General features: G+C 37.9%; 2 protein-coding genes across 5 annotated transcripts; one reads left to right on the forward strand and one right to left on the reverse strand.

Moving 5' to 3' along the window:
* Window positions 1–44,354: 44,354 nt before the first annotated feature.
* IL33 (interleukin 33) lies at window positions 44,355–92,433 on the reverse strand. Of its 4 annotated transcripts, XM_073806130.1 has the most exons (10): window positions 92,368–92,433; window positions 69,608–69,774; window positions 57,857–57,964; window positions 51,587–51,712; window positions 50,900–51,040; window positions 49,652–49,759; window positions 48,688–48,738; window positions 47,696–47,793; window positions 46,251–46,332; window positions 44,356–45,834 (listed from the first exon to the last, which is right to left on the reverse strand). In XM_073806130.1, the coding sequence occupies exons 3-10, from the start codon at window positions 57,951–57,953 to the stop codon at window positions 45,803–45,805; spliced, it is 735 nt and encodes a 244-aa protein (XP_073662231.1). In that variant the 5' UTR covers window positions 57,954–57,964; window positions 69,608–69,774; window positions 92,368–92,433; the 3' UTR covers window positions 44,356–45,802. The 4 variants fall into 4 exon arrangements, with proteins under 4 accessions (XP_073662230.1, XP_073662229.1, XP_033715157.1 ...); XM_073806129.1 differs by having other exon boundaries at window positions 44,355–46,332; window positions 47,696–47,790; XM_073806128.1 differs by having other exon boundaries at window positions 44,355–46,332; window positions 92,368–92,432.
* A 38,586-nt stretch (window positions 92,434–131,019) lies between these two features.
* LOC117312628 (RNA polymerase II elongation factor ELL2) lies at window positions 131,020–134,382 on the forward strand. The gene has a single exon (XM_033858109.2). It carries the CDS (start codon window positions 131,142–131,144, stop codon window positions 133,062–133,064), a length of 1,923 nt encoding a protein of 640 aa, XP_033714000.1. The 5' UTR covers window positions 131,020–131,141; the 3' UTR covers window positions 133,065–134,382.
* Window positions 134,383–144,179: the final 9,797 nt, after the last annotated feature.

Raw genomic sequence — 144,179 nt, forward strand, 5'->3', positions numbered from 1 at the left:
AGCAACTGCTTTACTTCTGAGCAGCACGATTTCTTCAGCTTTAAATATAGGCATAACTCAATGTTGAAATGTTAGAAGTATTCCCTTTAAGATCAGGAACAAGAGGAGCGTCTATCATCTGCTTTCTTTCAGTATTATACTGAAGGTTCTAGCCAGTGTGATATAGCAAGAAAAAAGAATAAATGTGTAAAGATTGGAAAATTAGTCAATAGATAAATTATTAGAATTAATACGAAAGTTTAGCAAGCCTATTAGGCACAATTTAAATATGCTAAAAGTCATTACATTTCTATACAATAGCAACAAATAGTATAATTTAATAAAATTTACAATAACATTAAGAAATGTTAAGTTCTGGGGGAAATCTAACAAGAAGAGTCCAAATACTTTATGGCAGAAATTATAAACCATTATCAAAAGACACTAAAAAAGACCTAAATAGAGAAATAAACCATATTCATGGATTAGAAGACATGTTATTGTAAAGATTTCACTTATCCCAAGTGATCTGCAGATTCAGTGCAATTCCAATCAAAGTCCCAACTGTGTACTTAAACCTAATGAGTCAATTCTAAAATTCATGTGGAAATGCAAAGGGCTAAGAATACATGAGTCATTCCTGAAGAAGTATAAGACTGGGGGACCTGCTTTACCAAAATACTAGATATCAAGATTTATAAAGCTATTAGTTCAAAGACAGACAAATAGACTAATGGGACAGAATAGAGAGATAAGAAGCCAACCCATGTATATATGAAAACTTAAAGCAGATAAGTGGGGGAAAGAATGAGTCTTTAAATAAATGATGCTGGGAAAACAGATTATGCATGTGGCAAAAAATAGGTTCTAGATGCGTTCAGATTTAAGCAATAAAAGCAAAATTATGAAATTGTTAGAAACAGTGTTGAAAAATGTCTTAATGATGTGGATGACGTGGAGTAGGGAAGGATTTCTTAAATAAGACACAGAAAGCATAAATTATAAAGGAAAAGATTCATAACCCCAGCTATATTAAAATTAAGAATTTCTATTTACCAAAGACAGCACAAAGAGTGAAAATACAAGGTACAAACTGGGAGAAGACATTTGCACTGGTAAAACTGACAAAAAGTCAGTATCCAGGATATATATGTAACTTCTACATATCAGTTAGAAAAAAAATTCATAGAGAAATGGGCAAAAGCTTGAACAGGCATTTCACAGAAACAGAAAGCTGAATAGCAAATTAACCTATTAAAAAATGTTCTACCTCAGTAGTTAAGGAAATGCAAATTAAATCATAATGTAGTACCATGTCACCCCACCCATGAGACTGGCAAAAATAAAAAACTCTAACAATAAGTAGTGTTGGTGAGAATATGAAGCAAGAGGAATACTTAGACTGTGAGTGGGGATGTAAATTGGTATAACCATTTTGAAATTAAAGAAAAGTAATAAAAATACCCCATGATTCATCAGTCCCACTCCTAGTGCACATTTGCACTGAGAGACATGTGAAGGAAGTCTAGGAATGTTCATAGCAGTGCAGTTTGTAATAGTGAAAAAGAGAAAACAGTTCAAATGTCTATTGAAAATGATAAGCCTCACTTCATGAACTAGGAGCAAGGATGGTCTGACTATCTCACGTGTTGTATAGTTCATGAACAGTGTCTGCCATACCATCCAACAGAAATATTCAAAATAACTCAAATTACTTCTTAAACCCAAGAAATGTTAACATGGTCCATTATGTTCTTTCTTTTTTCCTTTCACTTAAAAAATAATTCATAGGTCTTTGGGGATAAAGAGTATGGTGTCAACAGTTGCCTCTAGGAGAGGTATAATTTGCTGAATTGAACATTTGTATTCTGGAAGGTCTAGAGGGGGTGTATACACCAAAATACTTTAAAAAACAATTTCAAGACCAACCTTGAAATCAATTTGGTAGTCTCTAACTTGCATACCTACTTTGTATTAATTCTGAGGCTGACTTACACACAATAAAATGAGACCGCAAAAGGCATGCAAAGGGTGTGGTAAGTTGTTTTGCAAAAGTAACAGGCTAAATACCTGAGCAGAATGTTGTTTCCTCACAGGCTACTTGAATAATTAATGAGTACAGCAGCTGTTGTAGGAGTAGTTCATTCCCCATCCATCAAATCATAATGGTTTTATAGTGAAGGCAAATTGTTTTTATTCCAGTGCCAGGGCAACTGTTTTCTCTCTGTAGCTCACAGTTAGGAGCATATTTAACAGTACCTTAAGAAAGCCAGATTTTACCAGCATCATTAGAATATTTGATTCTTATCCATCTTTCCTCATCCATCACTCAGATAGGAACTACTTTTTTTTTTTTTTCCAAGAGAAAGAAAGGGAGAGAGGGTGAGAGGGAAAAGGAAAAAGGTGGGGGAGGAAATCCAGTGGGGAAAAAGGAGACTTGGGGCTGGGGAGGGGAGTAATATACTATTTCATATTCTAGGAAAAGAAAATGCTGCTGTTGACGTTTTAGGTTGTCATGTTATGCAAAATAACCCCAAGAAAACAGTGGAAAATTGAAGGAGTCAGACACACTTGGCTTCTAGTCCTGGCTTCAGCACTCACTAGGCTGTGATGCCAAATATCACTGAGAAAACGTCTTAATCTTTCTAACCCTTGGTTTCTTCATATGTAAACTAGGCAGAGTAATAGAGCCATCTTGCAGAATATGATAGTGCCTGTAAAGCATGTAGCCTAGCACATGGTAGGTGCATAATCAAGCTTAGGTTGGGGGCCCCTAGGTTCTTGAGCTCAGTGATCTGTTTCATTTGCTGAAGGTTGCTTTGTAAGTGTTTTTATAACAGAGTCTTTAAAAAGAGTCTCCATACTGCCAAGTTTATGCTAGGATTTAAGCTGCAATTTCATGGTGACTAGCTCTAGAACCCCCGGGCCACAGACCAGTAGCAGTCCGTGGCCTGTTAGGAACCGGGCCACACAGCAGGAGGTGAGCGATGGGTGAGCAAGCGAAGCTTCATCTGTATCTACAGCCGCTCCCCATCGCTCCCATTGCCACCTGAGTCCCGCCTCCTGTCAGATCAGCAGCGGCATTAGATTCTCATAGGAGCACGAACCCTACTGTGAACTGCGCATGCGAGGGATCTAGGTTGCTCGCTCCTTATGAGAATCTAATGCCTGATGATCTGAGGTGGAACTGAGGCTGTGATGCTAGCCCTGGGGAACGGCTACAAATACAGATTATCATTAGCAGATAGGTTTGACTGCACAGAGACTAATAAATCAGTTGCTTGCAGACTCATATCAAAACCCTATCAGTGAGTGGCCAATGACAATTAAGCTGCATCTTACGGAGTAGACTAGACATAAGCAACACACTTCGGGTGTCACTGTATTCCATCACCCCGAGATGGGACCATCTAGTTGCAGGAAAACAAGCTCAGGGCTCCCACTGATTCTGCATTATGGTGAGTTGTATAATTATTTCATTATATATTACAATGTAATAATAATAGAAATAAAGTGCACAATAAATGTAATGAGCTTGAATTATCCCGAAACCATCTCCCCCACCGCAGTCTGTGGAAAAATTGTCTTCCACGAAACTGGTCCCTGGTGCCAAAAAGGTTGGGGACTGCTGCTCTAGAAGGTTCAATGATAAAATTGGTCTCTCACTGAAAATGGAATTAGCTAACAGCAAAACAGCTCTGGTACAGATTTTCTCTGTGAATAGTGCCTCTGAGCTCCAGAGTTGAAACTTGGTTAGCATCTGCATATGGATATGTCAGACATCTCAAACTCTATCCAAAATGAAGCACTTGCTTATCCATCCATGAATCTGTTTCTCTTCAGTCTTTCCCATCTCAGTGCCTTTGTGCATCCAGCTGCTCAAGCCAGAAACCTGAGTCATTACCAAATCCCTTCATCCCTCACTTCTTTTTTTTATTTTTAATTTTTTAAAAAAATATTTATTTATTTTTGTCTGCATTGGGTCTTCATTGCTGCGCGCAGGCTTTCTCTCGTGGCGAGCAAGGGCTACTCTTCTCTGTGGTGTACGGGCTTCTCACTGCGGTGGCTTCTCTTGTTGCGGAGCACAGGCTCTAGGCACGTGGGCTTCAGTAGTTGTGGCTTGCGGACTCTAGAGCACAGGCTCAGTAGCTGTGGCGCACGGGCTTAGTTGCTCTGTGGAATGTGGGATCTTCCCGGATCAGGGCTCGAACCCAAGTCCCCTGCATTGGCAGGCGGATTCTTAACCACTGCGCCACCAGGGACGTCCCCATCCCTCACTTCTTAATACAGTTCATCTCCAAGTGCCATTTAAAACTCCTTCAAATATATCTTCAATCTGTGTACTAACCCCAGTCTCTACTGCCATCACCCTAAACCAAATCATCATTTTAAAAACAAAAGCAATAGCTCTCCAAATAATCTCTCCACTTCTACTCTTATTTCCCTCCAATCCATTGGATCTTGTCATCTTCTTGCTCCAAAGCTTTGGTGGATTCCCTTTGCACATAGGATAAAAACAAAATCTTTAACATGACTTATAAAGCCCTGAGTGATATGTCCCATGCCTAACTTTTCAGCCTTATCCATCAATATTCCCTCCCTTACTCCATTAGATTAATATGGGAACTCAATTTTCCCAGTGTGAGAATTTAGATTCAGTAATGTGGTACACTTGAGGAGACTTTACCAAGATCTCAAGCATTAATTAGGTCATTTGAGAAGAGAATGACATAGGACCAAGAGGTTTGGCATATTCTCTGAAAGATGCGTTCTGGCAAAATTTTGTTATAATCTTGGAATGAAGCTACAAATAAGAACAGAATAAAGTTAACTTGTCCTAGTTACTGACTACTGTGTGTCCTAGCAGGAAGATTAAAAAACATGTAGAACACATGCCTTCATGGTATACAGCCTTGTTAAGAAGATTAAATCATGCATACATACAATACTAGGCAGAAAACAATCAACTTTGTCACCACAATCAGAGTCATCCATAAGGCGTGAAAAGATAATGGAGACAACTGGATTTTGAAGGAAGCATGGGAATAACATTGATGGAAGAGAATCAAGAGGATATATCAGATGTATGAAAAAATAGACTGGTAGGAATGAATATTCCAGGTACAGGAGCAATAAGGAGGCTATAGGAGAGAGGCATCATGCTATAAAGAGAGAAGAATCAAACAGAAGTTTCCTTTTTTTAAATTGAAGTGTAATTGACTTACAATATTGTGTTAGTTTCAGGTATACAGCAAAGTGATTCAGTATTTCTACAGATTATATTCCATTATAGGTTGTTACAAGATAATGGTATAAGTCCCTGTATTATACAGTGTATTCCTGTTGCTTATCTATATGATATATAGTAGTTTGTATCTGTTACTCCCATACCCCTAATTTGTCCCTCCCCGCTTCCCTCTCCCCTTTGGTGACCACAAGTTTGTTTGCTGTATCTGTGAATCTATTTTTCTGTTTTGCATATACATCCATTCATTGTATTATTTTTTAGATTCCACAAATAAGTGACATCACAGTATTTGCATTTGTCTTTCTCTGTCTGACATTTCATTAAGCATAATATTCTCTAGGTCCATCCATGTTGCTTCAAATGGCAGTATTTCATTCCTTTTTATGGCTGAGTAGTATTCCATTATATATATATAAGTATATATATAAATAAAATTATATAATCCATTATCTATCTATCTATCTATCTATCTCTATCACATCTTAATCCAATCGTATGTCAGTGGACACTTGTGTTACTTCCGTATCTTGGCTATTGTAAATAGTGCTGCTATGAACATTGGGCTACATATATCTTTTCAAATTAGTTTTTTTTTTAATAAATTTATTTATTTTTATTTATTTTTGGCTGCATTGGGTCTTTTTTTTTTTTTTACAAATTTATTGGAGTATAAATGCCTTACAATGGTGTGTTCGCTTCTGTTTTATAATAAAGTGAATCAGTTATACATATACATATGTTCCCATATCTCTTCCCTCTTGTGTCTCCCTCCCTCCCACCCTCCCTAACCCACCCCTCTAGGTGGTCACAAAGCACCGAGCTGATCTTCCTGTGCTATGCGGCTGCTTCCCACTAGCTATCTATTTTACGTTTGGTCGTGTATATATGTCCATGTCACTCTCTCACTTTGTCACAGCTTACCCTTCCCCCTCCCCATATCCTCAAGTCCATTCTTTAGTAGGTCTGTTTCTTTATTCCCATCTTACCCCTAGGTTCTTCATGACATTTTTTTCCTTAAATTCCGTATATATGTGTTAGCATACGGTATTTGACTTTCTCCTTCTGACTTACTTCACTCTGTATGACAGACTCTAGGTCCATCCACCTCATTACAAATAGCTCAATGTCGTTTCTTTTTATGGCTGAGTAATATTCCATTGTATATATGTGCCACATCTTCTTTATCCATTCATCCTATGATGGACACTTAGGTTGTTTCCATGTCCTGGCTATTGCAAATAGAGCTGCAGTGAACATTTTGGTACATGACTCTTTTTGAATTATGGTTTTCTCAGGGTATATGCCCAGTAGTGGGATTGCTGGGTCATATGGTAGCTCTATTTATAGTTTTTTAAGGAACCTCCATGCTGTTCTCCATAGTGGCTGTACCAATTCACATTCCCACCAGCACTGCAAGAGTGTTCCCTTCTCTCCACACCCTCTCCAGCATTTATTGTTTCTAGATTTTTTGATGATGGCCATTCTGATTGGTGTGAGATGATATCTCATTGTAGTTTTGATTTGCATTTCTCTAATGATTAATGATGTTAAGCATTCTTTCATATGTTTGTTGGCAATCTGTATATCTTCTTTGGAGAAATGTCTATTTAGGTCTTCTGCACATTTTTGGATTGGGTTCTTTGTTTTTTTGTTATTGAGCTGCATGAGCTGCTTGTAAATTTTGGAGATTAATCCTTTGTCAGTTGCTTCATTAGCAAATATTTTCTCCCATTCTGAGGGTTGTCTTTTGGTCTTGTTTATGGTTTCCTTAGGTGTGCAAAAGCCTTTAAGTTTCATTAGGTCCCATTTGTTTACTTTTGTTTTTATTTCCATTTCTCTAGGAGGTGGGTCAAAAAGGATCTTGCTGTGATTTATGTCATAGAGTGTTCTGCCTATGTTTTCCTCTAAGAGTTTGAGAGTTTCTGGCCTTACATTTAGGTCTTTAATCCATTTTGAGCTTATTTTTGTGTATGATGTTAGGGAGTGTTCTAATCTCATACTTTTACATGTACCTGTCCAGTTTTCCCAGCACCACTTATTGAAGAGGCTGTCCTTTCTCCACTGTGCATTCCTGCCTCCTTTATCGAAGATAAGGTGACCATATGTGTGTGGGTTTATCTCTGGGCTTTCGATCCTGTTCCATTGATCTATAGTACTGTTTTTGTGCCAGTACCATACTGTCTTGATTATTGTAGCTTTGTAGTGTAGTCTGAAATCAAGGAGCCTGATTCCTCCAGCTCCGTTTTTTGTTCTCAAGATTGCTTTGGCTATTCGGGGTCTTTTGTGATTCCATACAGATTGTGAATTTTTTTGTTCTAGTTCTGTGAAAAATGCCAGTGGTAGTTTGATAGGGATTGCATTGAATCTGTAGATTGCTTTGGGTAGTATAGTCATTTTCACAATGTAGATTTTTCCAATCCAAGAACATGGTATATCTCTCCATCTGTTGGTATCATCTTTAATTTCTTTCATCAGTGTCTTATAATTTTCTGCATCCAGGTCTTTTGTCTCCTTAGGTAGGTTTATTCCTAGATATTTTATTCTTTTTGTTGCAATGGTAAATGGGAGTGTTTTCTTGATTTCACTTTCAGATTTTTCATCATTAGTGTATAGGAATGCCAGAGATTTCTGTGCATTAATTTTGTATCCTGCTACTTTACCATATTCATTGATTAGCTCTAGTGGTTTTCTGTTAGCATCTTTAGGATTCTCTATGTATAGGATCATGTCATCTGCAAACAGTGACAGCTTTACTTCTTCTTTTTCGATTTGGATTCCTTTTATTTCCTTTCCTTCTCTGATTGCTGTTGCTAAAACTTCCAGAACTATGTTGAATAAGAGTGGTGAGAGTGGGCAACCTTGTATTGCTCCTGATCTTAGTGGAAAAGGTTTCAGGCTTCCACCATTGAGGACGATGTTGGCTGTGGGTTTGTCATATATGGCCTTTATTATGTTGAGGAAAGTTCCCTCTATGCCTACTTTCTGCAGGGTTTTTATCATAAATGGATGTTGAATTTTGTTGAAAGGTTTCTCTGCATCTATTGAGATGATCATATGGTATTTCTCCTGCAATTTGTTAATATGGTTTATCACGTTGATTAATTGCATATATTGAAGAATCCTTGCATTCCTGGAATAAAGCCCACTTGATCATGGTGTATGATCCTTTTCATGTGCTGTTGGATTCTGTTTGCTAGTATTTTGTTGAGGATGTTTGCATCTATGTTCATCAGTGACATTGGCCTGTAATGTTCTTTCTTTGTGACATCCTTGTCTGGTTTTAGTATCAGGGTGATGGTGGCCTCGTAGAATGAGTTTGGGAGTGTTCCTTCCTCTGCTATATTTTGGAAGCGTTTGAGAAGGATAGGTGTTAGCTCTTCTCTAAATGTTTGTTAGAATTTCCCTGTGAAGCCATCTGGTCCTGGGCTTTTGTTTGTTGGAAGATTTTTAATCACACTTTCAATTTCAGTGCTTGTGATTGGTCTGTTCATATTTTCTATTTCTTCCTGATTCAGTCTTGGCAGATTGTGCATTTCTAAGAATTTGTCCATTTCTTCCAGGTTGTCCATTTTATTGACATAGAGTTGCTTGTAGTAATCTCTCATGATCTTTTGTATTTCTGCAGTGTCAGTTGTTACTTCTCCTTTTTCATTTCTAACTCTATTGATTTGAGTCTTCTCCCTTTTGTTCTTGATGATTCTGGCTAGTGTTTTATCAATCTTTTTTATCTTCTCCAAGAACCAGCTTTTAGTTTTATTGATCTTCTCTATCGTTTCCTTCATTTCTTTTTCATTTATTTCTGATCAGATCTTTATGATTTCTTTCCTTCTGCTAACTTTTGGGTTTTTTTGTTCTTCTTTCTCTAATTGCTTTAGGTGCAAAGTTAGGTTGTTTATTCGAGATGTTTTCTGTTTATTTTTTTATTTTTATTTTTTTTTTGCTGTACGCGGGCCTCTCACTGTTGTGGCCTCTCCCGTTGGGGAGCACAGGCTCTGGACACGCAGGCTCACTGGCCATGGCTCACCTGCCCAGCCGCTCCGCGGCACGTGGGATTTCCTGGACTGGGACACGAACCCATGGCCCCTGCATCGGCAGGCGGACTCTCAACCACTGCGCCACCAGGGGAGCCCTCCTGTTTCTTAAGGTAGGATTGTATTGCTATACACTTCCCTGTTAGAACTGCTTTTGCTGCATCCCGTAGGTTTTGGGTCATCGTGTCTCCATTGTCATTTGTTTCTAGGTATTTTTTGATTTCCTCTTTGATTTCTTCAGAGATTACTTCCTTAGTAAGTAGTGTATTGTTTATCCTCCATGTGTTTGTATTTTTTACAGATCTTTTCCTGTAATTGATATCTAGTCTCATAGCATTGTGGTCGGAAAAGATACTTGATACAATTTCAGTTTTCTTAAATTTACCAAGGCTTGATTTGTGACCCAAGATATGATCTATCCTGGAGAATGTTCCATGAGCACTTGAGAAGAATGTGTATTTTGTTGTTTTTGGATGGAATGTCCTATAAATATCAATTAAGTCCATCTTGTTTAATTATCATTTAAAGCTTGTGTTTCCTTATTTATTTTCATTTTGGATTATCTGTCCATTGGTGAAAGTGGGGTGTTCATGTCCCCTACTATGAATGTGTTACTATCGATTTCCCCTTTTATGGCTGTTAGTATTTGCCTTATGTATTGATGTGCTCCTTGTTGGGTGCATAAATATTTACAAATGTTATATCTTCTTGGATCGATCCCTTTATCATTATGTATTGTCCTTCTTTGTCTCTTGTAATAGCCTTTATTTAAACGGCTATTTTGTCTGATATGAGAATTGCTACTCCAGCTTTCTTTTTATTTCCATTTGCATGGAATATCTTTTTCCATCCCCTCATTTCAGTCTGTATGTGTCCCTAGGTCTGAAGTGGGTCTCTTGTAGACAGCATGTATATGGGTCTTGTTTTTGTATCCATTCAGCCAATCTGTGTCTTTTGGTGGGAGCATTTAATCCATTTACATTTAAGGTAATTATCAATATGTATGTTCCTATTCCCATTTTCTTAATTGTTTTGGGTTTGTTATTGTAGGTCTTTTCCTTCTCTTGTATTTCTTGCCTAGAGAAGTTCCTTTAGCATTTGTTGTAAAGCTGGCTTGGTGGTGCTGGACTTCTCAGCTTTTGCTTGTCTGTAAAGGTTTTAATTTCTCCATCAAATCAGAATGAGATCCTTGCTGGGTAGAGTAATCTTGGTTGTAGGTTTTTCTCCTTCATCCCTCTAACTATGTCCTGCCAGTCCCTTCTGGCTTGCAGAGTTTCTGCTGAAAGATCAGCTGTTAACCTTATGGGTATTCCCTTGTGTGTTATTTGTTGTTTTTCCCTTGCTGCTTTTAATATGTTTTCTTTGTGTTTAATTTTTGACAGTTTGATTAATATGTGTCTTGGCATGTTTCTCCTTGGATTTATCCTGTATGAGACTCACTGTGCTTCCTGGACTTGATTAACTATTTCCTTTCCCATATTATGGTAGTTTTCAACTATAATCTCTTCAAATATTTTCTCAGTCCCTTTCGTTTTCTCTTCTTCTCCTGGGACCCCTATATTTCGAATGTTGTTGCTTTTAATGTTGTCCCAGAAGTCTCTGAGACTGTCCTCAGTTCTTTTCATTCTTTTTTCTTTATTCTGCTCTGCAGTAGTTATTTCCACTATTTTATCTTCCAGGTCACTTATCCATTTTTCTGCCTCAGTTATTCTGCTATTGAGCTCTTGTAGAGTATTTTTAATTTCATTTATTGTGTTGTTCATCATTGCTTGTTTTCTCTTTAGTTCTTCTAGGTCCTTGTTAAATGTTTCTTGCATTTTTCTCTCTTCTATTTCCAAGATTTTGGATCACCTTTACTATCATTATTCTGAATTCTTTTGCAGGTAGACTGCCTATTTTCTTTCCGTTTGTTAGGTCTGGTGGGTTTTTATCTTGCTCCCTCATCTGCTGTGTGTTTTTCTGTCTTCTCATGTTGCTTATCTTACTGTGTTTGGGGTCTCCTTTTTGAAGGCTGCAGGTTCGTAGTTCCCGTTGTTTTTGGTGTCTGTCCCCAGAGGCTAAGGTTGGTTCAGTGGGTTGTGTAGGCTTCCTGATGGAGGGAACTAGTGCCTGTGTTCTGGTGGATGAGGCTGAATCTTATCTTTCTGGTGGGCAGGTCCACATCTGGTGGTGTGTTTTGGGGTGTCTGTGGCCTTATTATGATTTTAGGCAGCCTCTCTGCTAATGGGTGGGGTTGTGTTCCTGTCTTGCTACTTGTTTGGCATAGGGTGTCCAGCACTGTAGCTTGCTCGTTGTTGAATGAAGCTGGGTGTTGGTGTTGAGATGGAGATTCCTGGGAGATTTTCTCCATTATATATTACGTGGAGCTGGGAGGTCTCTTGAGGACCAGTGTCCTGAAGTTGGCTCTCCCACCTCAGAGGCAGAGCACTGACTCCTGGCTGTAGCACCAAGTGGTTTCATCCACATGGCTCAGAATAAAAGGGAGAAAAAGAGAAAGGAAGGAAGGAAGGAAGGAAGGAAGGAAGGAAGGAAGGAAGGAAGAAAGAAAGAAAGAAAGAAAGAAAGAAAGAAAGAAAGAAAGAAAGAAAGAGGAAGGGAGAAAGAAAGGGAGAAAGAAAGGAGGAAAGAAATTATTAAAATAAAAAATAAAAATGAATTATGAAGAAAAAATTTTTAAGTAAAAAAACAAAACAATAAACAAAACAAAAAATGGATGGACAGAACCCTAGGATAAATGGTGAAAGCAAAGCTATACAGACGAAATCTCACACAGAAGCATATACATACACACTCACAAAAAGAGGAAAAGGGGAAAAAATAATAAATCTTGCTCTCAAAGTCACCTTCTCAATTTGGGATGATTCATTTTCTCTTCAGGTATTCTACTGATGCAGGGTACATCTAGTTGATTGTGGAGATTTAATCCGCTGCTCCTGAGGCTGCTGGGAGAAATTTCCCTTTCTTTTCTTTGTTTGCACATCTCCCGGGGCTCAGCTTTGGATTTGGCCCCGCCTCTTCGTGTAGGTCGCCGGAGGGCGTCTGTTTTTCCCTCAGACAGGGTTAAAGGAGCAGCTGCTTCGGGGACTCTGGCTCACTCAGGCTGGGGGGAGGGAGGGGCACAGTGTGCGGGGCGAGCCTGCGGAGGTAGAGGCTGGCGGGACGTTGTAGCAGCCTGAGGTGCGCTGTGTGTTCTTCCGGGGAAGCTGTCCTGGATCCCGGGACCCTGGCAGTGGTGGGCTGCACAGGCTCCCGGGAGGGGAGGTGTGGATAGTGACCTGTGCTCGCACACAGGCTTCTTGGTTTAGGCAGCAGCAGCCTTACCGTCTCATGCCCGTCTCTGGGGTCTGCGCTTTTAGCCGCGGCTCGCGCCCATCTCTGGAGCTCCTTTAAGCAGCGCTCTTAATCCCCACTCCTCGCGCACCAGGGAACAAAGAGGGAAGAAAAAGTCTCTTGCCTCTTCGGCAGGTCCAGACTTTTCCCCGGACTCCCTCCCGGCTAGCTGTGGTGCACTAACCCCTTCAGGCTGTGTTCACGCCGCCAGTCCTCTCCCTGCAATCGGACTGACCGAAGCCCGAAGCCCGAGCCTCAGCTCCCAGCCCCCGCCCGCCCCGGTGGGGGAGCAGACAAGCCTCTCGGGCTGGTGAGTGCCGGTCGGCCCTGATCCTCTGTGCGGGAATCTCCCCGCTTTGCTCTCCGCACCCCTGTTGCTGTGTTATCCGCAGCTCCGAAGCTTTCCCCCTGCGCCACCTGCAGTCTCCGCCCGCGAAGGGGCTTCCTAGTGTGTGGAAACCTTTCCTCCTTCACAGCTCCCTCCCACTGGTGCAGGTCCCATCGCTATTCTTTTGTCTCTGTTTTTTCTTTTTTCTTTTGCCCTGCCCAGGTACGTGGGGAGTTTCTTGCCTTTTGGGAGGTCTGAGTTCTTCTGCCAGCGTTCAGTGGGTGTTCTGTAGGAGTTGTTCCACATGTAGATGTATTTCTGATGTATCTGTGGGAAGGAAGGTGATCTCCGCATCTTACTTTTCCGCCATCTTCCTAGTTGTCCCCGCCTTCTTTTTTTAAAATCTGGCTTCTTTCTTTCTTTTTTAAAAAAATTTATTTATTTATTTATTTATGGCTGCATTGGGTCTTCATTGCTGTGCACGGGCTTTCTCTAGTTGTGGTGAGTGGGAGCTGCTCTTCGTTGTGGTGCATGGGCTTCTCATTGCATGGGCTTCTCATTGCTTCTCTTATTGCAGAGCATGGGCTCTAGGCGCGCGGGCTTCTGTAGTTGTGGCTCTCAGGCTCAGTAGTTGTGGCTCACAGACTCTAGAGCACAGGCTCAGTAGTTGTGATGCACAGGCTTAGTTGCTCCACAGCATGTGGGATCTTTCCGGACCAGGGCTCGACCCATGTCCCCTGCATTGGCAGGTGAATTCTTAACCCCTGTGTCACCAGGGAGGTCCCCCTAAAATCTGGCTTCTTTCAGTCAGCTTAATTATTTTGAGAGTTATCCATATTATAGTAGATCACAATAATTTCTTCCTTTTTATTGGTAAGAAGTACTTCCATTGTATGGATATACTGTAGTTTACTTATCCATTCACCAGTGGATGAACATTTGGGTTGTTTCCCGATTTTGACTATTACAAGCAAAACAAATGTGAACATTTATACACAAGTCTTTGTAGGGAGATAAGCTTTCATTTCTCTTGGGTAAATATGTAGGAATGGAATGGCTAGATCACATGGTAGATGTATGTTTAGTTATTTAAAAAATCTTTTAAAAAGCAGTTTTATTGAGGTATAATTTATATACCTTAAAATTCATCCATTTTAAGTGTACAATTCAATGAATTTTAGTTAATTTACAGAGTTGTGTAAGCACAATCCAATTTTAGAAAATTTCCATCACCTCAAAAAGACCCTTGTCTCCATTTGTAGTCTTCCCTGCTCTTGTCCTTAGCTCCAGGCATCTACTTTCTGTTTCTGTAGACTTGCTATTTCTGGATATTTCATGTAAATGGAATCATGCAATATGTAGTGTTTTACATCTGGCTTCTTTCATTTTGTATAAAATTTGTGAGATTCATGCATGTTGTAATATGTATCAGTACTTTGTTCCCTTTTATTGCTGAGTGTTTATCCATTCATCCAGTGGTTGGGCATTACGTATAATGCCTCTCTGAACATTTGTGTACAAGTCTTTATATGGATATATGTCTAATTTCTCTTGGTTAGATTCTTAGGAGTAGAATTATTGGATTGTAAGGTGAACTTATTTTTACTTTTTTAAGGAACTGCCAAACTATTTTCCAAAATAGTAGTACAGTTTATATTTCCACCAGGAAAGTATGAGGGTTCCAGTTTCTCTGTAGCCTTGCCAACACTTATTGTTATTTATGTTTTGATTATAGACATTCTAGTGGGTATGAAGTAGTTTCTCATTCTGGTTTTAACTTACATTTCCTTAATGACTTGGTGAGCAGCTTTGAATGTGGTTCTTTGCCATCCATATATTTTCTTTGTTGTCTATTCAAATATTTTGTCTAGTTTAAAAAGCTGGGTTGTTTGTTTTCTTATTATTGAGTTTTTTGAGGTACCATTAGTTTATAATATTATATGTTTCATGTGTACAACATTATAATTCAGCTTCTGCATAAACTGCAGCATGCTCACCACCAAAAGTCTAGTTTCCATCCATCACCATGCAGTTGACTCCCTTTCGCATTTTGCCCTCTATCCATCCCCCTTCCCCTCTGGTAACAACCAATCTGTTCTCTGCCTAAATATGTTTGTTTTTGTTTTGTTTTGTTTTTTATTTTTAAAAATATTTTACATATGGGTGAAATCATACAGTATTTGTCTTTCTCTGCCTTACTTTTTTCATTAGCGTAATACCCTCTAGGTCTATCTGTGTTGTTGCAAGTGGCAAGATTTCATCATTTTTAATGACATATATATATATATATATATATATATATATATATATATATATATATATATATATGCCACCTCTTCTTTATCCATTCATCCATTGGTGGGCACTTAGACTGTTTCCATATCTTGGCTATTGTAAATACTGCTGCAATCAACATAGGGGTGCATGTATCTTTTCTAATTAGCATTTTTGTTTTCTTCAGATAAATACACAGAAGTGGAATAGCTAGATCATATGGTAGTTCTATTCTTAATTTTCTGAGGAATTTCCATACCATTTTCCATAGTAAATAGAATGTAAATGCACCGATGTACATTCCCATCAACAGTGCACGAGGGTTCCCATTTATTTATTTATTATTAAGGTATAGTTTATTTATAATATTATGTAAGTTTCATGTGTGCAACATAGTGATTCACAATTTTTAAAGGTTATATGTCATTTATAAGTTATAAGATATTGACTGTATTCCCTGTGCTGTACAATATATCCTTGTAGCTTATTTATTTTATACATAGTAGTTAGCACAACTTAATACCTACCCCTATCTTGCTCCTCCCTGCTTCCATCTCCCCACTGGTAACCACTAGTGGGTGTTTTTTTGTTGTTGTTTTTTTTGTTCTCTACATCTGTGAGTCTGTTTCTTCTTTGTTATATCCACTAGTTTGTTTTATTTTTTTAGATTCCACATATAAGTGATATTATGCCATTTTTTGTCTTTCTCTGTCTGACTTATTTCACTAATCAGGGTTCCCTTTTCTCCACATCCTCTCTAACATTGTCATTTCTTGTCTTTTTGATAATAGCCATTCTAAAGGGCATGAAGTGATATCCCATTGTGGTTTTGATTTGCATTTTCCTAATAATTAGTGATGTTGAATATTTTTTCATGTGCCTGTTGGCCATCTGTAGGTCTTCTTTGGAAAAATATCTATTCAGATCCTCCATCCATTTCTAAATTGGATTTTCTTTTCTTGTTGAGTTGTATGAGTTCTTTATATATTGTGGATATTAACCCCTTATAAGATATATGTTTTACAAATGTCTTCTCACATTCAGTAGGCTGCCTTTTCATTTTGTTGATGGTTTCCTTTGCTGGACATAAGCTTTTTAGTTTAATATAGTTGCATTTGTCTATTTTTGCTTTTGTTTCCCTTGCCTAAGGAGATGTATCCAAAAAGATATTGCTAAGACCAATGTCAAAGAGAGTACTACCTATGTTTTCTTCTAGGAGTTTTATGGTTTCAGATATTATATTCAAGTTTTGATCCACTTTGAGTTACTTTTTATGCAAGGTGTGTAAGATAGTGGCCTAGTTTTTCATTCTTTTGTGTGTGGATTTCCCAGAACCACTTATTGAAGAGAGTATTCTTTCTCCATTGTATGAGTTTGGCTACTTTGTCATAAGTTGTTCATTTGTGTATGGGTTTATTTCTGGGGCTCTCAATTCTGTTCCATTGATCTGTGTGTCTGTTTTTGTGCCGATATCATGTAGTTTAGATTATTATAGCTTTGTTTGAAATTGGGGAGTGTGATACCTCCAGCTTTGTTCTTTTTTCTCAGTATTGCTCTGGCTATTCAGGGTCTTTTGTAATGCCATACAAATTTTAGAATTTTTTGTCCTTTTTCAATGAAAAATGTCCTTGGGATTTTGATAAGGATTGCAATGAATCTGTAGATTGTTTTAGGTAATATGGTCATTTTAACAATGGTGATTCTTCCAATCTATGAGCATGGAATGTCTTTCTGTTTCTTTGTGTCTTCTTTATTTTCTTTCAACAATGTCTTTTCCCCCCAGTTTTATTGACATATCATTGTCATACAGCACCATACAAGTTTAATATGTGCAATGTAATGATTTGACTTACATACATCATGATATGATTACCACAATAGGTTTAATGAACATCCATCATCTCATATAGATACAACATTAGAGAAATAGAAAAAAATTTTTTTCCTTGTAATGAGACTCTTAGGATTTACTCTCTTAACAACTTTCATATATAACATACATCAGTGTTAATTGTATTTATCACATTGTACATTACGTCCCTAGTACTTATTTATCTTATAACTGGAAGTTTGTACCTTTTGACTATCTTTGTCCAATTTCCCCTTCCCCCACACCTTGCTTCTGGTAACCAAAAATCTGATTTTTTTCTTTAAGTTTGTTTGTTTTTGAAGTAAAATTAACCTACAACACTATGTTAGTTCCTGTTACACAACATAGTGATTCAATATTTCTATACATTTCAAAATGATTACCATGATAAGTCTATTTATCGTATGTCACCATGTAAAGATATTACATAATTATTGACTGTGTTTCCTGCACTGTACATTTCATATCTGTGACATTTATTTTATAACTTCGTGTCTTCTTTAATTTCTTTTAACACTGTCTTATACTTTTCAATGTACAGGTATTTCACCTCTTTTGTAAAATTTATTCCTAGATATTTTATTATTTTTATTGCAGTTGTAAGTCAGATTTTTTTCTTAGCTTTACTTTCTGCTAGTTTGTTGTTAGAGTATAGAAACACAACAGATTTTTGTATATTGATTTTGTACCCTGCAATTTCACTGTATTTGTTTATTATTTCTAATAGTTTTTTGGTGGAAGTTTTAGGGTTTTCAATATATAAAATCATGTCATTCACAACCAGTGACAGTTTTATTTCTTCCTTTCCTATTTGGATGTGTTTTATTTCTTTTTCTTGACTAATTGCTCTGTCTAGGACTTCCAAATACTATGTTGAATAAGAGTGGTGAGAGCAGGCATCCTTGTCTTGCTCCTGATCTTGGAGGAATAGCTTTCAGTTTTTCATCATTGAGTATGATGTTAGTTAGCTGTGGGTTTGTCATATATGACCTTTATTATGTTGAGGTATATTCCTTCTATATCCATTTTATTGAGAGTGTTTAATCATAAATGGATGTTGAATCTTGCTAAATGCTTTTTCTTACATATAATGAGATGACCATATGATTTTTATTGAAATGTAGTTGATTTATAATATTAGTTTCAGGTATAAAGCATAGTGATTCAATATTTTTATAGATTATACTCCATTTAATGTTATTACCAAATAATGGCTATATTTCCTTATGCTGTACAATATGTCCTTGTTATCTTAGTCTCAGATTTTTCTTGAGATAGGCCTCCATTGTTCTAAAATTCCCTCTTAGTACTGTTTTTGCTGCATCCCATAGACTTTGTTATGTTGTATTTTCATTTGTCTTTAGGTATTTTTAAATTTCTTCTTTGATTTCCTTGTTGACCCAGTAGTGTTCAGTAGCATGTTGTTTACTCCACATGTTTTTTATTTTTCCAGCGTTCTTTTTGTAATTGATTTCTAGTTTCTTACTGTTGTGGTCAGAAAAGTTGCTTGATATGATTTGTCTTCTTAAATTTATTGAAACTTCTTTTGTGTCCAAACATATGGTCTATCCTTGAGAACATTTTATGTGCACTTGAGAAGAATGTGTATTCCACTGCTTTTGGAATGTTCTATATATACTTATTAAATCCATCTGGTAATGTTTCATTGAAGGCTGATATTTCCTTGTTGACTTACTGTCTGGATGATCTATCCATCTTTATAAGTGGGGTGTTGAACCCCACTGCTATTATTGTATTACTATCAATTTTTCCCTTTAGGTCTGTTAATAATTGCTTTATATATTTTGGTGCTCCTATGTTAACTGCATATATATTGATATATTGATCATTGTTATGCCTCCTTAATGGATTATCCCTTTTATCATTATAAAATGTCCATCTTGTCTCTTGTTACCTTTTTTGATAGGAAGTCTATTTCGTTGGATATGAGTATGGCTACACCTGCTTTCTTTTGGCTGCTATTTGCTTGGAGTATCATCTTCCAATACTTCCCTCTGAGTCTATGTTTGTCTTTAGACCTGAGATTAGTCTTCTGAAGGCAGCATATAGTTGGTACTTGTTTTTAATCCACCAAGCCCCTCTGTGGAATGGCTCATTTTTGAGCCAATGGCTCAATTTTCATTGGTGAATTCCATCCATTTATATTGAGGGTAATTGAGATATGAGGACTTAGTACTGCCATTTGGTCTTTTGTTTTTTGGTTGCTCTGTATCTCAATTCTTTCTTTTTCCTTGTGTTTCTATCTGCTTTTTTAGTTTGGTGGTTTTCTATGATGTTTTTCCTCAGATTCCTCTTTTATTATGTTTTGTGTCTCTGCTCTAGATTTTTGTTTTGTGTTTACCATGGGGTTTGTATAAGACATCTCATAGATAAAATGGTCCTTTATCTACTGATAATATCTTATCTTCATTTACCTATACAAGTTATGTCCTTTTCCTCTTCTCCTTTTATATTTTTATGGTCACAAATTATCCCTTTTTATATTGTGTGTTTGTTTCCAAATTGAAATTGCTATGGTTATTTTTAATGCTTTTATCCCCTTTAACATTTATGCTACAATTAAGTGTTCAACAAGATATTCTGATACAGAGTTGCAATTTTTTTATTCTGTCTGTTTATCACTTTATTCAAAGGTTAGTATACTTTGGCCTTTTCATTTCAGCTAGAAGAGATCCATTCAACATTTCTTGTAAGGGAGGTCTAGTGATGATGAATTTCCTCAGCTTTTGTTTTTTTTGTGTTTGTTTTTTTGTATTTCTCCTTCATATCATAACTTTGCTGTATAAAGTATTCTTGGCGGACCATTTTTATCTTTCAAGATTTTGAGTATGTCATTCCACTCCCTCCTGACCTGTAGAATTTCTGTTGAGACATATGCTGATAGCCTAATGGGGGTTGGGGGGTACCTTTGTAGGTTACTGTGTTTTTCTACTCCCCCACCCCTGCACTGGCTGCCTTTAAAATTCTTTCTTTATCATTGCCTTTTGACAGTGTTAATATACTGTGTCTTGGAGAAGGCCTTTTTTAATGTTGAGGCAATTATGTGTTCTCTTAGTTTCATGTACTTGTATATCTAGTTTATTCCCCCAGGTTTGGGAAGTTCTAAGCTATTATTTCTTTAAATAAGCTCTCTGCTCCCCTCTCCCTCTCTTCTCCTTCTGTGATACCCATTATCCTTATGTTGCCTTTCTAATGGAGTCACGCAGTTCTCATAGAGCATCTTTATTTTTTAAAAAATATCTTAGTTCTCTCTCTTCTTCTACCTGAATCATTTCAAGATTCAAGATCTTCAAGCTTCCTAATTCTCTCTTCCATATGGTCTGCTCTATTTCCAGTGCTTTCTAATGCATTCTTCATCACATTTACTGAGTTGCTGAGCTCCAGAATTTTTCAGAATTTCGATCTATTTGGTAAAGTATTTGTTCTATTCATTAATTTTATTCCTAAGCCCATTGAACTGCCTTTCTGAGTTTTCTTGTAGCTCATTGAGTTTCTTCATGACAACCATTTTGAATTCTCTATCACTTAGAGTACAGTCTTTTTTATTTTTTTCTCAATGGAGGAAAGAAGAATTTTATTTTATTTTTGTGATGGCTGACAGTATATTAAAATATTTTTTAATTAAAAAACTTTTATTGAAGTATAGTTGATTTACAATATTATATAAGTTTCAGGTGTACAGCACAATGATTCAGTTATACATCTGTATACACACATATATACATATATACACATATATACATATATACACATATATACGTATATATATATTCTTTTTCAGGTTCTTTTTCCTTATTGGTTATTACATAATATTGAGTATAGTTCCCTGTGCTATATAGTAGATCCTTGTTGGTTATCTGTTTTATATGTAGTAGTATGTGTATGTTAATCCCAGTCACCTAAGTTATCCCTCCCCCACCCTCTTTTACCTATGGTAACTGTAAGCTTGTTTTTTGTGTCTGTGAGTCTCTTTCTGTTTTCAAAATATGTTCATTTGTGTCTCTGTCTTTTTTTAAGATTTCACATATAAGTGATATCGTATGATATTTGTCTTTGCCTGGCTTACTTCACTTAGTATGATAATATCTAGGTCCATCCATATTGCTGCAAATGGCATTTTTTTCATTCTTTTTTATGGCTAAGTAGTATTCCATTGTATATTTATACCACATCTTCTTTATCCCTTCATCTGTCGATGGACATTTAGCTTGTTTCCATGTCTTGGCTACTGTAAATAGTGCTGCTATGAATATTGGGGTGCATGTATCTTTTCAAATTATGGATTTCTCCAGATACATGCCCAGCAGTGGGATTGCAGGATCATACAGTAGCTCTACTTTTAGTTTTTGAGGAACCTCCATACTGTTCTGCATAGTGGCTGCACCAATTTGCATATCCACCAACAGTGGATGAAGAGTTCCTTTTTCTCCACACCCTCTCCAGCATTTATTATTTATTTTTAAAAATTAATTAATTATTTAATTAATTTTTTAAAATTTATTTATTTATTTATTTTTGGCTGCGTTGGGTCTTTGTTGCTGTGCGTGGGCTTTCTCTAGTTGCAATGAACAGGGGCTACTCTTCGTTGCGGTGCACAGGCCTCTCATTGCAGTGGCTTCTCTTGTTGCAGAGCACAGGTTCTAGGCACCCGGGCTTCAGGAGTTGTGACTCGCGGGCTCTGGAGAGCAGGTGCAGTAGTTGTGGTGCACGGGTTTAGTTGCTCTGTGGCATGTGGGATCTTCCCGAACCAGGGCTCGAACCCGTGTCCCCTGCATTGGCAGGTGGATTCTTAAGCACTGTGCCACCAGGGAAACCCAACATTTATTATTTGTAGACTTTTTGATGATGGCCATTCTGACCACTGTGAGGTGATACCTCACTGTAGTTTTTTCTTGCATTTCTCTAATAATTAGTGATGTTGAGCATATTTTCACATGCTTTTTAGCCATCTGTATGTCTTCTTTGCAGAAATGTCTATTTAGGTCTTCTGCCTATTTTTTCTTTGGGTTGTTTGTTTTTTTGTTTTGAGCTGCATGAACTGTTTTTATGTTTTGGAAATTAATCCCTTGTCAGTCTCAATGTGTGCAAAATTTTTCTCCCATTCTGTAGGTAGTCTTTTTGTTTTGTTTACGGTTTCCTTTGGTGTGTAATAGCTTTTAAGTTTAATTAGGTCCCATTTGTTTATTTTTGTTTTTATTTTCATTCCTCTAGGAGGTGGATTCAAAAAGATATTGCTCCAATTTATGTCAAAGAGTCTCTTTACTATGTTTTCCTCGGAGTTTTATAGTTATCTGGTCTTACATTTAGAACTTTAATCCATTTTGAGTTTATTTTTGTGTATGGTGTTAGTAAATGTTCTAATTTCATTCTTTTACATGTAGCTGTCTGGTTTTCCCAGCACCACTTATTGAAGAGACTGTCTTTTCTCTATTGTATGTTCTTGCCTTGATCATAGATTACTTGACCATAGGTACATGGGTTTATTTCTGGGCTTTCTATCCTGTTCCACTGATCTTATTTCTGTTTTTGTGCCAGTACCATACTGTTCTGATGACTGTAACTCTGTAGTATAGTCTGAAGCTGGGTAGCCTGATTCTTCCAGCTCCGTTTTTCTTTCTCAAGATTGCTTTGGCTATTTCGGGTCTTCTGTGTTTCCACACAAATTAAAAATTTTTTTGTTCTAGTTCTGGGAAATATGCCATTGGTAATTTGATAGGGATTGTGTTGAATCTGTAGATTGCCTTGGGTGGTATAATCATTTTGACAATATTGCTTCTTCCAATCTAAGAACATGGTATATCTTTTCATTTGTTTGTGCCTTCTTTGATTTCTTTCATCAGCATCTTATAGTTTTCAGAGTACAGTTCTTTTGCCTCCTTAGGTAGGTATATTCCTAGGTATTTTATTGTTCTTGGTGTGATGGTAAATGGGATTGTTTTCTTGATTTCTCTTTCTGACCTTTTGTTGTTAGTATATAGAAACGTAACAGATTTCTGAGTATTAACTTTGTATCCTGCAACTTTACCAAATTCATTGATGACCTCTAGTACTTTTCGAGTAGCATCTTTAGGATTTTCTATGTATAGTATCATGTCACCTGCAAATAGTGACAATTTTATTCTTCTTTTCCAATTTGGATCCCCTTTATTTCTTTTAATTCTCTGATTGCTGTTTCTAGGACTTCCAAAACTATACTGAATAAAAGTGGTGAGAGTTGTTATCCTTGTCTTGTTCCTGATCTTAGAGCAGAGATCCCCAACCCCGGGACATGGACTGGTACCGGTCCACAGCCTTTAAGGAACTGGACCACACAGCAGGAGGTGAGAAGTGGGTGAGCGAGCAAAGCTTCATCTGCTGCTCCCCATCTCTCTCATTACCACCTGAACCATTGCTTGCATTACCATCTGAAGCATCCCCCCATCACTCACATTACCACTTGAACCATCCCCTCCATTGCTCAGTTACCACCTGAATCATCCCCCTCACCCCCTGTCCATGGAAAAATTGTCTTCCACAAAACTGGTCCCTGGTGCCAGAAAGGATGGGGACTGCTGTCTTAGAGGAAATGCTCGCAGTTTTTCACTGTTGAGTTTGATGTTGGTTTTGGGTTTGTCATATATGGCCTTTATTATGTTGAGGTAGGTTCCCCCTATGCCCACTTTCTGGAGTTATTTTTTTTTTATCATAAATGGATGTTGAATTTTTTATCAAAATCTTTTCTGCATCTATTGAGGTAATTATATGGTTTTTATTCTTTAATTTGTTAATGTGATATATCACACAGATTGATTTGTAGATATTGAAAAACACTTGCATCCCTCGGATTGATCACACTTGATCATGGTGTAGATCCTTTTAATATACTGTTGGATACAGTTTGCTAGTTTTTTGCTGAGGATTTTCGTGTCTGTGTTCATCAGTGATATTGGCCTATAACTTTCTTTTTTTGTGGTCTCTCTGTCTGGTTTTAGTATCAGGGTGATGGTGGCCTCATTGAATGAGTTTGGAGTGTTCCTTCCTCTGCAATGTTTTGGAATAGTTTTGGAAGGATAGATGTTAATTCTTCTTTATTTTTTTAACGTGTTTATTGGGGTATAATTGCTTTACAATGGTGTATTCGTTTCTGCTTTATAGCAAAGTGAATCAGCTATACGTATACATATATCCCCATATCTTCTCCCTCTTGTGTCTCCCTCCCACCCTCACCATCCCACCCATCTAGGTGGTCACAAAGCACTGAACTGATCTTCCTGTGCTATGCGGCTGCTTCCCACTAGCTACCTATTTTACATTTGGTAGTATATATAAGTCTATGCCACTCTCTCACTTCGTCCCAGCTTACCCTTCCCTCTCCCAATGTCCTCAAGTCCATTCTCTACGTCTGCATCCTTATTCCTGTCCTGCTCCTAGGTTCTTCAAAACCTTTCTTTCTTTCTTTTTTTTTTTTTTTTGGAGATTCCATATATATGTGTTAGCATACAGTATTTATTTCTCTCTTTCTGACTTACTTCACTCTGTATGACAGACTCTAGGTCCATCCACCTCACTACAAATAACTCCGTTTCGTTTCTTTTTATGGATGAGTAATATTCCATTGTATTTATTTGCCACATCTTCTTTATCCAGTCATCTGGTGATGGACACTTAGGTTTCTTCCATGTCCTGGCTATTGTAAATAGAGCTACAATGAATGTTGTGGTACATGACTCTTTTTGAAATATGGTCTTCTCAGGGTATATGCCCAGTAGTGGGATTGCTGGGTCATATGGTAGTTCTATTTTTAGTTTTTTAAGGAACCTCCATACTATTCTCCATAGTGAATGTATCAACGTACATTCCCACCAGCAGTGCAAGAGGGTTCCCTTTTCTCCACACCCTCTCCAGCATTTATTGTTTCTAGATTTTTTGATGATGGCCATTCTGACTGGTGTGGTGATACCTCATTGTAGTTTTGATCTGCATTTCTCTAATGATTAGTGATGTTGAGCATCCTTTCATGTGTTTGTTGGCAATCTGTATATCTTCTGTAGAGAAATGTCTATTTAGGTCTTCTGCACATTTTTGGATTCAGTTGTTTGTTTTTATCATAATGAGCTGCTTATAAATTTTGGAGATTAATCCTTTGTCAGTTGCTTCATTGGCAAAAATTTTCTCCCATTCTGAGGGTTGTCTTTTTGTCTTGTCTGTGTTTTCCTTTGCTGTGCAAAAGCTTTTAAGTTTCATTAGGTCCCATTTGTCTACTTTTGTTTTTATTTCCATTTTTCTAGGAGGTGGGTCACAAAGGATCTTGCTGTGATTTATATCATAGAGTGTTCTGCCTATGTTTTCCTCTAAGAGTTTTATAGTATCTGGCCTTACATTTAGGTCTTTAATCCATTTTGAGCTTATTTTTGTGTATGGTGTTAGGGAGTGTTCTAATTTCGTTCTTTTACATGTAGCTGTCCAGTTTTCCCAGCACCACTTATTGAAGAGACTGTCTTTTCTCCATTGTATATTCTTGCCTCCTTTATCAAAAATAAGGTGACTATATGTGCGTGGGTTTATCTCTGGGCTTTCTCTCTTCTTCCATTGATCTGTAGTTCTATTTTTGTGCCAGTACCATACTGTCTTGATTACTGTAGCTTTGTAGTATAGTCCGAAATCTGGGATAATGATTCCTCCAGCTCTGTTTTTCGTTCACAAGATTGCTTTGGCTACTTGGGGTCTTTTGTGTTTCCATACAAATTGTATAATTTTTTGTTCTAGTTCTGTGAAAAATGCCATTGGTAGTTTGATAGGGATTGCATTGAATCTGTAGATTGCTTTGGATAGTATAGTCATTTTCACAGTGTTGATTCTTCTAATCCAAGAACATGGTATATCTCTCCATCTGTTTGTATCATCTTTAATTTCTTTCATCAGTGTCTTATAGTTTTCTGCATACAGGTCTTTTGTCTCCTTAGGTAGGTTTATTCCTAGGTATTTTATTCTTTTTGTTGCAATGGTAAATGGGAGTGTTTCCTTAATTTCTCTTTCAGGTTTTCATCATTAGTGTATAAGGATGCAAGAGATTTCTCTCCATTAATTTTGTATCCTGCTACTTTACCAAATTCATTGATTAGCTCTATTAGTTTTCTGGTGGCATCTTTAGGATTCTCTATGTATAATATCCTGCGATCTGCAAACAGTGACAGCTTTACTTTTTCCTTTCTGATTTGAATTCCTTTTATTTCTTTTTCTTCTCTGGTTGCTTTGGCTAAAACTTCCAAAACTATGTTGAATAATAGTGGTGATAGTGGGCAACCTTGTCTTGTTCCTGATCTTAGTGAAAATTGTTTCAGGTTTTCACCATTGAGAACGATATTGGCTGTGGGTTTGTCACATATGGCCTTTATTATGTTGAGGTAAGTTCCCTCTATGCCTACTTTCTGGAGGGTTTTTATCATAAATGGGTGTTGAATTTTGTCAAAAGCTTTTTCTGCATCTATTGAGATGATCATATGGTTTTTATCCTTCATTTTGTTAATATGGTGTATCACATTGATTGATTTGCATATATTGAAGAATCCTTGCATTCCTGGGATAAACCCCACTTGATCATTGTGCATGATCCTTTTAATGTGCTGCTGGGTTCTCTTTGCTAGTATTTTGTTGAGGATTTTTACGTCTATGTTCATCAGTGATATTGGCCTGTAGTTTTCTTTCTTTTTGACATCTTTGTCTGGTTTTGGTATCAGGGTGATGGTGGCCTTGTAGAATGAGTTTGGGAGTGTTCCTCCCTCTGCTATATTTTGGAAGAGTTTGAGAAGGATAGGTGTTAGCTCTTCTCTAAATTTTTGATAGAATTCGCCTGTGAAGTCCTCTGGTCCTGGGCTTTTATTTGGAAGATTTTTAATCACAGTTTCAACTTCAGTGCTTGTGATTGCTCTGTTTATATTTTCTATTTCTTCCTGGTTCATTCTCAGAAGGTTGTGCTTTTCTAAGAATTTGTCCATTTCTTCAAGATTGTCCATTTTGTTGGCATATAGTTGCTTGTAGTAATCTCTCATGATCCTTTGTATTTCTGCAGTGTCAGTTTATACTTCTCCTTTTTCATTTCTAATTTCTATTGATTTGAGTCTTCTCCCTTTTTTTCTTGATAAGTCTGGCTAATGGTTTATCAATTCTGTTTATCTTCTCAAAGAACAAGCTTTTAGTTTTATTGATTTTTGCTATTGTTTCCTTCATTTCTTTTTCATTTATTTCTGCTCTGATCTTTATGATTTCTTTCCTTCTGCTATCTTTGGGGTTTTGTTTGTTTGTTTGTTTTTTGTTCTTCTTTCTTTAATTGCTTTAGGTGTAAGGTTAGGCTGTTTATTTGAGATTTTTCTTGTTACCTGAGGTAGGATTGTGTTGCTATAAACTTCCCTCTTAGAACTGCTTTAGCAGCACCCAATAGGTTTTGGGTCGTCGTGTTTTTATTTTCATTTGTTTCTACGTATTTTTTGATTTCCTTTTGATTTCATCAGTGATCTCTTGGTTATTTAGTAGTGTATATTTTAGCCTCCAGGTGTTTGTATTTTTTACAGATATTTTCCGGTAATTGATATCTAGTCTCATAGCATTGTGGTCAGAAAAGATACTTGATACAATTTCAATTTTCTTAAATTTACCAAGGCTGATTTGTGACCCAAGATATGATCTATCCTGGAGAATGTTCCATGAGCACTTGAGAAGAAAGTGTATTCTGTTGTTTTTGGGTGGATAGTTGTATAAATACCAAGTAAGTCCATCTTTTTTAATGTGTCATTTAAAGCTCGTGTTTCCTTGTTTATTTTCATTTTGGATGATCTGTCCATTGGTGAAAAAAGGGGTGTTAAAGTCCCCTACTATGATTGTGTTACTATCGATTTCCCCTTTTATGGCTGTTAGTATTTGCCTTATGTATTAAGGTGCTCCTATGTTGGGTTCATAAATATTTACAGTTGTTATATCTTCTTCCTGGATTGATCCCTTGATCATTATGTAGTATCCTTCTTTGTCTCTTGTAATAGTCTTTATTTTAAAGTCTATTTTGTCTGATATGAGAATTGCTAGTCCAGCCTTCTTGTGATTTCCATTGGAATTGAATATCTCTTTTCCATCCCCTCATATTCAGTCTGTATGTGTCCCTAGGTCTGAAGTGGGTCTCTCATAGACAGCATATATCGGTCTTGTTTTTGTATCCATTCAGCCAGTCTATGTCTTTTGGTTGGAGCCTTTAATCCATTTAACATTAAGGTAATTATCAATATGTATGTTCCTATTCCCATTTTCTTAATTGGTTTTGTTTTGTTATTGTAGTTGCCTTCCTTTATTTGTGTTTCCTGCCTAGAGAAGTTCCTTTAGCATTTGTTGTAAAGCTGGTTTGTCGGTGCTGAATTCTCTTAACTTTTGCTTGTTTGTAAAGGTTTTAATTTCTCCATCGAATCTGAATGAGATTCTTTCTGGGTAGAGTAATCTTGGTTGTAGGTTTTTCCCTTTCATCAGTTTAAATATGTCCTGCCCTCTTTTCTGGCTTGCAGCATTTCTACTGAAAGATTAGCTGTTAACCTTATGGGGATTCCCTTGTGTGTTATTTGTTGTTTTTCCCTAGCTGCTTTTAATGTTTTTTCTTTGTATTTAATTTTGGTAGTTTGTTTACTATGTGTCTTGGCGTGTTTCACATTGGATTTATCTTCTATAGGACTCTCTGAGCCTCCTGAACTTGACTGACTCTTTCCTTTCCCATATTAGGGAAGTTTTCAACTATAATCTCTTCAAATATTTTCTCAGTCCCTTTCGTTTTCTCTTCTTCTTCTGGGACCCCTATATTTTGAATGTAGTTGCATTTAATGTTGTCCCAGAGGTCTCTGAGACTGTCCTCAATTCTTTTCATTCTTTTTTCTTTATTCTGCTCTGCAGTAGTTATTTCCACTATTTTATCTTCCAGGTCACTCATCCGTTCTTCTGCCTCAGTTATTCTGCTATTGACTCCTTCTAGAGAATTTTTAATTTCACTTATTGTGTTGTTCATCATTTTTTGTTTGCTCTTTAGTTCTTTTAGGTCCTTGTTAAATGTTTCTTGTATTTTCCCCATTCTGTTTCCAAGATTTTGGATATCTTTACTATCATTACTCTGAATTCTTTTTCAGGTAGACTGCTAATTTCCTCTTTATTTGTTTGGTCTGGTAGGTTTTTACGTTGCTTCTTCATCTGCTGTGTGTTTCTCTGTCTTCTCATTTTGCTTAACTTATTGTGTTTGGGGTCTCCTTTTCACAGGCTGCAGGTTCATAGTTCCCATTGTTTTTGGTGTCTGCCTCCAGTGGCTAAGGTTGGTTCAGTGGGTTGTGAAGCCTTCCTGGTGGAGGGCACTGTTGCCTGTTTTCTGGTGGATGAGGCTGGATCTTGTCTTTCTGGTGGGCAGGACCGTGTTGGTGGTGTGTTTTGGGGTGTCTGTGACCTTATTATGCTTTTAGGCAGCCTCTCTGCTAATGGGTGGGGTTGTGTTCCTGTCTTGCTAGTTGTTTGACTTAGGGTGCCCAGCACTGTAGCCTGCTGGTCGTTGAGTGGAGCTGGGTCTTAGCATTGAGATAGAGATCTCTGGGAGAGCTTTCTCCATTTCATATTACATGGAGCCGGGCGGTCTCTGATGGACCAGTGTCCTGAACTCGACTCTCTTACATCAGAGGCACAGGCCTGACACCCGGCCAGAGCACCAAGACCCTGTCAGCCACATAGCTCAGAAGAAAAGGGAGAAAAAAAGAAAGAAAAAAAGAAAATAAAGTTTTTAAAATAAAATATTAAAAAGTAATAAAAAAAGGAGGAAGAGAGCAACAAAACCAAAAAACAAATCCACCAATGATAACAAGCGCTAAAAACTATACTAAAAAAAGAAAAAATACAAAAAAATAGACAGACAGATCCCTAGGACAAATGGTAAAAGCGAAGCTATACAGATAAAATCACACCAAGAAGCATAAACATACACAGTCACAAAAAGAGAAAAAGGAAAAAAGAAATATATGGTTGCTCCCGAAGTCCACTGCCTCAATTTTGGGATGGTTCGTTGTCTATTCAGGTATTCCCCAGATACAGTGTACATCAAGTTGATTGTGTAGATTTAATCCACTGCTCTTGAGGCCACTGGGAGAGATTTCCCTTTCTCTTCTTTGCACAGCTCCTGGCGTTCAGCTTTGTGTTTGGCCCCACCTCTGCATGTAGGGTGCCTAAGGGCGTCCTTTCTTGGCTCAGATAGGATGGGGTTAAAGTAGCAGCTGATTAGGTGGCTCTGGCTCACTCACGCCTTGGGGGAAGGAGCGATGCGGCTTGCTGGGCGAGCCTGTGGCGGCAGAGGCCACCATCACGTTGCAACAGGCTGAGGCATGCCGTGTGTTCTCCTGGGGAAGTTGTCCCTGGATCACAGGACCCTGGCAGTGGCGGGCTGCACAGACTCTCAGGAGGGGAGGTGTGGATAGTGACCTGTGCTTGCACATAGGCTTCTGGGTGGCTGCAGCAGCAGCCTTAGCGTTTCATGCCCGTCTCTGGTGTCTGTGCTGATAGGCGTGGCTCCCACCGCTCTCAGGAGCTCGTTTAGGCGGTGCTCTGAATCCCCTCATCTCACGCACCATGAAACAATGGACTCTTGCCTCTTAAGTGGTTCCAGACTTTTTTCCCCCCGACTCCCTCCCGGCTAATTGTGGTGCACTAGCCCCCTTCAGGCTTTGTTCACGCAGCCAACTCCAGTTCTCTCCCTGGGATATAACCGAAGCCCAAGCCTCAACTCCCAGTCCCCACCCGTCCTGGCTGGCCGGTGAGCAGACAAGCCTCTCAGGCTGGTGAGTGGTGGTCAGCACCAATCCTCTGTGCGGGAATCTCTTAGCTTTGCCCTCTGCACCCCTGTTGCTATGCTGTCCTCCATGTCTCCGAAGCTTTCCCCCCGTCACCCCCGGTCTCTGCCAGTGAAGGGGCTTCCTAGTGTGTGGAAACTTTTCCTCCTTCACAGCTCCCTCCCAGCGGTGCTGGTCCCATCCCTATTCTTTTGTCTCTGTTTTTTCTTTTGCCCTACCCAGGTTCGTGGGGATTTTCTTGCCTTTTGGGAAGGCTGAGGTCTTCTGCCAGCATTCAATAGGTGTTCTGTAGGAGTTGTTCCACGTATAGATGTATTTCTGGTGTATTTGTGGGGAGGAAGGTGATCTCCACGTCTTACTCTTCTGCCATCGTGAGCGTCTCTCCTCTTCTTTAAATGTTTCATAGAATTTGCCTGTGAGGCCATCTGGTCCTGCACTTTTGTTTGTTGGGAGTTTTTAAATCACAGTTTCAATTTCAGTACTTGTGATTATTCTGTTCATATTTTTTATTTCTTTCTGGTTCGGTCTTGGGAGATTGTACCTTTCTAAGAATTTGTCCATTTCCTCCAGGTTGTCCATTTTATTGGTATATAGCTGCTCATAGTAGTGTCTTAAAATCCTTTGTATTTCTGTGGTGTCAGTTGTAATTTCTCCTTTTTCATTTCTGATTTTATTGATTTGGGCTCTCTCCCTTTTTTCTTGATGAGTCTGGCTAAAGGTTTATCAACTCAAAGAACCAGCTTTTACTTGCATTCATCTTTTCTATTGTTTTCTGAGTCTCTATTTCATTTATTTCTGCTCTGATCTTTATGATTTCTTTCCTTTTACTAACTTTAGCTTTTGTTTGTTCTTCTTTAGTTGTAAGGTTGGGTTGTTTATTTGAGATTTTTCTTGTTTCCTGTGGTAAGACTGTATTGCTATAAATTTCCCCCTTAGAACTGCTTTTCCCATATCCCATAGGGTTTGTATTGTCGTGTTTTCATTTTCTTTTGTCTCTAAGTATTTTTAATTTCCTCTTTGATTTCTTCAGTGATCTATTGGTTGTTTACTAGCTTATTGCTTAGCCTCCACGTGTTTGTGTTTTTTGAAGTTTTTTTTCCTTGTAGTTGATTTCCAATCTCATAGCACTGTGGTTGGAAAAGATGCTTGATATGATTTCAGTTTTTAAAAATTTACCAGGACTTCTTTTGTGGCCCAGCATGTGATCTATTCTGGAGAATGGTCTATGTGAACTTGAAAGAATGTGTATTCTGCTGCTTTCAGATGGAATGCTCTATAAATATTAACTAAGCCCATCTGGTCTAATGTGTCTTTTAAGGCCTGTGTTTCCTTATTGATATTCTGTCTGCATGATGTGTCTACTGATGTAAGTGAAGTGTTAAAGTCTCCCACTATTATTGTGTTACTGTCAATTTATCCTTTTATATCTGTTAACATTTGCCTTATATATTGAGGTGTTCCTATGTTCTGTGCATATATATTTATTACAAGTGTTATATCTTCTTCTTGGATTGATTCTGTGATCATTATGTAGTTTTGTTCTTTGTCTCCTGTAACAGTCTTTATTTTAAAGTCTATTTTGGGGAATTCCCTTGTGGTCCAGTGGTTAGGATTTGGTGCTTTCACTGCCATGGCCTGGGTTCAATCCCTAGCTGGTGAACTAAGATCCCCCAAGCTGCACAGTGGCCAAAAAACAAACAAACAGACAAATAAAGTCTATTTTGTCTGATATGAGTATCACTAATTCAGCTTCCTTTGATTTCCATTTTCATGGAATACCTTTTTCTATCCCCACACTTCCAGTCTGTATGTGTCTCTAGATATGAAGTGGGTCTCTTGTAGACAGCATCCTTATGGGTCTTGTTTTTGTATCCATTCAGCCAGTCTATGTCTTTTGATTGGAGCATTTAATCCGTTTATATTTAAGGTAATTATTGATACATATGTTGTTATTGCCATTTTGTTAATTGTTTTGGATTTGTTTTTGTAGGTTTTTTTTATTCCTTTCCTCTTTTGTTATCTCCTCTTGTGATTTATGACTATCTTTAATATTGTGTTTGGATTCCTTTTTCTTTTTTGTGTGTATTATCTATTATAGATTTTTGTAGTTACCATGAGGTTTTGCTCTAGCAGTCTATATGTATACATGATTGTTTTAGGTTGCTGATCTCTTAATTTCAATTGCATTTCAGGTATCCAGCATTTGTGCCAGAGGAACTCACGATTGCTCGTTTTGATATCATATTTGTGTGTCCATGATTTCCTACACTTACTGTATGTTTGCTTTACTAGTGAGCTTTCCCATTTTGTAATTTTCTTGTTTCTAGTTGTGGCCTTTTTTTTCCACTTAAAGAAGTTCCTTTAGCATTTGTCATAACACTGGTTTGGTGGTGCTGAATTCTTTAAGCTTTCATTTGTCTGTAAAGCTTTTGATTTCTCATCGAATGTGAATGAGAGCCTTGCTGGGTCGAGTATTTTTGGTTGTAGCTTTTTCCCTTTCATCACTTTAAATATATTTTTCCACTCCCTTCTGGCCTGTAGAGTTTCTGCTGAAAAATCAGCTGATAGTCTTATGGGGATTCCCTTGTATGTTATTTGCTGCTTTTTCCTTGTTGCTTTTAATATTTTCCCTTTGTCTTTAATTTTTGTCAATTTGATTAGTATGTGTCTTGGTGTGTTCCTCCATGGGTTAATTCTATAAGGGACTCTGTGCTTCCTGGACTTGGGTGACTGTTTATCTTTTTGAATATTTTCTCAGGCTCCTTCTCTCCCTCTTCTCCTTCTGGGACCCCTATAATGTGAATGTTGGTGTGTTTGCTGTTGTCCCAGATGTCTCTTAAACTGTCCTCATTTCTTTTCATTCTTTTTTCTTTATTCTGTTCCATAGCGGTGATATCCACCACTGTGTCTTCCAGTTCAATGATTCATTCTTCTGCCTCATTCATTCTGCTATTGATTCCTTCTAGTGTGTTTTTCATTTCAGTTATTGTATTCTTCAACTCTGTTTGGTTGTTCTTTATATTTTCTATCTCTTTGCTAAGAACTTCTTGTGACTTCTCAGTCTGTGTATCTGTTCTTTTTATGAGTTCTTGGATCATCTTTGTAGCCATTTCTTGGAACTCTTTCATGGGTAGGTTGCCTATCTCCACTTCACTTAGTTGTTCTTCTGGGGTTTTATCTTGTTCCTTTGTCTGGAACATATTCCTTTGCCATCTCATTTTTGAATTTCTATTTGTATTTTTATGTATGTAGTAGCTTGGTTACATTTCTCAACCTTGGAGTGGTCTTCTGTAGGGGCTGTCCTATGTGTCCCAGAAGTACACTCCCCTCTCATCACCCAAGAGCCAGGGACCAGCTGGTTCCAGGGTAGGTTCTGACCTGTGTTTGTGGACTCAGTTCCACAGGCTGCAGGATTGTAGTTTCCTTGCTTCTGGTGTCTGGCCCCTGGTGGGTGAGGCTGGTCTAGAGGCTTGTGCAGGCTTCCTGGTGGGAGGAGTCAATGCCTGCCCACTGGTGGGTAGAGCTGTTTCTTGGCCCTCTGGTGGGCAGGACAGTGTCAAGGGGCATGTCTTAGGCTGGCTGTGGGATCAGGAAGTCTTTAGGCAGCCTGTCTACTGATGGGTGGGCTTGTGTTCCCACCCTATTGGTTGTTTGGCCTTAGGTGTCCTAGCACTGGAGCTTACAGGCTACTGGGTGGGCCCAGGTCTCCATGCCAAGGAACCAAAATGTCTGCATTTAGTCAGAGGTCATTTAGGTCCTTGCTGTGTCCACCACCAGCTTTTTTGACCCCAGAGAGGGACACAGCCATCCCCTGTCTCCCCAGGAGACCTTTCAAGACCTGCAGGTAGGTCTGGGCTAGACTCCTATGGAGTCACTACTTTTGCGCTGGGTCTTGGTGCATGTGAGACCTTGTGTGTGCTCTTAAGAGTGGAGTCTCTGTTTCCTCCAGTCCTGTGGAGCTCCTGCAATCAATTGCTGGCATTCAAAGCCAAATGCTCTGGGAGCTCCTCCTCCCAATTCTGGACCCCTAGGCTGGGGAGCCTGGCATGTGGCTCAGAGCTCTCACTCCTGTGGGAGAACTTCTGCAATATAATTATTCTCCAGGTTGTGGGTCACCCACCTGTGTGGTATGGAATTTGATTATATCAAGAGTGCACCCCTCCTACTGTCTTGTGGTTTCTTCTTTGTGTCTTTGGATATAGAATACCTTTTTTTTTTTTTGTAGATTCCAGTCCTTTTAATCGATGGTTGTTCAGCAGTTAGTTGTGATTTTGGTGTGTTCATGAGAAGAGGTGAGCTCAAGGTCCTTTTACTCTGCTATCTTGTCCTCACAGTCTTTCAAGATTTTAAGTTTGGTTTCTGGAGAATTGTCATTTTCTTTTCTTTTTTCTTTTTAACATCTTTATTGGAGTATAATTGCTTTACAGTGTTGTGTTAGTTTCTGTTGTATAACAAAGTGAATCAGCTATATGTATACATATATCCCCATATCCCCTCCCTCTTTCATTTTCTTTTTAAAATATCGTGTCACTATGGTTTTTCATGGTGCTTGATGACTTGTTCCTCTGTGGTGTACTTGAAGTAGTGAACATCTTTCTTGTTTAGGTAGAGCTTTTGTTCAATTTGATTTTAATTTTTCAACGGGTTGGTAATTAAGTCCTTCCTTTTGTTTTTTACTAGGTGATGCTATAGCACAAGTTTTAGGTTTCTCTTGCTTGAGATGGCTCTAGCTATATTTGAGAATCAGCACTTTGCTTCCTCTACCACCTCTATCAGAGGTGTTACCAGTGCCCTTGTTATTGCTACTTGTGCTCCTGGGGTCACTGGTGTCTTGTTGCTGGTGCCAGTGCTATTTCTGGCATTGCTGCTGGGGCACCAGAATGGTGGGTGGCTCTGCTGTGTCCAGGTTCACCTGGGTTGTGAGCACTGTCACTGTGGCAGGGAGAGGGGGAAATTTGGGACAAGCCAGGATTATGGTTCCCTCTACCACTTCTGGAGTTGTCATGTTCATGGGTGACTGGAGTCATGGGTGCCACTGTGGTGGTAAGAACTAGATTGTGGGCCCTGATGCTACTGCTGCCCAGTTGCTTGTGGATGTGGGTGCTGCTGCGGCTTAGAGGCCAGACTTGTGTGCACCACCTCTGTTGCTGCTATCAGGTTCTCTGGGGCTGCAGCCTCAGCCACCATGGCCAGGAGGACCAGGATAGCTGTACTGCCTCCACTATTCCCCCAGTTCTGTCTGTTCTATGAGTTCATATCCACCCACCTTTAGATGTACAAACGTGTGGATCTCTCCAGCATCCTGATGTGTTGGGCAGCAGAGCCTTTGTTAAATTATGCATGTTTTACTAGTTATAGATAGAAGGGGAGAGGTAAAGGGACTGTGTCATACTACCATAATGCTGACATCACTGTGTCTTACTGTGTTTTAAGAGTTCTTCATATAGTCTAGATATGTCTTTTAGCAAATACATGTTTTGCAAATGTTTTCTTATAGTCTTTGGCTTGTCTTCTCACTCTTTTTAGTACCATCTTTCTAAGAGCAGAAGTTTTTAATTTTGATGAATTCCAAAATATCAAATTTTTAAATTTTATGGATCATATTTTTGATATCCTACATAAAAAATCTTTAACCCAGTGTCACATAGATTTTCTCTTATGTTTTCTTCTAGATTTATAGTTTTACCCTTTACCTTTTATGTCTGTGATTCGTCTTGAGTTTTCATATGTAGTGCAAGGTATGGCTTGAAGTTTAATGGTTTTTTTCTTTTCATTTGTTCTTTCTTTTTTTGTTTTTTGCATATGGATATGCAATTGTTCCAACACCATTTGTTGAAAAGATTACCTTTTTTTTTTCTATTGAATTGACTTCGCATCTTTGGGAATAATCTGTTGTGTATATATAGTTGAGTCTATCTTTGAACTATCTATGCTGTTCCACTGATGACTTTGTCTATCTTTATGGAAATACCACACTCTTAACATAAATGTAGCTTTATAATAAGTCTTGAAAGCAAATAGTAGAGACCTCTAGTGTTGTTTTTCTTTTTAGAAATTGTTTTGGCTATTCTAGGTCCTCAGAATTTCTATGTACATTTTAAAATCAGATTGATTGGGATTGCACCAAACATATATCAACCTCAGGAGAATGGACATCTAACCATATTGAATCTTCTGACCCCTGAACAAGGTATGTCTTTCCATTTATTTAGGTCTTCTTTAATTTCTCTCAGTTGTGCTTGGTAGTTTTCAGTGAACAGGGCTTGCACATCTTTGTCAGATTTATCCCTAAATACTTTAAAATACCTAATTGTATTATAAATGGTAAAGATTTAAATTTCCAATTGTCTTTTGTTATTATATTATATAGAAATAAAAGTGATTTTTGTGTATTGTAACATCCTGGATCTTTGTTAAACTCAATTTATAGTTCTATTAGCTTCTTTGCAAATTACATCAGACTTTCTACATGGATGATTATGTTATTTTAAATAAAGACAGTTTTACTTTTTGTTTTCCAGTCTGGATTATTTATTTCTTTGTCTTGCCTTATTGCAATGACTAGAAGCCCCAATAAAATGCTAGATACAACTGGTGAGAGAAAAAGAAAAAAAGAGGTGGTGAGAGTGGACATCCGTTCATTGCTCTTGATCTTATTCAGTCTGTTGCCATTAATTATGATGTTAGCTGTAAGTGTGCTTTGGTCTATGCCCTTTATCATGTTTAGAAGTTGCCTTTTATTTCTAGTTTATTGAGTGCTTTTATTAGGAATGGATATTAGATTTTGAACTGCTTTTTCTGCATCTATCGACATCATCGTATTATTTTTCTGTTTTAATTTGTTAATGTGGTAAATTACATTGATTGATTTTTGAATATTTAACCAACCTTGTATTCCTGGGATAAACCCCACTTGGTCATGATGCATTTTTATATCTTTTAAATATATGTTTGTGTGTGTGTATCCTTTGTATGTATTATATATCCTTTTTCTGTATTGTTGGGTTTGATTTGCTAAAATTTTATTTAGTATTCTTTTATCTTTGTTCATGAAAACTATTGGTCTGTAGTTTTCAATGTCTTTGGTTTTTAGTGTAACACTTGCTGCATAGAATTAGTTCAACAGAATTCCCTCAATTTTTTGATAGAGTTTGTTTAGAATTGATATTTCTTCCTTAAATATTTGGAAGAATTCAACAATGAAGACTGGAGTTTTTAATGAGAAGATTTTAAACTACAGATTCACTTAAAAAAATTTTATTGGACTATAGTTGATTTACAATGTTGTGTTAGTTTCAGGTGTATAGCAAAGTGAATCAGTTATACATACACATATATCCACTCTTTTTAAGATTCTTTTCCCTTATAGGCCATTACAGAGTATTGAGTAAATCAATATAGGGCCATTCATATTGTCTGTTTCTTCTTGAGTAAGTCTTGATAGTTTGTATCTTTCAAGTAATCTGTCTATTTTTATTAAAATTGCCAAGTATTGTCCATAATATTCCCTTTTTTATCCTTTTAATATCTTTAGAATCTATACTGATGACAACTCTCTTACTATTGATGTTGGTAATTTGTATCATCATTTTTTTCCTAATCAATCTGGTAAAAGATTTATCCATTTTATTGCTTTTTCTGCAATATCGAGCTTTTGTTTCCATTGATTTCTCTATTGTTTTTCTGATCAATTTAATATTAATAAATTATTATATAATTTTTTAGTTATCCCATTTCTATATTTTGGAACATCTATGCTCTTATCCAATGATTTTTTGAAGGAATATGAGTCATTCTTTCATTTTTGCTTTTAAATCTTTTTATATTTATAATGTAATATTTGATGTATATGAAAGACTATATGTAACTTATTGGTAGGTTAAGAAGTATGATCAAATAAACCTCTATGAACTTAGTGGATTACTTCTATACCTGTAAGATTACATCCATGCTGATTCCACCCCCACCCCGACCATCACACTTTATTTCTTAGAGGTTTTTTCTTAAAGTCATGGAGGGATTTGATTGTGCCTTTCTATATTCCAATTATACCTAAGAAAGATTGTTCTTGGGTTTGCCTGTCTTTCTAAACAAACATTCACTGAGTGGTTGCAATGTGCAAGGCAATTCTTATCAGTGTCCTAAGAAGCAGGTATTACCATCACCTCTTCTATGGATGAGTTTGCTTTAAGCCACATTCAACAGAAAACCCACCATTAGCTTAAGCAAACATGGTTTTATTTTTCTCTCTCAACAAGAAAGTCTGCAGTTAACACTACAAGACTAGTATGGCAGCAAGAAAATGTCACGTGTGACCTGGAGTCTTACATTAGTTTCCCCAGAAGTAGATTCCGATTAAGGGATTTATCAGCATGTGATTTACTAAGGAAGTGTTCCCAAGAAATACTGCTATGGGAGTTGGGCAGGGCAGGGATGGACAGGGATCTAAACAAGAATGTGATCTCATGCTGAAGTCCAGCAGAGGGTAGCTTCCACATGAACCCTGTAGGGGAATTTTTGAGTGAAATTTAAGACAGAGTTGTTTCACCCAAAACAAGGGAGCTGGGCTTTCAGGAGCTTTATAAGGCTGGTGGAAGGAATGCAAACTCACAGAAACTTTTATCTCTCTTTGCAAGAGAGAAAAGCAGCATCAGTACTATAAGTGCAGTCTTTGTAAGAAGAGATGCAAGTGCTGGATATTGAAAGCACACAGAAAGTGGTGGTGGTGGTGGTGTTGTGGGTGTATGGTACACACATAAATGTTACCAAAGAATCCAGTATAAAGAAACTTAAGATTTGAGCAGAACACGAATATTGTTCTCTACACCAGCGTTCTCCCATTTTTCCTCCTGCCATTTTTAATATGTAAGCCTTTGTCTCCTTGCTTACTGCTTCATGGTCAGTTTTCTGCTGCACATTCAGCCTCATACTATGGTCTAGGTAGGAAGAAGGGGAGAGGGTGAAAGACTGAAAAAGGACATGCCAGCTGAATATGTCCCCTTTAAAAAGTTTTTCTCAGGGACTTCCCTGGTGGCACAGTGGTTAAGAATCTGCATGCCAATGCAGGGGACATGGGTTCGAGCCCTGGTCTGGGAGAATCCCACGTACCGTGGAGTGGCTGAGCCTGTGTGCCACAACTACTGAGCCTGAGCTCTAGAGCCTGTGAGCCACAACTACTGAGCCTACGTGCCACAACTACTGAAGCCCGCACACCTAGAGCCTGTGCTTTACAGCAAGAGAAGCCACTGAAATGAGAGGCCTGCGAACCACAGTGAAGAGTAGCCTCCACTCACAGCAACTTGAGAAAACCCACACAAAGCAATGAAGACCCAATGCAGCCATAAATAAATAAATAAATAGTTTTTCTCAAACCATTATACTGTCTATCTTTTATTGTCCAGAACGGTTTCAAATGGTTACCACATTACTGTGTGGAAGTCTGGGAAGGAGTGTATTTTTAGTTGGGCATATTGCTGCCCAGGTCAAAATGAGTTTCTGTGGGCAAGGAAGTAGGGGTGGTGCTGATAGATAGTAAGTAAACGACTACAATATTTGGTATCTCCTCATTTTTGCAGAGGATAAACTGAGATTGAGAGAGGTTATATAATTTGCTGAAGTTGCACAGGCAGTAAACAGTAAACCAAGCCTATGTTCTTTTTTGTTTTTTAATATTTATTTATTTATTTAGCTGCATCGGGTTTTCATTGTGGCACGCGGGTTCTTTTGTTGTGGGGCACATGCTTCTTTCTAGTTGTGGCACATGGGCTCTAGAGCATGTGGGCTTTGGAACATGCGGGCTCTAGAGCACACAGGCTCAGTAATTGCAGTGCATGGGCTTAGTTGCCTCGCAGCATGTGGGATCTTAGTTCCCTGACCAGGGATGGAACTGGAGTCCCCTGCATTGGAAGGTGGATTCTTAACCATTGTGCCACCAGGGAAGTCCCAGCCTGTGTTCTTAATATGCTAGGCAGTGATTCATGCGTTCTCTTTATGGGAGTGTCCTCTGGGTTAGGGACTGTAATTGGACTTGAGGAAGTGTTTCATCATCTTGGCACTTCAACAGGAAGTAGCTCATTGATACATCCAGTATATATGGCATATATTTAAGGAGTATTTGCTAGAAGATGAGATTTCTGAGCTGTAGAGCTGATAGTATGAGGGGAGAAGGAGTTTTAGGACCAGACTGTCCCAAACCCAACTGGAGTATCCCAGCTTAAGATTTCTCTATCCACCATGCAGTTTCTCAGCATGAGGCGCAAAGGTTGAAATTGGTGGGGTTTTTTTTTTTTGGATTGTTTTTTTCTGCAGATATGGGGGTTGTGAATTAATCCTTTTAGACTTTAAACAACCTGTTGCATTCTACTTAAATTAGGAATTTTCTTTCCCCAACTCCCCAAATTTCAACTCTTACTTAGTTTTCTTTCCCAATTCTAAGTCACTTTACTCATTCAAATAAAATTTTCCTGACAATATTTCAAGGTGTCCAATAAATGCATAAAAATGTAAAGAACATAAATAAAATGAGGGAAAACTAAATTTTGACATAATTGTCATTTCTGATAAAATGAAATGGGCAGATTCATTCTGGTAATATGTGTTATCCAACATCAAAACAAATGCAAGTTTGGAAGTTTTAGCCACAACAATCAGAGAAGAAAAAGAAATAAAAGGAATCCAAATCAGAAAAGAAGAAGCAAAGCTGTCACTGTTTGCAGATGACATGATACAATACATAGAGAATCCTAAAGATGCTACCAGAAAACTACTAGAGCTAATCAATGAATCTGGTAAAGTAACAGAATACAAAATAAATGCACAGAAATCTCTTGCATTCCTATACACTAATCATGAAAAATCAGAACAAAAATTAAGAGAACACTCCCATTTACCATTGCAACAAAAAGAATAAAATACCTAGGAATAAACCTACCTAAGGAGACAAAGGACCTATATGCAGAAAACTATAAGACACTGATGAAAGAAATTAAAGATGATACAAACAGATGGAGAAATATACCATATTCTTGGAAAAGAAGAATCAAGATTGTGAAAATGACCAAACTACTCAAAGTAATCTACAGATTCAGTGCAATCCCTATCAAACTACCAATGGCATTTTTCACAGAACTAGAACAAAAACTTTCATAATTTGTATGGAAACAAAAGACACCAAATAACCAACGCAATCTTGAGAAAGAAAAATGGAGCTACAGGAATCAGGCTCCCAGACTTCAGACTATACTACAGAGCTACAGTAATCAAGACATTTATGGTGCTGGCACAAAAACAGAACTATAGATCATTGGAGCAGGATAGACAGCCCAGAGATAAACCCACGCACATATGGTCACCTTATTTTTGATAAAGGAGGCAAGAATATACGATGGAGAAAACACAGCCTCTTCAATAAGTGGTGCTGGGAAAATTGGATAGCTACATGTAAAAGAATGAAATTAGAACACTCCCTAACACCATACACAAAAATAAGCTCAAAATGGATTAAAGACCTAAATGTAAGGCCAGACATTCTAAAACGCTTAGAGGAAAACATAGGCAGAACACTCTATGACATAAATCACAGCAAGATCCTTTTTGACCCATCTCCTAGAGAAATGGAAATAAAAACAAAAGTAAACAAATGGAACCTAATGAAACTTAAAGCTTTTGGCACAGCAAAGGAAAACATAAATAAGACCAAAAGACAACCCTCAGAATGGTAGAAAATATTTGCTAATGAAGCAACTGACAGAGGATTAATCTCCAAAATTTACAAGCAGTTCATGTAGCTCAATATCAAAAAAACAAAAAACCCAATCCAAAAATGGGCAGAGGGCCTAAACAGACATTTCTCCAATGTAGACATACAGATTGCCAACAAACACATGAAAGGATGCTCAGCATCACTAATCATTAGAGAAATGCAAATCAAACCTACAATGAGGTATCACCTCACACCAGTCAGAATGGCCATCATCAAAAAATCTACAAACAATAAATGCTGGAGAGGGTGTGGAGAAAAGGGAACCTTCTTGCACTGTTGGTGGGAATGTAAATTGATACAGCCACTATGGAGAACAGTGTGGAGTTTCCTTAAAAAACCAAAAGTAGAATTACCATATGACCCAGCAATCCCACTACTGGGCATATACCCTGAGAAGACCATAATTCAAAAAGAGTCATGTACCACAATGTTCATTGCAGCTCTATTTACAATAGCCAGGACATGGAAGCAACCTAAGTGTCCATCAACAGATGAATGGATAAAGAAGATGTGGCTCATAGATACAATGGAATATTACTCAGCCATAAAAAGAAATGAAATTGAGTTATTTGTAGTGAGGTGGATGGACCTAGAGTCTGTCATACACAGTGAAGTAAGTCACAAAGAGAAAAACAAATACCATATGATAACACATATATATGGAATCTCAAAAAAAAAAAAAAAGAAAGGTTCTGAAGAACCTAGGGGCAGGACAGGAATAAAGACGCCGATATAGAGAATGGACTTGAGGACACGGGGAGTGGGAAGGGTAAGCTGGGACGAAGTGAGAGAGTGGCATGGACATATATACACTACCAAATATAAAATAGATATCTAGTGGGAAGCAGCCGAATAGCACAGGGAGATCAACTTGGTGCTTTGTGACTACCTAGAGGGGTGGGATAGGGAGGGTGAGAGTGAGAAACAAGAGGGAGGAGTTATGGAGATATATGTATATGTATAGCTGATTCACTTTGTGATAAAAGCAGAAATTAACACACCATTGTAAAGCAATTATACTCCTGTAAAGATGTTTTAAAAAAAAATGCAAGTAAATGACAAAAAGCTACCATACATTTGAATGTTTTAATCAAATAATACTGACTATAGTGATGGTGGAAAATATTTTTTTAAAAAAGGAAAATTAAACTTGTAAAATAAGATAACCTGATTGAAAGATATCTAAATAAGCAGTTGGAAGTCCCAGGTTAAAGTTTTAATGCAAGTGTATGTTGGCTGTTTGATCTTGGGTAAAAGTCACTGAATACCTCCTTTGTACTGGCCACCATGATGGGCACTATGAGTACAAAGGTGAAAAAGACACAGTCTCTTCTCTGAAAAATCTTACTTAATTTTTTTTTTTTTTTTTTCGGTACGAGGGCCTCTCACTGTTGTGGCCTCTCCCGTTGCGGAGCACAGGCTCTGGACGCGCCGGCTCAGCGGCCATGGCTCACGGGCCTAGCCGTTCCGCGGCATGTGGGATCTTCCCGGACTGGGTCATGAATCCGTGTCCCCTGCATCGGCAGGCGGACTCTCAACCACTGCGCCACCAGGGAAGCCCCTTACTTAATTTTGAATCACCAAAAATATTAGACAAATGACCTACTCCACTTACCAACATTGATGGATTGGTGTATGCTTACTTTCACTTAAGAATTTCACAATATGAGTCATTTTATCATAAAATCATTATGGTCTCACATACTTTTGAAAAATACAGTTTATTCAAGAATATGAACAATGTAATGGATATATTTGGTTACTTAATAATAATCGTTTAAGTATATCATACAGATACACATGGTCAACATTTAGTGTTTTTCAGAGGGAGTGATATAGATTCTGCTTTTATTTTTGTCTCTATAGTAAAATTATTGACAAAGTAATGAATCAAAGATATATTGTTCTATAATTGTTTGCACTCATACAGTAATTCTCAGCCTCTTTTATTTTATGTTCCATCAACAGTTATATTCAATATATCTCAACAAATTAAAAAGCCGACACTTTCAGAAAAAGTCATTTTATAAGTATTCTGTTATTATGTTTGTCATTTATTATCAGTATTACACCTGTGAAGAATTACAGTAGAAATTGCTAAGGTTTTAAAATAAGCAAAAATTATTTAGTAGTTGAGAAATGTTATTATATGGTTGAGTATAAACTTTAGTACCTTAGTAGCAATAAAACACAAAGACGTTTAATGAAGAATACTGCCATAAATAGGTTTACATAAAATTCTACACCATCAGGTAGAAAAAGCAGAATAACAATGTTGGCATTCAGAGGTCAGGTTACGTGGAAGTGAGGTCAGGGGGTGCAGAAGGACACAGATGGTCAAAAGAAATGGAGAAAGAACAGAAGTCAAGTGAATATTCCATAGTAAGCAGGGTTATTGGGAAGCTAAACAACAAAAGGCCTTGTGCATGTCGGAAGAAAGGATGAGAAGAAATTTTGTCCAAGGTAATGAATATATCAAAAGTCATAGATTCCTGGAAGCCAGGGTCAGAAGAACATATGAAGGATAACCAGTTATTGAAAGTGTAATGTTAATCCTATGTCCCGTCTAAGCTCTAGTAGGTTAGAGGACTTATGTCCACACCATGGTACTTGGAACCCATGGTACTTGGAACCCATGGTACTGGGATGCCCAAACATATATTGTGGCTCAGTGCTTTTAAAAATATTCTAGTTTGTTAGATATTCCTAATAATTTCAATTTCATGTCTGAACTAAAATTTATTTCACTTTCTAATGTAAGAATACCTTGCTTAAAGTTAACTCAGTCTATAAAAATCAGAATTTTAAAAGTGAGTTAGAGGTGAAATTATTCACTTTTAAAATACTAGATTTGTTTTCCTTAATTTTTAAATTATCCTTGCCTTTTCACATATTTATATTACCTGTCTAACTAGATAGGCATCTGAAGTTTCGGTATTTACAAACTTGGTGTTTTATTCCAGTTGTGAAATGGTAAATCTGTGTAGCTTCCAGTTGTTTTTTTTTATTAGTGGCTCTAGTGTTTGAGGCTATTATTTGGAACGAGGGAGAATTATGTCCCTATGTAGCTCTTTAAGTTGATCCCTGTCTGAAGCAAAATTGCGGATCAGTCCCTTTGCTTCTCCCCAGAGGTCTCAGCTCAAAATATGAAGAAGTTCTTTCAGGACTGAAAGAGGAAAAATGTAAAGGTCAGGCTGTATCTCTTCAGAATGCTGGCAAATCTCTTTACCAATATGCTATTTAATATACCAATACTTGTACTGAATATGCAGTGATACAGAGGGAAATAAAAAACAGAACTGAAGGATTATAAAAAATATTTTTATACATAATAAGGAAAACATTCCTCAGCATACTAAACATTCCATTTCCCTTCATGTTATCTGTCTCTTTATCGCTTATCCTTTCTCCAGTGGTAGCTGTTTGGACTACTCAACCCAAGATCCGCAGCTTTCCATCATATTAAGTTTGAGAGCTTAAATATGGTATTCTCTTCATTTGAATCCTCAGGGTGTTCCCCTCGTTTAATAAGAGCTAGGTGGTTATCCTTTACTCCTAGAAACACTCCAGGATTGCTCTTACATTCAAATGAAACACATTGGGAGGTCTCCTCATGAAGGACAAAGAAGGCCTGTTCTGGCAATTGGTTTTCACATTTTTGTAGCTGAGGAAGACAAGAGAGAAAGTAACCAATATGTGAGTTGGAAGTCCAGAGTCAACTTTACATCCCTGTATTGGAAACTAAAGGAGAATAATTATTCATAACTTGATATTTCTAACAAGCCTGCTTACTGAGAAGGGGATGGGAGGTGGGGAAGAAATGAGCAGAGGGCCAAAGTAGGGGGATTTGATTTGATTCACTGATAGTATATTTTGAGAGACATGATGGCTTAGAATGAATGGATCTGGATGCAGTATTTCTGGATTCATACTTCTCTTTTGCCATGTAGTATCTCTGAGACCTGGACACTTTGCTTTACCTTTCAAGCCTCAGTTTTTTAGTGTAGCCAGTTTTCTAGATCGGTCAACTCCCAACTTACCCACAGATACATGAGTGATAGAAAATGATTATTATTTTAAGTTATTAAGTGTTAGAGATGGTTTGTTACACAGCAAACCTAACCAATACAATAACTTCATAAGAGAGTTATTGTGAGAATTAAATGAGATAGTACTTGTAAAACCTTTAGCACACTTCTTGGTATATAATAAAGCTCAGTAGGGGTCAGCACTTATTATTGAGTAGTTATATATGCCAAACACTATTATATATACTTAGGAATGTTTTGTTAAGGGAGATGCTGATTACCATCCAGAGTTTATATTAATACCTTGCATGGCTATATTAGTTAGCTCTATATATTTATATAATTTATCTTCTATATTATACTTTAATGTTTTCTTCCTTGTGTCCACTTTGGCTTGTTTGTTCCTCAAGATGTTTATAATTCTTCATCATGACCAATATAATACTGCTATTTACTAACTGAAGAAGACAATGCAGTGAATCCTATGATTAAAATGTAGATTATTATGTTATCTATATATCTTGGCATGTGGAAATGACTCTCCCTTTAGCAGTCTCAGAGTATAAAATTAGTTTTTCAATTGCCTAAGAAAACCATATTTTACAAGGAAATACTTCCTGGAAGAACACAGTAGTTCCTACAGCCAAATAGAAAGGATTCAAGTCATTCTATATAGCAGTGCTTCTCAAACTTTAATGTACCTATGAATCTCCTGGAGATTTGTTAAAATGCTGATTTCGATTCAGTTGTGAGGGAGCCTGAAAGTCTACATTTCTAAAAAGCTCCCAGGCAATGCTGTACTGCTGGCAGAGATCAAACTTTCAGTAGCAAGGCTACACATGCCATTTCACTCCCTTCCATGTTCCAGAAGCAAGTTATTAATCATAACTGATTTTGTTTTATGTACAATAGCACAAACAAAATTTCTTCTTCAAAGTACCCCAAATCTGCACAGATGAGTAGAGTCAGTCATGACAGTTAGGTGCATATTTCTATTACCTCCACAGAATGCTCCTTACTGTTGGCATGCAGCAAGAAGTCTTTGTCTTTTGTGGGGCTCAGGTTTACCATTAACTTCCGATGATCACCACCACCTTCTTGCAATTAAAAAATGCAAATTATAAAGTTAAGAATTGTAACTCATTTTAATTTAAATGAATTTAACACCCAGGAAAAGAGTCCAAGATGTCATATAAAATAACTATTTCATTCAACAACACATCTTTTAGAAATACTTGTACCCAGATGAAACTAAAGAGTCATTGGACAGTAAGGGGTAATTCTAAGTCCCCTTAGGAGAGAGGTTAGTTTTCTTATATACTATTAGAATACTAGTAGAATTGTGAGTCTCATGGGTGTTGCTCTAGTTGTCAGCTTCCCTGTCTGCATAGAAGGCCACTGATGGTTGTCCCCCAATATCCAACTCCTCTTTTTGTGTAATAATAGAATGTTTCCCAGCCTGCCTTCTTGTAGCTAAGTGTAGCAATATGTCTAAGTTCTGAGCAATATAAGGTGAATAGAAGTGTCAGGTGCAACTTCCAGGTTGCGTCCTTAAAGGGAAATAGAACTCAAATAATACATCTGTCTTCCTCTGTCCTGCTGAATGGATATTTTCATGGTGGCAAGGAATCTTGAACCATGTGGATGTTGGCAGAGCCACAAAGAGAAAAGGAGCTGGGTCTGGGCAACCTGTTGAGCAGAACTGCCATTCCAGCCCTGGCTAAAACAGAAATAAAGTTTTGTATAACTTAAGACACTATTATTCTGAATCTCTGTTAAATGTAGCCAAACCTTTATCCTAATTATTAAACTGCAAAATGGATGAGATGGAGTATATCAGTTTAGAATCTTAGATCCAAGATTTTTACCATGAATTTGGGCTGGAGAGAACCTTCTGAGACTGCTTTCCTTTCCCATGGAGAATTTTTGGATTTGTCTTTACCCTAAATTTAGGAATTCAAGCACTAGAGCTACCCAGCTTTCGAAATTACCTGTTTCACTTGAGGGGAATTGGGAATCATAGTAACGGAGTAACACCTTGTCTGAAAGAGAATGCATAAAATCCCTTTGGTGAGATACAATTTTATCAAATGGTTCAGTTTCAACATATATATAACATCAGAAAACATCCTCTTCTTTTATTGTATATCAATAAAAGCAAAACTTCTGTGGTTTTGAGAAAGGTCTTAAAAATGTATAAATATATTCTGAGGAATTCTCCAACAATGTTGGTATTAAAATATTTAAAATGTTGTTCATAGCACTGGTATATTCTTTTACTAGGGTTTATACTTTAGTGATACTGATAAAGCTGGAAAGACCTAGTAGATAATTTAGCGATAGCAAGTATATGTGGTACCTCTTTCCACATTTCACAACAGATACCACTTCTCAGTATCATCCTTCTCCCCTGATGAATCCTGAATAAGCTTTTTTTTTTTTTAACTTATTTTATTTATTTATTTTTGGCTGCTTTGGGCTTTTGTTGCTGCACGGGCTTTCTCTAGTTGTGGCAAGCAGGGGCTACCCTTCGTTGCAGTGCACGGGCTTCTCATCGCGGTGGCCTCTCTTGCTGCAGAGCACGGGCTCTAGGCGCATGGACTTCAGTAGTTGTGGCTCGCGGGCTCTAGTGCGCAGACTCAGTAGTTGTGGCACACAGGCTTAGTTGCTCCGTGGCATGTGGGATTCTCCCGGACCAGGGCTCAAACCCATGTCCCCTGCATTGGCAGGCAGATTCTTAACCACTGCGCCACCAGGGAAGCCCCCTGAATAAGCTTCTGAATCCTCCTCAATATAGTGATATTCAAGCATCCCCTGCCAATGCATTGGAGTTAGCACATAGCATGAAATCTATTTGCCATGTCTGAGTTAATCTATTGTTTATGGTTTGGTAAATTTATTTTTTTACTTTACTAGTCATCATTATATCATTAAAGACAAAAGGAAATATTCTACCTTTCTCTTGGTCTTTTCCTAAGTCTTCAACATAGATCTCATAATTTCCATCCTCGAAAACAAAAGTAATGTATTGATCGTTGTATGTACTCAGGGAAGCAGAATGTTCTGTAACAAGTAAAAATCTTGTCATTAAGAATTCAAAAACCTTGTTTCCATGAAAAATCTTTTAGAAATTAAAAAAAAGCTTTCTCAATAGGTTGTGTTTGTTTCTGCAATTTGAGCTGCACTTTGTCCATCACTGTTGGACAGATGAAAGCCTCTGGCACAAGCTTAATGTAGCTAAAAGGCTGAGGTGTGCCACCTGAATGGGATTAAAGATGCTAGCATCCTGCATGAAGGCCATGGTAGGCCATGTTAGTGTGCTTATGGGAGGGTTTAGTGGGGAGAAAGAAGCTGGAAAAGTTATAGAGTTTGCCTGAGGAAACCTCTGCTTCCTGACTCCACATGATCTAGGGAACTATGGGCAAGAAGGGGCTGTATTTTGATAGACATGGATAAGTGAATACCCATCTGTAAAGCATGGAGTTACTCAGAGACTTTCAACAGTCCTGGAGAATGCAGGTGTGAGCCTCATTCTGTCTTCTGGCTAAATAACAGTGACACTTAAAGCAGTACTCTCAATTTTTTTTTAATATACAAGCACACATAGAAAATGATAATATTTCTACAGCATGTTGGGGTAAACTGGAGCAGATTTAGAAACTACATATATAGGTCCTGGAGGAAAAAATCGTATTTTCTTTATAGTATAGAATTATGCTAAAGAAAATAATATATAAAAAATTAAGAATATTAAATATTGAATATTTGCACAAGTATGTGATATAATTTAAAACCATTTTAACAACTATTTAAAATACTTGAGTTGAAATTATATTTAAAAAATATAATAGCTCTTCCTTTTCTTTCATTGTCAAAATGTTGAAGTTCGGGGAGATAATATGGTTTTTCCCCTAAAGGATAATGTATTTTTCTCAGGAATAATGTATATGAAATTCCAATCCATAGCAAGCATTTCAAAATAATAATGGAATGCTAACTGTAGAACGCACATGCATTGTTAGAGCAACTACCCTGTACTTAGTTTGGATACCACTACATGGGCACATCAGCAACAAATGGACAGAAGTTTCTGATATATTTACATGAAATTGTAGACTTGGGGCTGCTTCCTGGAGTGGCATTTCCAAGGTCCGTGTCTTACCTCCCTCCTCACCCTCACACCACCCCTGTGACCAGTCTTACCTTTGATACTTGGAAGACCAGTTGCTGTAGTATATTTCTGGACCCTAGTTTTATCGAAGGCGAAGCTCTTCACAGACGGTCCAAGGTGTTCCAGCTCCTGACAGGCAGCGAATACCAGATGTTTCTCTTTGTACATTTTAGCTGCAGGATAGGTGTAGGAATAAGACTGGACTGTCAGTCCTCACTCTGTGCAGACCCCTCTCCCATCTCTCCTTTGAGGATTTCCAGTCTAGGCTGCTTGCTGACAATGATGAATGACCCCAGGATTTCAGTCACCCCATGGTCTGAAGGAATCAATACCTCCTATACACTTATATCCCAATAGGGCACACCCGCTGGAGTCCAGGCAAAAGAAAACTAGTCACCCATGGTCTCAACACCCAAAAGGCAACCACTATTCATTTTAGTTTACTTCCTTTAAATGAAAAAAATAAAAATATTGTAAATATATTTATAATTTTGTATCCTCTATTTTTACTTAATATTATAGCATAACCATTTCTCCCATGCTATTAAAAACTCTATATGCCCTTCTGAAAATGGCTAAAAAATAGTTCATCATCCTTACTCTTTTCCAGAAGGAATTTGGATGAGGGAAAAATTTATGTATCTTGATGTGGTAAGTGAAGGCAAATAGATGCCCATCATTACGTTGAAAAATTATCAGGAAATGCAGTTTCTCCTTACCTGTTCTTGGTGAATGCCTTTTGGTGGTTTCTTTCCTAAAGTAACAGGTCTTCTTTTCTATTTTAAGGCCAGAGCGTAGCTGCATAAAGACCATGGGGCAAACTTCTTCAGCCTTCTGTTGGGATTCTGAGCAATTGAAAAAATTGTGATACCATTTCATTCCATCCATCTTTATCCTTTTACAAACCCTGAGTGTACCAGACCAAGAAAGCAACTACAGGTCCACAGTATCTTATCAGAAACCTTGGGGCCAGTTGTGTTTCAAAATTCAGAGTTTATTACATTTTAAGATTGTCATGTAGACCATATATTGTATATACCTAGAACACCCAGCAGGGACTAGGGAAGCACCTCATAATAAAAAATTTTATAGTGAAACAGGAAAATTTACATAAAGTGAAATAAATAAAGACCTCATGTGGTTCAGGTCAGGATTTAGCTGTCAAATGAGTTCAGGTCATATTTTGCTGTCAAACGAGATACGAAAAACTTTAGGTCTTTAGAAAAGATTTTGGTTTCAAAATTGGTTTAAGGGAGTGTGGATCTACATCCAACATATAGCAATTTTTGCCTAACTGAGCGGGAGCTCTTTGATCATATGAAATCTACAATCATTTCTACTTATCTAGAGTATACTTTTAATAATTTTGGAGAGATGACTATAGTCTATAAAAGTTATTGATACTAAAAATAGCCGACCATGTTAGGGAGCTTTCTGCCTATGTTTTCTTCTAGGAGTTTTGTGGTTTCAGGTCTTACATTTAAGTCTTTAATCCATTGGGCGTTAATTTTTGTGAGTGGTGTAGATAGGAGTTAGGTTTCATTCTTTTACATGTTATTATCCAGTTTTCCTAGCACCATTTATTGAAGAGACCATCTTTTCTCCATTGAGTATTTTTGACTCCCTTGTCAAATATTAGTGTGTCTACAGTGGGCCAAGCACTGTACTGATAATTCTACATACTGTTGCCTTTAACCCTTCACAAATAATATTGCAAGGTAGGTATTATTCTCTTTGTTTTACAGATGATGATTTGAAGTTCTTAGCATTCACAACACTTGCCCAAGGTTACAGGTCTGGTGAGAAGATGTGACTCAAGTGTGTCTAATATCAAAGCTATGCTTCCATCTACCTCCATCTAAAAAAAATGCTACACTACAACTTTAGGGAATAGCAAAATGCAAACTGAAATTAAATCAGTTGAAGTAAAAAAAATATAATCAGTTATTCAGTAATTCTGATTTCATTTATCCAAATAAAAATTAAAATCTCAAATAAAACATTAAATTTGTCACTTGGAAATCATAAAAAGCCTTTCAAAGTCAAATAGAAAAGAAACACTTGAGTCATAGGATCTCAATTTCCAACATTATAGTAAATGAATTATCAAGCAATTTATGCAATGTAGCCAAATTTCAATTATTGACAGTAATTCAGAAAATGAAAATAATTCCTTGTGATTTGAGACCCATTCTATGATTTTTTTTTTATTCTCAAGAAGATTTGCCTTCCTAATATGCTTTTCAAAGTTAAGTGGAATAAACTTTTGTTAGTTACTGTTTTGAATTATCTATATCTTACTTCCAATTCAGATGGGCATCTACCTTTAAGTATCTTCAACTGTCTGAACAGGGAAAGGCCATTAAATCATACTCATTCACCCTGGAAATCCCTAATATTCCTTTATAATACAGATATGTCAGCTACAGTATCTCACATTTATATAGTGCAAAGATAATTTACAAAGCTGTGCCAGAGCCAACACTGAACTTGGTCTCCTGACAACTAATTTAATACAATATGTCATTAATTGCATGTTTTGTGCTGGTCTTAGCCTGTCAATAACCAATGTTGTTTTCGGACTGGCTGTTAAGGTTCTTATTATGATTGCAAGATGACCTTCAGCAATAACCATCAGGAAACTGAAGAAATAAAGGTTAATTAATTATAGGATCTGTAAATTACACTGCATATCTGGGACCCCACAGAGAAGTCACAGGTAGAGAGGGTACACGGGCGTGGGGTTCTGCTTTTATTGGGGTTGAGGGTGGGAGCCTAGGATAGCGAGAGCTCACTATTTATTGGTGAATTTAAAACATAAAGGCAGGAATTTAAAGTGTGGGAAGAGAAAAAAAGAAAGTAGTCCAAATGGCCAGTTATGAAAATCAACCAAGATCTCCTTTTCTTTATCTAGTCTTGTGGCTGGCCATGTATTTATTTGAGATAGCCATCTTTGAAGTAGATGCCTCTTTGTAGTGGATACCTCTTTGAAGTGCATGCCTCAGCAATCAAAGCTTAAGTCGGGCACTTGCATTACAAAATAGAAAAACAAAATCCACCTGTCAGGGTTTACACTATACTGTATCACATCGTCTCTTCAGAGTTAAAAGGCATAAGATGATGCTCTAAGCATGCTCATTCCTGTATGCTTCTCATTATGTGTAGCATCCCATGAGGCATCCCATGCCAGGTATGTCTAATATTGAGAGTGGACTCTTTGGGGAGGAGGATATGGGTCTTGGGTAGTTAGAAGTGAGGGTCATAGCACTGGGGAAATATTATGGATGTAGAAAAAGAGAATTGAGGGCTAAATATGTGAATGTAAGGGCTAGCATCTAGTGAGACAAACACTAGGTATAATTCCTTGGGGGATGACTGTGTTTGAAGTATTTAAAATACTTTACATTGGGAGAGTTTGGAAGAAGGTATACTTTGGTATTCGGGGCAGCTGAAACTGTGGTGTGAGGGTTGTGTTCTTGGGAGGAAAGCATGAAGCGGTCATGGCCTTATGAACTCTGTAGAAGAGAGTGTTCCACTAGGGTCAAAAAGCGAGCTCAAACTTATGAAAAGGCTGTTGCCATTTCCTGTGTCTCCATCCTGCTTGATATCTGAGGGCAGTGTATTTATATGGCTTTTAAGGAAATTCTCATAAACAGTTTCATCATAGCAACTGCATGATGAAATCCCTCAGGCATTTCTGGTGAGTAAATGGGAATGGGCCTGGAAATCTTTTTGTAGAGCCAGACCACAGCTGGCAGGAACTACAGAAGGGAATCACTTCATCTTTCATTTTTTCCCCAAACACTAATTTTACCAAGGTCTCTTTGCCCTGTTTACTACCTTTGACCCATTTGTTGCATTTGACTTGGGGACCACTTCCTTCTTTGAACCCTTCTTCCCTTGTTGTATCAGCTGTCTCCTTGGATTCTCCTTGTTTCCCTCTGATCAGTCCATCTCTGTCTCTTTGTTAGTTCTTCCTTCTCTGCCTGATCCTAAAACGCTGGTGTTCCTGAAGGTTTTGTCCTTTGCCTTTTTTTCTCACTCTAGGCTTTCTTTCTGGGCAATCTTGCTTGCTCCAATGACTTCAATCATCTTTTTCTATGTTGATGACTCCCCAAACTGTAACTCTACCTTTGGTCTGTCTCCTGAGCTTTATATCTGTTGCTCTTTCTCTACAGAAATTTTGATGCCACAGGGCATTTTGACTAAAGTTACCTTAAAGCATGTCTATTTCTATCTATGTAGAGCCTTCTGAATTCTGGACATCTCTACCTGAATGACATACACATACCCCAAATGCAAATATACTCATAATAAAAAAACAACTTCTTTATCTTTTACCCCCAATATATTCCTCCATAATTCCCTATCTTTAAAAACAGTACCTCTATCTGCCATTATCTGCCCAATTTTTAAATCAGAAAGCTGAGAATTATCCATTTTCCCCTCTCTCTATCCTTCAATTTATTCGGTTTACCTTACTGATTTCACTTTCTGAACGTATCTGAATTTTAGTCTTTCCATTCTGCCATCTTAGGTCGTGCCCTCATCACCAGACCCCTAAGATGAATGCAGTAGACCTCTGATCAGTTTCTATTTCTACTCTTGCCTGCTTGCTCCATCTTCACTACCACCAACATGGTCTTTCCAAAATAAAAATGTCTTGTTTTTCCTCAATTAAACATTTTCAGTTGGTTCCCTACTGTCCACAGGATAAAGTGAAAGCTCCTTCACTGTAACAGAAGATCTTCTGTGGAGAGCTGCAAACTAAAGGGGGTGATCCCTACTCAGTTCTACCTTCAACTATTGTCATGTAGGGATATGGGCCCATTTGTTGCTAGATCTTCAGATTTTTTGAGAGAAACCACACATTCAGACTTTTATGCAAAATCTCCCAATTTTCAAATGTTGTCTCAATTAAAAAACAACAGTAATACTATTCAGGCCAACTAAAATACTCCTGCTGGATGGATATGTCCCAGGGCTCCCATATTGTGACCTCTGGATAGATACATAAGGACACTGTATTTTCAGGGCAGGGAAAGGGTTGATGGATATGGGGGAGAGGAATTAACAGAGGAGAATGGCCTGACCCTGAGGAGTAGCTTCCTAGAAACGGGGAAGGAGATGAGTTTGGGGAGAGGCTTTCCTCTAGCTCATGAAGACCCGTACCCTGTTGGCACTAGAGGTGAAATGCCCTGGTGCTGACCAGAACTCATGTGGGACCTGACTGTATGGATACCTGTAGTGGTTGGGTATTGCGTTTTATGGCTTTGTGATTGTGTAAGATCCTGCTAGCCCAGGGAAGGAGAAGGAATTAAAATGAACTTTGTTGTTTGGGGGCTCAGAGCAGTTTATATAGAAAAATAAGATGTGACATTTTTGAAAAGCAGTTCATACCTGTCACACACCACACAGGGATCTGTTGAAATTTTAGCCAGGAGTGTTTAAATAATGACAATTATAGTATTAAACTGAGCCAATATTGTTGGAAGGGAAAATCTGCTAAGGAACCATAAAAATAATGCGATGAGATTTGGGATTATCTTTATCATTGTTTCTCTGAATGGTGTAAATAAGCAGTTAGGGCCACTGAACCCCGACAGGTGGGGTTACATTTTCATTTTCCATCAATGCCAGAAACTCTGATGTATATTCCAGCCTGCTCCCTCCCTCATTCCAGTATCTACATAGAGCCCACATCTCCTAGGGTACAAAGAAAATTCATTTTTTATTAAGAGGGAATTTGGAGACACAGAGTCACTTCTAATGAGTCACTGTTCCTGCAAGGAGCATTTTGACTCAGACATAAATAAAAGAACTAACTTAGCTGTGATTTCCTGGTGATTCAGAAACCGCAGTCCAATTACTGGTTTTCCTACTTACAAAAGAAGAGCATGGGTGGGCCAGAGCCTCAGGGAGACAGAAATGATATTCTTTAACACTGCTTTCTCTTCTCGCCTAAAATGTTCAGGGAAATGCAGAAGAGCACAAAGGACAAAGATATGCCAGTCCCCACTACCATTTCTCATGCTGTATTTTCTTTCTGGTCCACCAGAGCTCTGTTAATTCTTTTGTGTTACTGCTCTCAAATGAAAAACATGAGAATAAATTTGCATAATTCTTTTCTAGGATAAGTAATTTTAAGAATCAAAGATGTTAATAGTCCTTTGATTTTAAAGGTAAGGCTACTACCTGACTTAGTTACCTTTCAACTTATTCCAAACCCTTTGAGTTTGCAATTGGACAGACTTGAGCATCATTTGGTCAATTCTGCTTTATTTGGGTCCTGGATTATGCAAATATATTTGCTTGTTATTCTCTCCTTTATCAGAAGTCTCAAGTCAAGACCACAAGCTCGATATACCAAAGGTCTTAATAAATGTTTGTTGAATAAAAGTGGGTCCGTTTAAATTTTTGTTAGGAAATCTGGGAAAAAGGTTTTGGGATTTGGTGGCAGGAAGTATGGGTAGAGAAGGGGTTAATATGAAGGGCCATAATTACGTTTATCACTATTAGCAGGTTTAAGTCATCTGAGCCACTCCTGTTCTGTGATATATCAAATAAGCAAAAGTTGGCCAGATATAGTCTGTTTAAAACCAGCACTGGGCTTCCCTGGTGGCGCAATGGTTGAGAGTCCGCCTGCCGATGCAGGGGACACAGGTTTGTGCCCCGGTCCGGGAAGATCCCACATGCCGCGGAGCGGCTGGGCCCGTGAGCCATGGCCGCTGAGCCTGCGCGTCCGGAGCCTGTGCTCCGCAACAGGAGAGGCCATAACAGTGAGAGGCCCACGTACCGCAAAAAACAAAACAAAACAAAACAAAACAGCACTGACTGTGTTACACATGTATGAGCCATCCCTTTCAATTTCAGCTCTTGTATTCTTAGTAGTTTTTGGTAAGGTAGAATGTATAAACATTGGAATAATAAAGATTTGGTAACAGGTAAAAAATAGTGTGTAAAACAATCAGAAAGGCTTAAGTCCTTACTTCTCAACTTGGGAGATTTTACCAAGGCTTTGCCTGCTGAGCTGTTCATCTTTGCTGGGGAAATTTTGGTGGTTGAATACTTCATTTCAGGCTTCATTTTTCAGGCTTCTGTTGGATTAACATATAACATAGTTCAATTGTCTCAACTTGAAAACAAACAGAAACAACTGTGGCTAACTCAGTATAAAATTGATAACATAGCCACATAGAGAAAATAATAATTTCAGTAAAGTTTGAACATCATATTCTGAATATATATCTATACTAGAAGTATAGTGAGAGGACAAAAAGAACTGTAAAGAAATCTTAAACTTTACTTTCTGGGTTTGTTGTTAGTGGAAATATTGGTATTGAAATTCTGAGATTGTTTTTGCTATACTATGGAATAAAACAAATGTATTGGTGTTATAGGATTTTCACTGCAGGGAAAAGGAGATATAAATATAAAATAAAAGAAGAAGGGAAAATCCCTGTAGTGTTAAATTTGAATTACCAATATCAGTGTGCCCATATCTTAGTTTCTACATACTTTCTCCACTAAAAGGAGCCAGGATTCTAGATCTGGGCTGGGAAAGTAGAAGTGAACATTGAGTACCTTGTTGTGCCATAAAGCAGTGAGTCATTAAAAAATTAGTGAGATTGTGTCAAAAGGACACAGGAGCCCCTTTGAAGGGTCTCCTGCTGGGCAAATTTGTCATAGTTTGTGCATCAAAAAAAGTGATGGTTGCTACCTGGGCTCTTTGGTGGGGCTAATGGCAGACTCTGGGAGGGCTCACGCCAAGGAGTACTTCCCAGAACTTCTGCTGCCAGTGTCCTTGTCCCCATGGTGAGCCACAGCCTCCCCTCACCTCAGCAGGAAACCCTCCAACACTAGCAGCCATGTGGATGACAGGCTCTTGGTGCTCCAGCCAGGTGTCAGGGCTGTGCCTCTGAGGTGGCAGAGCCAAGTTCAGGACACTGGTCCACAAGAGACCTCCCAGCTCCACGTAATATCAAATGGCAAAAATCTCCCAGAGATCTCCAACTCTGACCCAGCTTCACTCAATGGCCAGCAAACTACAGTGCTGGACACCCTATGCCAAACAACTAGTAAGACAGGAACACAACCCCACCCATTAGCAGAGAGGGTACCTAAAATCATAATAAGGCCACATACACCCCAAAACACACCACCAGACGTGGACCTGCCCACCAGAAAGACAAGATCCAGCCTCATCCACCAGAATACAGGCACTTGTTGCCTCCACCAGGAAGCCTACACAACCCAATGAACCAAACTTAGCCACTGGAGACAGACACCAAAAACAACGGGAACTACAAACCTGCAGCCTGCAAAAAGGAGACCCCAAACACAGTAAGTTAAGCAAAATAAGAAGACAGAGAGACACACAGCAGATGAAGGAGCAAGGCAAAAAACCACCAGACCAAACAAATGAAGAGGAAATAGGAAGTCTACCCGAAAAACAATTCAGAATAATGATAGTAAAGATGATCCAAAATCTTGGAAATAGAATGGTGAAAATACAAGAAACGTTTAACAAGGACCTAGAAGAACAAGAGCAAACAGTGATGAACAACACGATAAATGAAATTAAAAATTCTCTAGAAGGGATCAATAGTGGAATAACTGAGGCAGAAGAACGGAGAAGTGACCTGGAAGATAAAATAGTGGAAATAACTACTGCAGAGCAGAATAAAGAAAAAAGAATGAGAAGAATTGAGGACAGTCTCAGAGACCTCTGGGACAATATTAAAGAAACCAACATTCGAATTACGGGGGTCCCAGAAGAAGAAGAGAAAAAGAAAGGGACTGAGAAAATATTTGAAAGATTATAGTTGAAAAGTTCCCTAATATGGGAAAGGAAATAGTCAATCAAGTCCAGGAAGCACAGAGAGTCCCATACAGGTTAAATCCAAGGAAAAACACAACAAGACACATATTAATCAAACTATCAAAAATTAAATACAAAGAAAAAATATTAAAAGTAGCAAGGGAAAAAGAACAAATAACACACAAGGCAATCCCCATACGGTTAACAGTTGATCTTTCAGCAGAAACTCTGCAAGCCAGAAGGGAGTGGCAGGACATATTTAAAATGATGAAGGAGAAAAACCTACAACCAAGATTACTCTACTCAGCAAGGATCTCAATCACATTTGACTGAGAAATTAAAACCTTTACAGACAAGCAAAAGCGAAGAGAATTCAGCACCACCAAAGCAGCTTTACAACAAATGCTAAAGGAATTGTCTAGGCAGGAAACACAAGAGAAGGAAAAGACCTACAATAACAAACCCCCCAAAATTAAGAAAATGGTAATCGGAACATATATATTGATAATTACCTTAAATGTAAATGGATTAAATGCTCCAACCAAAAGACATAGACTGGCTGAATGGATGCAAAAACAAGACCCATATATGTGCTGTCAACAAGAGACCCACTTCAGACCTAGGGACACATACAAACTCAAAGTGTGGGGATGGAAAAAGATATTCCATGCAAATGGAAATCAGAAGAAAGCTGGAGTAGCAATTCTCATAGCAGACATAATAGACTTTAAAATAACAACTATTACAAGAGACAAAGAAAGAGACTACATAATGATCAAGGGATCAATCCAAGAGGAAGATATAAAAATTGTAGATATTTCTGCGCCCAACATAGCATTTCCCTTATGTATTGAGGTGCTCCTATCAGCCATAAAAGGGGAAATTGACAGTAACACAATAAGAGTAGGGGACTTTAACACCCCACTTTCACCAATGGACAGATCATCCAAAATGAAAATAAATAAGGAAACACAAGCTTTAAATGATACATTAAACAAGATGGACTTAATTGATATTTACAGGACATTCCATCCAAAAACAACAGAATACACATTCTTCTCAAGTCGTCATGGAATATTCTCCAGGATAGATCATATCTTGGGTCACAAGTCAAGCCTTGGTAAATTTAAGAAAATTGAAATCATATCAAGTATCTTTTCTGACCACAATGTTATGAGACTAGATATCAATTACAGGAAAAATCTGTAAAAAATACAAACACATGGAGGCTAAACAAAACACTACTTAATAACCAAGAGATCACTGAAGAAATCAAGGAGGTAATCAAAAAATACCTAGAAAAAAATGACAATGGAGACACAACAACTGAAAACCTATGGGATGCAGCAAAAGCAGTTCTAAGAGGGAACTTTATAGCAATACAGTCCTACCTTAAGAAACAAGAAACATCTCAAACAAACAACCTAACCTTACACCTAAAGCAATTAGAGAAAGAAGAACAAAAAAACCCCAAAGATAGCAGAAGGAAAGAAATCATAAGGATCAGATCAGTAATAAATGACAAAGAAATGAAGGAAAAGATAGCAAAGATCAATAAAACTAAAAGCTGGTTCTTTGAGAAGATAAACAAAATTGATAAACCATTAGCCAGACTCATCAGGAAAAACAGGGAGAAGACTCAAATAAATAGAGTTAGAAATGAAAAAGCAGAAGTAAAAACTGACACTGCAGAAATACAAAAGATCATGAGAGATTACTACAAGCAACTATATGCCAATAAAATGGACAACCTGGAAGAAATGGACAAATTCTTAGAAATGCACAACCTGCTGAGACTGAACCAAGAAGAAATAGAAAATATGAACAGACCAATCACAAGCACTGAAGTTGAAACTGTGAATAAATATCTTCCAACAAACAAAAGCCCAGGACCAGATGGCTTCATAGCGAATGCTATCAAACATTTAGAGAAGAGCTATCACCTGTCCTCAAAGTCTTCCAAAATATAATAGAGGGAGGAAAGCTCCAAAACTCATTCTACGAGGCCACCATCACCCTGATACCAAAACCAGACAAAGATGACACAAAGAAAGAAAACTACAGACCAATATCACTGATGAACATAGACGTAAAAATCCTCAACAAAATACTAGCAAACAGAATCCAACAGCACATTGAAAGGATCATACAGCATGGTCAAGTGGGGTTTATCCCAGGAATGCAAGGATTCTTCAATATACGCAAATCAATCAATGTGATACACCATATTAACAAATTGAAGGAGAAAAACCATATGATCATCTCAATAGACGCAGAGAAAGCTTTCAACAAAATTCAACATCCATTTATGATAAAAACCCTACAGGAAGTAGGCATAGAGGGAACTTTCCTCAACATAGTAAAGGCCATATATGACAAACCCACAGCCAAAATCGTCCTCAATGGTGAAAAACTGAAAACATTTCCACTAGGATCAGGAACAAGACAAGGTTGCCCACTCTAACCGCTATTATTCCACATAGTTTTGGAAGTTTTAGCCACAGCAATTACAAAAGAAAAAGAAATAAATGATTCCAAATCAGAAAAGAAAAAAGTAAAACTGTCACTGGTTGCAGATGACATGATACTATACATAGAGAATCCTAAAGATGCTACCAGAAAACTACTAGAGCTAATCAATGAATTTGGTAAAGTAACAGGATACAAAATTAATGCATAGAAATCTCTGGCATTCCTCTACACTAATGATAAAAAACCTGAGATTGAAATTAAGGAAACACTCCCATTTACCATTGCAACAAAAAGAATAAAATATCTAGGAATAATCATACCTAAGGAGACAAAAGACCTGTATGCAGAAAAGTATAAGACACTGATGAAAGAAATCAAAGATTATACAGACAGATGGAGAGATATATCATGTTCTGGAGTGGAAGAATTAACATTGTGAAAATGACTATACTACCCAAAGCAATCTACAGATTCACTGCAATCCCTATCAAACTACCACTGGCATTTTTCACAGAACTAGAACAAAAAATTTCACAGTTTGTATGGAACCGCAAAAGACTCCAAGTAGCCAAAGAAATCTTGAGAAAGAAAAACAGAGCTGGAGGAATCAGGCTCCCTGACTTCAGACTATACTACAAAGCTACAGTAATCAAGACAGTATGGTACTGACACAAAAACAGAAATATAGATCAATGGAACAGGATAGAAAGCCCAGAGATAAACCCATGCACATATGGTCACCTTATCTTTGATAAAGGAGGCAAAAATATACAATGGAGAAAAGACAGCCTCTTCAATAAGTGGTGCTGGGAAAACTGGACAGCTACACATAAAAGAGTGGAATTAGAACCCTCCCTAACACCATCCATAAATATAAACTCAAAATGGATTAAAGACCAAAATGTAAGGCCAGACGCTATCAAACTCTTAGAGGAAAACATAGGCAGAACACTCTATGACATAAATCACAGCAAGATTCTTTCTGACCCACCTCCTAGAGAAATGGAAATAAAAACAAAAATAAACAAATGGGACCTAATGAAACTTCAAAGCTTTTGCACAGCAAAGGAAACCATAAACAAGACCAAAAGACAACTCTCAGAATGGGAGAAAATATTTGCAAATGAAGCAACCGACAAAGGATTAATCTCCAAAATTTACAAGCAGCTCATGCAGCTCAATAACAAAAAAACAAACAACCCAATCCAAAAATGGGCAGAAGACCTAAATAGACATTTCTCCAAAGAAGATATACAGACTGCCAACAAACACATGAAAGAATGCTCAACATCATTAATCATTAGAGAAATGCAAATCAAAACTACAATGAGATATCATCTCACACCAGTCAGAATGGCCATCATCAAAAAATCTAGAAACAATAAATGCTGGAGAGGGTGTGGAGAAAAGGGAACCCTCTTGCACTGCTGGTGGGAATGTGAATTGGTTCAACCACTATGGAGAACAGTATGGAGGTTCCTTAAAAAACTACAAATAGAACTACCATATGACCCAGCAATCCCACTACTGGGCATATACCCTGAGAAAACCAAAATTCAAAAAGAGTCATGTACCAAAATGTTCATTGCAGCTCTATTTACAATAGCCCGGAGATGGAAACAACCTAAGTGCCCATCATCGGATGAATGGATAAAGAAGATGTGGCACATATATACAATGGAATATTACTCAGCCATAAAAGGAAACGAAATTGAGCTATTTGTAATGAGGTGGATAGACCTAGAGTCTGTCATACACAGTGAAGTAAGTCAGAAAGAAAAAGACAAATACTGTATGCTAACACATATATATGGAATTTAAGAAAAAAAATGTCATGAAGAACCTAGGGGTAAGGCAGGAATAAAGACGCAGACCTCCTAGAGAACAGACTTGAGGTTATGGGGAGGGGGAAGGGTGAGCTGTGACAGGGCGAGAGAGAGTCATGGACATATACACACTAACAAACGTAGTAAGGTAGATAGCTAGTGGGAAGCAGCCGCATGGCACAAGGATATTGGCTCGGTGCTCTGTGACAGCCTGGAGGGGTGGGATAGGGAGGGTGGGAGGGAGGGAGACGCAAGAGGGAAGAGATATGGGAACATATGTATAACTGATTCACTTTGTTATAAAGCAGAAACTAACACACCATTGTAAAGCAATTATACCCCAATAAAGATGTTAAAAAAAAAAAAAACAAATGGGATCTAATGAAACTGAAAAACTTTTGCACAGCAAAGGAAACCATAAACAAGATGAAAAGACAACTCTCAGAATGGGAGAAAATATTTACAAATGAAGCAACTGACAGAGGATTATTCTCCAAAATTTACAAGCAGCTCATGCAGATCAATATCGAAAAAAACAAACAACCCGATCCAAAAATGGGCAGAAGACCTAAATAGACATTTCTCCAAAGAAGATATACAGATTGCCAACAAACACATGAAAGAATGCTCAACATTCTCTAATCATTAGAGAAATGCAAATCAAATCTACAATGCCATATTCTCTCATAAAGGTCAGAATGGCCATCAACGAAAATTCTACAAACAATAAATGCTGGAGAGGGTGTGGAGATAAGGGAAACGTCTTGCACTGTTGGTGGGAATGTAAATTGATACAGCCACTATGGAGAATATATGGAGGTTCCTTAAAAAACTACAAATAGAACTACCATATGACCCAGCAATCCCACTACTGGGCATATACCCTGAGAAAACCATAATTCAAAAAGAGTCATGTACCACAATGTTCACTGCAGCTCTATTTACAATAACCAGGACGTGGAAGCAACCTAAGTGTCCATCATCGGATGAATGGATAAAGAAGATGTGGCACATATATACAATGGAATATTACTCAGCCATAAAAAGAAACGAAATTGAGTTAATTTGTAGTGAGGTAGATGGACCTAGAGTCTGTCATACAGAGTGAAGTAAGTCAGAAAGAGAAAGACAAATACTGTATGCTAACACATATATATGGAATCTAAAAAAAAAAATGTCATGAAGAACCTAGGGGTAAGACGGGAATAAAGACACAGACCTACTAGAGAATGGACTTAAGGAAATGGGGAGGGGAAAGTGTAAGCTGTGACAAAGTGAGAGAGTGGCATGGAAATACATACACTACCCAATGTAAAATACATAGCTGGTGGGAAGCAGCCGCATAGCACAGGGAGATCAGCTTGGTGCTTTGTGACCACCTAGAAGGGTGGAATAGGGAGGGTTGGAGGGAGGGAGACGCAAGAGGGAAGAGATATGGGAATATATGTATATGTATAACTGATTCACTTTGTTATAAAGCAGAAACTAACACACCATTGTAAAGCAGTTACATTCCAATAAAGATGTAAAAAAAAAAAAAAGAAACAAGAAAAATCTCAATAAACCAACTAACCTTACATCTAAAGCAATTAAAGAAAGAAGAAGAACAACAAAAATCACCCCAAAGTTATTACAAGAAAGAAATTATAAAGATCAGATCAGAAATAAATGAAAAAGAAATGAAGGAAAGAATAGCAAAGATCAATAAAACTAAAAACTGGGTCTTTGAGAAGATAAACAAAATTGAGATATCATTAGGCACACTCATCAGGAAAAAAAGGAAGAAGACTCAAATCAACAGAATTAGAAATGAAAAAAGAGAAGTAACAAGTGACACCGCAGAAATACAGAGGATCATAAGACATTACTAAAAGCAACTATATCCCAATAAAATGGGCAACCTGGAAGAAATGGACAAATTCTTAGAAAAGTACAGCCTTCCAAGACTGAACCAGAAAGAAATAGAAAATGTGAACAGACCCATCACAAGCACTGAAATTGAAACTGTGATTAAAAATCTTCCAACAAACGAAAGCCCAGGGTCGGATAGCTTCATAGGAGAATCCTGTCAAACATTTAGAGAAGAGCTAACACCTATCCTCTCAAACTCTCCAAAATATAGCAGAGGGAGGAACACTTCCAAACTCAGTGTACGAGACTGCCATCACTCTGATACCAAAACCAGACAAAGATGCCACAAAGAAAGAAATCTACAGGCCAGTATCACTGATGAACATAGATGCAAAAATCCTCAACAAAGTACTGCAAACAGAATCCAACAGCACATTAAAAGGATCATACACCATGATCAACTGGGGTTTATCCCAGGAATGCAAGGAATCTTCAATATATGCAAATCAATCAATGTGATACATCATGTTAACAAACTGAAGGATAAAAACCATATGATAGTGCTTCCCTGGTGGCGCAGTGGTTGAGAGTCCGCCTGCCGATGCAGGGGACACAGGTTCGTGCCCCGGTCCGGGAAGATACCACATGCCGTGGATCAGCTAGGCCCGTGAGCCATGGCCACTGAGCCTGCACGTCCGGAGCCTGTGCTCCACAAGGGGAGAGGCCACAACAGTGAGAGGCCCGCGTACTGCAAAAAAATAAAAAAAAAAAGAAAAAGAAAACCATATGATAATCTCAATAGTTGCAGTAAAAAGCTTTTGACAAAATTCAACTCCCATTTATGATTAAAAACGCTCCAGAGTTTTTAATCAAAATAAAAAAGCCAATAAAAGGCATATATGACAGACCCACAGCCAACATTATTCTCAATGGTGAAAAACTGAAACCATTTCCTCAAAATCAGGAACAAGACAAGGGTGCTCACTCTCAGAACTATTTTTCAACATAGTTTTGGAAGGTTTAGCCACAGCAGTCAGAGAAGAAAAAGAAATAAAAGGAATCCAAATTGGAAAACAAGAAGTAAACTGTCACTGTGTGCAGATAACATGATACTATACATAGAAAATCCTAAAGATGCCACCAGAAAACTACTAGAGGTAATCAGTGAATTTGGTAAAGTAGCAGGATTCAAAATTAATGCAGAGAAATTTCTTGCATTCCTATACACTAACCATGAAAAATCAGAACATTGCATTTACCAGTGCAACAAAAAGAATAAAATATCTAGGAATAAACCTACCTAAGGGGGCAAAAGACCTGTATGCAGAAAACTATAAGACACTGATGAAAGAAATCAAAGATGATACAAACAGATGGAAAGATATACCATGATTTTGGATTGGAAGAATCAACATTGTGAAAATGACTATACTACCCAAAGCAATCTACAGATTCAATGCAGTCCCAATCAAATTACTAATGGCATTTTTCACAGAAGTAGAACAAGTTTTTATGTACAGTTTGTATGGAACACAAAACACTCCAAATAGCCAAAGCAATTTTGAGAAAGAAAAACGGAGCTGGAGAAATCAGGCTCCCTGACTTCAGACTATACTACAAAGCTAAAGTAATCCATACAGTATGGCACTGGCACAAAACCAGAAATTTAGATCAATGGAACAGCATAGAAAGCCCAGAGATAAACCCATGCACATATGGTCACCTTATCTTTGATAAAGGAGGCACGAATATGCAATGGAGAAAGACAGCCTTTTCAATAAGTGGTGCTGGGAAAACTGGACAGCTACATGTAAAAGAATGAAATTAGAACACTACTTCACACCATACACAAAGGTAAGCTCAAAATGGATTAAAGACCTAAATGTAAGTCCAGACATTATAAAATTCTTAGAGGAAAACATAGGCAGAACACTCTATGAAATAAAGCACAGTAAGATCCTTTTGGACCCACCTCCTAGAGTAATGGTAATAAAAGCAAAAATAAACAAATGGGACCTAATGAAACTTAAAACCTTTTGCACAGCAAGGGAAACTAAAAAAACAAAGCAACCTAATCAAAAAATGGGCAGAAGACCTAAATAGACATTTCTCCAAAGATATACAGATTTCCAAGAAACCCATGAAAGGATGCTCAACATCGCTAATCATTAGGGAACTGCAAATCAAAACTACAGTGAGATATCATATCACCTCACACCAGTCAGACTGGCCATCATCAAAAAATCTAGAAACAATAAATGCTGGAGAGGGTGTGGAGAAAAGGGAACCCTCCTGCACTGTTGGTGCAAATGTAAATTGATGCAGCCACTATGGAGAACAGTATGGAGGTTCCTTAAAAAACTAAAAATAGAACTACCATATGACTCAGCAATCCCACTACTGGGCATATACCCTGAGAAAACCATAATTCAAAAAGGTATGTACCACAATATTCATTGCACCACTATTTGCAATAACCAGGACATGGAAGCAACCTAATTGTCCATCAACAGATAAATGTATAAAGAAGATGTGGCACATATATACAATGGAATATTACTCAGCCATAAAAAAGAACGAAATTGAGTTATTTGTAACGAGGTGGATGGACCTAGAGTCTGTCATAGAGAGTGAAGTAAGTCAGAAAGAGAAAAATACCATATGCTAATGCACATATATGGAATAAAAAAAAATGGTACTGATGAACCTAGTGGCAGGGCAGGAATAAAGATGCAGATGTAGAGAATGGACTTGAGGAAACAGAGGGGGAGGGGAAGCTGAGAAGTGAGAGAGCAGCACTGACATATATACAGTACCAAATGCAAACTGGATGGCTAGTGGGAAGCTGCTGCATAGCACAGGGAAATCAACTCGATGCTTTGTGATGACGTAGAAGGCTGGGATAGGGAGGTGGGAGGGAGGCTCAAGAGGGAGGGAGTTTGGGGATATATGTATACATATAGCTGATTCACTTTGTTGTACTGCAGAAAATAACACAACATTGTAAAGCAATTATACTCCAATAAAGATTAACAAAACAGAACAAAAAAACAAAGTACAATGGGAAACCAAAGAAGGGTTTTAAGTAATATGGAATATGACTTAGTTTTTAAAAGAGTGCTCTGACTGCCATTTTAGGAACAGATTGAGGGAAGTAAGAGGGTAGGAATGAAACCAGTAGGGAGTCTGCATTAGTGCAAACTCATAATAATGATGGTGGTGGCGATAATACTAACGGTTATAACAGTTACAGTATCTTGGACATCTTCTTTGGGTCAGATGTTTTACATACATTATTTATAATTGTCACCATGACACTAATATTTGAATATGATTGCCTCCATTCTAGAAGTGAGGAAATAGAGGCTCAGAGAGATTAAGTATTTTGGAAAAGGCCACATAGCTAATAAGTAACAAAGTCAGAATCTGAAATCAAGTCCATCTGGTTCTTTCTCTTATTCTATGGAAGCCATTGGTAGAATGAAGTAGAATTATATTCCTGGGCCTTTAATTCCATTCACTGTGTCATCAAGATTGCATGTTCTGGTTTGTGCAGAGGATCTCTGAGGATGTGGTGGGATTACACAACCCGTTGTTGGCTACCAGAAAATTACTGAAAGAAGTCAGCATCCCAAAACTGGTCCTGTCTGGTAGGGGGAAGAAAAAATGGGGATTATGGCTAAGCTTGGCAACACTGTATGACTTAATTCTGAGAGATTTTGCAGGGAAGCAGAAGGGAGAAGGTGAGAGAGGAGTGTGCTCACACTGACCTTCTACTCCCTTGATTGTGGTGGCTTCACTTCTTTCTTCTGGGGGAGATCAGAATAAGTGATGTCGAGGAAAGGGAGATTGAGTTTGGGGAACCATGAGACAGCACTCAAACTGAATCACTTCCTGTCCCCCACTCCCCACATCTCTGAAAATTTCTACATGCCTCCTAGGGAGAGGAAACACTCTATTAAGAAATCTGGCAAATCAATCTATGACTCAAGCTGAACCTTTTGTTAGAGGAGGGGAAGGATGGTATGAGTTTTTAGGAAAACTTTCTTTTATGTCTTTAAGGTAAATAACACAGTATTTATAAAACACTTCTATGCTTTCTTACGGTTTTCCTGGATGCAGTCTTATCTAATCATTTTTATACACTGGTACGACCTGCCCTTCAGACTTTCTAGCCTCACACAGCCCCTTCCTCTATGCCCTGTGCATTTTAGACCCACTGGACTATTTACTGTTCCTCAAGCTACCATGCACTCTCACACCTCCATGCCTTGCTCAAGTTGTTCCTCTTGCTAAAGTTGCCTCTTCCCCTTTACCTGGGAAACTTCTATTTAACCCTTAGAGCTCAATTCAAATTCCTTTGTCTCCCAATCAGCAGAATTTATTGCTTCCTCCCTTATTTGCTTATCGTATCCAACTTTATTTGTTTCCCTATCTTCTCCACTGGACTGCTAGTTCCTTGGGAACCAGCATTATACCTTAGTCATCTTTTGTCTTCCAAGCAGCTACCCATAAGCAGGCACTCAATAAATGTTGTGTAATTTGGATCTGTCCTTGCAAAAACCCTACAAACTAGACAAGGCAGGCATCACCAGCCTCTGTGGATCCCAAAGATCCACAGAGTGGTGGAAATGGGACTGTGGGTTGAGCAGTGTGAAATGGGCACTACTGAATTTTGACCTACAAAAATGACAGTTTTATATGGCTCAGCCTAATAGAACCCAGGTCTTCTTGTTCTTGGGTCAATGCTTTTTCTAAAGCATTTAAAGAAGCTGACATTATGTTTGGCCTCTGGCCCTGTGGTTTTAGTGTGATCAACATTTTGAATTATTCAGTTCAATGTGTTGTTTTATTCCCCTTGGTTGCCCCTCCCCATGCGTCACATACTTTGGAGACCCAGCTGTGTATTGGACCAAGTCTTTAGTAATTTTTGAAGAAGCAGAGGTAGAATGACATCCCATTCTCAAGCTTAGACCCAGGATTTGCTCCCTCCACACAGGGCTTTTCAGCTGTCTAGGTCACAGTCTCCTCATCTGAAAAATGAAGAGAGTTCCTGAAAGCCAGTGTCTTCTTATCCTTTTGACTCTCTTTCCTGTGCTCCTATACAGGTTCCTGGTTCAGCCCCTTCTTTCCCCTCTCCCTGGGCTTGGTTCTATACCAGCAGCCACACCAGCCCCTTGACCACCCAAAAGATACCATCCTCAGAGAAATGCACAAGCTCTGCCTCAGCCCTGTGCCCTTCTCCTCTCTTTTCACTAACCTTATAGCAGACAGGATGAGGCGGGCGGACAAGGGAGCATTAAGTAACCTAGATGGGTAGAGGTGGATCTGAAATCAAGGTACATAATGGACTTGGGTATGTTTTGTCTTAGAGCAAACTTAAAGTGAAAAGGGAAGTCTATTGAGTCTGTAGTGTAGATTTGTTTTTGTTTTTATGGATTCAGAGAGCCCTAAGTGCTAGAAGAAAGCAATATATGGGAATGAAACAACATAGAATAAATAGGTCTTTAGTTTTAGTTTGACTCTGAAGTTTAAAGTTGAGATCACTTTTTTCTTTTATTTTGAAAATTCTTTTTAAGTAAAACTGGAAAAGTAATATACAAATTATGAATTTTGTAAAAAGTCAAAAGAGTATGAAAAATCCAATAGGATTTTTGAAGAGTTAAAAGTTCTGTATTTTTAAAAATTAACCTTTATATAGTGTTCACTCTGTGCCAATACTGTACTGTACTAAGTGCTTTATATATATAACTCATTCAATCATCATAGCAGTTTTATCAGGGGGTACTATTATCTTCCCTATTTTACAAATGAGGAAACTGAAGCACAGAGAGATCAAAGAGCTTGCGTAAGGTCCCATAGCAAAACCTCAAGCAAACTTTTAGAATTCATGAGGTATTCCAGAAAAGTGGTGGAGAAATTCAAATCTGTTGGCTTTCAGATCTTCTTCCCTATTCCTGAGCCCAGAGCAGAAACTTCTTTCCCATACTGGGCTTCTGCTTAAAGTTTTCTAGGTCAAAAAGGTTTCCCTACTAAGAAAACAAAATTAAAAGTTTGAAAATATGACATGCCACCTGGATTATTTGACCTTATAAGGGAGAGTGAAACTGAGACTCAGTTCATACGCCATCAGTGGTGGTCTAGCTAGTTAATAGATTTAGCAACATCATAAGGAGAAATCATTATAATCATTACAGTTTGTGGGTGGAAGAGGAAATTTTCAAAACTTTTAAAGAAGTAGAATCCTTTTCTGAAAAAGGAATATTGAATAGAACCCCCAAGAGACAAAAAAGAGAAAATCAGGAATTTGTTGATTTATTAATATAACTATGGTTTATATATTTAAATTTATAATATTTGCTCATTATAAAGTTAATTAATCAGAGACTTCTGTTTCCGACATAACAGTGGATTAGTTACCATGGCCAGCCCACCTGACAAAACAACTATAATGCTGTAAGAAATATTTTTTAAAGTTTTTTCAAGGGCTTGCCTGGTGGCGCAGTGGTTGAGAGTCCGCCTGCCGATGCAGGGGACACGGGTTTGTGCCCCGGTCCGGGAAGATTCCACATGCCGCGGAGCGGCTGGGCCCGTGAGCCATGGCCGCTGAGCCTGCGCGTCCGGAGCCTGTGCTCCGCAATGGGAGAGGCCACAACAGTGAGAGGCCCGCATACCGCAAAAAAAAAAAAAGTTTTTTCAAATTTATCGTTGAGGTGGCATAAAAGTAAAAATGTATAGTAGGCATGCAAGCTTGGCTTTTTCCTAAAGTTGTCTGCTAAATGCTAGAGAAAGCGGACAACTACATGAAGTGCGGGGGCCAGGAAATAAAGCCCAGGATGTGCCTAAGATGGGGATTCTAATAGGGAATTGCTGCACAAACCTGGATATCCAAAGGGCTACACTCACAGGTTAAGGCTGATTGAGATAAATAAACCCCACTTGCAGAAGGGGATAGCTAGGAAGCTTGTTTGTCCGAGGGAAGGGAAACCATTGCTCTGAGAATTTATCTCCTCATGAAAAGTCAGCCCCCACAGGGGTTTGCAGCCTGTATTCACACTCACTACCTGTGTGCCTCCAAAAGCCTGAAATAGAGAATTAAACATAAAATGGTTTTAGGTTGGTAGTATCCCAAGGCATATTGGAAAGGAAAACTCAAATCTTATCTTGATGAATTTTACCAGCTGCAACTCAAGCCACAGAATATTCACAGAGAAAAATTTGCAGGATGAATGAGTAATTTGCAGTCAAGATTTATAAAGCAAACAAGAATACTAGGCATCATGGTGAGAGCCCATGGAGGGAACAGACAGCAGAAACCAACCTGCAAAGGCTTCATGTATTAGAACAATCAGAAATGACATATAAAACAACTGATTTTTTTTTAAACAACTGATTGTAATATGTTTAGGTAGAGCTCTAAAAAGATTGAAAACATGAACAAAGAACAAATGGATTTGAAAAAGATCCAAATAGAATATCTAGAAATGAAAAATATATTGTTGAACTTAAAGCTCCATGGATTGATTAAACAGATTAGACACATATGAAGAGAGTCAGTGAACTAGAAAATATATCTGAAGATATTCCTTGGAATACAATCCAGTAACACTTAAAGGTGAAAAATAGGGACTTCCCTGGCGGTCCAGGCTTCGCCTTCCAATGCAGGGGTTGTGAGTTAGATCCCTGTTCAGGGAGCTAAGATCCCACATGCCTCGCGGCCAAAAAACCAAAACATAAAACAGAAGCAATATTGTAACAAATTCAATAAAGACTTTAAAAAAATAATTATTACTTTTTTAAAAAGATGAAAAATATAAAAATGGGGGTAAGAGACTTCAAGGACAGAATGAGACAGTCTAATGTGTATCTATTTGGAATTTTAGAAGGAAATAGAATAGGAAATGAGCAATATTTGAAGATATAAAGGCTGAGAACTTTCCAGAATTATTGAAAGACCCCAATCCTCAGATCTAAAAATCCCAATGAATCTCAAGTAGGTTTAAAAAAAGAAAAAAATCTACATCTTGATATATTAAATATGAAACTGCAGAACATTTTTAAAAAGAGAGAAGATTGTAATGTCAGTCACTGAAGACAATGAAACTATTTGGATGAGCAGAAAGGAAATTTTGATTGTGTTTATGGATCAGTGTTTAGTCTTAGAGTAGCCCCAGAACCTGTGAAATTAGCATCAGATAGATGCTAGAACCACTAAAGCACGTTTGCCGTCCACTGAGTACCATTAAAAACTGCAGGGCTGGCCTAAAACTCCTTATTTTATAGATGAGGGAAGTGACACTCAAAGCAGGTCTTACTTAAGGTCACACAGCTAGTGAGTGAGTATATGGTGGAGGATCAGGACCAGAACTTAGGTCCCCAACTCACAGAGCAGTAGCTATGACTGCTCTTTCCTCTATAACCTGCTAATGTTTCATTAAAATTTTAAGCAACAACAGCAAAGAAAAACAAAGTGTGAAGAAATACAGGGAACTGTTCCATTTTATCAGGGAAATTTTTGATGCTGTCCTTTTGTCTCAAGTATGGAATTTTTTTTTTTAATTATTTATTTATTTATGGCTTTGTTGGGTCTTCGTTACTGTGCGAGGGCTTTCTCTAGTTGCGGCGAGCGGAGGCCACTCTTCATCGCGGTGCGCGGGCCTCTCACTGTCGCGGCCTCTCTCGTCGCGGAGCACAGGCTCCAGACGCGCAGGCTCAGTAGGTGGCTCACGGGCCTAGTTGCTCCGCGGCATGTGGGATCTTCCCGGACCAGGGCTCGAACCCATGTCCCCTGCATCGGCAGGCAGATTCTCAACCACTGCGCCACCAGGGAAGCCCTCAAGTATGGAATTTAATAAATGTTTGAATACCTTCTTCCACAGTACAATGTGCTGTCTCTAGGAACCAATGAAACTGCTCACTTTTTTGCATGGGGATAAGGGCATACAGCCTTGATTTGTTTCCTTCTAGCTTGTAAGACAAAGTGAGGGAAGAGTGAGAAAGGTTTTAGAAGATGTGATTAAAACTGAATCACAGAAAATATTTCTGGCACAGCATTCCATAGAAGGTGGCAGGGGAACAAGGAGTGGGGGCAAAATCTGAGATAAAGGCTTTGCTGAGAAATAGACAAGGTAAAAGCAGGTGCCAAGCCACAGCATGTGAATATACCTGAGTTACTAGGTCATAAAATCAGCACTCAAAACTGGAGATAAAAATCCAATCTGTTTTGCTTCAGTTCGTTGTTTTAGACCTGCCTTGTTTTGCTTTCTAAAAAGTTTATACCTAGATCCACAAAGGAAAACAACTTGCAACGGTAGGCAATGAAGGTATATCAAACGCTATCATCCCTGTTTATTCATAAAAAAGATAGTAATTGCATCTATGTGTATGTATGTTTGGAAGAATTATTTCTGGATCTTACCTGTTCTCCACAAATACATACCAAGAAGTGTGAGAGCATCTGGAATTGGCAACAATACAACCAAAACAGATTGCTTAACCAAAGATGAGAATTTGCCCATTAATATCAGCTATGACTCTGGAAATAGTGCCCAGATTCCAAAGTCTAAAGTGGTTTAATATTTGTACAATTCCAAATCCTAACAAGGATATGGTTATCTGGGCAGCATCCGAAATTCTAGCAGGTGACTTGCTGTTTGTTTTTTAAGAGAAACATCATATTTTAGACAGGAAAAGCTTTAGAGTTTGAAGTGCATCTTTAAAGCAGAATGCAATATATATCTTTAAATTTCTAAAGAAGCAGACTGATTTGGGTATGGTACATTTCTTAACTACATAAAACATTGATAAGAAGAGTTTATTCCAGATACCATATATATATATATATATATATATATATATATATATATATATATGTTTAAAGCCAGTGAAAGTATACCTAACTTCCATTCCCAGTGCATAGGGATGCCACTAGATATTTCTGGAATGATCCTGGAGGCTAGTAGGCTTCATTTGAAGGCAGATTTGAAAAACTGAGGAATAACAAGAGGAGCTTCCGAAAGGGTGAGCCAGATGTTTATGGTAATGGGGAAATAAGGACTTTAATGTCTAAAATTTAGGACCAAGAGGAACTTCCCTGGCGGTTCAGTGGTTAAGACTCTGCACTTCCACAGCAGCTGTACAGCCAAACAATAAAAAAATAAAATAAAATTTAGGGCCAAGAGAAGGCAGCCCAAAGCAGCAAAACTTTGCATTGGTAGAAGATAATGTACCAGACCCACTATAAAAATAAAAACATTTAAGAAAAAAGTTTCCTCTTTAAGAATGGAAGTCAACTACTAGTTAGTGCTTGCTAGTTATATTATGAAGACTAAATATAAGCTCTAAAAATACCCTTTGCTTTGTTTGAACTTAAGGCTTCTGACACCCAACCAGAAGATAAGAGTTGTCCTTGTGCTTAAAAATAAACCCAAACCAGTCAGTCAGTCAGCCTTTAGTGCTTTGATGTCACGTGTAGAACCTCTATATTACCTGGTTTATCAAATGCTTGTGATAAATTACATAAAGTAGATACTTCGTTAAATTGTATGTCACTTGGACAGTGTTTTATTTAATAAAACATTGAGGGTGGATTATTATTAGATCATAATGATTCAGTAATAACTTGACTAAATTTCCTTAAAGTATGTTGTATTCAAAGTCTATAAAAACTCCATTTGTGATCATGGGGTTAAGAGAACAATCCTTTTTTTCTACTATAGTGTAACATTTTAAAAAAGTGGTTCCTGACTTTTTTTCTGAAACCCAAATATAATATGATGGTTTGTTTTCTTAATGTTTTCTTCTCTAATTAATGTTGCTTTGCAGTTGGTACACAACAGAGGCATACCTCAACTCCAAAACTACAATCCTAGGGAAGATATCTTTTTCTGAAGTGTGTTTGTCAGCTAACTTAAGTCTAGTTGCCCCAGACTGAAACAACATATTTCTAGGAAAAGTAAAGAAAATGCATGCATTAAAGTTGAAGGAGAACCACAATGCTTATCTATCAAAATGGCTAAAATGAGGAAGACAGGAAATACCAGGTATTTGCAAGGATTTGGGACAACTGGAATTCTTATACATGGCTGATGAGAGTGTAAATTGCTACAACCACTTTGGAAAATAATGTGGTAGTATCCACTAAAGCTGAACATATACATACATTTGGCCCAACAAGTCTACTTGAAGGTATATATCCAACAGAAAGGCATAAAAATATTTGCCAAAATATATGTAGGGGAATATTCCTAGCAGTCCTAGTCACATAACTCCAAGCAGCAAACAATGCAAATGTCCGACTACATTATAATGGATAAATTGTGGCACATTCATTTAGAGGAATTCTAACCAGTAATGAGAGTAAACAAGCTACTTCGATGTGCAACAACACAGAGGTATCTCACAAACATAATCGTGAATGAATGCGGCTAGACACAAAAAGATATAGAAAGTATGAATTTATTTATAAATAGGTCAAAACCCCCAAAGGCATATTGAATATATGATATTAGAAAACCTAATAATGGCTTTTCTTGAGGTAGAGAGAAGTGACAACAAGAGGGCAGGAGGAGGATTCTGGAGTTCTTTACTCTTCTGTTTCTTTTTATGGTTGCATAGGTTTGTTCACATGATTTGTGCAATTTTCTGTGTGTATATGTTAATGAATTTTTTAAGTTAAAGGAAATAGAGACTGTCAGTGAATTGTAAAATATATGGAATCTACTTTTTCAAGTGTGGTGATCAAAGAGACTCATTGACAGAATTAAGTAAGCAATCTATTTCATGGCTAAAAAAAAAAAATTAAAGGAACATCAGCGTCTGTATTTAAGAATGAATTGAACTGACTAGAAAATGGTCAAATGGGAAATGGACACATTCCTCTTTTCCCTTAGTATGGAAGAAGTGCTTCTGATATGTCTGATTAAAGACTTAGTTTTCTGTCCTGAAAATCAGATTAAAGAAAAAAACATTTTTTTACATCTTTATTGGAGTATAATTGCTTTACACTGGTGTGTAGTTTCTGCTTTATAACAAAGTGAATCAGTTATACATATACATATGTTCCCATATCTCTTCCCTCTTGCGTCTCCCTCCCTCCCACCCTCCCTATCCCACCCCTCCATGTGGTCACAAAGAACCGAGTTGATCTCCCTGTGCTATGCGGCTGCTTCCCACTAGCTATCTACCTTACATTTGGTAGTGTATATATGTCCATGCCTCTCTCTCGCTTTGTCACAGCTTACCCTTCCCCCTCCCCATATCCTCAAGTCCATTCTCTAGTAGGTCTGTGTCTTTATTCCTGTCTTACCCCTAGGCTCTTCAAGACATTTTTTTTTCTTAAATTCCTTATATATGTGTTAGCATACGGTATTTGTCTTTCTCTTTCTGACTTACTTCACTCTGTATGACAGACTCTAGGTCCATCCACCTCACCACAAATAACTCAATTTCGTTTCTTTTTATGGCTGAGTAATATTCCATTGTATATATGTGCCACATTTTCTTTATCCATTAATCCGATGATGGACACTTAGATTGATTCCATCTCTGGGCTATTGTACATAGAGCTGCAATGAACATTTTGGTACATGACTCTTTTTGAATTATGGTTTTCTCAGGGTATATGCCCAGTAGTGGCATTGCTGGGTCATATGGTAGTTCTATTTGTAGTTTTTTAAGGAACCTCCATACTGTTCTCCACAGTGGCTGTATCAATTTACATTCCCATCAACAGTGCAAGAGGGTTCCCTTTTCTCCACACCCTCTCCAGCATTTATTGTTTCTAGATTTTTTGATGATGGCCATTCTGACTGGTGTGAGGTGATATCTCATTGTAGTTTTGATTTGCATTTCTCTAATGATTAATGAAGTTAAGCATTCTTTCATGTGTTTGTTGGCAGTCTGTATATCTTCTTTACAGAAATGTCTATTTAGGTCTTCTGCCCATTTTTGGATTGGGTTGTTTGTTTTTTTTGTTATTGAGCTGCATGAGCTGCTTATAAATTTTGGAGATTAATCCTTTGTAAGTTGCTTCATTTGAAAATATTTTCTCCCATTCTGAGGGTTGTCTTTTGGTCTTGTGTATGGTTTCCATTGCTGTGCAAAAGCTTTGAAGTTTCATTAGGTCCCATTTGTTTATTTTTGTTTTTATTTCCATTTCTTTGGGAGGTGGGTCAGAAAGGATCTTGCTGTGATTTATGTCATAGAGTGTTCTGCCTATGTTTTCCTCTAAGAGTTTGAGAGTTTCTGGCCTTACGTTTAGGTCTTTAATCCATTTTGAGCTTATTTTTGTGTATGGTGTTAGGGAGTGATCTAATCTCATACTTTTAGATGTACCTGTCCAGTTTTCCCAGCACCACTTATTGAAGAGGCTGTCCTTTCTCCACTGTACATTCCTGCCTCCTTTATCAAAGATAAGGTGACCATATGTGCGTGGGTTTATCTCTGGGCTTTCTATCCTGTTCCATTGATCTATCTTTCTGTTTTTGTGCCAGTACCATACTGTCTTGATTACTCTAGCTTTGTCGTATAGTCTGAAGTCAGGGAGCCTGATTCCTCCAGCTCCGCTTTTCGTTCTCATGATTGCTTTGGCTATTCGGGGTCTTTTGTGTTTCCATACAAATTGTAAAATTTTTTGTTCAACTTCTGTGAAAAATACCAGTGGTAGTTTGAGAGGGATTGCATTGAATCTATAGATTGCTTTGGGTAGTATAGTCATTTTCACAATATTGATTCTTCCAATCCAAGAACATGGTATAGCTCTCCATCTATGTGTATCATCTTTAATTTCTTTCATCAGTGTCTTATAATTTTCTGCATACAGGTCTCTTTTCTCTGTAGGTAGGTTTATTCCTAGATATTTTATTCTTTTTGTTGCAATGGTAAATGGGAGTGTTTTCTTGATTTCACTTTCAGATTTTTCATCATTAGTGTATAGGAATGCCAGAGATTTCTGTGCATTAATTTTCTATCCTGCAACTTTACCAAATTCATTGATTAGCTCTAGTAGTTTTCTGTTAGCATCTTTAGGATTCTCTATGTATAGGATCATGTCATCTGCAAACAGTGACAGCTTTACTTCTTCTTTTCCGATTTGGATTCCTTTTATTTCCTTTTCTTCTCTGATTGCTGTGGCTAAAACTTCCAAAACTATGTTGAATAAGAGTGATGAGAGTGGGCAACCTTATCTTGTTACTGATCTTAGTGGAAATGCTTTCAGTTTTTCACCATTGAGGACGATGTTGGCTGTGGGTTTGTCATATATGGCCTTTATTATGTTGAGGAAAGTTCCCTCTATGCCTACTTTCTGCAGAGTTTTTATCATAAATGGGTGTTGAATTTTGTTGAAAGCTTTCTCTGCATCTATTGAGATGATCATATGGTTTTTCTCCTTCAATTTGTTAATATGGTTTATCACATTAATTGTTTTGCATATATTGAAGAATCCTTGCATTCCTGGGATAAACCCCACTTGACCATGCTGTATGATCCTTTTAATGTGCTGTTGGATTCTGTTTGCAGTATTGTGTTGAGGATTTTTACATCTATGTTCATCAGTGATATTGGCCTGTAGTTTTCTGTCTTGTGACATCCTTGTCTGGTTTTGGTATCAAGGTGATGGTGGCCTCGTAGAATGAGTTTGGGAGTGTTCCTCCCTCTGCTATGTTTTGGAAGAGTTTGAGAAGGATAGGGGTTAGCTCTTCTCTAAGTTTTTGATAGAATTCGCCTGTGAAGCCATCTGGTTCTGGACTTTTGTTTGTTGGAAGATTTTTAATCACAGTTTTCATTTCAGTGCTTGTGATTGGTCTGTTCATATTTTCTATTTCTTCCTGATTCAGTCTTGGCAGGTTGTGCATTTCTAAGAATTTGTCCATTTCTTCCAGGTTGTCCATTTTATCGGCATAGAGTTGCTTGTAGTAATCTCTCATGATCTTTTGTATTTCTGCAGTGTCAGTTGTTACTTCTGCTTTTTCATTTCTAATTCTATTGATTTGAGTCTTCTCCCTTTTGTTCTTGATGAGTCTGGCTAATGGTTTATCAATTTTGTTTATCTTCTCAAAGAACCAGCTTTTAGTTTTATTGATCTTTGCTCTCATTTCCTTCGTTTCTTTTTCATTTATTTCTTATCTGATTTTTATGATTTCTTTCCTTCTGCTAACTTTGGGGTTTTTTGTTCTTCTTTCTCTAATTGCTTTAGGTGCAGGGTTAGGTTGTTTATTCGAGATGTTTCCTGTTTCTTAAGGTAGCATCGTATTGCTATAAACTTCCCACTTAGAACTGCTTTTGCTGCATCCCATAGGTTTTGGGTCGTCGTGTCTCCATTGTCATTTGTTTCTAAGTATTTTTTAATTTTCCTCTTTGATTTCTTCAGTGATCACTTCGTTATTAAGTAGTGTATTGTTTACCCTCCATGTGTTTGTATTTTTTGCAGATCTTTTCCTGTAATTGATATCTAGTCTCATAGCGCTGTGGTTGGAAAAGATACTTGAAAGAATTTCAATTTTCTTAAATTTACCAAGGCTTGACTTGTGACCCAAGATATGATCTATCCTGGAGAATGTTCCATGAGCACTTGAGAAAAATGTGTATTCTGTTGTTTTGGATGGAATGTCCTATAAATATCAATTAAGTCCATCTTGTTTAATGTAACATTTAAAGCTTGTGTGTCCTTATTTATTTTCATTTTGGATTATCTGTCCATTGGTGAAAGTGGGGTGTTAAAGTCCCCTACTATGAATGTGTTACTGTCGATTTCCCCTTTTATGGTTGTCAGTATTTGCCTTATGTATTGAGGTGCTCCTATGTTGGGTGCATAAATATTTACAATTGTTATATCTTCTTCTTGGATCGATCCCTTGATCATTATGTAGTGTCCTTCTTTGTCTCTTCTAATAGTCTTTATTTTAAAGTCTATTTTGTCTGATCTGAGAATTGCTACTCCAGCTTTCTTTTGGTTTCCATTTGCATGAAATATCTTTTTCCATCCCCTTACTTTCAGTCTGTATGTGTCTCTAGGTCTGAAGTGGGTCTCTTGTAGACAGCAAATATATGGGTCTTGTTTTTGTATCCATTCAGCCAATCTGTGTCTTTTGGTGGGAGCATTTAGTCCATTTACATTTAAGGTAATTATCGATATGTATGTTCCTATTCCCATTTTCTTAATTGTTTTGGGTTCGGTATTGTAGGTCTTTTCCTTCTCTTGTGTTTCTTGCCTAGAGAAGGTCCTTTAGCAGTTGTTGTAAAGCTGGTTTGGTGGTGCTGAACTCTCTCAGCTTTTGCTTGTCTGTAAAGGTTTTAATTTCTCCATCAAATCTGAATGAGATCCTTGCTTGGTAGAGTAATCTTGGTTGTAGGTTTTTCTCCTTCATCACTTTAAATATGTCTTGCCAGTCCCTTCTGGCTTGCAGAGTTTCTGCTGAAAGATCAGCTGTTAACCTTATGGGGATTCCCTTTTGTGTTATTTTTTTTTCCCTTGCTGCTGTTAATATGTTTTCTTTGTATTTAATTTTTGACAGTTTGATTAATATTTGTCTTTGTGTTTTTCTCCTTGGATTTATCCTGTATGGGACTCTCTGTGCTTCCTGGACTTGATTAACTATTTCCTTTCCCATATTAGGGAAGTTTTCAACTATAATCTCTTCAAATATTTTCTCAGTCCCTTTCTTTTTCTCTTCTTCTTCTGGAACCCCTATAATTCGAATGTTGGTGCATTTAACGTCGTCCCAGAGGTCTCTGAGACTGTCCTCAGTTCTTTTCATTCTTTTTTCTTTATTCTGCTCTGCAGTAGTTATTTCCACTATTTTATCTTCCAGGTCACTTAATCGTTCTTCTGCCTCAGTTATTCTGCTACTCTGATCCCATCTAGAGTATTTTTAATTTCATTTATTGTGTTGTTCATCATTGTTTGTTTCATCTGTAGTTCTTCCAGGTCCTTGTTGTGGACCAATGTTCTGAAGTTGGCTTTCCCACGTCAGAGGCACAACACTGAGTCCTGGCTGGAACACCAAGAGCCTTTCATCCACACGGCTCAGAATAAAAGGGAGAAAAAGTAGAAAGAAAGAATTAGTAGAAGTAGAAAGAAAGAAAGAAAGACAGGAGAGAGGGAGGGAGTAATGATGGAAGGAAGGAGGGAAGGAAGGAAAAAAGAAAGAAGATAAAGTAAAATAAAGTAAGATAAAATATAATAAAGTTATTAAAATAAAAAATAATTATTAAGAAAAATAAAAAGACGGATAGAACCCTAGGACAAATGGTGGAAGCAAAGCTATACAGATATAATCTCACACAGACGCATACACATACACACTCACAAATAGAGGAAAAAGGGAAAAAATCATACATCTTGCTCTCCAAGTCCACCTCCTCAATTTGGGATGATTCATTGTCTAAAGGAGGGAAAGAAGGAAAGAAAGAAAGAAAGAAGATAAAGTAAAATAAAGTTATTAAAATAAAAAATAATTTTTAAGAAAAAAAAAATTTTTTTTTAAAAGAAGGAAGGATAGAACCCTAGGACAAATGGTGGAAGCAAAGCTATACAGACAAAAATCTCACACAGAAGTATACACATACACACAAAAAGAGGAAAAGGGGAAAAAATCATAAATCTTGCTCTCAAAGTCCACCTCCTCAATTTGGGATGATTCGTTGTCTATTCATGTATTCCACAGATGCAGGGTACATCAAGTTGATTGTGGAGCTTTAATCCACTGCTTCTGAGGCTGCTGGGAGAGATTTCCCTTTCTCTTCTTTGTTCTCACAGCTCCCAGGGGCTCAGCTTTGGATTTGGCTGTGCCTCTGCGTGTAGGTCGCCGGAGGGCATCTGTTCTTCGCTCAGACAGGACGGGGTTAAAGGAGCAGCTGATTCGGGGGCTGTGGCTCACTCAGGCCGGGGGGGAGGGAGGGGCACATAGTGCGGGGCGAGCCTGTGGCGGCAGAGGCCAGCGTGACGTTGCACCAGCGTGAGGCGCGCCATGTGTTCTCCTGGGGGAGTTGTCCCTGGATCCCGGGACCCTGGCAGTGGCGGGTTGCACAGGCTCCCCGGAAGCGGGGTGTGGTTAGTAACCTGTGCTCACACACAGGCTTCTTGGTGGTGGCAGCAGCAGCCTTACCGTCTCATGCCCGTCTCTGGGGTCTGCGCTTTTAGCCACAGCTCGCGCCCGTCTCTGGAGCTCCTTTAAGCAGCGCTCTTAATCCCCTCTCCTCGCGCACCAGGAAACAAAGAGGGAAGAAAAAGTCTCTTGCCTCTTCGGCAGGTCCAGACTTTTCCCCGGACTCCCTCCCGGCTAGCCGTGGTGCACTAACCCCCTGCAGGCTGTGTTCACGCCGCCAACCCCAGTCCTCTCCCGGCACTCCGACTGAAGCCCGAGCCTCAACTCCCAGACCCGCCTGCCCTGGCGGGTGAGTAGACAAGCCTCTCGGGCTGTTGAGTGCCAGTCGGCCCTGATCCTCCGTGCGGGAATCTCCCCTCTTTGCTCTCTGCACCCCTGTTGCTGTGTTCTCCTCCGCGGCTCCAAAGCTTTCCCCCTGCGCCACCTGCTGTCTCCGCCCGCGAAGGGGCTTCCTAGTGTGTGGAAACCTTTCCTCCTTCACAGCTCCCTCCCACTGGTGCAGGTCCCGTCCCTATCCTTTTGTCTCTGTTTATTCTTTTTTCTTTTGCCCTACCCAGGTATGTGGGGGGTTTCTTGCCTTTTGGGAGATCGGAGGTCTTCTGCCAGCGTTCAGTAGGTGTTCTGTAGGAGTTGTTCCATGTGTAGATGTATTTCTGGTGTATCTGTGGGGAGGAAGGTGATCTCCGCGTCTTACTCTACCACCATCTTCCTGGAAGCCCCCTTAAAGACAATTTTTGAGGTGTTTTTCAGACTAAGGCAGAATCCTCAGGATGACTTTGAAAAGAATTTGGGTGCCCTTCTCAGCGACGGGCAAGAAGTCCTAAAAAACTAAAAATGGTTGGAGTTCTGCAGGAATGAGGGGATGCTGAGAGTTTACCTAGCATGAATGTTGTTTTTTAACTGACAAATCTCTTTTCTTTCCCCAAAAAAGAAATTTAGATATGCAGAAACCTCAGCCATTCATGGCAATACTGTCTCCATCTGACAATAACAGGTCTAGGTATAGGCATGTAACACAGATCTTACCATTGAGACAAAGGGGAGGTGTGCCTGGGACTTCTGGGAAACTTTCTCTCCTTAGAAGTAAGTGCTGTTTGACTTCCACTCACTTGCCCTCTGTGAGGATGTGGTGCTCAAAGCTGGGCCAGCCATCTTCTCCCATGAAGGGAGAGATCATGGACAGTCTGAGAATGGCAGAGCAGAAGGGTAAGAAGAGCCTGGGTCTTTTGGTTATGTCCTTGATTCTTTGCACCAACTCTGGGGCTGCCAACTTCAGAACTTCTTGTTAAGTGAGCAGTAAGTGTCCTTATAATTTGAGCCATATTCAATTTGTTATTCTTTTATTGCAGCTAAAGCATATCAAGTGATACAAATTATCTTTACATATTTTTTGTCTAAATGTAATCTACATTGGCTTTTTCTAAATCCTAAAAAGAAATGGCTAACATCTAATGTATTCTGGACATTGACTTAATAATATCTCTAAATACAGTTGGGTTGTTTAAACATTCTCCCCCACCCCCTGCTCAAAGCCCTTCTTTATAAACATTTTTAATTTTAGTAAAAAATAGATAATATAAAACTTACCATCTTAACCATTTTTAAGTGTACACTTCAGTAGTGTTAACTACGTTCACATTGTTGTGCAACAGATCTCTAGAACTTTTTCATCTTGCAAAACTAAAACTATATCCATCATACAACAACTCACCATTTCCCCCTTCCCAAAGCCCATGGCAACACCATTCCACTCTCTGTTTCTTGTGTTTGACTACTTTAATACCTTCTATAAGTGGGATCATATAGTATACAGTATTTGTGTCTGGCTTATTTCACTTAGCATAATGTCCTCAAGGTTCATCCCTGTTGTAGCATGTGACAGGATTTCCTCCTTTTTTTTTTAAGGCTGAATAATATTCCATTGTATGTATATACTATATTTTCTTTATCCATTCATTAGTGGACATTTGGGTTGATTCCACCTCTTGGCTATTCTGAATAATACTACAATGAACATAGGTGTGTAAATAACTCTTCAATATCCTGCTTTCGATTCTTTTGGATACATACACAAAAGTGGGATTGCTAGATCATATGGTGGTTCTATTTTTAATTTTTTGAGGAACCTTCATACTGTGTTCCATAGCAGCTAGTTTAAACATTTTAATATTTAAATAATGATATATTTTAAGCAAAATTTTAGTATAATAATATGAATACATAAATTGATATTTTAAAATCAATAAAAATATTTTATATGAGAGAAAAGCATGATATGACAGAAACAGAATGGATAAACTGAAAAATTTTATATCATGAAAAGATTTTGAAATTTATAAGTAATTATTTGAGTTGTTCTTTTAAAAAAAAAATTCAGATTGCCAATAGTGGTACTATTATTACTAGTTTTACTATTAATTTTACAGATTGCCAATATAGTACTTTTATTGCTATTTTATTCTTGTAAAACACCAGTAGGATTTGTTCACCAAAAATTTATATATATATATTAATTTGTGTATAATATTGATTATGAAAATCATATACATATAATCATGCATTAAGTCATTGTGGGTGCACACATAGTAGCCAAATGAAATGACTTGTAAAGACATTGAAGATCAAACTTCAGTTAACATCCTATTTATAAAGTGAACTGTTAAGCAGGTTTCCATATCCTCCAGTAACTAATGCAGCAACCAAATTTAAAAAACTGTCAATTAATAACACATCAACATTTTCAAAGTCAAAAAGAACTTAAACAATTGGACCAAAGTGTAAATCAAACAAATGTTTATATACTCATAACAAAATAAAATATTAAAAATAATTGTAAGAAGTATTTTGACATATATCATAGAACTCCAGTGATAATACAAATATGAACTCATGATTTTAACTGAACTGCTTTAATTTCAGTATTAAGATGATATAATCCAATGTATATCCCAGGGCCCAGATTTTGGTAGCCTAATAATGTTCTCCACTGAAGAAACTAGGGCTCTTTGGAGAATGGCTGATTTAATGTTTCAGATAGAAGAAATGCAGGGTGAGCCTGAATAACTTGTTGCCTGAGAACAGAGATGCATATTTTAAAGTTCTGAGGTAGTTTAAAAAGAAAGAGCCACCGTGAAGGGGCTTCTGTGTGCTAAATTGTGACCAAGTGACTGAAGACAACAAAAAATTATAGCTAATCAAAACAAGTCTGAAAATGAGTTAATTACACATCACCAAAAATCATGAGTCCGTAATGATGCTCAAAAGAGAAAAGCACTGGACTTTCCTGGTGGCGCAGTGGTTGAGAGTCCGCCTGCCGATGCAGGGGACACAGGTTCGTGCCCCAGTCTGGGAAGATCCCACATGCTGCCGAGCGGCTGGGTTCGTGAGCCATGGCCACTGAGCCTGCGTGTCTGGAGCCTGTGCTCCGTGACGGGAGAGGCCACAACAGTGAGAGGCCTGCGTACCGCAAAACTTAAGCTATTCCACAGCTCCTTCACTACCACATTATCCCAAATTAGTTGATAGAGACCAAAGCCACAATGAGAGTCCCTTCCAAAGTTGGTATTCAGCTGGCATGCTCCACGTGGCTAGTTCCTTTCTCACTTATCTCTGCCATGCCATGCCAGCTGTTAAATGTTTTGAACATCATCCCTGGACAGACCATGAGATTTTCTTTCACAACCAAATGGCCACCCAGTGATATACTGCATTGTGTATTAGATATTAAATTTGATTGTTAGAAGACGTTTAAAATTCAAGAGTATAGAAGCTTTCTACTCACAGATGTGTGAGTTCCTGGACATTGACCTGAATAAGCTAAGACACAATCCATACCCTGGATATTTAATTCCCATAAATGTTTCAACAGAGCTATCTTGTGCAATGATCAGAAATACAACTCAGAGGTCTGGAAACTTGTCCACCATGATGTGACAAGCCTTTGTCTCCCACCCTGCCTACTTCATGGGCTGTAGCAGTTTCCCAGATTGCTGACTTCATCATCCTTACATGGGAATCCAAGTAAGCTCAGTCTTGGTTACCTGGTAGCTGGGTTTAAAGTGAAAACTACTGAAATGAAAAGACTATGCTAGACACTTCTCTTCTCCAAAATAAGACGTAATTATTTTCCTCCCCTGGACAGATATGACCTCTTTCTATGCCTAATGATGCAGAGCAAAAGAATATAACTGGTGTCCCTTTCTTTGCCAAGAAGAGGTGTTGCATGTAATAAGTACAGAAGTTATCTGAACCTAGCAGTGAACTACAACCCTCGAGGTTACTAGTCCCTGCATGATTCTATCTAGATAGTAGGGAGAGCCAATAAGTCTAAAGCCAGATGCTCTTTTAGGAGCATTTCCCACAAATAACCAGAAAAAAAAATTGGATGCTGCTATAAACTGGACTTCTATCTAATTTTTTATACTTTTATGAATTAAAAAATACAAAGATTTATAAACAACCTTTTTTTCCAACTGGCACATCACAGTGCGAATGACTTTAATGCTTCTAAATGCTGTGTCTAATCTCATGGACCTCATAGTACTGAGGAGAAATCCTTCCACTTGACATAATGAATGGTAATAATAATTGGACAGCCACATGTAAGCATTATATGTCACATCCTAGGCATGGAACCCTCCAAACTTTTTTAGTAAAACAGCTTATACTCCTTTGAGTCAATAACATCCGATTTATTCTAATAAATGTAATTGGCACCACATAGTGACAATTATGATTATGATTTCACAAACCATATGGCATGTGAGAAAGTCAGTGAAGGAAAAAATATGCATGCTCTTTGATAAAGTAATGCTACATATACATTGAGGTAATATGGATCTTATACAAGTCATAATGAAGAAAAAAAAGGAAGCTAAAGATAGCCACCGAATTACACTAGAATGAATGTTGGCACCTAGGTCTGTGGCTCAAACTCTTAAAAATGACTAGAAAATAAGAAATATTTACTCAAGGAAACAATATTACTACTATTGATTTACCTGCATGAAGCAATCATGCTGACTACTGATAAAGTATTGTTTAAACAGGATTGCTAAAGAGTGTAGACAATTAATATATACAATATATGTATAAAAGATAATTGAAAAATAAAACCTTAGGTAGGAAAAAATTTGGAACTAATAAATTCAGGTTAGAGGAAAGTTCATGTTTGGGTTTAACAAGCCCCCAAATGAAAGAACATGGGGAAAAGTCATATCATTTCCTCTTTTTAAAGAAAATATAAACTACTTAAATAGCATTTCTTAAACAACTGCAACTGATAGAGCCAGCAGGCTAAGAAGTTAGGGCTAAGAAGTTAGAGTGGTTGAGATTTGAACACAGCAGACATGCAAAACTATGAAGTTCTGTCCAACTCTTTAAGAAAATATCTAATCTTTGCTAGGAAATCCAAGAGAAGTAATGAGCAAAACATTCTTACAATTGCAAAAGGTCTCAGATTCATTAACACTGCTGGGGAAAATTGTGATGATCATCCAATTTATGAGCTGTTCAAAGTGAAGGGGAACTAGATGTAGACTGGTATGCTGGTTAAAAGTAAAGCCAAGTTTATGGATGGATACTGTTTGTTCTGGCATTACCAGTGGGAATGACAAAAGAAAGTCACATAAGAGAACAGTGGCTGACAAGAACACTTTCCCTCAGATGGTAATGAATGTAGCCCTAAGGAAAACAGGTGAAAGGTTTTAATGTTATCTCACTAAAATTTTTGTTTGGAAATGATGGAAAATTTGAGTAGAAAATGGCTTCACAAAGAGGATTAGAGACACATTAAATTAAGTCATTTGGAATCCATTTTCTCTGTTGGTCTTTCTCATTCATGGAACTTAATTCTGGGTTTTAATTGCTGTCTGAAATTTGCTAGTTGTGTCATGTTGGGTTAGTACGATCTTTCTAAATCTCACCTGCTTAATTTTATAAATGGAGAAGATAATATTTATTTCACAGAGGTACTGTGAAGATTAAATGGGAGAATGTGGAATGAATGTCTCACATTTAGTAAAATTTCAGTGATCATTAACAGTTACCTTTCATGACTGCTTCTGACTTGCTTTACCTTCATAAGCATCTCATCACCTCTCTAGGGTAGAGTGTTTTATTATTGTTTCGATTTTGTTTTACATTTTACACAAGAAAAAGAAAATTCAGGCTCAGGAAAGTTAAGATCCAAAATCATACAGCTAATCAATGACAGATAATGGAGTTGAGGCCTATCTTACTCTAAAAATCTGTGTTTTTTACTATTATGCTATACTGCACTCTTCACTTAAAGCAAAAAACAAAACAAAACAAAAAAATCAAAAACCTTCACAGATATAGCATGATTTACCAACAATAATAAGGACAGCATGTGAACGTGTGCCAGGAGTCTGCTACAGGGAAGAAGTGCCCCAAACTCTTTATTCCCCCCTTTAACACCTCCAAAAATGAACTTTGCCTGTCCTCTAAGGCTGTGTACCCTTAAAGTTTCCTTTTTGCATACAGATATAGCACCAGAGAAACCACAGGGAAATTGAAAAGAGATTAGAGGTTCTACCAGGATTTCCTAAAGTCCTTGAACCAAGCATCATTTTTTTTTTTAATGGAATTAAGATCTCTTTCTGCTGTTCAAGGAGATTATTTTTGGTCTTAATGTTTCTAAATGTTCCTGCTGCAAGTTGAGATATAAGAGAATTCTATCACTTGATTCCCACCATGTTTGGCAAAATTTCAACTTGTTGAATGAAAGATACATTGATTTTGGCGCAGTTACACTCACATCTCCAAAAAAGACCTCATGCTATCAGATTTACTGGCATAAATATTCCCTGATGTATATATTTTTCTTCCCCCAGTGCTGCCCCCTCTGCAGTACTTCCATGTAATGATTTAACTTTGCACTCATATCTCCAAAACAGACCTCATGCTGTCAGATTTACTCGCATAAACAATTCTTGGTGTTTATTTTTTTCTTCCCTCAATGCTGCACCCCAACCCCCCTCCTCACCTCCCACAGTATTTCCCTGTAATGATTTAATTCCTCCATGGAGCAGAACTTTTTACAGCTGAAACTCAGATACATTCCCTGAATTTGGTCGAAAGCTGTTTATTTAATCCTCTACAGACTTTGGCCAGAAGAGGCAGCTCCCATTTCTCAATTGCTTCCCTTACTTTTTAGACCTATTTCAACCCCTAAGTGAAAGTTCCCCTCAGGATTCTTCTCTCTCCATAAATGGGAAAGGAAAAGAGGTACATTCTTGCTTTAGATATTGTAAGTTAAACAGTGATGGGAAAGTGAAAAAAATCTAGGTCAACATAGTGCTGAGAAAATGAATTATGCAGCCACCAGTCAAATATTTGTAGGAAATCCAGGATCCTTTCAGAGAAGCATGGAGAAGAAAATGTGAAATTTGAGTTGCAGACAGTGATGCCCATGAGAATTCTTTACAGTTTAAGGACACTACCCAGCTGTGTGATTCACCTCAAGCACCCACCCTAAACTTTAAGAAACAGAGGATTCTGAAGTTTTCTGAACACAGAGCTGTGCCTTTTCAGGGTCGAAATTAGAAGAAGTGCACTAAGTATTCAAAAGACAAATGTGAGAAGCAGTAGGTAGGGATGTAGGGAACAGCATAGGATGACATACAGGGATGCATACAGTGACATAAAGAGATGATTCAAGCTGAGGAAGCACAATGCTGAGGAGTGAGTGAGCATCAAGAATATCCAGCCACACCTAGTCCTAGATACTCCACTCTCAAGTCTCCGAAGACCTTCTAGAATCAACTCTTGTGCAGCCACAATACTTAGGACCTTGTGTCATGTTTTAAATTAAAATAGTCTGGAGGCAAGTATTCATGCAGGGAAAGATAAGGCAAAGGAAAGTGCAAGACAGCAAGAATTAAAGAGAACAAAAACTATTTTCACTCTAAATGAAGAATAGTAACAACACTAATGAGCTTTTAAATTTACTTATTTAGAATGTTAATTCCTTATTTTTTCACAAATTATTTTTGAGCAGATTGTTTTGAGGGAATGGCACTTTTCAGTTCTTATATTTGTCCTGTCTTGAAAACCGCTTGTAAACAATTGTGAGTATGTTTGTCTTGGATAAGCATTTCAGGAGTAGGAAATAGAATTATCAACTTGCTTTACGAAGTTTTGTGGTGAGGAAGGGGAACAGTACTATAAAAACAATTTATTTTAGCAATCTGTTAATAATTTTATAAATCACTCAAAGGAAAGCAAAATGGAATTCGAAGTTAGTAGCAACTATTATCATCAACTTTTACTTCTATTGGCAATAATAATAAATCGACCTAATCCTTTATTTTATAGAAATAAAACCATTTCTCCATGGTTCTCAAGGTCTCACTTTGCAAGACGTGACTAAAAATCTACCAGAATATTGATTTCATTCTTACCTTGTGATCTTGTTTTGATTTCTCCCCTGAAAAGCTGCAGTTCTCTGTTCAGAGAGCTTGCAGTCTCTATTTATTACCGAAAGTTTGGCAGAGAACCAAATTGCTGTAGAAGGGAGAGCTGAATGGATGAGATTTTAGCAGGTTTTAATAGCATGTAAAAAGCCAATAGTTACAATCCTGTCAACTAAGATTCACTGCTTTCTGTCTGCTCCCCATTTCCATCTTAAATTAATCCAGCAATTATGGATTTTATGTTCTGTTTTTATACTTCCAATTCACATGAGAGTCATGTCACATGCAACACTTTCATTATCCCTAAGCCTGAGCAATTATCTGTTACAAGCTAAGTGTTGTGTTTGTGAGGAATGAAAGAAGAGGGCTGTATCTCCTCTTGAAATAAAGCAGTGAAGGAAGAAGGCAAGTAGGCAAGAAGCTAGACGATCTGTGCTGATTTGGAGTTGAGCTGTGTGCAGTAAATGGGAGGGAGAGATGACAGGCAACAACCAAGGGACCTGTCATTATGCTCTACCCTGGTAATTCTTGCAAATACTAAGATTACAAAGGATAAACAGTGTGACTTTATGATGTACTCTGAACTCTGTTTTATTATAAAATGTTCCTCTTTATTTAAGAAGTATCTCTTATAAGCAGTATGTAGTTGGTTTTTGTTTTATTTTGTTTTTAACCAGTTTGGCTATCATTTATCTTTGTACTGGACTATTTAGTCTACTTATATTTACTGTATTTACTGATATATTTGCATTTATGTCTACAATTTTGCTTTATTTTTCTATATTTTGTCCTCCTGGTTTATGCCACATTTTCTTTCTTTCTTTGCTTCTTTTGGATTAATCAAATTTTTAAATTATGAAAATTTCCCCTGGCAGTCATGCACTATAACTTTTCTCTCCTCAGAAGAGTAAGATTGCAAAATACAACAAAAACTGCCAAAACTTCAGCTCTGTTTTAATGGCTTTCTAATTATTTTAAACCTCTGCCTCATGCAATTCCCTAATTTGGCAAATTTTTTGAGGAGAAGACTCTTTGTATGGCAGGCTCAGTTCTCCCCGGCCTTTTTTTTCCACTAAGTTATTGGCCCTTCAAGGCTCCAATTTTGTCTCTTCAGCCCCACAAGACAACCAAAGACTTTGCTGATTTCTCTGTTTCCTAGCAGTGGCCTTCTGCCCAGAGAGAATCCAGATTGCCTGCCTCCTGGTGCAAACATGGAATTGACCAATGCCCTTGGGAAAAAAGCAGCTGTAGCTTCAGCTTCCCTGTCCTTGGAATCTTGATTCCTCATCCTCAATGCTTCTTATCTTTCTCTTACCTTAAATGGGTTTTTGTTTGCTTGTTTTTTTGTTTGTTCATTTGTTTGTTTGTGATGTTTTATCAGCCCTTTTTGGTTATTCTTTTTTTTTTGTAGTATGCAGACCTCTCACTGTTGTGGCCTCTCCCGTTGCAGAGCACAGGCTCCAGATGCGCAGGCTCAGCGGCCATGGCTCACGCCCAGCCACTCCGCTGCATGTGGGATCTTCCCGGACCGGGGCACAAATCCGTGTCCCCAGCATCAGCAGGCGGACTCTCAACCACTGCGCCACCAGGGGAGCCCTCTTTTTGGTTATTCTTAATGGCAACATTGGACTGCCACAAGCTACTCCATTCTATTCGAAGTGAAAGTCCCTAGCTATCTGAGTTCAATACAAATGAAAACATGGCTCCAGAAGCCAGGAGGACTGCAGGTCATTTGGGCTTTATTCAAGTGACAGTAGAATTTATTATCCAAACTGTAAAACTTTTTAGAATGAGAAAAGTGTTATTAATAATTAGTCAGAGTAATAGGTGAATACTGAGATATGGTCACCCCAGTTTTATGACTTACATAGTTCTTTCTCCTCTCCTGTTCATTCTCAAGTACCAACTGCCTCCTTTCAGGGTAGCTACAAGGAGGCTGTCTGAAATTTTGCTGACCCACAGACACATACTAGATCTGGCAATGTTACTTTGTTCCTAAAAGAGAAAAAAAGCTAAAACTGAGGGTTTACTACAAGCAGACTTTTAAAAATGAAATTGTAAAGGATATACTTCAGACAGAGGAAGTTGACCCCAAATGGTAGACCTAAGGTTCAAGTAGAATTGAAGAGCAAAGCATATGATAAATATGGAGGTACTACTAAACAAATATTGAGTATAAATGATGATAATAATTTATTGTAATATTAAGAAAAGCTAGAACTAAATACATGACAAAACTAGCCCATAAATCTGGAGAGGTGATTATAGGAATGGGAATTCTCTAAGACCATGTATTTGTCAGAAAGAGGATAAAAATATTCCTGAATTTTAGGCTTAGATACATTAAACATGCCTGTTACATTTTTCAGGAAGATTTTCAGAATAATAGATATCAGGCACATAACTAACTTCCAAACTATTGGAGGAGGAAAAATAGAATGAGGTCAAGTATACTGAGATAAAATAGGGAATTCCCTAGCAGTGCAGTGTACTTTCACTGCTGAGGGCCTGGGTTCAATCCTTGGTTGGGGAACTAAGATCCTAGAGGACCCATGGTGCTGCCCAAGAAAAAAAAAAAAAAGGAGATGAAATAGTTGTCTATACAATACAAATCAAGCAAGACTGGAGAAAGAACAAAACAGTTCATACAATACAAATCAAGAAAGGAGAGAAAACAAAACATGCAAAAGACAAGACAAAGAGAAGAGACAAAATAGAGTATATTTAACCCAAATATATCAATAATTTCATTATATGAATTATATGCTCCAGTCAAAAAACTAATATTGGGCTTCCCTGGTGGCACAGTGGTTGAGAGTCCACCTGCCGATGCAGGGGACACGGGTCTGTGCCCCGGTCCGGGAGGATCCCACATGCCGTGGAGCGGCTAGGCCCGTGAGCCATGGCCGCTGAGCCTGCGCATCCGGAGCCTGTGCTCCGCAATGGGAGAGGCCACAACAGTGAGAGGCCTGCGTACTGCAAAAACAAAAACAAAAACAAAAACTAATATTATTGGACTTGAAAATATTCATCTATATGCTGTTTTTAAGAAACATATACAAAATCTATAAATTGAAATTAAAGGTTAGAAAATTATATGTTGGCAAATACTAATCAATAGAAAGCTAGTATTGCTTCATTCATGTTATGCTTTTAGGTAAAAAGTTTACCTAAAGATGAAGAAGTTTACTGAATATGACAAAACATTCAATACACTGGGAAGAAATATATCTAAACTAACAAAAATCTGTTACAGTCTAAAGTACATAAAACAAAAATGAATAGAATTATGGGGGGAAATACACATATCAATCATTCTAGTAGAGATTGAATATGTATAAGCAACTATTAAGCAGAAAAAATATTCATAAGAATTTAGAAATCTTGGATGACACAATCAATGAGCTAGGTCAAATGGATATATAAATTTCATTTTATCTAAGAGTGGAGAATACATACTCTTTTCAAGCATGCATAGAACATTTACAAAATTAAACATATTCTTGTCCATAATGTAAGTTGCAGAACTATTTCAATTGATGTCACTTAATATGGCAGAATATGGAATTCCAGGGTTCCATGCCTTCACAAAAGCAACAAATAAGCTGACAAGAGCTGTTAAAATCAAGTTTCACATTACCCTTCAATCTAGTAAAAACTTACAACAACCACAAAAAGCTTAATGAAGAAAGAAGCTGGTGCATTGCAGTGAGAGAGTGCTGTGGCATTTTTAATTGCCTACTTGCCATCCTTCATCCCCCAGATCAATGGCAGCCAGGAAGATGACAGCCTGCACCCCTGGTGCAGATGCTAGTGCCAGAAGGAGGAAGATAGACCTTATTCTCAAAGAATTCTGGTTGTGTGTTTTGACCTGTCTTGAGGCTCCCTAAAGGACTGGTGCAGGTACTTTCCTTTCTTTTATTTGATTTGAAGCATTCCCAGGGCTGTGGTGGCCTCCTGGGAAGTGTTTGCCAAAAACATTTAAAGGCAAAAGAATTGGCCGCAGCATCGTGGGACAAGATATAAAACAGAATAAGCAATAGACAAGTCAAAAAGCCTGGAAAGGAAGAACTTAAGAAAAGAGATACATGGGAGAATAAGGTCTTTTAAAAGTTCACATGTATACTGGGGAATCAGGAAGTCAATGCTCATACCCAAGTCTGGACACATGTTCAAAACAGGCCTTAGAAGACCCTATATTTTCACCTCTGGCTGACCTTCAGTCTCCATGGTAGCATGAAGTGAAGGCTAAGGCAGAGTTATAAATCACCTGGCTAAGCACTGAAGGAATGCCCAACACAGAACCAACTTGAAAAAACTGGGAGAGTAATTTTTTCTTTTCTTTTTTTCTTCTAATTTTGGCTGTAGTTGTTTAAGGAAATTATGGTCATAACACTAGCTGACCACTAAGCTAATGGAACACAGACTTCAGTGGTCACATGTAACAAAGAATACAGACTGTAGAAAATACTTTAGAAAACTCACTAAACAAACAACAACAACAACTCACAACAAGCAGGAGCAGCAAACCTGGGAATGGGAAGAATTGAATTTCCAGAGTTACTACATTATAATTTTCAATATGTCCAGTTTTCAACACAAATGATGAGGCATGGAAAGAAACAATAAAATATGGCCCATCCACAGGAAAAAAAGAGGTCATCAGAAACCATCCTTGAGGAAAAGCAAACATGGGACTTACCAGAGAGAGACTTTAAATCAGCTGTCTTAAATATGTTCAAAGAGATAAAGGAAACCAGGAGAATGATGTCTCACCAAATAGAGAGTATCAATAAAGAGAAAGAAATTATAAAAAGGAACTAACTAGAAATTCTGGAATTGAAAAAAAAAGTAAAATAAAATGAAAAATTCACTAGGGGAGATCAGTAACAAATGTGACTATTAACAAGAATCAGTGGTTAGGTCAATTGGGGAGAAGAAAGAGGAAAGAATGAAGAATAATAAACAGAGATTAAGAGACCTTTGGGACACCTCAAGCATACCAACATATGCATAATAGGAGTCGTAGAGGGAAAAAAGAGAGAAAAGAACACAGAATATTTGAAAAAATAATGTTTAAAAACATAAGTTTGATGAAAGACAGGCATCTATACATTCAAAATACTCAATTAAATTCAAGCAGGATAAACTCAGAGATCCACACTGAGACACATTAGAGCCAAACTGTCAAAAGCTAAAGACAAAGGGAGAATTTTGAAAGCTGCACGAGAGAAGTTTCTTATCATGTATAAGGTATCCTCAATAAGGTTAACAGTTTCTCTTCAGAAACCAGGGAGGTCAGAAGGCATTAGGATGACATATCTAAAGTGCTAAAAGAAAAACACTGTCAACCAAAAATTCTATATGTGACAAAACCATCCTTCAAAAATGAAGAGAAAATTAAGACATTCTCAGATATACAAAAACAGAGGTGGTCACTAGTAGATCTGCCCTGTAAGAAATGCTAAGGTAAGTCCTTTAGTCTGAAATGGTAGGACGCTAGACAGTAACTTGAAGCCATATGAAATAAAGAACAATGTTAAAAAGTAGCTACATGAATAAATATAAAAGCTGATATTGTTATATTTTTTATTTGTAATTCTTCTCTTTTTTCTTTGTAATTTAAAAGAATAATGCATAAAATAATAATTATAGATCTATAATTAATGTAGAAACATTTAATTGTGACAGAAACATTGGGAAAAATGAGGATGGAACTATAAAGGAGAAGAGTTTTGTATGCTATTGAAAATGTTAGCATTAACTCAAATTTGATTATTATAGAGTTAAGATTTTATTGTAATCCTCAGGGTTACCACTAAGAAGAAAACAAAAATACACAGAATAAGAAATGAGGGTGGTCAAAATAGCACACTAGAAAAAAATCAATAAAAAGAGAAGGCAGTAATGGAGAAAATGGGGAAAAAAATATATAAGACTTAAAGGTAACAAATAGCAAAATGGCAGAAGTATGTACTTCCTTATGTGTAGTTACTTTATGTAAATGGCTTAAATTTTCCAATGCAAAGGCAGATATTGGCAGAATGAATAAAAAACATGATCCAATTATATTCCATCTATAAGACACTCACTTTAGATCCAGGGACACAAATAGGTTGAAAGTAAAAGCATGGTAAAATATATTCCATGCAAATAGTAATCAAAAGAGAGTTGGTGTGGCTGTGCTAATATCAGACAAAATCGACTTTAGGACAAAAATTGTTACAGGTGACAGAGGCGTTATAGATTTATTAAAGAGTCAATCCATCAAGAAAATTAACAATTTAAAACATATACTCTCCAAATAACAGAACCCCAAAATATATGCCACAAAAACTGACGGAATTGAGGTGAGAAATAGACAATTCAACAGTAATAGTCGGAGACTTCAATACCCTACTTTCAATAATGTGTAGAACAGCCAGACAGAAGGTCAATAAGAAAATATAGGGCTTGAACAACACTATAAACCAACTAGACTTTACAGACATCTATGGGACACATCTGTGGAACACAACAACAGCAGAATACATTTTTTCTCAAGTGTACTTGGAACATTCTCCAGGAAAGACACATATTAGGCCACAAAACAAATTTTAATGAATTTTAAAATATTTAAATCATCTAAAATTTCTTCTCTGAGTACAATGAGATAAGACTAATAACTGAAGGAAAACTAGAAAATTCACAAATATGGAGAAATTAACACACTCAAGCAACTAATGGGTCAAAAAAGAAATTAGAAGTGAAACTAGAAAATAATAAGAAATGAATGAAAATGAAACATATTCAAACTTATGAGATGCAGAGAAAACAGTTGTAGGGGAGGAAAATTTTTCCTCTACCCTCCTAGGTTTCTTAAGCTAGCCTAATAATCAAATTGACATAAGGCAGCTTAACAGGAGAAAAATACACAAATGTAATTTTGTTTGTATAGAGGTCCCATGGGTGTGGGACCTAAGAAGTGACCAAAGCAGGGTTAATATACCTTCTTAGACGAAGAATCAATTATTTGTGAAGACCTGACAAAGCAGAGGGGTTTTTGCTTGGGGTAACAAATTAATGAAGAAATAATACAGTTTGTTTATACAGATTTCTCAGTTTTGAATTCCCTATCGCCAGTAATAAGAATGCCTTCCATCCTCTCAGCATAGAGAGGGTATCTTCCAATGGGAGCACTGTTTCCTGCTTTCAGAGAAACAAAGGAGGGTCAGAATATTCTTCTTGTACTGGCTGTTTGTCAAGTAACTTCAGTACATAATAATCAATATGCCACCTTGGCATATTTGGGGGCAGCCTGCCCCAAGCCCCATCACAGTGCTCAAAGGAAAATTTATAGCTGTAAACACCTACATGAAGACAGAAGAAAGATCCCAGACCAGTAATCTAACTGTAAACCTTAAAGAACTAGAAAAAGAAGAGTAAACTAAACCCAAAGTTGATACTGAATACAAGTTCGTGTGCCCAATGTAGAATGAGGCCAAACAAAACAAAACGTTGAAGTTTGGAGCAGAGAAAGGTTTATTGCAGGACCAAGCAAAGATAACAGGTGACTTGTGCTTAAAAAAACCCCAAACTCCCGGAAGTGTTTCAGCAAGGCATCTTTAAAGGCAAGGGGAGGGAGAGGTGTCCCAGGGTACGTGATCAGCTCGTGCATAATTCTCTGATTGGTTGACGGTGATCAATCCTTAAGCGCCAAAAGGTCTGGAGGCTGTGTCCTCCTCATCATCAAGTAGTTAATTTCTTCCATTTGGTGGTGGTTTTAGCATCTGAAAAACTAAGGAAATATGCATCAGATACTATTACCTAGGTACTTCAGAGAGGAGCTAAAGCAAAGGATATGGGGGAGGGTTCTGTCCCAGGAAGGCCCCATAGGGTCCTGCTCAGTTACAAAGCTAGCAGAAAAAAGGAAATAATGAAAATAAGAGCTGAATAAGTGAATTGGAGAATAGAAAGGCAAAAGAGAGAATCACTGGAACCAAAACTTGATTCTTTGAAAGGATCAACAAAATTGACAAAACTTTAGCTTGACTAAGAAAAAAAAGAAAAGACTCAAATTACTAAAATCAGAAATGAAAGTGAATATATCACTGTAAATCTTATAAAAAATTATAAGAGCATATCATAAACAATTATATATTAACAAATTAAATAACCTAGATGAAATGGATAAGTTCCTATAAACATGCAAATTATAAAAACTGCCTCAGGAAGAAATAGAAAATCTGAACAGACCTATAACAAGCAAGAAAAGCCTAGGATAAGGTACCCTCCCTGGTGAATTCACCATTCACTTAAAGAAGAATTCACAGCAATACTTCTCAAACTCTTCAAAAAATAAAAATAAATATGCTATATATTATATTTTATATCTCAGTGTTACTGGGAGAAGAAAGAAAAAGAAAGATTAAAAAATAAATTCTAAGATTCCAAAAGCTAGTTTAAAATACTTCTAAACTTCATCAGAATGTTGAGCTCTAAAACTGACTTTAGTTATCGCTTACACAAAGTGAAAATACTCTGTAGTCATGAGATTTTGATTCCATTATAAGAATGATATTTATGTAATACCATTTTTCTGCATTGATTTTATATATTCTTGATTTTATATATTCTTGTTGTCAACCATTAATAAAATGGTTATAGTATAAAAAATAAATAAGTAAATATAAAAAGAAGAGCCAGGAACACTTCCTACTTTATTCTATGAGGCCAGAATTACTCTGCTATAAATGCCAGTAAAAATATCACAAGAAAAGGACACTTTACACTCATATCCCTTATGCATATAGATGCAAAAATCCTCAACAAGATACTAGCAAAAATGAATCCAGTAACATATTAAAAATATTCTACACCATAACTAAGTGGGATTTATACCAGAAATGCAAGAGTGGTTCAACATATGAAAATCACACTCATGGGATGAAGGGGAAAAACTACACGATCATCTTGAGCTATACCAAAACAACTTTTAACAGAATTCATTACTACTTAATAATAAAAACACTCAACAAACTAGGAATAAAAAGGAACTTCCCCCAAAGGATAAAGGGCATTTATAAAAAAAACTCACAGTTAGCATTACTCTCAATGATTAAAGAGTGAAAGCTTTCCCCTTGAGATCAGAAACAAGACAAGGCTGCTTGCTTCACCACTTCTATTCAACATTGTACTGGACGTTCTAGCCAGTGCAATTAGGCAAGAAAAATAAATAAGACATTCAAATTGTAAAAGGAAGAAGTAAAGTTATCTCTATTTGCAGATACATAATGTTATATATAGAAAATCCCAAAGAATCCACAAAAAAGATTAGAACTAATAATTGAATTTATCAAAATTGCACATTACAAGATCAGCACATAAAAATCAGTTGTATTTCTATACAGTTGCAATGAATCAAAATAAAATCAAGAAAACAATTTCATTACAATAGTGTCAAAAAGAATAAAATACTTAAGAATAAATTTGACTAAAGAAGTGGAAGAATTATACACTGAAAATGACAAAACATTGAAAAAGTTAAAGAAGACCTAAATGAATGGAATGAGAGACCTAAATGATTCATCCATGCTTATGAATCAAGGGGCTTAATATTGTTAAGATGACCATATTCCCCAAATTGATCTACAGATTTTACACAATCCCTATCAGAATTCCAGCTAGTTTCTTTGTAGAAATGACAAGCTGATTCTAAATTCGTATAGAACTGCAAGAGACCTAGAATAGTCAGAACAATCTAGAAAAAGAACAAAACTTTGAAGGACTCATACTTCCTGATTTCAGAACTTACTACAAAGCTACAATAATCAAAATAGTGTGGTACAGGCATAAAGAGAGATATATAGAACCATGGAATAGACTAGAGAGCCTAGGAATAATCCCTTGCATATATGTTCAAATGATTTTTGACACTGGTACCAAGGTCATTCAATGGGGAAAAGCATAGCCTTTTTCACAGAGTATATTGGGACACTGGATATCCACATTGAAAAGAATGAAGTTGGACAGCTACCTCACATGATACACAAAATACATAAAAATGGATCAAAGACATAAATGTAAGGACTAAAACCATAAAAGCCTTAGTAGAAAATAAAGGGGTAAATCTACATGATCTTATATTTGGCGATAGATTTTTAGATAAGTCCTTGTTTAACATGAGACTGAAATAGATATTTGTTTTAATAATCTGAAGTTGTTGGCTCTGCCCCAGCACTCACTGAAAGCTCACCAGAAGCCTCAGGGCAATGGAGCCAAGTGGGGCAGACCATAAAGTTAGCCTCTGTGGTCACATAGCAGGGAGAATGGGTCTGGAGAGGCACTCAAAAGGCATCCAGCCCAAAGACCAGGGGATCCCTTCTTTAGGCTTTTGCCCACGGTAGTCATGTCTTTCTGAGGGACAGGAATATAGCCTGAATTTGGGCTGGTGGCATGATCCTAAGGTCACTGGGTGTTCTCCCAGACTGATACCACCTCCTGAAGGAAACCTCTATGGTGCCTCATTTTTCTTTGTATCCTCTGAGCCCAGCCCATAGTAGATATAATAAAGATGTTGGTGTTGACCCCATGCATGTAGAAACACTTATTTCTGACCTGCTCATTTCACAGGATCATATTACATAATTTCCCTTTTCCTATTCCAACCCATACAAGACCCTCTGGGGTTAATGTATCTGAAGAATTAACTTGAAAAGGCTCTTTTCCCCATTGTCAAAATATTTTTGGCCAGAGTGTTATATGATTTGAACAATGTGCTACTCAAATATTTACTGTAAATGCTCTATCTTGAGTCTCTAGCTCTTACACTTCGTATTCTCCTCTAATTCCACAGAAGCCAGGATTGTTTAAAGGTCAATATTCCTTTGGTGAAAAACAACAGAAGCCACATAAATACCCTGAGTTCAGTCAGGATACAAAAATCTAAACTTTAACCGTGAAACTCTGTATCAGGTATTGCTTATTCTTTTCCCCAAATTTCCCCTGACTTAAAGCTTTTCTTGGGTAATCTGACTCTGCATAGGGGCTCAAAAATGAAATTGTGGGAGTGGTAAAATGCAGGGAATCACAGGTGTGTCTTCCTGACAGACATTTTAATAAATGAAAGTTGTGTGTTTTATGTCCCATTGTTATAGCTGCTGGACATTCCTGCTCCCATTGGTACTGCAATGAAGTGAGTGCGATGTTTGGTTTCCATTTCATCTGTAAGATGTGAGCCTCATATTGAAATATGTATTCTCTGTGCCTAATTTAGGCCCTGGCACATAGGAGGGTGCACATAGGAGGGCTTACTATTGTAATAGTAAGACTAATTGCTAAGTATACTTATTGCTTACTCTGAGCCATGCACTATGCTATGCACCATATATATACTATCTCATAATTTGTATAGCATAGTGCATTTATATGTACTATCTCAGTTAATTCCACAATAACTCCATGAGGTTGATAGTATTAATCCTCATTTTACTGATTTATAACAAATGTTTTGAGGTGTTAAGTGACTATCCCAAGTCAGCCTTTAAAATATATCTAGAATTTGATCACATGTCACCACTTTGCTGTTCTTGCTGGTCCAAATCACCATCACTTCTCACCTAGTGTTCTCTAAATATAAATTAGGTCAAGGTGGCTTATAGTGTTGTTCAGATCTTTTATGTCTTCACAGAATTTTTTGTCTAGTTGTTCTATCAATTTCTGAGAAAGGAGTGTAAAATTTATAATGATACTTGTGAAATTGTCTATTTCTTACTTTAATTCTGATTTGTCATCAGGTATTTAGAGACTCTGTTATTAGGTACATACATATTCATTATTGTTTTGTCTTCCTTTTATTATATTTGAAATGCTCCTTTTTCTCTCCTAATATCTTTATCTTGAAGTATACTTTATTTGATATTAATAGACCTCCATACTATTTGTACGATAATATCTTTTTCATCCATTTAGTTTCAAACTATCTGTGTCTTTATATTTAAAATACATTTCTTCTAGACAGTATATTTTGTTTTTCTTTTTTTGTTTGTTTTTTTGTTTGTTTGTTTTGCAGTACGCGGGCCTCTCACTGTTGTGGCCTCTCCCGTTGCGGAGCACAGGCTCCAGACGCGCAGGGTCAGTGGCCATGGCTCACGGGCCCAGCCACTCCACGGCATGTGGGGTCTTCCCAGACTGGGGCACGAACCCATGTCCCCTGCATCGGCAGGCGGACTCTCAACCACTGCGCCACCAGGGAAGCCCTAGACAGTATATTTTGGATTTTTCTTTTTTATCCATTTTGACTGTCTCTGCCTTTTAATTTGAGTCTTTAATCTATTAACACCTAATGTAATTATTGATATGATTGGATTCAGGTCTACCATTATACTGTTTGTTTCACTTTGACTTGTGTTTTTTGTTTCTGTCTTCCCTCTTTCTTACCTTCTTTTGGACTACTTGAATATATCTTAGAATTCCATTTAAATTTATCTACTGGCTTTTTAGCTATGCTTTTTTTGGTGTTTTTAGTGGCTTTTCTAGGAATTACAATTCATATCTATAGCTTATAACAGTCTGCTTTGAGTTAATATTGTACTACTTCACATAAAATAGGGAAATCTTGCAAGTGTATAGGTCCATTTACCATTCCCTCATGCTATAGTTGTCATGTGCATTACATCTACATATATTATAAGCCCTACACTACCATTTTATAATTTTTGCTTCAAGCAGTTATGTGAGTTTTAAAGAAATTAAGGGGAAAATAGTCTCATATTTATATACATAGTTACCATTTACAAGGGTCTTTCATTCCTTCCTGAAGATCTGAATTTCCATTTGGCTTTATTTCTCTTGAGACTGAAGAACTTACTTCAACATTATTTTTTGTACTGCAGATGTGGTGGGGATGAATCCTCCTAGCTTTCTTTTATCTGAAAATCTTATTTTACCTTCATTCATGAAAGATATTCTAACTGAATATAGAGTTCTGAGTTGACAGATTTTCCCTCTGGTACTTTAAAGATATTTTGCTGTCTTCTGGCCTGCATTATTTCTTATGAGAAAACAGCTGTCATTTACATTGTTGTTTCCCTGTATGCAATGTGTCATTTTTCTCTGATTGCTTTCAAATATTTTTCTTTCATTTTTATCAGCTTGACTATGATATTAATAGGAGGCTTTTTTCCAACTTATTTATCCTTTATAGGCTTCATTAAACTTCTTAAATTTGTAAATGTATGTCTTATGCTAAATTGGGGGGAATTTGGGCCATTTTTTCCCTCTCAATTAACTCTATCCTCTCCTTTCAGGTATCCAATCACATACATGTTAGAACTTTTGATATTGTCCTATAAGCCTCTGTTAAATAAAATATTTTTTTCTCTGTGTTCTTCATATTGGATAATTTCTGTTGATCTATTTTCAACTCCATTCCTTCTTTACTCTGCCATTCCATTCTATTCTTAAGCCCATCCTGTGAATTTTTTACTTTAGCTATTTCATTTTTCAGTTTGAGAATTTCCAGTTGGGCTTTTAAAAAAGTCTCTTTTCTTTTAAAATTTCCCATCTTTTCATTAATTGTGAGTATATTTTCCTGTATATCACCAAGCATAGTTTTAATATAAGCTTTGAAATAATTGTTGGCTAATTCCAACATCTGAGTCATCCTAGATTGTTTTCTATTGATATTTTTTCTTACAAATTTACCGTTTTCCCGATTCTTTGAATGTTGTGTAATTTTGATTCACATCCACAATATTGTGAATGCTCTTGAATCTGAATATTCCTCTGAAGAATATTGATTTTTAGAAACATACAGTTAACTTTTCCTCTACAATGGGTGTAGCTCAAATTTTAGCTGGGCTCTTTTGGCCTTACCAAAACACCTGCTTTGAGTCTTTCCTCAGTATGCATTTTCAAGGGTCAGGCAGAGATTTGGGCAAATTTTATACCCAGAATTTGGGACCTCCACTTTCTTGCTCTCTCTTTTTGGGGATTTCCTCTCTCACCTTCCAGTGAATGTGGTACCCTAAACTCAAACCCTGTTCTCTGATTTTTAAACCAGTAAGACTGTGATTTTCTAACAGAGCTTTATCTACCCCACATGGCTTTTAGCCATGCTAACAAAATGGAAACTTGACCTTTGCTCTCTTCTGCCAAGTATCTACCTATTTTGTTCACTATTTGTTCAGGTATTTGTTTTTATATTTTGTTCAGCATTGATAGTTGTTATCTACAAGTGGATTGGCTTGGTAATTGGCCTTATTAGGAGTGGTTCTTTTTTTTTTCCTTTGTTGTTTTTTGTTAATCTTTTATTGTAAAATAAAACACAGGTACAGAAAACCATCCAAAATAAATGTATGTTTAATGAATCATTATAAGGTGAATACCCTTGTAACCACCCCCCAGGTCAGGAAACAGAATCCTGTCATTCACCTCAGAAAACCCCTTCTATGTACCCCATTCTATCACAACCCTGTCTTTCCTCCCTCAGTTAAAAACTACACTGACCTTTATAGCAATCATTCTCTTGTATTTTTAGTTTAATCTTCCAAGTGTGACTCCTTAGACACCATAGTTTGGTCATATTTTAGAGTATAATCTATTGTTTTCCCCCTACTTTCTTTATTTTCTTTACAATTGATCTATTGGTGAATTCTGGATATTTAACCTGTAGTGTTTCTTCCCCTTTTCCCCCTTTGGCTATCACTCTTTTCTGCATTGTACAATTTACTAATTTACCTTGTTTTTTCCCTCATTCTCCTAATTATGAGTGCAAAGTTTTGTGTATGTTTTGTTCATTATTTTATCCTCAATACCTAGAACAGTGCCTGGCACAGAATAGGCACTCAATAAATATTTATTGAATGAATAAGTTAACAAGCATAATTTCCATAATTTTTCTCCTCACATTCTCCATATTGAATATTCAAAGATCTAAAAATTACTCTGGAAACATTGGTATCTCTGTATATTTCTTAAAGAAAATGCCCCTTCTCTAGAAAAAAATGACAAGTTGTATTAGCCTCTGTTCTTTTTACAAGTCAATGCATTCACTCAATCAACAAATATTTATTTAACAGCTCTGAAGTGGCAAGCACTAGTCAATACACAGATAACGCAGCAGCAAAGCAAAACAAAACAAAACAAAGCCCCTTACCCGGGGGAGCTTATATTCTAGTAAGATAAGAAAAATATAGCCAAATAAATAAATAGATATACGATATAATATCAGGTCGTGGCAAATGCTATGAAAAAAAGCTGGATAAGAGCACAGAGTATGTCAGGGTCTGCTATTTTAGAAAGGGTGAGCAGGAAAGGCTTCTTTAGGTAAGTAACATTTGAACAAAGATTTGAATGAAATGAGGGGAAAACCTGCCTGTATATTTTGGAGAAGAGCTCCAGGCAGAGAGCACAGCAGATGTAGAGAGCCTGAAGCAAGAGCAGGGTTGCCCAAGGAAGAGTAATAAATGCAGTGTGTCTGAAGACCAGTGCATGACGAGAAAAGGGATGAGAGAAGATCAGGGAGGAGACAAGGGACCAGGTAATGTAGGGCTCTGTAAGCCATGAGTTTTATTTTATGCATGATGTGGATATATTGGAGGATATTCAGTAGTCAAATGACATTGTATGGCTTACACTTTTTCAAAAAAAATTCTTGCTGCTATATACAGGAAAGACTTAAAGGGTTGACAAGAGTTTAAAAAAAAATAGTTCAACTGAGGACTATTGCAATAACCCAGGCAAGTGATGATGATGACTTAGACCAAGGTGTGGCAGTACTTTGATTTGGGGTATATTTTGAAGGTAGAAGCAGCAAGATTTTCTAAAAATTTCAGGTGAAATGTGAGAGAAAGTGGGGCATCAATGATAATTCCAAGATTTCGAGCTTCCCAAGAGGGAGAAGAGGTGTCATTTACTGAGATACAGAGGAATAAGTGGAAAGCAAGTTGGGGGTGGTGGTGTGGAGAGATAGAAGAGTTCATCTAGGGCTACTTAAATGTAAGATATTTGCTAGACATATTCAAGTGGAGATGTAAGTATGCTGCTGGATATATAAGTTTGAGCTTTGGCAGATACATGGTTTTTTCGTTACTAAATGGAAAGCCATAGTACTTGATGAGGTTGCATAGGGTGGTGTCTTAGTCTCCTCAGGCTGCCATAGCAAAATACCATAGGCTTTCTGGCTTAAAAAACAGAAATTTATTTCTGGATGCTGAGAAGTCCAAGAACAAGGTTCTGTCAAGGTAGGTCTCATTCTGTGGGCTCTTCTTTTGACTTGTGACTTTCATCTTGCTGTGTGCTCACATGACCTCTGTGCATGCGTGGAGAGACAGAAAATGCAATTTCTCTGGTGTTTCTTCTTAGAAGGGCACTAATACTGACACATTATGGCCCTGTGACCTTATCTAACCCTAATTATCCCAAAGGCCTCATATCCAAATACCATCCCATTGGGGGATAGGGCTACAGCATATAATTTTGGGGAAATACAAAATTCAGTCCATAAACAGAGGAAATGTAGACTGAGAAGAGTAAAGATCTGAAGATTAAACCCTGAAGCATTCTAACTTAAATGTGGAAAGAGTCAGAGAATTGAGCAACTAAGACAAGAAGGAATCATGAATGAGGTAAGAAGAAATCCAGGAAACTGTGATGTCTTGAAAGCTAAATGGAGAAAGTGTTTCAAGTGTTGCAACTGTGTCAAACTCTGCTAAGAAGTTAAGAAGGGATAGTACTAAGCACTCCCTGTTGGTTTTGGCAATTTGGAGATAATGATTACCTTGGCAAGAGCTACTTTAATGGAAGGGTGGAGATGAAAGCCTTCAAGAGAGAACAACAGGATAAATGCAGAGATCATGAAAATAAATAACTCGTTTAAAGAGTTGCTGGAAAGAAGAGGTTATCTGGAGCATGGTGATCTGGATGTAAGGAAGTATATTTTAGGAGATATTGCAACAGTTTGTATGTTGATATGAATTAGAGAGTAGAGGGTGGAACATGATGATGCAGGTGAGAGAAGGGGTAATCACAATGTTATAGTCTCTGAGCAGGCTCAAGGATATGGGATCTAATGCACACATGGAGGAGTTAAACTTATATCCCTTATTAATTTTTTATAATGATATTTTTTTAAGATTTATTTATTAATTTTTGGCCGTGTTGGGTCTTAGCCGTGGCACATGGGATCTTCGCTGAGGCATGCGGGATCTTTTCTTGTGGTGTGTGGGCTCTTCGTTGTGGTGTGTGGGCTTCTCTCTAGTTGTGCGTGTAGGTTTTCTCTTCTCTAGCTGTGGCGCTCAGGCTCCCAGGCACGTGGTCTCTGTAGTTGTAGTGCGCAGGTTCCAGAGCGCATGGGCTCTGTAGTTTGCAACACGCAGGCTCTAGTTGAGGCACACAAGCTCAATAGTTGTGGCATGTGGGCTTAGTTGCCCCATGGCACGTGGGATCTTAGTTCCCTGACCAGGGATCGAACCCACATCCCCTGCATTGCAAGGCAGATTCTTTACCACTGGACCACCAGAGAAGTCTCGTATCACTTATTTTTAAAAGGTAGTCAGAATATATGGCACAGATGAAAGTAGGCTGGCATATTTGGGTGTGGGAAGACATGAAAGTTGTCATCTACTTGCTTCCGAGGGAAAACAAAGAAAGGTCATAAACTGAGTGTGAGGAAGGTGGAGAAGCTGTTTAATGTTAGAGCAGAACAGAATAGAATAGAATATGAGAAATGCTGAACAATCCTGAGGACCACTTGCATTTGGGGGTCTTACTTTTTAAGTGAGGTCTATCAGGAATGTATGTGTTTTTCTTGGGCTATGTACAGAAGCTTTGGTGTAAGTGCTGAGTGGGTGGAGAATTGGATTTTACCAGGGTTGGAATATGTTGGGTGAGAATGATGGAGGGAAGATAGGAGCAAAGGAATTGAGGATGTATGCAAAGATGTGATGAAAGTGACCGATCCTGGAATGTCAACTAGGTGAGAGGAAAATGAGAACATGATTGAATTGATAGGCAGTTCAAAGGTGCTAAGATCACTGAGCTGAAAGTGCTTGTGAAGTCAAAGACTTATGGACTAAGGATGAGCTGGAAAGAGAGGTGGTGGTGATCGGAAAGCAGTATGCTTGAAATAGAGATTTTGTTAATGGTACAATAAGTGATATCAAGCATGGCTGTGGGAGTGAATAACTGCAGTGGATTGAAAGACAAGTTCACTGGAGGTGAAGAGGTCAAGGAGCTATGACTTGGATATTGCTTGTATTATCTTAATGAATATTTGAATCATTAATAGTGATGACAAGATGAATGGTGAAGAGAAAGACTATAAGCCAGGTAATCAAATCTTTACTGAAAGATCAACAGGATTATGATATATGACTGAAATAAGGAATGGGAAGATCAGTTGGTGGAATATTCTGATACATGTGCTTCAAAGTACTTAATAAGCATCAATTGCTTCTCTTCTCAGGCTTTTTGTTTCTTAATGAGAAAGTCTTTCTTTTTTTAACCATGATCTTAATTATCATTTTAGTTGAGTTTCTCTAGATCTCCATTAGCTCCATTATGCCTTTAAAAATTTAGTTGCTAGGACTTCTGGAATGGTATTGTGAAAACCCCGTCCACTCCCAGTAGAACAACTATAACTAGTGAAAATTACTAGTTTTAAAAAAAATTTTATTGAAGTGTAGTTGATTTACAATGTTGTGTTAATTTCTGCTATACATCAGAGTGATTCAGTTATATGTATATATTCTTTTTCATATTCTTTTCTATTATGGTTTATCACAGGATATTGAATATAGGTCCCTGTATTATATATTAATATATATAATAATTTGCATCTGCTAACCCCAAACTCCTAATCCTTCCCTCTCCCACCCCCACAACCACACATCTGTTCTCTATGTCTGTGAGTCTGCTTCTGTTTTGTAGATATGTTCATTTGTGTTGTATTTTAGATTCCACGTATAAGTGATATCATATGATATTTGTCTTTCTCTTTCTGATTTACTTCACTTAGTATTATAATCTCATGTTGCTGGAAATGGCATTATTTCATTCTGTTTTATGGCTGAGTAATATTCCATTTTATATATATATATATCTCACATCTTTATCCATTCATCTGTTGATGGAAATGTAGGTTGTTTCCATGTCTTGGCTATTGTATTTATTTATTTATTTTAAATTTTATTTATTTATTTTTGGCTGCATTGGGTTTTCATTGCTGTGCGTGGGCTTTCTCTAGTTGTGGCAAGTGGGGGCTACTCTTCGTTGCAATGCTCGGGCTTTCCATTGTGGTGGCTTCTCTTGTCGTGGAGCACAGGCTCTAGGCACACAGGCTTCAGTAGTTGTGGCACGTGGGCTCAGTAGCTGTGGCTCGTGGGCTCTAGAGCGCAGGCTCAGTAGTTTTGGTGCACGGGCTTAGCTGCTCTGCAGCATGTGAGATCTTCCCGGACCAGGGCTTGAACCCGTGTCCCCTGCATTGGCAGGTGGATTCTTAACCACTGCACCACCAGGGAAGTCCTTGGCTATTGTAAATAGTGCTGCTATGAATATAGGGCTGCATGTACCTTTTCAAATAATTTTTTCTAGATATATGCCCAGGAGTGGGATAGCTGGATCATATGGCAACTCTATTTTTAGTTTTTTGAGGAACCTCTGTACTCTTTTCCGTAGTGGCTGCACCAATTTACATTCCCACCAACAGTGTAGGAGGGTTCCCTTTTCTCCACACCCTCTCCAGCATTTGTTATTTGTAGACTTTTTAATCATGGCCATTCTGATTGGTGTGAGGTGATACCTCATTGTAGTTTTGATTTGCATTTCTCTAATAGAAAATTACTATTTTTAAAAATAAAGTCTCTGGAAATTCTCCTAAGGGCACAGTGCAAATGAAGAAACATTTTTTCAAGGAAAATCTAGATCTTGATGAGAACAAGAGTCTGTGGAACTTGAGCCATGATCTGTCTGCTCCATCCTCCTCCCCACCCCACCTCACAGCTCAGCATAATGGAAGCTCACACCAGGTAGATATGGACAAGAAGACAGGGCTCCTTCTCCCTCCATTTCCCTGGGCTTTGGTATTTCCCTGGGAGGGGCAGGCTGACAGCACTCCTCATGCTTTCCAGCTTTGTGTTGCAGAGTCTAAATTCTAGGAGAGTGTGGCCAAGAAGTTGGGATCTCCTTTCCTCCATCTAGTCCCCACTAATAGGGCAGAATCTATACCCAAGGCATGGCAATCTGACAGTACTGAGGCCGTGAATATCCTCACCACAGCTCACTTGTAGGATCGAGGGTTTGAAACTTAGAGGGCAAACTGATAAGATCGGAAGCTGCCACCACTACCTAGCACTCTGCTCATAAAGCAGAAGTGTCACTCTAAGAGAAGTGGACCATTGTACCTGCCCCCCAGCTCTAGAGCAGAGGTGCAAAGATTTTTTCCAGAGGGAGAGGCAGGCCATAATAAGAGAATTCCAAAGCTCTCCTCAAGAGAACTGACTTTATCTGGAAGAGAGAATGAAGAAGCCTAAGGGCACTCTTGAAAACAATGACCATTTTGGTGGTAAACATTAAAAGAAAGACAGTAACTCCATGAAAACAACAACTAAACTATAGGTCAAGTAGTCTACTAGAGAGAACCAGGAAAAGATATAGCTAACAATAGTCTTATTAGAGTTACAACAAGCCTCATAGAAGGGACTCAAAGACTACCACTGCTAAGAGGTCTGAATTTAACTGGATCAGACTGCAGAGCAACTTATGCCCCAGGGCATTACCAAAAACAGTGGAGAAATCAACTTGCAATTAATAAAGCCTAACAGCTGCGTGTAATACCAAATAAAGCAGGTAGCTTAACAGTGAAGACAGGAAAAGAGACAGAGAGGATCCTGCTAAAATCACTGTCATCATCATATGCACATGCCCAAGGCTGGGCCTTCTCAGGAGCGATATCAAAGATTTCATTAAAATAGTCCAGCTAAGTCATTAAAAAATAAAGAAGCAAACAACCATAACAACAAGCTCAGGGGAGGGAAGCAGTATACAGAACTGCTATAATATATTATCTAAAATTCCCAGTTTTCAACAACAAAAAATTTTGAGACATGCAAAGAAACAGGAAAGTGTGATATACAGGAAAAATAGCAGGCAACAGAAACTTTCTGTGAGAGTACTCAAATGGACTCAGCAGAAAAGCTATTAAATATATGTTCAAAGAACTAAAAGGAGCCATGCTTTAAAAGGTTAAAAATGTAAGATGATGGTGTCTCATCAAATAGAGAGTATCAATAAAGAGATAGAAATGATAAATTCATGGAAGTTCTGGAGGTGAAGAGTACAATAACTGAAAGAAAAATTGACTAGAGGGACTCAGTAGTAGATTTGAACAGGCATAAAAAAGAACCAGTGAACTCAAAGATAAATTGATAGAGATTATGCCATCTGAAGAACAGAGAGAAAAAATGAGAAATGAACAGAGCCTCAGAGAAATGTGGGACACCATTAAGTGCACATACACCTCTCTAATGGGAGCACCATAAAGAGAGAAGAGAAAGGAGTAGAAAAAAATAATCAAAGTATTAATGGTTGAAAACTTCCCAAATTTCATGAAAAGCTTTAATTTACACATCCAAGAAGCTCAATAAATTCTAACTGGGATAAATAAAGATACACAATGTATCATAAATGTGGAAAGCCAAAGTAAAAAAAAAGTAAAAATTTTGAAAGCGTAAGAGAAAAACAATTGACCTTATGTAGCGGAATGCTGATCAGTTTGACAGCTGAAGTCTCATAAGAAACAATGACTGTTAGAAGGCAGTGGGATTACATTTTGAAAGTACTGAAAGAAAAATATTGCCTATCAGGATGTATGGTATAGATGACCTTATTTCCCAAGCACAAATAGAGACACAGACGTAGAGAACTAATGTATGGATACCAAGGAGGAATTGGGAGATAGGGATTGACACATATACACTATTGATACTATGTATAAAATAACTAATGGGAACATACTGTATAGCACAGGGAACTCTACTTAATGCGCTGTGGTGTCCTAAATGGGAGGGAAATCCAAAAGGGAGGGGTTATATGTATATTATGGCTCATTCATTTTGCTGTACAGTAGAAGTTAACACAGCATTGTAAAGCAACTATACTCCAATAAAAATTAATTTTTTAAAAAAGGATGTATGTACAGCAAAACTATCAAAAGCGGACAGTTTTTCAAAGAAAATAAACAAGTGGCCAATAAACACATGAAAAGACTCAACATTATTATCCATTAGGAAATGCAAATCAAAGCCATCAGGTACCACTTCTTACACACTAGGATAGCTAAAATAAAAAAGAGACATAATGACAAATTTTGGAAGGGATGTGGAGAGTTGGAACCCTCAGATCCTGCTGGTAGGATTATAAAATGGTGCAACCACTTTGGAAAACAGTCTGGAAATTTCTCACAAGGTTAATCATAGAGTTACCATATGACCTAGGAAATCCGCTCCTGGGTATATAGTCAAGAGATGTGAAAGCATTATGTCCACTCAAAAACTTGTACCTGAATATTCATACGGACATTATTCATAATAGCAAAAAAAAAAGGGAAACAAGCTAAATGTCCATCAACTAATGAATGAATAAACAAAATGTGGTATATCTATATAATGGAATATTATTTAGCAATATAAAGGAATGAAGTACTGGTACATAGTATAACATGGATGAACCTTAAAAACATTATGTTAAGTGAAAGAAACAACACAAAAGACCATGTATGAGTGATATTTTGTGTGAATCCATCTATATGAAAGGTCCAGAATAGGCAACTCCATGGGGACAAAAAGTAGATTAGTGGTTGCCAGGGTCTGAGAAGAGATGAGGGAACGAATGGGGAGTGACTGCTAATGGATACAGGATTTCACTTGGGATCATGAAAATGTTCTAAAATTGAGTGTAGTGATAGTCCCACAACTCTGTGAATATATTATAAACCACTGATTTTGTATACTTTTGAGTGAATTGTATGTATGTGGATCATATTTCAATAAAGCTGTTATTTTTTTTAAAAGCATAGTGGTTAAAAATAACAGCAGCACTCAAAAAGTCTGATTTCTTAAGTTAACTGCCAATGCTGTATATCCTCTTTCATTCCTCTTGGTTTGGGTCCTGTGGGGATGACTTCTCAGCATCACTTGTCAACACATTCAAAGAACAGTGTGAGCTAAAACTAATTTCTGGCTACCTTTTCTTTCTTCCTTTCCTCCTTCCTTCCTGCCTGCCTGCCTTTCCTCCTTTCTTTCTTTCTTTCTTTCTTTCTTTCTCTCTCTCTCTCTCTCTCTCTCCCTCCCTCCTTCCCTCCCTTCCTTCCTTTCTTTTTTTTATTATTTATTTGGCTGCATCGGATCTTAATTGCAGCATGTGGGCTCTTCGTTGCAGCACACAGGCTTCTCTCTAGTTGTGGCATGCTGGTTCCAGAGTGTGCGGCTCAGTAGTTGCAGCACACAGGCTTAGTTGCTCCGTGACGTATAGGATCCTAGTTCCCTGACCAGGGATCAAACCCACGTCCGCTGCACTGGAAGGCAGATTCTTAACCACTGGATCACCAGGGAAGTCCCTCTGTCTATGTTTTCTTCCCTCAAATTGTCAAACATTCTTCAGGCTCTCCAGAAGAAGTAGTAATTCTATGATAATCCTTAGTAACCATTAGTGTAATATTAAAATATTTACTTTAAATCCTTCAGTTGTGCCTCCTGGAAATTTAGACCGCCTATTACAAGTCTCTTTTCAAGGGTTAACAAAGTCTCATAAAACACATGTAGGGCACCATATTTTACTACTTTTGAATGCTATTGTTAGTTATTTTAGAGAAACTGGAAGGAACATAAGACTGGATAACAAGGGACATGCTTCCTAAGCCAATCTCTGTTCCTTGCTAGAACATAGAGGAGCAGTCCCTCTTCATTTTATGTGCATTCTTCAAAATTGAGGCCTTTTTGATCATTTGTAGTTATAAAAGTTGTGAAGATTATAATGAAAATATATTGAAGGATACATGTGAAAGCAAGTGTCTGTCTATTCAATACTAGATTGAAACATCTATTTTTATGTGTGACCTACTAACCAAAAACAGAAGATCACCACTGGGGCTCCCTAAAGCCAAAGATCTGGGCAGAGTTGGCCCAGATGGCACTCTGTGGTGCCTGCCCTTCTCCTGGAGCCAATGTACCCAGGCACAGTGACCCTGCAAGGAGTGGCCAGCTGATGCTCCTCCTGAGAGAGAGGCTGAACTTTTCTTTTTTGAATTTTATTTATTTATGTATTTAATACAGCAGATTCTTAATAGTTATCTATTTTATACATAGTAGTGTATACATGTCAATTCCAATCTCCCAGTTCATCCCACCACCCCCACCTCCACCCCCGCTTTCCCCCCTTGGTGTCCATACTTTTGTTCTCTACATTTGTGTCTCTATTTCTGCCTTGCAAACCAGTTCATCTGTACCATTTTTCTAGATTCTGCATATGTGCGTTAGCATATGGTATTTGTTTTTCTCTGACTTACTTCACTCTGTATGACAGTCTCTAGGTCCATCCACATCTGTACAAATGACCCAATTTCGTTCCTTTTTATGGTTGAGTAATTTTCCATTGTATATATTACCACATCTTCTTTATCCATTTGTCTGTTGATAGACATGAGTTTGCTTCCATGACCTATTGTAAATAGTGCTGCAATGAACACTAGGATGCATGTGTCTTTTTGAATTATGGTTTTCTCTGGGTATATGCCTAACAGTGGAATTGCTGGGTCATATGGTAATTCTATTTTTAGTTTTTTAAGGAACCACCATGTTGTTCTCCACAGTGACTGTATCAATTAACATTCCCACCAAGAGTGTAAGAGTGTTCCCTTTTCTCTACACCCTCTCCAGCATTTGTTTGTAGATTTTCTGATGATGCCCATTCTAACCGGTGTGAGGTGATACCTTATTGTAGTTTTGATTTGCATTTCTCTAATAGTTAGTGATGTTGAGCAGCTTTTCATGTGCCTCTTGGCCATCTGTATGTCTTCTTTGTAGAAATGTCTATTTAGGTCTTCTGCCCATTTTTTGATTGGATTGTTTGTTTTTTTAATATTGAGCTGCATGAGCTGTATATATTTTGGAGATTAATCCCTTGTCCGTTGATTCGTTTGCAAATATTTTCTCCCATTCTGAGAGTTGTCTTTTCGTCTTTGTAGTTTCCTTTGCTGTGCAAAAGCTTTTAAGTTTCATTAGGTCCCATTTGTTTATTTTTGTTTTTATTTCCATTACTCTAGGAGGTGGGTCAAAAAAGACAAATTGGAAAAGAAGAAGTAAAACTGTCACTGTTTGCAAATGACACGATACTATACATAGAAAATCCTAAAGATGCCACCAGAAAACTCCTAGAGCTAATCAATGAATTTGGTAAAGTTGCAGGATACAAAATTAATGCACAGAAGTCTCTTGCATTCCTATACACTAACAATGAAAGATCAGAAAGAGAAATTAAGGAAACAATCCCATTCACCACTGCAACAAAAAGAATTAAATACCTAGGAATAAACCTATCTAAGGAGGTAAAAGACCTGTACTCAGAAAACTATAAGACACTGATGAAAGAAATCAAAGATGACACAAACAGATGGAGAGATATACCATGTTCTTGGATTGGAAGAATCAATATTGTGAAAATGACTATACTACCCAAAGCAATCTATAGATTCAATGCAATTCCTATCAAATTACCAATGGCATTTTTTACAGAACTAGGACAAAAAAATCTTAAAATTTGTATGGAGACACAAAAGACCCCGAATAGCCAAAGCAGTCTTGAGGGAAAAAAATGGAGCTGGAGGAATCAGGCTCCCTGACTTCAGACTATACTACAAAGCTACAGTAATCAAGACAATATGGTACTAGCACAAAAACAGAAATATAGATCAGTGGAACAGGATAGACAGCCCAGAGATAAACCCACGCACCTATGGTCAAGTAATCTAAACAAAGGAGGCAAGGATATACAATGGAGAAAAGACAGTCTCTTCAATAAGTGATGCTGGGAAAACTGGACAGCTATATGTAAAAGAATGAAATTAGAACACTCCCTAACACCTTACACAAAAATAAAGTGAAAATGGATTAAAGGCCTAAATGTAGAGGGAAACATAGGAAGAACACTCTTTGAGCTTTTCTGATAGATAGTTAAAAAAAATTCTAATGCCTGCAGGCCCTGAGAAGGTAAATAACTGTGATTATCCTCCAGCCCCAACCTTAGAAGCTAAAGACTCTGGCCAAAGCCATTCCAGAAGACAAGCAAAAGATAGCACATTTTGGGGCCTCCCTCCCAGATATAGGAAACCTTGTCACATTTCTGCCTTCAAATATATGACATAGGAGCAGGTCCCTTCTCCTCTGACCTTAGGTTTCCGCATCCAAAAATAAGATTGAAAGTGAGGATCTCCTCATCCAATACTAGTATCCTATAATTCTATTCAAGCCTAAACATCTTTAATCCTTAATATTTCTTCATGAGGTCCCTGCAATGATCTTTTAGTAATTTTTATTTATCTTTTTGGATTTACTTCAAATACTTTTGGATTTACTTCAAATACTAGAGAGCCAGTGCTCCAAAGGGCTAAAGGGGCCTTATGTGAAAAGACATATTTTCTCTGTTAACATCCATGACAACTCATACTAAATGACACGAAATGTGAAATTTCTATCCAGATAGGTCAAAAATAATTCATTCCGTTTTCCAAGTGACATTACGAAAATACCCACAGTAGGAGTAGCAGCCGGTTTTTCTCTGCAAGATTAACATCTAATTCCCATGCGTACATAAGAACATCATTTTTCTGAGTACAGGCCTATATTTATGATTTGAACTAGGTTGTTATGAAGTAAGAGTTTAAATTTTGTTTTGCATCATATTTCTTTCTGGAAAGCATCCTTTTTGGAAATCCCGCTTAATATTTCCTGTCAACAACTGACAGGAAATGTTTCCCCTCCATATCTGACTTCCTCTTATAGTCCATTTCTGTTGTATTTTGGTTGGTGAGATAAACTTGTCTGAAGTAAAAGTTTCTGGAATGTATTTATGCTCCTGTACCCAAACCATGCATAGGCAAGTGCTAAGAAAGGGATAGACAGGAAACTAAAATTTGTTGAGTGCCTACTAAGTGCCAGGTACATACATTGTATCATTTAATCTACATATGTCCCTATGAGGAATCCTGTCATCTCCATTTTACAGATAAGGAAACTGAGACATCTTTAAGTTAAGTTACTTGCCGAAGATAACACTGCTACTGGGTAGTAGACCCAGATTTAAACACAGGTCTGTCTGACTGCACTACACCTTGCTGATTCTAGTCGCATGTTAACATCCCCACCAAAAGTTTAATATTAAGTCACCCAGTTATCAGTTAGTGCCAAGTTAGAAAAGCAGAATTGCTCCAGGCATTTCAAATAGAGGGAATAAAATCCAAAGAGGCCAAAATGGGCAAATGATGGTACCCAGAGCTCACAAGGGCTGTATTACTGAGGCTATGCTGTTGGGGCCATTCTGTGGTTGCTGATACTGTTGAAACAACTGCTCAGCTTCTAGGAGCTGAGAATTTGCACTCTTACTGAGACTGAAAGAACTTGGAAGCCCACAGTTCCACTGATGCTACTGGACTCATTGCCAGAACTTCTGGAGCTTATGGTTGCCTGTTGCCACTGATAGATCCAAATGCAAAAAATGAAAAAGATGTCTTCTCTCTCTTTCCTAGTCTTTCTCTAGGACCTGCCTTTGGTGGAATCTCACTGGAAACTACCTGGCAAGGAAACCTAGAAAATCTAGTTTGCAGATGTCCAGCACCCTTCAGTATAGAGAATGTTGAAGGGTAGGAATGAACCTAAAAATCAGCTTTCCCAAGGAGTGATATCATAGCATTGATGTGATCATCCCCTTGGTTTTAGAGGCCTCTTTTCTCGTAAATTGTGTTTTGATTCAGTGCCATAACTGAGCAATTAGACATCCATCTCTTACGTACTTAAGCAGAAATGGGATTTGTTGGAAGGATATTGGGTAACTAACAGAATTGAATCCGCCTGGAGAATCCAGTTTAGAAAAAAATGGATCTGGGAAACAGAAACTGATGGGGGTAGGGTGAGGGTCAGGGCTCTGCAAGGCAATCCTGCTTAGAGGAATTCACTCTACCCATTTCTCATTTTTAAATCTCTATTGAAGATTCAAAGTTCAAGGAAAGATAATTAAGTTGGTCAGTCTTAGAAAGGATGGCAACTTCATTGGGGAAGGTAATTTTCCCAAGTTAAACAGGGAGCTCTCACTCAAGGATATAGAAATGGTTCTTGGGTAGAAAATAAACCAAACAAACACAGAGACAAATAACACTAGCTACCCTTGCAGTTCTGATTACCAGGTATTTTCTCTAGTGTTCTCCCTCCATCCTGAGTCCACTGTAGAGTCCTCTGGGGTAATGGTATCCATCTCACCTCCCTGAGAATTGTAGTCCCATCTCTAAATGGAATTTTTTCCTTCGGAATTTTTGTCTGAATGCAAATAGAAGTCTTAATGAACTTTTACCTCCCTTTTTTGACCTGATGAATCTTTCTGCATATCCTTTTCATCCAGGACAGCTTCCCAAGTGACCCTCCCATCCTTATTGTCCCTTCCAATTTCCCTGAGAAATGAATAAAAAGTCATGACTTTCTCTTCCCGCTCTATCTACTCCTTCTTTCCTTTCTTCCTCTCAAGGAATGTTTTCTGGACCCACTCCATTCTTCTGTCTGGTTTAACCCACCATAATAAATATTATCATGACTGCCATTTATTGGGTACCTACTGTGTACCAGAGGCTTTATACATACTTTTTTCATTTAATTGACACTGGAACCCAAATGAAATTCTCATTACACAGATAGAAAAAGTAAGGCTCAGAGAGCTTAAGTGGCTGATCCAAAGTCACATATGTGCTTAGCAGTGAAGCTCATATTTGAGCCCAAGACAGCCTAACTCCAAAACTTGCGTTCTTTTCATAGAACTGTGGGGTTACGCTGCCTCTCATATAGGGACACAGGAGATGGAAGAGACAGCAGAAAGTCTGCTCAGGCATCTTGCCAGGTCTTTGTTTTGAAACAATATTTTAGGCAAAACAAAAGCATATTGCAATACAAACAGAACAAAAATCAGGAAATCCCCATCTTTGTCAGATTGATTTAATTTCGACCTTTCAGGATGAAGTGCACACAGTGACCTCTAAATTTCTGGATACTTAGGAATTTAGCCTTCTGCTTGGTTCAGCTTGCCAATAGAAAATGGAAAGAGAAAATTAAAAGGTTTCAAGAAATTACAGTTTTACTCAGAGGCATGATGCCTTCTCCTTGAGAAAGGGGCTTAGTCAGGTTTGGTTTAGAGGTAGTTCCCTTTGCGGATTAGGAGAAATAATTTGTGAACCAAAAGAAATAATCATTTACACAACTGCTGTAAATGTACAGAACACATTATTCCAAGAAATATATTACCTGCAGTTGTGAAGACAGCTGCTTTCATTGAGGAACAACTTTGCCATTAACCATGTGCTTTAATCAGCATTCTGGATTCCTATCAGTTCTGAGGGACATGGAGTTCGGAGAAAGGGTGTTCACTTTTATGGAGTATCTACAGCGTTCCAAGCTCTGTCATAAGTGCTTTAATTTATCTCATTATATCATTTGATACAGAATGTTATGAACTAAGTGCTAGTATTATCCCTGTTTTCAGGTAAAGAAAAACTTAAAGATTTAAACTCTAAATTCTGGCTATTCCTTTGCTCTTTGGAGAGGCTCAAAATACAGGGAGGTCAAGATTTTGTGATTTCATGGAAAGGGAACAGAAGAGATGGCTTGATTGAGTCCATCATCCTCCAGCTCCCTGAGAGGAGGGAGCCAGGGCATAGTTTAGAGGTATAGGGGCAGGGAGGTCAATGTGGAGGCCAGAGGAGAGTAGGAATGATGGGGCTGACTCTAAATTTCGGCTCTCCATTATAATCTGCTATCTCTATTTTATTCAGTAAGTTTAAGAAGGGCTTTGATAGAGTCATAGAAAAATATATCATTAGAGAATTATCTAGAGAATCCCAAGAGGTCAACTTTAAGAATAGACCATTGTGGGTCTTAGTCTCAGACCAACTTTTCTTCTCACTCTCTGTATTCTCCCAGGGCCATTTTATCCATGTCCATAGCTACAGTTAACTTTTATAAATCAATGACTCTCAAATCTATGTCTCAATCCAGACCTCTCCCCTAAATTCCTTTTCACATATCCAACTCTCTTCTGCTCATCTGACTTGGATGACCCACAGACCTCAAACAGAAATATCTCCCTGCTGTTCCTTGTTTCACATTCCAGTGAATGGCAGCACTATCCACTCAGTTGCCCAAATAAGAAAACTAGGCAGCTTCCTTGGCTTTGCATTTTCCCTCACTGCTCTTCATCCACCCCACCCCAAGTCTAATCAATAGCCAAACCTATCAACTCTATCTTCCAAATATCTCTGGAATCCACATGCTTCTCTCTGTCAGGAGCTCAACTGAGCTAGAGAAACTGAGCTGTCAGGTGCTGGAGTAGCTGATTAATAATGAGCCAAAATGAAAGTAACAGTCAAGCCTTTAATCACTTAACTGCAATAGTATAAGGAAGAGGATAAAAGCAAACTAAGTGCCGACTCCTTCCATTTCATTTTCTGCCATGAAATGGTGAATGGGTGGGGTTGACTCACTGTTGAGGGAGCCTCAGACAAAAGGCTCCTACAATTTTATGAACTGTGGGGCCAAAGGAGAGGAAGAGGGAGAAGGGCGAGGAGTGGAAAAATACTGAGTACTGTGTCAGAGTGGGAAAAGCGTCTACTAGATTCCCTGATAAGGAGACCTCCAAATGGAGATGCCTGGACTAGGAATGCAGATGTATGTAAGAGTATGGCTGCAACCCCCTTTAGAGACTGAAGTGCATTGGCTCTGCACCAAGACTAGTGTGGGAGGCAAGCTTTTCCCTATGAGGCCTGCCTGGGAAAGTCTTTGTAATTGCCTATTGTATGTAGGACCTGAAAAGTCACAAATAGGATTTTGGCAAGGAGCTGGACTCCTCACTCCCTATCCCTAGTTCTGCAACCCTAGCCCAAGCCACTGTCCTCTCTTACCTCCAGAATAGCCTCCTCACTGGTCTTCTTGAAGCCAGTCTTGCCATCCTCCAATCTGTTTTCCATAAAGCTGCGAAAGGGATCTTTGTAAAATAGAAGTGTGATCTAATCATTCCCATGTCAGTCAGGCTCTCAAAAGGAAATAGACTTCAATTGAGATGGTTCAAATGAAAAGTTTTGATAAAAGGCCTACTTACAGAGGTGTGAGCAGGATTAAGGAGACTAGAAACAGGAGAAGTCGTATCCATCTTTAAAGCCTGAAGGGGCAAGAAATAGTTACTCAGTGAGAGCTGGAGCCACAAAGACGCTACCTGGTAGGATCTGTGGTCCAGGAGAGATATACTCACTGTCAGAGATGTAGCACTGAAGCAGGAGGGCACAGGGCATAGACAACTCATTGGCTGAACCAAGCCAGAAGCCGGTAGGCAAAAGAAACTGGGTGATGGACCCTGTGGGGATCAGCTTGCCAGGGCAGGATCAAGGCAAAGAATGGATTTGCAGGTCAGGGAAATAGAGAAGAACCAACACAATTCCCCTGCTTAAATCTCACCAGTGTCTTCACATTGCATATAGGATAAAGTCCAAGATCTTTGATATGGTTCAAGATCCTTCCTGGTCTAGACTGGGCCTTCCCCACCAGTTTTATCACATACTTCACTCTCCTCCTGCTCTGTACTTCAGTCACATCAACTTTGGATCTTTCATATTTAGGCCTTTGTAAGGACTATTGTCTCTCCCAGAAATATTTTCTCCGAACATTCTACCTTTATTTTTTTTCTTCTAGTTTTATTGAAATATAATTGACAAACAACACTGTATAAGTTTAAGGTATACAGCATAATGATTTGATTATCATGATTATCACAATAAGTTTAGTGAACATCCATCATCTCATAGAGATGCAAAATTAAAGGAAAATTTCTATGTAATTAGAACTCAGGATTTACTCTCTTAACTTTCATATATAACATACAGCTGTATTAATTATATTTATCACGTTGTACATTACAATGAATCACTCTCATTTAATCTAGATACATTGAACTCACTTTTCCAATCTCAATTTAAATGTTAGTCCCTGCAAGAATTCTATTATTATGTAGCCCTAACTGGGTTTAGTGCTTTCTCATGGGTTCCCATATCCTACTTCCACATCAAAGCCTTCAGTGAACTGCCTGTCACTCCCACTGTACTGAAAGCTTTAGGGAGCACAGATTGTATCTATCATGTTCACTATTGTATCCTCAGTGTACCTGGTAGTGGTAACTACTTATTGAATGAATGAGCACTTATTAGATTTCATATACTTTTCATTCATTGCCTTTCCCATTTCTCATTGATTTCTTTTTATTTCTATTTTATGTAAAGCATTTATTAGGAGAGTCTGCTGGATTTTATCAATGCCCTTTCAGCAAGTGTTCATATGGTTTTTCTTCTTTAATTTGTTGTTGTAATGAATAATTGATTTTTAGACCATACATTTGCATTCCTAAACTTTACAGCATTTAGTAATAATACATAAAATTAATTTTATTAGATGTTAAATTTTGTTTGCTGATAATTTATTTAGAATTTTTATATCTAGGTTCAGTAGTGAAAGTGGCCTGAAAGTTTTACTTTTTCCTGCTCTTTATCTGGTTTCAATAATAGGATTATGCTTGCTTTATAAAATAAATAAAGGAGCTTAAACTGCATCAGAATTACCTGCTATTTAAGCATTAGAGCACAGTTATGAAACATCTGATCCTTATTTTAATGGTTTTAATAATCACCTGTATTAGGTTCCTATTACTACTGTAACGAATTACCACAAATTTAGTAAAACAACACAAATTGATTCTCGTATAGTTCTGGAGGTCAGAAGTGCAAAATCAGCTTTACTGGGCTAAAGTCAGGGTGTCATCAGGGCTGCACTTCCTCTGAGGGGTCTAGAGAAGAATCCATTTCCTTGTCTTTTTTAGCTTCTAGAGGCCACCTGCATTTCTTGGCTCCTGGTCTTTTCCTCCATTTTCAAAGCTAGCAGTGTAGCATCTTCAAATTTCTGCTTTCCTGGTCACATTACCTTCTTCTGTGGTCAAATCACCCTCTAACTCCGTCTTATAAAGACACTTTTAATTATTTTTAGGGCCAACCAGATAATACAGAATAATCACTCCTCGAAATCCTGAACTTACATCTGCAAAAATCTCTTTGCCACATAGGGTAATGTTCACAAATTCCAGGGATTAGAACCTGAATATATTTGGGGTCATTATTTATCCTACTAACATTCCTATTATATATGGACCCTTGAGATTACATCATTTGAAGGAACCAGATAATGCTGGATAATTTCTTTATCTCCTAAACATAATCTGTAAAGTCCCTTGACCCTATAAAGCAACTCATTAACAGATTCAGGTATTAGTGCACAGACCTCTTTGGGGGAATCATTATTCAGGCTACCACATTACCTTTCAAATCTTTTCTATGAAAATTGGGCTTTTTATGTTTTATACTCCTTAGGTCAGTTCTAGCCATTTCTATTGTGGAAGGAAATCATCAATTTCCATCGAGTCTTAAAATTTGTTGCTGTAGATTTGCATAAAATATTTTCATAATTTTTAATCTTTTTATTTCTTTGATTGATATCCTTATTCATTTCTAATCTGGTGCAATTTTGGTTTTTTTTTTACTTTATTTTTTAATTTAAATTAATTTTTTTTACAAGTTTTAACATCCTTATTGAAGTATAATTGCTATACAATGTTGTGTTAGTTTCTGCTGTATAACAAAGTAAATCAGCTATATGTATACATATATTCCCATATCCCCTCCCTCTTGCGCCTCCCTCCCACACTCCCTATCCAATCCCTCTAGGTAGTCACAAAGCACCAAGCTGATCTCCCTGTGCTATGCAGCTGCTTCCCAATAGCTACCTATTTTACATTTGATAGCGTATATATGTCAGTGTTACTCTCTCACTTCTTCCCAGCCTACCCTTCCCCCCCTCCCCGTGTCCTCAAGTCCATTCTCTACATCTGCATCTTTATTCCTGTCCTGCCCCTAGGTTCATCAGTACCATTTTTTTAGATTCCACATATGTGCATTAACATATGATATTTGTTTTTCTCTTTCTGACTTATTTCACTCTGTATGACAGACTCTAGGTCCATCCACCACATTACAAATAACTCAATTTCACTCCTTTTCACTGCTGAGTAATATTCCATTGTATATATGAGCGTGGGTTTATCTCTGGGCCTTCTATTCTGTTTCATTGATCTATATTCCTGTTTTTGTGCCAGTACCATACTGTCTTGATTACTGTAGCTTTGTAGTATAGTCTGAAGTCAGGGATCCTGATTCCTCAAGCGCCATTTTTCTTTCTCAAGATTGCTCTGGCTACTTAGGGTCTTTTGTGTTTCCATGCAGATGGTAAAAATGTTTTGTTCTAGTTCTGTGAAAAATGCCACTGGTAGTTTATAGGGATTGCATTGAATCTGTAGATTGCTTTGGGTAGTATGCTCATTTTCACAATGTTGATTCTTCCAGTCCAAGAACATGGTATATCTCTCCATCTGTTTGTATGGCCTTTAATTTCTTTCATCAGTGTCTTATAATTTTCTGCATACAGGTCTTTTGTCTCCTTAGGTAGGTTTATTCCTAGGTATTTTGTTCTTTTTGTTGCAGTGATAAATGGGAGTGTTTCCTTAATTTCTCTTTCAGATTTTTCATCATTAGTGTACAGGAATGCAAGAGTTTTCTGTGCATTAATTTTGTATTCTGCTACTTTACCAAATTCATTAATTAGCTCTAGTAGTTTTCTGGTAGCATCTTTAGGATTCTCTATGTATAGTATCATGTCATCTGCAAACAGTGACAGTTTTACTTTTTTCTTTTCCGATTTGGAATCCATTTATTTCTTTTTCTTTTGTGATTGCTGTGGCTAAAACTTCCAAAATTCTGTTGAATAATAGTAGTGAGAGTGGGCAACCTTGTTTTGTTCCTGATCTTAGAGGAAGTGGTTTCAGTTTTTCACCATTGAGAACGATGTTGGCTGTGGGTTTGTCATATATGGCCCTTATTATGTTGAGGCAGCTTCCCTCTATGCCTACTTTCTGGAGAGTTTTTATAATAAATGGGTATTGAATTTTGTCAAAAGCTTTTTCTGCATCTATTGAGATTATCATACGGTTTTTATTCTTCAATTTGTTAATATGGTGTAGCACATTGATTGATTTGCGTATATTGAAGAATCCTTGCATTCCTGGGTAAACCCCACTTGATCATGATGTATGACACTTTTAATGTGCTGTTGGATTCTGTTTGTGAGTATTTTGTTGAGGATTTTTGCATGTATATTCATCAGTGATATGGGCCTGTAGTTTTCTTTCTTTGTGACATCTTTGTCTGGTTTTGGTATCAGGGTGATGGTGGCCTCGTAGAATGAGTTTGGGAGTGTTTCTTCCTCTGCTATATTTTGGAAGAGTTTGAGAAGGATAAGTGTTAGCTCTTCTCTAAATGTTTGATAGAATAAACCTGTGAAGCCATCCGGTCCTGGGCTTTTGTTTGTTGGAAGATTTTTAATCACAGTTTCAATTTCAGTGCTTGTGATTTGTCTGTTCATATTTTCTATTTCTTCCTGGTCTAGTCTCAAAAGGTCATGCTTTTCTAAGAATTTGTCCATTTCTTCCAGGTTGCCCATTTTACTGGCATATAGTTGCTTGTAGTAATCTCTCAAGATCCTTTGTATTTCTGCAGGGTCAGTTGTTACTTCTCCTTTTTCATTTCTAATTCTATTGATCTGAGTCTTTTTCCTTTTTTTCTTGATGAATCTCGCTAATGGTTTATCAAGTTTTTTTATCTTCTCAAAGAACCAGCTTTAGTTTTATTGATCTTTGCTATCATTTCCTTCCTTTCTTTTTCATTTATTTCTGGTCTGATCTTTATGATTTCTTTCCTTCTGCTAACTTTGGGGTTTTTTTTTGTTCTTCTTTCTCTAATTGCCTTAGGTGTAAGGTTAGGTTGTTTATTTGAGATTTTTCTTGTTTCTTGAGGTAGGATTGTATTGGTATAAACTTCCCTCTTAGAACTGCTGTTGGTGCATCCCATAGGTTTTTGGCCATCGTGTTTTCATTGTCATTTGTTTCTAGGTATTTTCTGATTTCCTCTTTGATTTCTTCAGTGATCTCTTGGTTATTTAGTAGCGTATTGTTTAGCCTCCATGTGTTTGTATTTTTTACAGTTTTTTTTTTTCCTGTAATTGATATCTAGTCTCACAGAGTTGTGGTCGGAAAAGGTACTTGATGCGATTTCAATTTTCCTAAATTTACCGAGGCTTCATTTGTGACCCAAGATATGATCTATCCTGGAGAATGTTCCATGAGCAATTGAGAAGAAAGTTTATTCTATTGTTTTTGGATGGAATGTCCTATAAATATTAGTTAAATCCATCTGGTGTAATGTGTCATTTAAAGCTTGTGTGTCCTTATATATTTTCATTTTGGATGATCTGTCCATTGGTGAAAGTGGGGTGTTAAAATCTCCTACTATGATTGTGTTACTGTTGACTTCCCCTTTTATGGCTGTTAGCATTTGCCTTATGTATTGAGGTGCTCCTATGTTGGGTGCATAAATATTTACAATTGTTATATCTTCTTCTTGGATTGATCCCTTGATCATTATGTAGTGTCCTTCTTTGTCTCTTGTAATAGTCTTTATTTTAAAGTCTATTTTGTCTGATATAAGACTTCCTACTCCAGCTTTCTTTTGATTTCCATTTGCATGGAATATCTTTTTCCATATCCTCACTTTCAGTCTGTATGTTTCCCTAGGTCTGAAGGGGGTCTTTGTAGATAGCATATATGCAGGTCTTGTTTTTGTATCCATTCAGCCAGTCTATGTCTTTTTGTTGGAGCATTTAATCCAGTTACATGTACGGTAGTTATTGGTATGTATGTTCCTATCACCATTTTCTGAATTGTTTTGGGTTTGATTTTGTAGGTCTTTTCCTTCCCTTGTGTTTCCTGCCTAGAGAAGTTCCTTTAGCATTTGTTGTACAGCTGCTTTGGTGGTGCTGGACTTCTCAGCTTTTGCTTGTCTGTAAAGGTTTTAATTTCTCTGTTGAATCTGAATGATATCCTTCCTGGGTAGAGTAATCTTGGTTCTAGGTTCTTCCCTTTCATCACTTTAAATATGTCCTGCCACTCCCTTCTGGCTTGCAGAGTTTCTGCTGAAGCATCAGCTGTTAACCTTATGAGGATTCCCTTGTATGTTATTTGTTGCTTTTCCTCTGCTGCTTTTAATATTTTTTCCTTGTATTAATTTTTGGTAGTTTGATTAATATGTGTCTTGGCTTGTTTCTCCTTGGATTTATCTTGTATGGGACTCTCTGTGCTTCCTGGACTTGACTGACTATTTCCTTTTCCATGTTAGGGGAGTTTTCAACTATAATCTCTTCAAATATTTTCTCAGACCCTTTCTTCTTCTCTTCTTCTTCTGGGACCCCTATAATTCAAATGTTGGTGCATTTAATGTTGTTCCAAAGGTCTCTGAGACTGTCCTCAATTCTTTTTATTCTTTTTCTGTATTCTGCTCTGCAGTAGTTATTTCCACTATTTTATCTTCCAGGTCACTTATCCATTCTTCTGCCTCAGTTATTCTGCTATTGACTCCTTGTAGAGAATTTTTAATTGCATTTATTGTGTTCTTCATCATCGTTTGTTTGCTCTTTAGTTCTTCTAGGTCATTGTTAAACATTTCTTGTATTTTCTCCATTCTATTTCCAAGATTTTGGATCTTTACTAGCATTTCTCTGAATTCTTTTTCAGGTAGACTGCCTCTTTCCTCTTCATTTGTTTGGTCTGGTGGATTTTTACCTTGCTCCTTCACCTGCTGCATATTTCTCTGTCTTCTCATTTTGTTTAACTTACTGTGTTTGGGGTCTCCTTTTCGCAGGCTGCAGGTTCATAGTTTCTGTTGTTTTTGGTGTCTGCCCCCAGTGGGTGAGGTTGCTTCAGTGGCTGTTGTAGGCTTTCTGGTGTAAGGGCCTTGTGCCTGTGTTCTGGTGGGTGGGGCTGGATCTTGGCTTTCTGGTGGGCAGGGCCACGTCCAGTGGTGTGTTTTGGGGTGTCTGTGAACTTAGTATGATTTTAGGCAGCCTCTCTGCTAATGGGTGTGTTGTGTGCCTGTCTTACTAGTTGTTTGGCATGGGGCGTCTAGCATTAGAGCTTGCTGGCCGTTGGGTGGAGCTGGGTCTTAGCATTGATATGGAGATCCTTGGGAGAGCGCTCACCTATTGATATTGCATGGATTTGGAGGTCTCTGTGGTCCCATGTCCTGAACTTGGCTCTCCCACCTCAGAGGCTCAGACCTGACAACAGGCCAGAGTACCAAGACCCTGTCAGCCAGACAACTCAAAAGAAAAGGGAGAAGAAAAAAAGAAAATAAATAAAAATAAAAAGATAATAGATATGACAGTACGTCAGCAGCGGGATGGCCGTAGCTGTGGCGGCGGCTGCAGAAGCCCGAGCAGCCGCGGCCGCAGTGGAGGCTAGAGCCCGAGCGGCGTCGGCGGCGGCACCCCGGGGAGTTTAAGATGGCGGCAGGGGGGGCGGCGGGCCTGCGGGAGGAGCAGCGCTATGGGCTGTCGTGCGGGAGGCTGGGACAGGACAACACCACCGTACTGCATGTGAAGCTCACCGAGACGGCGATCCGCGCGCTCGAGACCTACCAGAGCCACGAGAATTTAATTCCTTTTCGACCTTCAATTCAGTTCCAAGGGCTCCAAGGGCTTGTCAAAATCCCTAAAAATGATCCCCCCAACGAAGTGCATACCTTTAACTTCTATTTGTCAAATGTGGGTAAAGACAACCCTCAAGGCAGCTTTGACTGCATCCAGCAAACCTTCTCCAGCTCTGGAGCATCCCAGCTCAATTGCCTGGGATTTATACAAGATAAAATTACAGTGTGTGCAACAAATGACTCGTATCAGATGACACGAGAAAGAATGACCCAGGCAGAGGAGGAATCCCGCAACCGAAGCACAAAAGTTATCAAACCTGGTGGACCATATGTAGGGAAAAGAGTGCAAATTCGGAAAGCACCTCAAGCTGTTTCAGATGCAGTGCCTGAGAGGAAAAGATCAACGCCCATGAACCCTGCAAATACCATTCGAAAGACACATAGCAGCAGCAGTGTTTCCCAGCGGCCATATCGGGACAGGGTGATTCACTTACTGGCACTGAAGGCCTATAAGAAACCTGAGCTGCTAGCTCGACTGCAGAAAGACGGTGTCAATCAGAAAGACAAGAACTCCCTCGGAGCAATTCTGCAACAGGTAGCCAATCTGAATCCTAAGGACCTCTCATACACCTTAAAGGATTATGTTTTTAAAGAGCTCCAAAGAGATTGGCCTGGATATAATGAAATAGACAGACGGTCATTAGAGTCAGTGCTCTCGAGAAAACTAAATCCATCTCAGAATGCTGCCAGCACCAGCCGTTCAGAATCTCCTGTATGTTCTAGTAGAGACGCTGCATCTTCTCCTCAGAAACGGCTTTTAGATTCAGATTTCATTGATCCTTTAATGAATAAAAAAGCTCGAATATCTCACCTGACAAATAGAGTGCCGCCAACATTAAATGGTCATTTGAATCCCACCAGTGAAAAATCTGCTGCAGGCCCCCCGCTGCCCCCTGCAGCCGCTGCCATCCCCACGCCTCCACCGCTGCCTTCAACCCACCTGCCTGTCTCCAATCCTCCTCAGACTGTAAATTCTCACTCCAATTCCCCTAGCACTCCAGAAGGCCGGGGGACTCAAGACCTACCTGTTGACAGTTTTAGTCAAAACGGTAGTATCTATGAGGACCAGCAAGACAAATATACCTCTAGGACTTCTCTGGAAACCTTACCACCTGGTTCAGTTCTACTAAAATGTCCAAAGCTTATGGAAGAAAACCATTCGTCTCACAAAAAGTCCAAGAAGAAGTCTAAAAGACACAAGGAAAAGGACCAAATAAAAAAGCACGACATTGAGATGATTGAGGAAAAGGAAGAGGACCTTAAAAGAGAAGAGGAAATTGCCAAGCTGAACAACTCCAGTCCGGATTCCAATGAAGGAGTTAAAGAGGATTGCACTGCCTCCACGGAAGCTTCTTCAACAGTTGAACTCCCAGATTATTTGATAAAATATATTGCTATTGTCTCCTATGAGCAACGCCAGAATTACAAGGATGACTTCAATGCTGAGTACGATGAGTATAGGGCCTTGCATGCCAGGATGGAGATGGTGGCTAGAAGATTTATCAAACTGGATGCACAGCGAAAGCGCCTTTCTCCAGGCTCAAAAGAGTATCAGAGTGTTCATGAAGAAGTCTTACAAGAATATCAGAAGATAAAACAGTCTAGTCCCAATTACCATGAAGAAAAATACAGATGCGAGTATCTTCATAACAAGCTGGCTCACATCAAAAGACTAATAGGTGAATTTGACCAACAGCAAGCAGAGTCATGGCACTAGAGCTCTGCTTGGACCAGAAGATGTGAATAAACTTAAGCTTATTTATTTAAAATTCCAAATGAATTGCTCTCAAATTCTAAAAAATGAAACTTTGCCTGTTGGAAGTTTCAGTATTAGTAAACTTGAGTTACCTTCCCCCCCCGCCCCCCGCCGCATTTTACTTTGTTTCCTTGCATTTTTGAAGCTGCTTTTTTCTGGTCCTTTTTTCCTACTTAAGACTTGTGTTTGTCAATAGAAATAATTTTTTTTGTAGATATTGGGGATCCAGTGTCTGTACTTCAAATCAATTTTTTTCCTTAAAAAACTGTGTTTGTCATTAGAAATGATTTTTTTTAGATATTGGGGATCTAGTGTCCACACTTCAAAGTTATGTGTGTTTAAAAAAAACAGTAATGTACAAGGTGAAATGCTTTTGGATAAACATAAGCCTATTTTCTGACCTTTCTTAATATGAACTCTTTGCCTTAAATGGTAGAACATTTAGAAATTTGCACAAAATACAAAAAAACTTAAAACATTGTTTTGGAGGGTTAAGAAATAGAAAGGTGTGTATGTGTATAGATCTATATACACATGTGTATATATAGTCTGACTTGATCTAGAACAGTAAATCTGCCCTGCAAATTAACCCCCCATTGCAATGGTTGCCTTAAGGTGTTTGCTAGTTGTGTACCTAGTGTGGTTAATCATTAGCTACACTGCTTCCCACTTGATTCGAGCAATGGGAAGCACATTGTGGCCTACCAGCGTCTGAAAGCGTGTGCTCGACCTGTATGTGTGCAGAGGTGGTGTGGATGTGAGCGTGCGTGAAGGAAAAAAGCTGCTACTCTCAGTAGGCCAAACGCTCAGGTGAAACAACTGATGAGTGTTACTGTAGGTTTTTTTTTCCTATCAAATTGCTACTTCTATCGTGGAAGACAAAAGCATTTCCATTTCAACAGTTTGTCAACTTTATTAATGTTGGGCAAAATTGATATGTTATGAAAATGAAACAGATCTATAGTTTGGGGCAAAATTATAAAATTAAACGTGTAGGTAACCTATTTATATACTGCTATAAAGTATTTTTTGAAGAGAGATATGCAAAGAAGCTATTACCTACATGAAATGTATATTTAAAGATTTTTTTTTTTTTCATCCTGGGTGCCAGGAATATAAAAAAGAGTGGATATATTTAACCATAACATACTGTGATTCATCAAACAGCACAAACTTTCATTTCATGGAGTTTATCTGTTGACGTTGATTTAAACTATCATTTGTTTTATCATGTGGGAACATAAGTTATGTGGTCAAAAATATAAGGATTTTGAACTAATGTTGATTCAAGTTGTGTTGTCTTATCGTATTGTTTTTCAAAGTGCTGCCAGTTTAAAAGGGAAGCATTATGTTTACAAATATGTTTTGAAATGTTTGCCAAAATTTTGGTGGTATCTTTAATAAAGATGTTTGTCTCCAGCATCCAAAAAAAAAAAAAAATAAAAAAAAAAAAAAAAAAAAAAAAAAAGATAATAAATTTTAAAAATCTTTTAAAATTAGTAACATAAAAAAATAGTAATAATTTAAAATAAAAGAAGAGAGCAACCAAACCCGGAAACAAATCCACAAATGGTAACAAGCACTACAAACTAAACTAAGATAACCATAAATATCAGAAACAAATCAGTTGCAGACAGAAAACCCTAAGTCTACAGTGGCTCCTAAAGTCCACTGCCTCAGTTTTGGGATGATTCATTTTCTCTTCAGGTATTCCGCAGATGCAGGGTGCATCAAGTTGATTGTGGGGGTTTAATCCACTGTTCCTGAGGCTGCTGGGAGAAATTTCCCTTTCTCTTCTTTGTTCGCACAGCTCCTGGGGTTCAGCTTTGGTTTTGGCCCCACCTCTGCATGTAGATCAGGCATCTGTTCCCCGCCCATACAGGAGGGGGTTAAAGCTGTGGCTGATTAGGGGGATCTGGCTCACTCAGTCTGGGAGGAGGGAGGGGTACAATAGTCATAATTGGAATATGGGGTGAGCCTGTGGCAGCAGAGGCCAGTGTGACATTGCAACAGCCTGAGGTGCACCATGTGTTCTCCCAGGGAAGTTGTCCCTGGATCACAGGACCCTGGCAGTGGCGGGCTGCACAGGCTCCTGGTGGTGGGGGGTGGGGGGGTGGGGGGGTGTATGGATAGTGACCTGTGCTTGCACACAGGATTTTTGGTGGTAGCGGCAGCTGCCTTAGCGTTTCATGCCTGTCTCTGGGGTCCAAGCTGATAGCTGTGGTTCGCACCCATCTCTGGAGCTCCCTTAGGTGGTGCTCTGCCTACTGTGGGCACGTGGGAAAGGAATCCCCTCTCCTCGTGCACCCCGAAACAATGGCCTCTTGCCTCTTTGGCACGTCCAGACTTTTTCCTGGACTCCCTCCCAGCTAGCTGTGGTGCACTAGCCCCCTTCAGGCTGTGTTCATGCAGCCAACCCCAGTCTTCTCCCTGGGGTCTGACCTCCAAAGCCTGAACCTCAGCTCCCAGCCGCCACCCGCCCCAGCGGGTGAGCACACAAGCCTCTCGGGCTGGTGAGTGCTGGTCGGCACCTATCCTCTGTGCGGGAATCTCTCTGCTTTGCCCTCTGCACCCCTGTTGCTGCGCTCTCCTCCACGGCTCCAAAGCTTCCCCCCAACACACACTGCCCACCCGCCGTCTCCACCAGTGAAGGGGCCCTAGTGTGTGGAAACTTCCTCCTTCACAGCTCCTTCCCAGAGGTGCAGGTCCTGTCCCTATTCTCTTGTCTCTGTTTTTTCTTTTGCCCTACCCAGGTACATGGGGATTTTCTTGCCTTTGGGGAAGTCTGAGGTCTTCTGCCAGTGTTCAGTAGGTGTTCTGTAGGAGTTGTTCCACTTGTAGAAGTATTTTTGATGTATTTGTGGGGAGGGAGGTGATCTCCACGTCTTACTCCTCTGCCATCTTGAAGGTCCCCCCACTTTAACCATTTTAAAATGTACAATTAAGTAGCATTAATTACATTCACACTGTTGTCCAATCATTACCACTGTCTATTCCAAAACATTTTCATCATTCCAAACAGAAATTTTGTAACCCTTAAGCAATAACTCCCTGTTTTCCCTGACCCCAAAATCTGTGAATTTGCCTGCTCTAGATATTTCATATAAGTAGAACTACACAATATTTGCTCATTCTCTTAAGAATGTCTATTCAAATCCCTTGCCCATTTTGTAATTATTTGCCTTTTATTATTGAGTCATAGGAATTCTTTTTATATTCTGGATTCAAGTCACTTTTCAGATATAGAATTTGCAAATATTTTCTCCCATTCCATAGGTTGTTGTTTTCATATTCTTTAAGTAAATACCCAGATCATGTGGTAGTTCTATTCTTAATTCTTTGAGGAATCTTTATATTGTTTTCCATAGTGGCTACACCAATTTACATTCCCACCAACAGTTTCTGAAGGTTCCCTTTCTCCACATCCTTGCCAACACTTATTATTTTTTGCCTTTTGGATAATAGTCACTCTAGCAGACATGAGGTGTTATCTCATTGTGGTTTTGATTTGCATTGCTCTGTTGATTAGTGATGTTGAGCATCTTTTCATGTGTTTGTGGCCATCTGTATGTCTCCTTTGGAAAAAATGTCTATTCAGCTCCTCTGACAAATTATTTAGGTTTTTTTTTTTTAACTTTTGAGTTGTTTATATATTTTGATATTAACCCCATATTGGATATATGGTTTTCAAATATCTTTTCCCATTCAGTAGATTGTCTTTTCATTTTATTGATGGTTTCCTTCGCTGTGGAGAAGATTTTTTGATATAGTTTGTTCATTCTTTGTTTCCCTTGCCTGTGGAGACATATCCAGAAAGATATTGCTAAGAGTGATGTTGAAGAGCATACTGCCTGTGATTTATTCTAGGAGTTTTATGGTTTCAGATTTACATTCAAGTCTTTAATCCATTTTGAGTTAATTTTTGTGTTTGGTATGAGTTAGTGGTCTAGGTTCATTCTTTTGCATGTGGCTGTCCAGTTTCCCCAACATCATTTATTGAGGAAACTATCCTTTCTCTGTTGTATATTCTTTGCTCCTTTGTCATAAATGAAGGGTCCATGTATGTGTGGGTTTGTTTCTGGGCTCTCAGTTCTGTTACATTGATCTATGTATCTGTTTTACTGCCAATACATGCTGTTTTGATTACTATAGCTTGTAATATAGTTTGAAAGCAGGGATTGTGATACCTCCAGCTTTGTTATTTTTTCTGAGGATTGCTTTACCTATTTAGGGTCTTTTGTTGTTTCAGATAAATTTTAAAATTTAGAGTTCTATTTCTGTGAAAAATGACCTTTGGATATTGATAGGGAATCTGTAGATTGCTTTAGATAACATGGACATTTCAACAGTGTTAATTCTTCCAATACATAAGCATAGAATATCTCTCCATTTATTTGTGTTTCTTCAGTGTCTTGCAACAATATAGTTTTTAGAGTTCAGTTCTTTCACCTCCTTGATTAAATTTATTTCTACATATTTTATTCTTTAAGTTGGGACTGTAAATGGGATTTTTAAATTAATTTCTCTTTCTTCTAGTTTGTTATTATATATAGAAATGCTTTTTGTACATTGATTTTGTGTGCTGCAACTTTACTGCATTTGTTTATTTTTTCTAATACTTTTTGGTAAAATCTTTAGGATTTTCTACATATAAAATTATGCCATCCATAAATAGTGATAATTTTACTTCTTCCTTTTCAATTTGGATGCCTTTTATTTATTTTTCTTGTCTAATGCTCTGCCTAGGACTTCCAGTACTATGTTGAATGAAAGTGGTGAGCATGGGCATCCTTGTCTTGTTCCTGATCTTAGACAAATAGCTTTCAGTTTTTCACCATTAAGTGTGATGTTAGCTGTGAGTTTGTCATATATGGCCTTTATTATGTTGAGGTATGTTCCTTCTATACTTATCTTACTGAGAGGTTTGTTTTTATTTGGTGTTGAATCTTGTAATATCCTTTTTCTACATCTATTGAAATGATCATGTGATTTTTATTCTTCATTTTGTTAATGTCATGTATCATTTCAATTGGTTTGTGGATATTGAACCATCTTTGCATCCCTGGAATAAATCCCACTTGATCATGGTATATGATTCTTTTAATATATTGTATTCAGTGGACTAGTACTTTGCTGAGGATTTTTGCACCTATGTTCATCAGAGGTATTGGCCTGTGATTTTTTCTGTGTATGTTGTCTTTCTCAGGTTTTTGGTATCAGGGTAATTCTGGCCTTGTAGAATGAATTAGGAAGTGTTTGTTTCCTCCTTTTCAATTGTTTGGAAGATTTTTGAGGAGAATAGGTATTAAATCTTTGAATGTTTAGTAGAATTCACCTGTGAAGCCATCTGGTCCTGGACTTTTGTTTTTTGGGAGGTTTTTGATTACTGTTTCAATATCTTTATTATTGATTGGCCTATTCAGATTTTCTGTTTCTTCATGATTCAGTCTTGGAAGGTTGTATGATTCTAAGAATTTTTCCATTTCTTTTATGTTGCCTAATTTGTTGGCATGTAGCTGTTCATAATATTCTCTTATAATCTTTTGTATTATCTGAATGATAAGTTTGCTGGATGTCTTGGCTGACCGTTTTTATCTTTCAATATTTTGAGAATGTCATTCCACCCGCTCTTGGCCTGTAAAGTTTCTGCTTAGTAATCTGCTGATAGGCTAATGGGGTTACTTTGTAGGTTACCATCCCTTTTTTCCCAGGGTGCCTGTAAAATTCTTTCTTTGTCATTGCCTTTTGATAGTTTTAATATACTGTGTCTTAGAGAAGATCTTTTTGTGTTGAGGTAATTAATTGTTCTCTTAGATTCATGTACTTATATATCCAGCTCCTTCTACAGGTTTGGGAAGTTCTCAGCTATTATTTCTTTAAATAAACTCTCTGCTCCCCTCTGCCTCTCTTCTCTTCTGAGATACCCATTACCCTAATGTTGCCTTTCCTAAAAGATTTGATAGCTCTTATAGAATTTTCTCATTTTTTGGATCTTAATTCTCTTTCCTCTTCTATCTGTATCATTTCTAGATTTATATCTTCAAGCTTGTTAATTCTCTCTTCCATGTGGCCTGCTCTATTTCCAATTCTTTCTAATGCATTCTTCATCTCATTTATTGAGTTATTCAGCTTCAAAATTTCTGTTTGGTTCTTTTAGAGTTTCAATCTCTTTGGTAAAGTATTCCTTCTGTTCATTAATTTTATTATTAAGCCTACTGAACTGACTTTGTATTCTCTGTCAGTTTGAGACAATATTCTGTGACTTAAGTTTGTTCCGGGAGAATTGTCATTTTTTTTTGGTGATAGTGTTACTGTGGTTCTTCATGGTGCTTGATGAGTTGATCCTCTGCTGGCACGTTTGAAATAGCGAACACCTTTCTTCTTTTTTAGGTAAAACTTTTTTAAAAACTTGATTCTGAGGATTCAATAGGTTAGAAATTAGAGGCTTTTTTGTTTGCTAGTAGGTGGTGCTATAGCACAAGTTTTTGGTTTTTCTTAAGCTGCTTCTGGTTATATTTGTAAGCTGGCACTTTCTACCTGCAAGTGCCTCTGTCAGAGGTTTCTCCCAGTGCCCTCATTACGGCTACTTGTGCCTCTGGGGTTGTTGGCACCTTGCTGCTGCTAGTGTCACTGGCACTGCTGCCTGGAGCACCAGGGCGGTGGATGCTTCCACCAAATCTGGACCTCCTGAATTGCAGTTTCTTCCATTATTGGGGTGGGGGGTGCAGGAGGAGCCAGGGTCACAGAAGCCAATGCCCTGTCTAGTCTTGTCAGGTTTGTGCCCTCTGCCACTGTGGGCATGGGATTGTGGGGGCCAGAATTGTGGGTGCCTCTGCTGCTGGAGGGACAAGGTCACAGGCTCTGCTGCCACTGCTGCCCAGTTATCTGTGGCCATGGGCACTGCTGTGACTAGGAGGCCGAAGGCATGTCTGCCACCTTTCCTGCTGCTGCCAAGTTCTCTGGGGCTGTACGGGGGGTGGGTGGGGGCGGGGGTGATGAGCAGGACTGCAGGCACTGCCTCCACTGTTCCTCTATGTGTTCCAGCTCACCCACCTTCAGATGTGTATGGACCTTTCTGACATCATGGTGTGTTAGGCAGAGTCACCTTTGTTGAGTTGTAGATGTTTTACTGGTTGTAGATCGAAAGGGAGAGACAAAGAGAGCACCTCACTTCACCGTGATGCTGACATCACTCTCTCCCGGCTTTTTGCCTTTTATGCCAATGATTACATGTCTTTTAACAATATGTTAAATTATATATTTACATTTATATTTATTTTTTAAATTTTATTGAAGTATAGTTGATTTACAATGTTGTGTTAATTTCTGCTGTTCAGCAGAGTGATTCAGTTATACATATGTAACTTCTTTTTCATATTCTTTTCCATTATGGTTTAACACAGGATATTGAATATAGGTCCCTGTGCTATACAGTAGGACCTTGTTGTTTATCCATCCTACATATAATAGTTTGCATCCGCTAATCCCATACTCCCAATACTTCTCTCCCCCATCCCCCCTCCCCCTTGGCAACCACAAATCTATGTCTGTGAGTCATTTCTGTTTTGTAGATATGTTCATTTGTGTCATATTTTAGACTCCACATGTACGTGAAATCATACGATATTTGTCTTTCTCTTTCTGACTTACTTAGTATGATAATCTCTAGGTCTATCCATGTTGCTGCAAATGGCATTATTTCATTCTTTTTTATGGCTAATATTCCATTTTATATATATATATATACATACACACATACACCACACCTTCTTTATCCATTTATCTGTCGACATTTAGGTTGCTTCCATGTCTTGGCTATTGTAAATAGTGCTGCTATGAACATTGGGGTGCATGTATCTTTTCAAATTAAAATTATCTCCAGGTATATGCCCAGGAGTGGGACTGCTGGATTATATGGCAACTCCATTTTTGGTGTTTTGAGGAAGCTCCATAGTGTTTTCCATAGTGGCTGCACCAAGTTACATTCCTACCAACAGTGTCAGAGGGTTCCTTCTTCTCCACACCCTTACCAACATTTATTACTTGTAGACTTTTTAATGTCCATTCTGACCAGTGTGAGGTCGTACCTCATTGTAGTTTTGATTTGCATTTCTCTAATAATTAGTGATGATGAGCCTCTTTTCACATGCCCATCGGCCATCTGTATGTCTTCTTTGGAGAAACGTCTATCTAGGTCTTCTGCCCATTTTTCGAGTGGGTTGTTTGCTTTTTGTTATTAAATTGTATGAGCTGTTTGTATATTTTGGAAATTAAGCCCTTGCCATTCACACCATTTGGAAATATTTTCTCCCAGCCCATACGTTGTCTTTTCATTTTGTTTATGGTTTCTTTTGCAGTGCAAAAGCTTATAAGCTTGATTAGGTCCCATTTGTTTATTTTTGCTTTTATTTCTATTGCCTTGAGAGACTAACCTAAGAAAACATTGGTATGATTTATTGTCAGAGAATGTTACCTTCTCTTCTAAGAGTTTTATGGTGTCTTGTCTTATATTTAAGTCTTTCTAGGAGTTTTATGGTGTCTTGTCTTATATTTAAGTCTTTAAGGCATTTTGAGTTTATTTTTTGTGTATGGTGTGAGGGTGTGTTCTAGCTTTATTGATTTGCATGCGGCTGTCCAACTTTCCCAACACCACTTGCTGAGGAGACTGTCTTTTCCCCATGGTATATTATTGCCTCCTTTGTTGAAGATTAATTGTCCATGGGTGTGTGGGTTTATTTCTGGGCTCTCTATTCTGTTCCATTGATCTGTATGTCTGTTTTTGTGCCAATACCACACTGTTTTGATGACTGTAGCTTTGTAGTATTGTCTGAAGTCTGGTAGGGTTATGCCTCCTGCTTTATTCTTTTTCCTCAGGATTGGTTTGGCAATTCTGGATCTTTTATGGTTCCATATAAATTTTGGGATTATTTGTTCTAGTTCTGTAAAAAATGTCATGCGTAATTTGATAAGGATCACATTAAATCTGTAGATTACTTTGGGTAGTATGGCCGTTTTAACACTATTAATTCTACCAATACAAGAGCATGGGATATCTTTCCATTTCTTTGAATCATCTTCAGTTTCCTTTATTAAAATTTTGTAGTTCTCAGCATTTAAGTCTTTCACTTCCTTGGCGAGGTTTATTTCCAAAGCTTTAATGAAATTTTATATTTACATTTATACTGTGTGCATATACCACAAATTTTATGTGTTGTTTTATTTTTTATTCTTTCTGCATCTCTGTGCCTGTCTCTATGTGGGTTCATTTTTCTTTTGCCTGAAGAACTCTCTTTAATATTTTCTTTAGCAGTGACAAATTCTCATCGTTTTTGTTTGTCTGAAAATATCTTTGTTGGACTTCCTTTTTGCAGAATATTTTCTCTAGACATAGAATGTTTAGACTGGCAATTTTTCTCTTTCAGTACACTAAAGATATCTTTCCATTGTGTTCTGACTTCTTTTTTGCTGAGATGTCATCTGTCAGTTTATTTCTTCTTTGGAAGAAATATGCCTTTTGTTTTCTTCACTGCCTGCTTTTAAGATATTCTCTTGTGGTATTCATCATGCCTTTTTATTTTTCTATATTTCTGATGCTCTGACATCTGGGTCCTTGCTGACCCTGGAGAGGCTGGCTGCACCTCCAAGGGCTAACCAGAACTTGGAGACAGTAAGTTATTTGCCTGGGAATTTGTTTCATATGTGAACCAACCAATCTAGAGCCCATACTCCAACCACCTCCTTTATTGGGCTCTCACAATACCAAGCCACTACCCCCAGGGCCATGTACTAGACAAGTAGAAACAGTCCCTACACCCCAGAGCCCACTGAAATTATTCAAACTAACCAGTCCTAACCTGCCCATTCCTTCCCACAGAAACCACAATAAAGATTCTTGCCCATGTTTTCCGCTCACTCCTTCTGCCTCCTGATTGACCCTGATGCTTCCCTGTGTGACTACATGTTTGGCCTGCCCCTCGTCTTTGGAGCTGTGAGTAACAAACTATCTTTTCAATGACAGTTGTCTCCTGATATGTTGGCCTCACCATACCTGAATAATAATAAAACATTTGGGTTTTAGTATTCCACAGTTTTTATATGACCTGCCTAGGTTTGATTTTTTAGGTATTTTATACTGCTTGGAAATCATGGGGCTTTTTGAAACTGTGTCATGATTTCTTTTGTCAATGTGATTGATTGTATAATTGTTCCCAATTATTTATTCTTTCATATATCTAAATGTTTTGCCAGGCAACTTTTCCTGTTAGAGAGATAGAGTATACTTACCTGTACTTTGACTTTGAGCTTGGCTCTATGACTTGCTTTGGCCAATGAGATGTTAGCAGACTTGACACAGGCAGAGACTAGAAATGTATTTGTGCAACTGGGCTTGCTTCTTTGCACTTCTGCCATTGTCATGAGAAAAAACGGGCTGGAACCCCACAGAACCAACCTACAGCTCAGAATTAGGCCCAGCAAGGTCCAGCTAGGCCCAGCTAAATAGACAGCATAGAAAGTCATTACTATCTGTTGAATGAATAAATGAGTGAAAAAAAGAATTTAGAGAGGCCAGTAAAGTCATAAGAAGATTCTGGGCATGTATCTGTTTTCTCTCTATTCCTGCCCATGAGTGAGTAATTACCGGCTAAAGGTGGGAGGTGGGAAACAATACGATGAATTATGAAAATCTATTTTCTTCTGTAGATTAACACAGCCTTAACATGACCAGCATTCTTGAGCGCATTATGAAAAGACTTGTCTTTATCTATCAAAGAGATGAAAGTTCATATTTGTTCCTGAATGATATACTGATTTAATAATTGCCAAGTGTAGCCACAAATTATGAAATCAGGAAACGACCTGCCTGCTAAAGGGTCACAATTTATGCACAGTTTAGGCAGGGTAGAGGAATGAGTGGTGGAGATTGTGGAAAGAAGGCTTTCTCCTGCCCTAAAAAATATGCCATAGTGCAAAAGGATTAAACAAACTCACTTGTTGAAAGGATTAAAAGTTCACATTAAGGATTAAAAGCCCATGTGCTAATGGGCTAACTGCCAAGGATAGTAGACAACTTAGAAA

This window comes from Tursiops truncatus, chromosome 6 (assembly GCF_011762595.2).
Source record: "Tursiops truncatus isolate mTurTru1 chromosome 6, mTurTru1.mat.Y, whole genome shotgun sequence".
Taxonomy (NCBI): Eukaryota; Metazoa; Chordata; class Mammalia; order Artiodactyla; family Delphinidae; genus Tursiops; species Tursiops truncatus.

Excerpts from the sequence above, each read along its gene's own strand:
- IL33 (XM_073806128.1), bottom strand. The coding sequence starts at position 57,953 with ATGAAGCCTGAAATGAAGTATTCAACCACCAAAATTTCCCCAGCAAAG. Across the intron at positions 47,794-48,687 it reads ATTCCCCTCAAGTGAAACAG|AAGGTGGTGGTGATCATCGG; the intron begins GTAATTTCGAAA and ends TTTAATTGCAAG. Across the intron at positions 46,333-47,695 it reads GTAAGGAGCATTCTGTGGAG|CTACAAAAATGTGAAAACCA; the intron begins GTAATAGAAATA and ends TGTCTTCCTCAG.
- LOC117312628 (XM_033858109.2), top strand. The coding sequence starts at position 131,142 with ATGGCGGCAGGGGGGGCGGCGGGCCTGCGGGAGGAGCAGCGCTATGGG.